Genomic DNA, 144,179 nt, shown 5'->3' with positions numbered 1-144,179 from the left:
ACAGAGAATGGCCAGGAGATTTATGTCATCCAAATACACAGAACAGCTTGATTGTATTAGAATTATTGGGATTATTAATATTACACCCATTATTGTTTATATTACAATTAATATCAATCATTAGAATCCTATTAATACAGTAAAATAAAGAAAATGACATTATAATAACATTGTATGAATATAAACAGAGGCATCTATATTATTAATACAGGGAAATGTTATCAATGTTATAGAATAGGATTCAATGCCGCCTGGGCTGGATCTCAGATGAGCCAATCAGAGTAAAGCAGGATGAACAGAGGCTGCTGATTGGTCACACATAAACACCCCAGATGAGCCAATCAGAGCAAAGCAGGCTGAACAGAGGCTGCTGATTGGTCACACATAAACTCCGCCCCCCTCACTGTGGTCACATGACCTCCCTCACTGTGACTTTGCACTGTGCACAGGCTGAGTCCTCAGTTGCTGTTTTCTCTCACCAGAGACAGCTGCTTCCTTACAGAGCTCCTGTGACTGATTGCTTTGTATCTCATTGCACTCAATCTACAGCGATTGGAATCGACTTTCCATTTATATCCAGCGATCCACAGCGATCAGTAACTGCTGATTTCTGTATTTCTAAAAAAAAAAAAAAAAATGTGCAGAATCTTTGCCGTGATTGCTATTCTGTTGCTCCCTTTTGGAGTACACAGAAAGGACATCAAAGACTCCACAAAGACCGGCATGGACAAGGACAATGATATGAAGATTGTGGAGGAACGAAGAAATTTCATCAAAAACTCCCCAGATATCCACATGGAGGGGGGGAGCATGAAGATTATGGAGGAACACCGATATTTCATCAAAGACTCCCCAGATATACGCATGGAGGAGGAGGGGACCATGAAGATGATGGAAGAACTGGAGCAGGAAAAGGTCAGAGAATTGGAAAACGAGTCCCCAGGACCCATCAGTTGGTTTTCACTACTGGCCACCACTCCATTCTGGTATAAGGGGACAGTCCTGATAAGTGTTCTCATTCTGAGGTACATCCTGCGCAGGAATCACCTGGCCACAGTATTAGCTCAATATTTGAAGATCCTGGAGCTGATTGAATTCTTTTATCTACTACTCCATGTCTGGTACAGCGAGGGGCCAACCTCAGAGAACACACTTCTACCCATGCTTAAAAATGCCACTGACTGCTACCAATGGATGCTTGCTGGGCTCCAGTCAGTCTGGTCCAATGGGTGGGCAGCCTTAGGGAACACAGTGTTACCCATGCTTATAAATACTGTTACTGAGCACCGATCAGAATGCTTGTTGGGGCTTATCATCTTGCTGCTGGTACTGTTCCTAAAATATTTCAAGCCATTTCACCAATGGATCCAACCAACGAAAAGCAACATCAACCCACTGACGATTGACATCAATCTAACAACAGACAGCACTATGGACCAGGCTGACTTTCGTACTCCCATCCCCACACCTCCTAGGAAGAACGTCTGTTTTCACATGAAGGTTTTACTCTGGGAAATGAGGAGGAGCGAGCAAAACAAGCGGCTCTGGCACATTAACATCTTCCCAGCAACAAGTGAAAGTGTGGACAGTGCTATGGAAGAGACCGACTTTCCCATTCCCAGCGTCCCACCTCCCAGGGATGACATCCGTGCTCACCTACGGGATTTAAGCCGGCCATTGCAGAGGCGCAGGCCAACCAAGGAGTTCAGACATGGCTACATCCTTTCATCAACAAGTGAAAATGTGGACAATGCTATGGAAGAGACCGACTTTCCCATTCCCAGCGTCCCACCTCCCAGGGATGACATGCGTGCTCACCTACGGGATTTATGCCGGCCAATGAAGAGGCGCAGGCCAACCACAGAGTTCAGGCATGGCAAAATGTTCTCATCAACGAGTGACGTCATTCCACAGGTTGATGATGCCGTCCCATCAACGCATGACATCATTCCTAAGAGATATTCTACCATGTCATCAATCAGTGACATCATCCAACCACCAAGCGATGACATTAGTTCTGGGACTGACCAACCGACTGGCCATCCCAGCGGCGCATCTCCTAGTGATAGCACCTGCTTTAATCTACACAATTTATTCCAGCGAAAGAAGAAGCACAAGCGACCTAAGGAGAAAAATGACAAAAATCCCACCTCCTACCTGGTCGGCGTCTTCTTGTGCGGGAGACATCCAATTATATGTCCAGCAGACTGTTTCATCTTCGACCTGTAAATATCGCAGCCGTATTCACCTATTGTCAGGGGTCGGGTGTTCTGCCACGATACGCCGGGTGGCGCATGCACAGAACACCGACACGCTCTAGCCAGCGGGCCCTGGGCGATCGTGGCAGCGGCAACGGCCGCGCATGCGCGATCGCGGACAGGCGCCTGGCACCAATGATAGCGCAGGACGCGCTATTTAAACAGGACAGGAGGTATGTGTAATTGCCGTTTAGTCTTATTGTCCTGTTCCTGTCATCTGATTTGTGAAGTTTCCTGTTGCCGACCTCTGCTTGATCCTGACCCTGCTGATTGTCTCCGGCTTGACCTGATCATTCTCTGCCTGATCCTCCGGTACCTCGCTGCTCACACGTTGCTGAACCCGGCTCGTGACCCTGACCATTCTCTGCCTGATCCTCTGGTACCTCGCTGCTCACACGTTGCTGAACCCGGCTCGTGACCCTGACCATTCTCTGCCTGATCCTCCGGTACCTCGCTGCTCACACGTTGCTGAACCCGGCTCGTGACCCTGACCATTCTCTGCCTGCTCCTCCGGTACCTCGCTGCCCACACGTTGCTGAACCCGGCTCGTGACCCTGACCATTCTCTGCCTGCTCCTCCGGTACCTCGCTGCCCACACGTTGCTGAACCTGGCTCGTGACCCTGACCATTCTCTGCCTGCTCCTCCGGTACCTCGCTGCCAGCACATTGCTGACCCGGCCTGCCTGACTACGCCTTACGTTACGCTGACTGTCCATCCATCCCGCATTGATCAGTCCCTGCTGCCAGGCCTACCAGCCTCTTCACGTCAGGCTCTATTTCCCGCAACACCTCTGACGGTACTCTCTACCACTGCTGGACGTACTCAGGGGTCGCGCCCTGGTCTCGGTCTGCTCCAAGTCCATCCCCACCATCAGGGGCCCTGGTGCATAAGCAGATTGGGACTTAGACCCTGCGTGCTGAGGAACCCCGCACTGTGGGTTGCTAGAGATACCGTCAGGCGGTGTCTGACCCCTATAGAATGTATTGCGGCTAAAGAAGAAGCGCGGGCCAACCGAAGAGGCCGGCCAGCAGACTCAGAGAGAACATTGGATACACAGATATTCGCACACATTTCTGCGTGTCGCCTATTCAAGCGTTTGTCGCACCAAAGAAACTCAGGGACAAAATTTCAGCCTTCAGCCAGGTGCGATGTAACACACACGTCTTCCCGCAATTCTCATGCGTCTTGCCATGCGACAATTGCAGCAACATCACACTGCATTCGGGGCGCCATGTTGATGGTGAACGTCTCTTTGGTGCCTCTTGAGACATCTCCATAGAGGACGTCACTGGCAGGAAGGGTTCTCATTGGCCCCAGCAGAAAAGGAAGACTTTGAAGACTCCTCCTGCCTCTGTAGCCAATCAGAGTTCCTTTCTTTTCTCCCAGGCTTAAGCCTCTAAGGCCAAACCTAAGCCAGGGGCCCAGTTCAGTCACAAGCCTGAGGCCCCTAATCCCCAAACCTTCAGACTAGTCCTATTAAACATCCTGAAGGGATTTCCCTACTTTCTAAAGTGGGGTGACGTCTGTTGACCTTTGGGGTCACCTGGTCAGCAGACATCTCAGAAGCTCAGGTAAGAGACGTGGTGTCCAGGGGCTACAGGCTAGAGTTCATCTCCCTGCCCCCACCCCGCTTCGTTTTGTCCAACCTACCGGTGTCCCCGCAGGGACTAGCGATCCTCCATGCTGCTCCTGCAGATCTGCTGACCCAAGGAGATCTCCCCATTGTACCAACAGCAGAATAGTTCCCGGGTTTTTAGGCCACATTCACAGGGGACATACCAATCTGTACCGCCGTGGAGGGCCGTGTTTATTTGCAGGGGATGTACCGGTGTTCATGCATCCCTGTGCAGGCAGTTCCATTGATGTCAGTTGGGACGTAGTGTTAACATGGACACAGATGCTGATCCCAATCTGACATCCGTATGGATGCATGGCCCTGAACGCACACTATCTGTGTTCAGAGCTGTTCACCCGCACAGATGTTAGATTGGGAGCAGTGTCTGTATCCATGCAGCCGCTGCATCCCAATTGACATCAATGAACCTGCCTGCACAGGGATGCATGAACACCGGTACATCCCCTGCAAGTAAACACGGCCCCCCACGGCTGTACGGATTAGTACGCCCCCTGTGACCGGGGCCTTACTCCAACCTTTTCCCTGTTCTAAAGCCTCCCAGCCGGTTCACTCTGTGGTGCGGGACACTGCATGGAATCCGCACAGGAATCACACCGCATTCCTCTGCGCATTCCATGCAAATGTCTGTACGCTGCGATTTGGGCCATACACTTTCTATGGCTCAAATCACATCGCATCCACACCACAAAGGTGCAGGACTGTCTTTAGATCCGCACCTGAATCACATAGCATGGGTCTTCTCACCCATGTCATGTGATTTCTGGCAATCACATGGCGTCTTTCCATCTGTTTCGGGTGTCAATAATTTATTACTGACTCCCGCACCAGATCGCATGAACGTGATGCGATTGCAATGCGGTGCGGGAAACGCACAGAATTCGCAGCGTTTCCCGCACCGCATTGGTGTGAACCCGAGCTCAAGGAGGACATAGGCTGCATTCACTCGTGGGATTAGGGGCATACAGCGGATTCCTGTGGATGGGATCACTGTGAACAGTGGGGGGTGGGAAGTCTGTACAAAGCAATGACAGGCTGACAGGAGCCGCGACCATTCCCATGTATCCGCACATCCATCGGTCATCTACGGTTAGGGCCAGGATCGCTCATCCTTCCCTGACCACAGATGATTGATGGATGTGCGGATACATGGGAATGGTCCCGGCTCAGCCTGTCATTGCTTTGTACAGACTTCCCATCCCCCACTGTTCACAGTGATCCCAGCCGCAGGAATCCCCTGTATGCCCCCTAATCCCCCCCCCCCCCCCGAGTAAATGCAGCCTATGCCCTCCTTGAGGCTTTAGAACAAGGAAACGGTTGGAGTAAAAACCCGGAAACCTTTCTGCTGTTGGTACAATGGGGAGATCTCCTTGGGTCAGCAGATCTGCAGGAGCAGCATGGAGGATCGCTAGTCCCTGCGGGGACACCGGTAGGTTGGACAACACGAAGCGGGGTGGGGGCAGGGAGATGAACTCTAGCCTGTAGCCTCTGGACACCACGTCTCTTACCTGAGCTTCTGAGATGTCTGCTGACCAGGTGACCCCAAAGGCCAACAGACGTCCCCCCACTTTAGAAAATGGGGGCTTCCCTTCAGGAGGTTTAATAGGACTAGTCTGAAAGTTTGGGGATTAGGGGCCCCAGGCTTGTGACTGAACTGGGCCCCTGGCTTAGGTCTGGTCTTTGAGGATGAAACTTGGGAGAAAAGAAAGGAACTCTGATTGGCTTTAGAGGCAGGAGGAGTCTTCAAAGTCTTCCTTTTCTGCTGGGACCAATGAGAACCCTTCCTGCCAGTGACGTCCTTTATGGAGATGTCTGAAGAGGCACCAAAGAGACATTCTCCATCAACATGGCGCCCCGAATGCAGTGTGATGTTGCTGCAATTGTCGCATGGCAAGACGCATGAGAATTGCGGGAAGACGTGTGTGTTACATCGCACCTGGCTGAAGGCACCAAAGAGACGTTCACCATCAGAAGACATATATACAATGTTCTCTCTATATTGGGGTGTCACCCCTCCCCCATCATATCTGTATATACAATGTTCTCTCTATATTGGGGTGTCACCCCTCCCCATCATATCTGTATATACAATGTTCTCTCTATATTGGGGTGTCACCCCTCCCTCATCATATCTGTATATACAATGTTCTCTCTATATTGGGGTGTCCTCCCTCCCTCATCATATCTGTATATACAATGTTCTCTCTATATTGGGGTGTCACCCCTCCCCCATCATATCTGTATATACAATGTTCTCTCTATATTGGGGTGTCACCCCTCCCCCATCATATCTGTATATACAATGTTCTCTCTATATTGGGGTGTCACCCCTCCCCCATCATATCTGTATATACAATGTTCTCTCTATATTGGGGTGTCACCCCCCCATCATATCTGTATATACAATGTTCTCTCTATATTGGGGTGTCACCCCTCCCCCATCATATCTGTATATACAATGTTCTCTCTATATTGGGGTGTCCCCCCTCCCCCATCATATCTGTATATACAATGTTCTCTCTATATTGGGGTGTCACCCCTCCCCCATCATATCTGTATATACAATGGAGAGAAGGGTTGGGATTGGTGGGTCGGAGGCACGGAGGAGACCTTCGCCATCAGAAGACATGGAACCTCGCGTTGGTGGTGTAGTGGTTAGCATGGCTGCTTTTCCAGCAGCTGACCCGGGTTCAATTCCCGGCCAACGCAATCTCCAACATGGCTGCCTCCCCTCCTAGATGATCGGAGTCCCCCGGGGGAAAAGGCCGATACAAATCCAATGTGGAGGATATATTACTGGTGGGATCAAAAACAAACCAAAACCAATGAAGGGAATGTGTCGTGTGATTGGACAGATTTCATTACACACGCTCCAATAGCAGACTTCCTGCAGATGGATCGCATTGTTCTGTGTTCTCCATTCCAGCCAGTAGGTGGAGAACTCCGCCCCTTCTCTGGTATGTTCTAGGCCGGGGGGGCCAAACTTTCCAGTACGGGGGCCGAAAGTCCCATATTTATACATGCATAAAATCAGAGTCCCCAATATAGTCACCATTTACCTCCCCAGGACCCCCCTTTATATCTAGGTCCCAATCAAAGTCCCCTCATATCTGTGTCCCCGTCAGAGTCAATTGTTGGCCCTAAATACAAATACCGGAAAAAAGAATAATCCATCAACTCTGAGGAACGGGTGCTGCCCACTTACCTGCCATGTTGGTGGTGTGACAATGGCCCCCCCTTCACAACTATTGATAGTGGTTATAGGGGAGGGGTATAGCGGTGATGGGGGGAGGGGTCAGTAGTGATGGGGGGAGGGGTCAGTAGTGATGGGGGAGGGGTCAGTAGTGATTATCACACCCCCTATAATGCAGCATTATTATTATATAGTAATGAGATGATTACAGATCTTGTTATTGATAATAATAATGCGTGCCCCCCCCTCCTCCCCAGTGTCTCCCTTCCCCCCCTCTCCCCCCAGTGTCTCCCTCCTCCCAACACTTCACCTTCCCTTCCCCCCCTCCCCCTGTACTGGGACACACCATCACTTCCTGCCTGGTCTCCATGGTGATGGGTCTTTCCAGGAGGAAATCCATGGTGATGGGACACTACAGGAGGAGCTGAGTGTTGCTGCCCTCTAGCGGCTCCTGTGTGCATTACATCAGGGAAATGTCAGCACAGAGAATGGCCAGGAGATTTATGTCATCCAAATACACAGAACAGCTTGATTGTATTAGAATTTTTGGGATTATTAATATTACACCCATTATTGTTTATATTACAATTAATATCAATCATTAGAATCCTATTAATACAGTAAAATAAATAAAATGACATTATAATAACATTGTATGAATATAAACAGAGGCGTCTATATTATTAATACAGTGAAATTTTATCAATGTTATAGAATAGGATCCAATCCAATGCCGCCTGGGCTGGATCCCAGATGAGCCAATCAGAGTAAAGCAGGATGAACAGAGGCTGCTGATTGGTTACACATAAACACCCCAGATGAGCCAATCAGAGCAAAGCAGGCTGAACAGAGGCTGCTGATTGGTCACACATAAACACCCCAGATGAGCCAATCAGAGCAAAGCAGGCTGAACAGAGGCTGCTGATTGGTCACACATAAACTCCGCCTCCATCACTGTGACTTTGCACTGTGCACAGGCTGAGTCCTCAGTTGCTGTTTTCTCTCACCAGAGACAGCTGCTTCCTTACAGAGCTCCTGTGACTGATTGCTTTGTATCTCATTGCACTCAATCTACAGCAATTGGAATTGACTTTCCATTTATATCCAGCGATCCACAGCGATCAGTAACTGCTGATTTCTGTATTTCTAAAAAAAAAAAAAAATGTGCAGAATCTTTGCCGTGATTGCTATTCTGTTGCTCCCTTTTGGAGTACACAGAAAGGACATCAAAGACTCCACAAAGACCGGCATGGACAAGGACAATGATATGAAGATTGTGGAGGAACGAAGAAATTTCATCAAAAACTCCCCAGATATCCACATGGAGGGGGGGAGCATGAAGATTATGGAGGAACACCGATATTTCATCAAAGACTCCCCAGATATACGCATGGAGGAGGAGGGGACCATGAAGATGATGGAAGAACTGGAGCAGGAAAAGGTTAGAGAATTGGAAAACGAGTCCCCAGGACCCATCAGTTGGTTTTCACTACTGGCCACCACTCCATTCTGGTATAAGGGGACAGTCCTGATAAGTGTTCTCATTCTGAGGTACATCCTGCGCAGGAATCACCTGGCCACAGTATTAGCTCAATATTTGAAGATCCTGGAGCTGATTGAATTCTTTTATCTACTACTCCATGTCTGGTACAGCGAGGGGCCAACCTCAGAGAACACACTTCTACCCATGCTTAAAAATGCCACTGACTGCTACCAATGGATGCTTGCTGGGCTCCAGTCAGTCTGGTCCAATGGGTGGGCAGCCTTAGGGAACACAGTGCTACCCATGCTTATAAATACTGTTGCTGAGCACCGATCAGAATGCTTGTTGGGGCTTATCATCTTGCTGCTGGTACTGTTCCTAAAATATTTCAAGCCATTTCACCAATGGATCCAACCAACGAAAAGCAACATCAACCCACTGACGATTGACATCAATCTAACAACAGACAGCACTATGGACCAGGCTGACTTTCGTACTCCCATCCCCACACCTCCTAGGAATAACGTCCGTTTTCACATGAAGGTTTTACTCTGGGAAATGAGGAGGAGCGAGCAAAACAAGCGGCTCTGGCACATTAACATCTTCCCAGCAACAAGTGAAAGTGTGGACAGTGCTATGGAAGAGACCGACTTTCCCATTCCCAGCGTCCCACCTCCCAGGGATGACATCCGTGCTCACCTACGGGATTTAAGCCGGCCATTGCAGAGGCGCAGGCCAACCAAGGAGTTCAGACATGGCTACATCCTTTCATCAACAAGTGAAAGTGTGGACAATGCTATGGAAGAGACCGACTTTCCCATTCCCAGCGTCCCACCTCCCAGGGATGACATGCGTGCTCACCTACGGGATTTATGCCGGCCAATGAAGAGGCGCAGGCCAACCACAGAGTTCAGGCATGGCAAAATGTTCTCATCAATGAGTGACGTCATTCCACAGGTTGATGATGCCGTCCCATCAACGCATGACATCATTCCTAAGAGATATTCTACCATGTCATCAATCAGTGACATCATCCAACCACCAAGCGATGACATTAGTTCTGGGACTGACCAACCGACTGGCCATCCCAGCGGCGCATCTCCTAGTGATAGCACCTGCTTTAATCTACACAATTTATTCCAGCGAAAGAAGAAGCACAAGCGACCTAAGGTGAAAAATGACAAAAATCCCACCTCATACCTGGTCGGCGTCTTCTTGTGCGGGAGACATCCAATTATATGTCCAGCAGACTGTTTCATCTTCGACCTGTAAATATCGCAGCCGTATTCACCTATTGTCAGGGGTCGGGTGTTCTGCCACGATACGCCGGGTGGCGCATGCAAAGAACACCGACACGCTCTAGCCAGCGGGCCCTGGGCGATCGTGGCAGCGGCAACGGCCGCGCATGCGCGATCGCGGACAGGCGCCTGGCACCAATGATAGCGCAGGACGCGCTATTTAAACAGGACAGGAGGTATGTGTAATTGCCGTTTAGTCTTATTGTCCTGTTCCTGTCATCTGATTTTTGAAGTTTCCTGTTGCCGACCTCTGCTTGATCCTGACCCTGCTGATTGTCTCCGGCTTGACCTGATCATTCTCTGCCTGATCCTCCGGTACCTCGCTGCTCACACGTTGCTGAACCCGGCTCGTGACCCTGACCATTCTCTGCCTGATCCTCTGGTACATCGCTGCTCACACGTTGCTGAACCCGGCTCGTGACCCTGACCATTCTCTGCCTGATCCTCCGGTACCTCGCTGCCCACACGTTGCTGAACCCGGCTCGTGACCCTGACTATTCTCTGCCTGCTCCTCCGGTACCTCGCTGCCCACACGTTGCTGAACCCGGCTCGTGACCCAGACCATTCTCTGCCTGCTCCTCCGGTACCTCGCTGCCCACACGTTGCTGAACCCGGCTCGTGAACCTGACCATTCTCTGCCTGCTCCTCCGGTATCTCGCTGCCAGCACATTGCTGACCCGGCCTGCCTGACTACGCCTTACGTTACGCTGACTGTCCATCCATCCCGCATTGATCAGTCCCTGCTGCCAGGCCTACCAGCCTCTTCACGTCAGGCTCTATTTCCCGCAACACCTCTGACGGTACTCTCTACCACTGCTGGACGTACTCAGGGGTCGCGCCCTGGTCTCGGTCTGCTCCAAGTCCATCCCCACCATCAGGGGCCCTGGTGCATAAGCAGATTGGGACTTAGACCCTGCGTGCTGAGGAACCCCGCACTGTGGGTTGCTAGAGATACCGTCAGGCGGTGTCTGACCCCTATAGAATGTATTGCGGCTAAAGAAGAAGCGCGGGCCAACCGAAGAGGCCGGCCAGAAGACTCAGAGAGAACATTGGATACACAGATATTCGCACACATTTCTGCGTGTCGCCTATTCAAGCGTTTGTCGCACCAAAGAAACTCAGGGACAAAATTTCAGCCTTCAGCCTGGTGCGATGTAACACACACGTCTTCCCGCAATTCTCACGCGTCTTGCCATGCGACAATTGCAGCAACATCACACTGCATTCGGGGCGCCATGTTGATGGTGAACATCTCTTTGGTGCCTCTTGAGACATCTCCATAGAGGACGTCACTGGCAGGAAGGGTTCTCATTGGCCCCAGCAGAAAAGGAAGACTTTGAAGACTCCTCCTGCCTCTGAAGCCAATCAGAGTTCCTTTCTTTTCTCCCAGGCTTAAGCCTCTAAGGCCAGACCTAAGCCAGGGGCCCAGTTCAGTCACAAGCCTGAGGCCCCTAATCCCCAAACCTTCAGACTAGTCCTATTAAACATCCTGAAGGGATTTCCCTACTTTCTAAAGTGGGGTGACGTCTGTTGACCTTTGGGGTCACCTGGTCAGCAGACATCTCAGAAGCTCAGGTAAGAGACGTGGTGTCCAGGGGCTACAGGCTAGAGTTCATCTCCCTGCCCCCACCCCGCTTCGTTTTGTCCAACCTACCGGTGTCCCCGCAGGGACTAGCGATCCTCCATGCTGCTCCTGCAGATCTGCTGACCCAAGGAGATCTCCCCATTGTACCAACAGCAGAATAGTTCCCGGGTTTTTAGGCCACATTCACAGGGGACATACCAATCTGTACCGCCGTGGAGGGCCGTGTTTATTTGCAGGGGATGTACCGGTGTTCATGCATCCCTGTGCAGGCAGTTCCATTGATGTCAGTTGGGACGTAGTGGTAACATGGACACAGATGCTGATCCCAATCTGACATCCGTATGGATGCATGGCCCTGAACGCACACTATCTGTGTTCAGAGCTGTTCACTCGCACAGATGTTAGATTGGGAGCAGTGTCTGTATCCATGCAGCCGCTGCATCCCAATTGACATCAATGAACCTGCCTGCACAGGGATGCATGAACACCGGTACATCCCCTGCAAGTAAACACGGCCCCCCACGGCTGTACGGAATAGTACGCCCCCTGGGACCGGGGCCTTACTCCAACCTTTTCCCTGTTCTAAAGCCTCCCAGCCGGTTCACACTATGTGGTGCGGGACACTGCATGGAATCCGCACAGGAATCACACCGCATTCCTCTGCGCATTCCATGCAAATGTCTGTGCGCTGCGATTTGGGCCATACACTTTCTATGGCTCAAATCACATCGCATCCGCACCACAAAGGTGCAGGACTGTCTTTAGATCCGCACCTGAATCACATAGCATGGGTCTTCTCACCCATGTCATGTGATTTCTGGCAATCACATCGCGTCTTGCCATCTGTTTCGGGTGTCAATAATTTATTACTGACTCCCGCACCAGATCGCATGAACGTGATGCGATTGCAATGCGGTGCGGGAAACGCACAGAATTCGCAGCGTTTCCCGCACCGCATTGGTGTGAACCCGAGCTCAAGGAGGACATAGGCTGCATTCACTCGTGGGATTAGGGGCATACAGCGGATTCCTGCGGATGGGATCACTGTGAACAGTGGGGGGTGGGAAGTCTGTACAAAGCAATGACAGGCTGACAGGAGCCGCGACCATTCCCATGTATCCGCACATCCATCGGTCATCTACGGTTAGGGCCAGGATCGCTCATCCTTCCCTGACCACAGATGATCGATGGATGTGCGGATACATGGGAATGGTCCCGGCTCAGCCTGTCATTGCTTTGTACAGACTTCCCATCCCCCACTGTTCACAGTGATCCCAGCCGCAGGAATCCCCTGTATGCCCCCTAATCCCCCCCAAGTGAATGCAGCCTATGCCCTCCTTGAGGCTTTAGAACAAGGAAACGGTTGGAGTAAAAACCCGGAAACCTTTCTGCTGTGGGTACAATGGGGAGATCTCCTTGGGTCAGCAGATCTGCAGGAGCAGCATGGAGGATCGCTAGTCCCTGTGGGGACACCGGTAGGTTGGACAACACGAAGCAGGGTGGGGGCTGGGAGATGAACTCTAGCCTGTAGCCTCTGGACACCACGTCTCTTACCTGAGCTTCTGAGATGTCTGCTGACCAGGTGACCCCAAAGGCCAACAGACGTCCCCCCACTTTAGAAAATGGGGGCTTCCCTTCAGGAGGTTTAATAGGACTAGTCTGAAAGTTTGGGGATTAGGGGCCCCAGGCTTGTGACTGAACTGGGCCCCTGGCTTAGGTCTGGTCATTGAGGATGAAGCTTGGGAGAAAAGAAAGGAACTCTGATTGGCTTTAGAGGCAGGAGGAGTCTTCAAAGTCTTCCTTTTCTGCTGGGGCCAATGAGAACCCTGCCTGCCAGTGACGTCCTTTATGGAGATGTCTGAAGAGGCACCAAAGAGACGTTCACCATCAACATGGCGCCCCGAATGCAGTGTGATGTTGCTGCAATTGTCGCATGGAGAGACGCATGAGAATTGCGGGAAGACGTGTGTGTTACATCGCACCTGGCTGAAGGCACCAAAGAGACGTTCACCATCAGAAGACATATATACAATGTTCTCTCTATATTGGGGTGTCACCCCTCCCCATCATATCTGTATATACAATGTTCTCTCTATATTGGGGTGTCACCCCTCCTCCATAATATCTGTAATTACAATGTTCTCTCTATATTGGGGTGTCACCCCTCCCCCATCATATCTGTATATACAATGTTCTCTCTATATTGGGGTGTCACCCCTCCCCCATCATATCTGTATATACAATGTTCTCTCTATATTGGGGTGTCACCCCTCCCCCATCATATCTGTATATACAATGTTCTCTCTATATTGGGGTGTCACCCCTCCCCCATCATAGCTGTATATACAATGTTCTCTCTATATTGGGGTGTCACCCCACCCCCATCATATCTGTATATACAATGTTCTCTCTATATTGGGGTGTCACCCCTCCCCATCATATCTTTATATACAATGTTCTCTCTATATTGGGGTGTCACCCCTCCCCCATCATATCTGTATATACAATGTTCTCTCTATATTGGGGTGTCCTCCCTCCCTCATCATATCTGTATATACAATGTTCTCTCTATATTGGGGTGTCACCCCTCCCCCATCATATCTGTATATACAATGTTCTCTCTATATTGGGGTGTCACCCCTCCCCCATCATATCTGTATATACAATGTTCTCTCTATATTGGGGTGTCACCCCCCCATCATATCTGTATATACAATGTTCTCTCTATATTGGGGTGTCACCCCTCCCCCATCATATCTGTATATACAATGTTCTCTCTATATTGGGGTGTCCCCCCTCCCCCATTATATCTGTATATACAATGTTCTCTCTATATTGGGGTGTCACCCCTCCCCCATCATATCTGTATATACAATGTTCTCTCTATATTGGGGTGTAACCCCTCCCCCATCATATCTGTATATACAATGTTCTCTCTATATTGGGGTGTCACCCCTCCCCCATCATATCTGTATATACAATGGAGAGAAGGGTTGGGATTGGTGGGTCGGAGGCACGGAGGAGACCTTCGCCATCAGAAGACATGGAACCTCGCGTTGGTGGTGTAGTGGTTAGCATGGCTGCTTTTCCAGCAGCTGACCCGGGTTCAATTCCCAGCCAACGCAATCTCCAACATGGCTGCCTCCCCTCCTAGATGATCGGAGTCCCCCGGGGGAAAAGGCCGATACAAATCCAATGTGGAGGATATATTACTGGTGGGATCAAAAACAAACCAAAACCAATGAAGGGAATGTGTCGTGTGATTGGACAGATTTCATTACACACGCTCCAATAGCAGACTTCCTGCAGATGGATCGCATTGTTCTGTGTTCTCCATTCCAGCCAGTAGGTGGAGAACTCCGCCCCTTCTCTGGTATGTTCTAGGCCGGGGGGGCCAAACTTTCCAGTACGGGGGCCGAAAGTCCCATATTTATACATGCATAAAATCAGAGTCTCCCCTTATGTCAGAGTCCCCAATATAGTCACCATTTACCTCCCCAGGACCCCCCTTTATATCTAGGTCCCAATCAAAGTCCCCTCATATCTGTGTCCCCATCAGAGTCAATTGTTGGCCCTAAATACAAATACCGGAAAAAAGAATAATCCATCAACTCTGAGGAACGGGTGCTGCCCACTTACCTGCCATGTTGGTGGTGTGACAATGGCCCCCCTTTCACAACTATTGATAGCGGTTATAGGGGAGGGGTATAGCGGTGATGGGGGAGGGGTCAGTAGTGATGGGGGGAGGGGTCAGTAGTGATGGGGGGAGGGGTCAGTAGTGATTATCACACCCCCTATAATGCAGCATTATTATTATATAGTAATGAGATGATTACAGATCTTGTTATTGATAATAATAATGCGTGCCCCCCCTCTTCCCCAGTGTCTCCCCTTCCCCCCTCTCCCCCCAGTGTCTCCCTCCTCCCAACACTTCACCTTCCCTTCCCCCCCTCCCCCTGTACTGGGACACACCATCACCTCCTGCCTGGTCTCCATGGTGAAGGGTCTTCCAGGAGGAAATCCATGGTGATGGGACACTACAGGAGGAGCTGAGTGTTGCTGCCCTCTAGTGGCTCCTGTGTGCATTACATCAGGGAAATGTCAGCACAGAGAATGGCCAGGAGATTTATGTCATCCAAATACACAGAACAGCTTGATTGTATTAGAATTATTGGGATTATTAATATTACACCCATTATTGTTTATATTACAATTAATATCAATCATTAGAATCCTATTAATACAGTAAAATAAAGAAAATGACATTATAATAACATTGTATGAATATAAACAGAGGCGTCTATATTATTAATACAGGGAAATGTTATCAATGTTATAGAATAGGATCCAATGCCGCCTGGGCTGGATCCCAGATGAGCCAATCAGAGTAAAGCAGGATGAACAGAGGCTGTTGATTGGTTACACATAAACACCCCAGATGAGCCAATCAGAGCAAAGCAGGCTGAACAGAGGCTGCTGATTGGTCACACATAAACTCCGCCCCCCTCACTGTGGTCACATGACCTCCCTCACTGTGACTTTGCACTGTGCGCAGGCTGAGTCCTCAGTTGCTGTTTTCTCTCACCAGAGACAGCTGCTTCCTTACAGAGCTCCTGTGACTGATTGCTTTGTATCTCATTGCACTCAATCTACAGCGATTGGAATCGACTTTCCATTTATATCCAGCGATCCACAGCGATCAGTAACTGCTGATTTCTGTATTTCTAAAAAAAAAAAAAAAATGTGCAGAATCTTTGCCGTCATTGTTATTCTGTTGCTCCCTTTTGGAGTACACAGAAAGGACATCAAAGACTCCACAAAGACCGGCATGGACAAGGACAATGATATGAAGATTGTGGAGGAACGAAGAAATTTCATCAAAAACTCCCCAGATATCCACATGGAGGGGGGGAGCATGAAGATTATGGAGGAACACCGATATTTCATCAAAGACTCCCCAGATATACGCATGGAGGAGGAGGGGACCATGAAGATGATGGAAGAACTGGAGCAGGAAAAGGTCAGAGAATTGGAAAACGAGTCCCCAGGACCCATCAGTTGGTTTTCACTACTGGCCACCACTCCATTCTGGTATAAGGGGACAGTCCTGATAAGTGTTCTCATTCTGAGGTACATCCTGCGCAGGAATCACCTGGCCACAGTATTAGCTCAATATTTGAAGATCCTGGAGCTGATTGAATTCTTTTATCTACTACTCCATGTCTGGTACAGCGAGGGGCCAACCTCAGAGAACACACTTCTACCCATGCTTAAAAATGCCACTGACTGCTACCAATGGATGCTTGCTGGGCTCCAGTCAGTCTGGTCCAATGGGTGGGCAGCCTTAGGGAACACAGTGCTACCCATGCTTATAAATACTGTTGCTGAGCACCGATCAGAATGCTTGTTGGGGCTTATCATCTTGCTGCTGGTACTGTTCCTAAAATATTTCAAGCCATTTCACCAATGGATCCAACCAACGAAAAGCAACATCAACCCACTGACGATTGACGTCAATCTAACAACAGACAGCACTATGGACCAGGCTGACTTTCGTACTCCCATCCCCACACCTCCTAGGAAGAACGTCCGTTTTCACATGAAGGTTTTACTCCGGGAAATGAGGAGGAGCGAGCAAAACAAGCGGCTCTGGCACATTAACATCTTCCCAGCAACAAGTGAAAGTGTGGACAGTGCTATGGAAGAGACCGACTTTCCCATTCCCAGCGTCCCACCTCCCAGGGATGACATCCGTGCTCACCTACGGGATTTAAGCCGGCCATTGAAGAGGCGCAGGCCAACCAAGGAGTTCAGACATGGCTACATCCTTTCATCAACAAGTGAAAATGTGGACAATGCTATGGAAGAGACCGACTTTCCCATTCCCAGCGTCCCACCTCCCAGGGATGACATGCGTGCTCACCTACGGGATTTATGCCGGCCAATGAAGAGGCGCAGGCCAACCACAGAGTTCAGGCATGGCAAAATGTTCTCATCAATGAGTGACGTCATTCCACAGGTTGATGATGCCGTCCCATCAACGCATGACATCATTCCTAAGAGATATTCTACCATGTCATCAATCAGTGACATCATCCAACCACCAAGCCATGGCATTAGTTCTGGGACTGACCAACCGACTGGCCATCCCAGCGGCGCATCTCCTAGTGATAGCACCTGCTTTAATCTACACAATTTATTCCAGCGAAAGAAGAAGCACAAGCGACCTAAGGTGAAAAATGACAAAAATCCCACCTCATACCTGGTCGGCGTCTTCTTGTGCGGGAGACATCCAATTATATGTCCAGCAGACTGTTTCATCTTCGACCTGTAAATATCGCAGCCGTATTCACCTATTGTCAGGGGTCGGGTGTACTGCCACGATACGCCGGATGGCGCATGCACAGAACACCGACACGCTCTAGCCAGCGGGCCCTGGGCGATCGTGGCAGCGGCAACGGCCGCGCATGCGCGATCGCGGACAGGCGCCTGGCACCAATGACAGCGCAGGACGCGCTATTTAAACAGGACAGGAGGTATGTGTAATTGCCGTTTAGTCTTATTGTCCTGTTCCTGTCATCTGATTTGTGAAGTTTCCTGTTGCCGACCTCTGCTTGATCCTGACCCTGCTGATTGTCTCCGGCTTGACCTGACCATTCTCTGCCTGATCCTCCGGTACCTCGCTGCCCACACGTTGCTGAACCCGGCTCGTGACCCTGACCATTCTCTGCCTGATCCTCCGGTACCTCGCTGCTCACACGTTGCTGAACCCGGCTCGTGACCCTGACCATTCTCTGCCTGCTCCTCTGGTATCTTGCTGCCCACACGTTGCTGAACCCGGCTCGTGACCCTGACCATTCTCTGCCTGATCCTCCGGTACCTCGCTGCCCACACGTTGCTGAACCCGGCTCGTGACCCTGACCATTCTCTGCCTGATCCTCCGGTACCTCGCTGCCCACACGTTGCTGAACCCGGCTCGTGACCCTGACCATTCTCTGCCTGCTCCTCCGGTACCTCGCTGCCCACACGTTGCTGAACCCGGCTCGTGACCCTGACCATTCTCTGCCTGCTCCTCCGGTACCTCGCTGCCCACACGTTGCTGAACCCGGCTCGTGACCCTGACCATTCTCTGCCTGCTCCTCCGGTACCTCGCTGCCAGCACATTGCTGACCCGGCCTGCCTGACAACGCCTTACGTTACGCTGACTGTCCATCCATCCCGCATTGATCAGTCCCTGCTGCCAGGCCTACCAGCCTCTTCACGTCAGGCTCTATTTCCCGCAACACCTCTAACGGTACTCTCTACCACCGCTGGACGTACTCAGGGGTCGCGCCCTGGTCTCGGTCTGCTCCAAGTCCATCCCCACCATCAGGGGCCCTGGTGCATAAGCAGATTGGGACTTAGACCCTGCGTGCTGAGGAACCCCGCACTGTGGGTTGCTAGAGATACCGTCAGGCAGTGTCTGACACCTACAGAATGTATTGCGGCTAAAGAAGAAGTGCGGGCCAACCGAAAAGGCCGGCCAGAAGACTCAGAGAGAACATTGGATACACAGATATTCGCACACATTTCTGCGTGTCGCCTATTCAAGCGTTTGTCGCACCAAAGAAACTCAGGGACAAAATTTCAGCCTTCAGCCAGGTGCGATGTAACACACACGTTTTCCCGCAATTCTCATGCGTCTTGCCATGCGACAATTGCAGCAACATCACACTGCATTCGGGGCGCCATGTTGATGGTGAACATCTCTTTGGTGCCTCTTCAGACATCTCCATAGAGGACGTCACTGGCAGGAAGGGTTCTCATTGGCCCCAGCAGAAAAGGAAGACTTTGAAGACTCCTCCTGCCTCTGAAGCCAATCAGAGTTCCTTTCTTTTCTCCCAGGCTTAAGCCTCTAAGGCCAGACCTAAGCCAGGGGCCCAGTTCAGTCACAAGCCTGGGGCCCCTAATCCCCAAACCTTCAGACTAGTCCTATTAAACATCCTGAAGGGATTTCCCTACTTTCTAAAGTGGGGGGACGTCTGTTGGCCTTTGGGGTCACCTGGTCAGCAGACATCTCAGAAGCTCAGGTAAGAGACGTGGTGTCCAGGGGCTACAGGCTAGAGTTCATCTCCCTGCCCCCACCCCGCTTCGTTTTGTCCAACCTACCGGTGTCCCCACAGGGACTAGCAATCCTCCATGCTGCTCCTGCAGATCTGCTGACCCAAGGAGATCTCCCCATTGTACCAACAGCAGAATAGTTCCCGGGTTTTTAGGCCACATTCACAGGGGACATACCAATCTGTACCGCCGTGGAGGGCCGTGTTTATTTGCAGGGGATGTACCGGTGTTCATGCATCCCTGTGCAGGCAGTTCCATTGATGTCAGTTGGGACGTAGTGGTAACATGGACACAGATGCTGATCCCAATCTGACATCCGTATGGATGCATGGCCCTGAACGCACACTATCTGTGTTCAGAGCTGTTCACCCGCACAGATGTTAGATTGGGAGCAGTGTCTGTATCCATGCAGCCGCTGCATCCCAATTGACATCAATGAACCTGCCTGCACAGGGATGCATGAACACCGGTACATCCCCTGCAAGTAAACACGGCCCCCCACGGCTGTACGGAATAGTACGCCCCCTGTGACCGGGGCCTTACTCCAACCTTTTCCCTGTTCTAAAGCCTCCCAGCCGGTTCACACTATGTGGTGCGGGACACTGCATGGAATCCGCACAGGAATCACACCGCATTCCTCTGCGCATTCCATGCAAATGTCTGTGCGCTGCGATTTGGGCCATACACTTTCTATGGCTCAAATCACATCGCATCCACACCACAAAGGTGCAGGACTGTCTTTAGATCCGCACCTGAATCACATAGCATGGGTCTTCTCACCCATGTCATGTGATTTCTGGCAATCACATGGCGTCTTGCCATCTGTTTCGGGTGTCAATAATTTATTACTGACTCCCGCACCAGATCGCATGAACGTGATGCGATTGCAATGCGGTGCGGGAAACGCACAGAATTCGCAGCGTTTCCCGCACCGCATTGGTGTGAACCCGAGCTCAAGGAGGACATAGGCTGCATTCACTCGGGGGATTAGGGGCATACAGCGGATTCCTGCGGATGGGATCACTGTGGACAGTGGGGGGTGGGAAGTCTGTACAAAGCAATGACAGGCTGACAGGAGCCGCGACCATTCCCATGTATCCGCACATCCATCGGTCATCTACGGTTAGGGCCAGGATCGCTCATCCTTCCCTGACCACAGATGATCGATGGATGTGCGGATACATGGGAATGGTCCCGGCTCAGCCTGTCATTGCTTTGTACAGACTTCCCATCCCCCACTGTTCACAGTGATCCCAGCCGCAGGAATCCCCTGTATGCCCCCTAATCCCCCCCGAGTGAATGCAGCCTATGCCCTCCTTGAGGCTTTAGAACAAGGAAACGGTTGGAGTAAAAACCCGGAAACCTTTCTGCTGTTGGTACAATGGGGAGATCTCCTTGGGTCAGCAGATCTGCAGGAGCAGCATGGAGGACCGCTAGTCCCTGCGGGGACACCGGTAGGTTGGACAACACGAAGCGGGGTGGGGGCAGGGAGATGAACTCTAGCCTGTAGCCCCTGGACACCACGTCTCTTACCTGAGCTTCTGAGATGTCTGCTGACCAGGTGACCCCAAAAGCCAACAGACGTCCCCCCACTTTAGGAAATGGGGGCTTCCCTTCAGGAGGTTTAATAGGACTAGTCTGAAGGTTTGGGGATTAGGGGCCCCAGGCTTGTGACTGAACTGGGCCCCTGGCTTAGGTCTGGTCTTTGAGGATGAAGCTTGGGAGAAAAGAAAGGAACTCTGATTGGCTTTAGAGGCCGGAGGAGTCTTCAAAGTCTTCCTTTTCTGCTGGGGCCAATGAGAACCCTTCCTGCCAGTGACGTCCTTTATGGAGATGTCTGAAGAGGCACCAAAGAGACGTTCACCATCAACATGGCGCCCCGAATGCAGTGTGATGTTGCTGCAATTGTCGCATGGCAAGACGCATGAGAATTGCGGGAAGACGTGTGTGTTACATCGCACCTGGCTGAAGGCACCAAAGAGACGTTCACCATCAGAAGACATATATACAATGTTCTCTCTATATTGGGGTGTCACCCCTCCCCCATCATATCTGTATATACAATGTTCTCTCTATATATTGGGGTGTCACCCCTCCCCCATCATATCTGTATATACAATGTTCTCTCTATATTGGGGTGTCACCCCTCCCCCATCATATCTGTATATACAATGTTCTCTCTATATTGGGGTGTCACCCCTCCCCCATCATATCTGTATATACAATGTTCTCTCTATATTGGGGTGTCACCCCCTCCCCCATCATATCTGTATATACAATGTTCTCTCTATATTGGGGTGTCACCCCTCCCCATCATATCTGTATATACAATGTTCTCTCTATATTGGGGTGTCACCCCTCCCCCATCATATCTGTATATACAATGTTCTCTCTATATTGGGGTGTCACCCCTCCCCCATCATATCTGTATATACAATGTTCTCTCTATATTGGGGTGTCACCCCCTCCCCCATCATATCTGTATATACAATGTTCTCTCTATATTGGGGTGTCACCCCTCCCCATCATATCTGTATATACAATGTTCTCTCTATATTGGGGTGTCACCCCTCCCCCATCATATCTGTATATACAATGTTCTCTCTATATTGGGGTGTCAACCCCCCCATCATATCTTTATATACAATGTTCTCTCTATATTGGGGTGTCCAACCTCCATCATATCTGTATATACAATGTTCTCTCTATATTGGGGTGTAACCCCTCCCCCATCATATCTGTATATACAATGTTCTCTCTATATTGGGGTGTCACCCCTCCCCCATCATATCTGTATATACAATGTTCTCTCTATATTGGGGTGTCACCCCTCCCCCATCATATCTGTATAAACAATGTTCTCTCTATATTGGGGTTCTCTCTATATTGGGGTGTCCTCCCTCCCTCATCGCATTGGTGTGAACCCGAGGTATTGGGGTGTCACCCCTCCCCCATCATATCTGTATATACAATGTTATCTCATATCTGTATATACAATGTTCTCTCTATATTGGGGTGTCACCCCTCCCCCATCATATCTGTATATACAATGTTCTCTCTATATTGGGGTGTCACCCCTCCCCCATCATATCTGTATATACAATGTTCTCTCTATATTGGGGTGTCCCCCCTCCCCCATCATATCTGTATATACAATGTTCTCTCTATATTGGGGTGTCCCCCCTCCCCCATCATATCTGTATATACAATGTTCTCTCTATATTGGGGTGTCACCCCTCCCCCATCATATCTGTATATACAATGGAGAGAAGGGTTGGGATTGGTGGGTCGGAGGCACGGAGGAGACCTTCGCCATCAGAAGACATGGAACCTCACGTTGGTGGTGTAGTGGTTAGCATGGCTGCTTTTCCAGCAGCTGACCCGGGTTCAATTCCCGGCCAACGCAATCTCCAACATGGCTGCCTCCCCTCCTAGATGATCGGAGTCCCCCGGGGGAAAAGGCCGATACAAATCCAATGTGGAGGATATATTACTGGTGGGATCAAAAACAAACCAAAACCAATGAAGGGAATGTGTCGTGTGATTGGACAGATTTCATTACACACGCTCCAATAGCAGACTTCCTGCAGATGGATCGCATTGTTCTGTGTTCTCCATTCCAGCCAGTAGGTGGAGAACTCCGCCCCTTCTCTGGTATGTTCTAGGCCGGGGGGGCCAAACTTTCCAGTACGGGGGCCGAAAGTCCCATATTTATACATGCATAAAATCAGAGTCCCCCCTTATGTCAGAGTCCCCAATATAGTCACCATTTACCTCCCCAGGACCCCCCTTTATATCTAGGTCCCAATCAAAGTCCCCTCATATCTGTGTCCCCATCAGAGTCAATTGTTGGCCCTAAATACAAATACCGGAAAAAAGAATAATCCATCAACTCTGAGGAACGGGTGCTGTCCACTTACCTGCCATGTTGGTGGTGTGACAATGGCCCCCCCTTCACAACTATTGATAGCGGTTATAGGGGAGGGGTATAGCGGTGATGGGGGGAGGGGTCAGTAGTGATGGGGGAGGGGTCAGTAATGATGGGGGAGGGGTCAGTAGTGATGGGGGGAGGGGTCAGTAGTGATGGGGGAGGGGTCAGTAGTGATGGGGGAGGGGTCAGTAGTGATGGGGGGAGGGGTCAGCAGTGATGGGGGGGAGGGGTCAGTAGTGATTATCACACCCCCTATAATGCAGCATTATTATTATATAGTAATGAGATGATTACAGATCTTGTTATTGATAATAATAATGCGTGCCCCCCCCTCCTCCCCAGTGTCTCCCCTTCCCCCCTCTCCCCCCAGTGTCTCCCTCCTCCCAACACTTCACCTTCCCTTCCCCCCCTCCCCCTGTACTGGGACACACCATCACCTCCTGCCTGGTCTCCATGGTGATGGGTCTTCCAGGAGGAAATCCATGGTGATGGGACACTACAGGAGGAGCTGAGTGTTGCTGCCCTCTAGTGGCTCCTGTGTGCATTACATCAGAGAAATGTCAGCACAGAGAATGGCCAGGAGATTTATGTCATCCAAATACACAGAACAGCTTGATTGTATTAGAATTATTGGGATTATTAATATTACACCCATTATTGTTTATATTACAATTAATATCAATCATTAGAATCCTATTAATACAGTAAAATAAAGAAAATGACATTATAATAACATTGTATGAATATAAACAGAGGCGTCTATATTATTAATACAGGGAAATGTTATCAATGTTATAGAATAGGATCCAATCCAATGCTGCCTGGGCTGGATCCCAGATGAGCCAATCAGAGTAAAGCAGGCTGAACAGAGGCTGCTGATTGGTTACACATAAACACCCCAGATGAGCCAATCAGAGCAAAGCAGGCTGAACAGAGGCTGCTGATTGGTCACACATAAACACCCCAGATGAGCCAATCAGAGCAAAGCAGGCTGAACAGAGGCTGCTGATTGGTCACACATAAACTCCGCCTCCCTCACTGTGACTTTGCACTGTGCACAGGCTGAGTCCTCAGTTGCTGTTTTCTCTCACCAGAGACAGCTGCTTCCTTACAGAGCTCCTGTGACTGATTGCTTTGTATCTCATTGCACTCAATCTACAGCGATTGGAATCGACTTTCCATTTATATCCAGCGATCCACAGCGATCAGTAACTGCTGATTTCTGTATTTCTAAAAAAAAAAAAAAAAATGTGCAGAATCTTTGCCGTCATTGTTATTCTGTTGCTCCCTTTTGGAGTACACAGAAAGGACATCAAAGACTCCACAAAGACCGGCATGGACAAGGACAATGATATGAAGATTGTGGAGGAACGAAGAAATTTCATCAAAAACTCCCCAGATATCCACATGGAGGGGGGAGCATGAAGATTATGGAGGAACACCGATATTTCATCAAAGACTCCCCAGATATACACATGGAGGAGGAGGGGACCATGAAGATGATGGAAGAACTGGAGCAGGAAAAGGTCAGAGAATTGGAAAACGAGTCCCCAGGACCCATCAGTTGGTTTTCACTACTGGCCACCACTCCATTCTGGTATAAGGGGACAGTCCTGATAAGTGTTCTCATTCTGAGGTACATCCTGCGCAGGAATCACCTGGCCACAGTATTAGCTCAATATTTGAAGATCCTGGAGCTGATTGAATTCTTTTATCTACTACTCCATGTCTGGTACAGCGAGGGGCCAACCTCAGAGAACACACTTCTACCCATGCTTAAAAATGCCACTGACTGCTACCAATGGATGCTTGCTGGGCTCCAGTCAGTCTGGTCCAATGGGTGGGCAGCCTTAGGGAACACAGTGCTACCCATGCTTATAAATACTGTTGCTGAGCACCGATCAGAATGCTTGTTGGGGCTTATCATCTTGCTGCTGGTACTGTTCCTAAAATATTTCAAGCCATTTCACCAATGGATCCAACCAACGAAAAGCAACATCAACCCACTGACGATTGACGTCAATCTAACAACAGACAGCACTATGGACCAGGCTGACTTTCGTACTCCCATCCCCACACCTCCTAGGAAGAACGTCCGTTTTCACATGAAGGTTTTACTCCGGGAAATGAGGAGGAGCGAGCAAAACAAGCGGCTCTGGCACATTAACATCTTCCCAGCAACAAGTGAAAGTGTGGACAGTGCTATGGAAGAGACCGACTTTACCATTCCCAGCGTCCCACCTCCCAGGGATGACATCCGTGCTCACCTACGGGATTTAAGCCGGCCATTGAAGAGGCGCAGGCCAACCAAGGAGTTCAGACATGGCTACATCCTTTCATCAACAAGTGAAAATGTGGACAATGCTATGGAAGAGACCGACTTTCCCATTCCCAGCGTCCCACCTCCCAGGGATGACATGCGTGCTCACCTACGGGATTTATGCCGGCCAATGAAGAGGCGCAGGCCAACCACAGAGCTCAGGCATGGCAAAATGTTCTCATCAATGAGTGACGTCATTCCACAGGTTGATGATGCCGTCCCATCAACGCATGACATCATTCCTAAGAGATATTCTACCATGTCATCAATCAGTGACATCATCCAACCACCAAGCCATGGCATTAGTTCTGGGACTGACCAACCGACTGGCCATCCCAGCGGCGCATCTCCTAGTGATAGCACCTGCTTTAATCTACACAATTTATTCCAGCGAAAGAAGAAGCACAAGCGACCTAAGGTGAAAAATGACAAAAATCCCACCTCATACCTGGTCGGCGTCTTCTTGTGCGGGAGACATCCAATTATATGTCCAGCAGACTGTTTCATCTTCGACCTGTAAATATCGCAGCCGTATTCACCTATTGTCAGGGGTCGGGTGTACTGCCACGATACGCCGGATGGCGCATGCACAGAACACCGACACGCTCTAGCCAGCGGGCCCTGGGCGATCGTGGCAGCGGCAACGGCCGCGCATGCGCGATCGCGGACAGGCGCCTGGCACCAATGACAGCGCAGGACGCGCTATTTAAACAGGACAGGAGGTATGTGTAATTGCCGTTTAGTCTTATTGTCCTGTTCCTGTCATCTGATTTGTGAAGTTTCCTGTTGCCGACCTCTGCTTGATCCTGACCCTGCTGATTGTCTACGGCTTGACCTGACCATTCTCTGCCTGATCCTCCGGTACCTCGCTGCCCACACGTTGCTGAACCCGGCTCGTGACCCTGACCATTCTCTGCCTGATCCTCCGGTACCTCGCTGCTCACACGTTGCTGAACCCGGCTCGTGACCCTGACCATTCTCTGCCTGCTCCTCCGGTACCTCGCTGCCCACACGTTGCTGAACCCGGCTCGTGACCCTGACCATTCTCTGCCTGCTCCTCTGGTATCTTGCTGCCCACACGTTGCTGAACCCGGCTCGTGACCCTGACCATTCTCTGCCTGATCCTCCGGTACCTCGCTGCCCACACGTTGCTGAACCCGGCTCGTGACCCTGACCATTCTCTGCCTGCTCCTCCGGGACCTCGCTGCCCACACGTTGCTGAACCCGGCTCGTGACCCTGACCATTCTCTGCCTGCTCCTCCGGTACCTCGCTGCCCACACGTTGCTGAACCCGGCTCGTGACCCTGACCATTCTCTGCCTGCTCCTCCGGTACCTTGCTGCCAGCACATTGCTGACCCGGCCTGCCTGACTACGCCTTACGTTACGCTGACTGTCCATCCATCCCGCATTGATCAGTCCCTGCTGCCAGGCCTACCAGCCTCTTCACGTCAGGCTCTATTTCCCGCAACACCTCTAACGGTACTCTCTACCACCGCTGGACGTACTCAGGGGTCGCGCCCTGGTCTCGGTCTGCTCCAAGTCCATCCCCACCATCAGGGGCCCTGGTGCATAAGCAGATTGGGACTTAGACCCTGCGTGCTGAGGAACCCCGCACTGTGGGTTGCTAGAGATACCGTCAGGCGGTGTCTGACACCTACAGAATGTATTGCGGCTAAAGAAGAAGTGCGGGCCAACCGAAAAGGCCAGCCAGAAGACTCAGAGAGAACATTGGATACACAGATATTCGCACACATTTCTGCGTGTCGCCTATTCAAGCGTTTGTCGCACCAAAGAAACTCAGGGACAAAATTTCAGCCTTCAGCCAGGTGCGATGTAACACACACGTTTTCCCGCAATTCTCATGCGTCTTGCCATGCGACAATTGCAGCAACATCACACTGCATTCGGGGCGCCATGTTGATGGTGAACATCTCTTTGGTGCCTCTTCAGACATCTCCATAGAGGACGTCACTGGCAGGAAGGGTTCTCATTGGCCCCAGCAGAAAAGGAAGACTTTGAAGACTCCTCCTGCCTCTGAAGCCAATCAGAGTTCCTTTCTTTTCTCCCAGGCTTAAGCCTCTAAGGCCAGACCTAAGCCAGGGGCCCAGTTCAGTCACAAGCCTGGGGCCCCTAATCCCCAAACCTTCAGACTAGTCCTATTAAACATCCTGAAGGGATTTCCCTACTTTCTAAAGTGGGGGGACGTCTGTTGGCCTTTGGGGTCACCTGGTCAGCAGACATCTCAGAAGCTCAGGTAAGAGACGTGGTGTCCAGGGGCTACAGGCTAGAGTTCATCTCCCTGCCCCCACCCCGCTTCGTTTTGTCCAACCTACCGGTGTCCCCACAGGGACTAGCGATCCTCCATGCTGCTCCTGCAGATCTGCTGACCCAAGGAGATCTCCCCATTGTACCAACAGCAGAATAGTTCCCGGGTTTTTAGGCCACATTCACAGGGGACATACCAATCTGTACCGCCGTGGAGGGCCGTGTTTATTTGCAGGGGATGTACCGGTGTTCATGCATCCCTGTGCAGGCAGTTCCATTGATGTCAGTTGGGACGTAGTGGTAACATGGACACAGATGCTGATCCCAATCTGACATCCGTATGGATGCATGGCCCTGAACGCACACTATCTGTGTTCAGAGCTGTTCACCCGCACAGATGTTAGATTGGGAGCAGTGTCTGTATCCATGCAGCCGCTGCATCCCAATTGACATCAATGAACCTGCCTGCACAGGGATGCATGAACACCGGTACATCCCCTGCAAGTAAACACGGCCCCCACGGCTGTACGGATTAGTACGCCCCCTGTGACCGGGGCCTTACTCCAACCTTTTCCCTGTTCTAAAGCCTCCCAGCCGGTTCACACTATGTGGTGCGGGACACTGCATGGAATCCGCACAGGAATCACACCGCATTCCTCTGCGCATTCCATGCAAATGTCTGTGCGCTGCGATTTGGGCCATACACTTTCTATGGCTCAAATCACATCGCATCCACACCACAAAGGTGCAGGACTGTCTTTAGATCCGCACCTGAATCACATAGCATGGGTCTTCTCACCCATGTCATGTGATTTCTGGCAATCACATGGCGTCTTTCCATCTGTTTCGGGTGTCAATAATTTATTACTGACTCCCGCACCAGATCGCATGAACGTGATGCGATTGCAATGCGGTGCGGGAAACGCACAGAATTCGCAGCGTTTCCCGCACCGCATTGGTGTGAACCCGAGCTCAAGGAGGACATAGGCTGCATTCACTCGTGGGATTAGGGGCATACAGCGGATTCCTGCGGATGGGATCACTGTGGACAGTGGGGGGTGGGAAGTCTGTACAAAGCAATGACAGGCTGACAGGAGCCGCGACCATTCCCATGTATCCGCACATCCATCGGTCATCTACGGTTAGGGCCAGGATCGCTCATCCTTCCCTGACCACAGATGATCGATGGATGTGCGGATACATGGGAATGGTCCCGGCTCAGCCTGTCATTGCTTTGTACAGACTTCCCATCCCCCACTGTTCACAGTGATCCCAGCCGCAGGAATCCCCTGTATGCCCCCTAATCCCCCCCGAGTGAATGCAGCCTATGCCCTCCTTGAGGCTTTAGAACAAGGAAACGGTTGGAGTAAAAACCCGGAAACCTTTCTGCTGTTGGTACAATGGGGAGATCTCCTTGGGTCAGCAGATCTGCAGGAGCAGCATGGAGGACCGCTAGTCCCTGCGGGGACACCGGTAGGTTGGACAACACGAAGCGGGGTGGGGGCAGGGAGATGAACTCTAGCCTGTAGCCCCTGGACACCACGTCTCTTACCTGAGCTTCTGAGATGTCTGCTGACCAGGTGACCCCAAAGGCCAACAGACGTCCCCCCACTTTAGGAAATGGGGGCTTCCCTTCAGGAGGTTTAATAGGACTAGTCTGAAGGTTTGGGGATTAGGGGCCCCAGGCTTGTGACTGAACTGGGCCCCTGGCTTAGGTCTGGTCTTTGAGGATGAAGCTTGGGAGAAAAGAAAGGAACTCTGATTGGCTTTAGAGGCAGGAGGAGTCTTCAAAGTCTTCCTTTTCTGCTGGGGCCAATGAGAACCCTTCCTGCCAGTGACGTCCTTTATGGAGATGTCTGAAGAGGCACCAAAGAGACGTTCACCATCAACATGGCGCCCCGAATGCAGTGTGATGTTGCTGCAATTGTCGCATGGCAAGACGCATGAGAATTGCGGGAAGACGTGTGTGTTACATCGCACCTGGCTGAAGGCACCAAAGAGACGTTCACCATCAGAAGACATATATACAATGTTCTCTCTATATTGGGGTGTCACCCCTCCCCCATCATATCTGTATATACAATGTTCTCTCTATATTGGGGTGTCACCCCTCCCCCATCATATCTGTATATACAATGTTCTCTCTATATTGGGGTGTCACCCCTCCCCATCATATCTGTATATACAATGTCCTCTCTATATTGGGGTGTCACCCCTCCCCCATCATATCTGTATATACAATGTTCTCACTATATTGGGGTGTCACCCCTCCCCCATCATATCTGTATATACAATGTTCTCTCTATATTGGGGTGTCACCCCTCCCCCATCATATCTGTATATACAATGTTCTCTCTATATTGGGGTGTAACCCCTCCCCCATCATATCTGTATATACAATGTTCTCTCTATATTGGGGTGTCCTCCCTCCCCCATCATATCTGTATATACAATGTTCTCTCTATATTGTTGTGTCACCCCTCCCCCATCATATCTGTATATACAATGTTCTCTCTATATTGGGGTGTCACCCCTCCCCCATCATATCTGTATATACAATGTTCTCTCTATATTGTTGTGTCACCCCTCCCCCATCATATCTGTATATACAATGTTCTCTCTATATTGGGGTGTCAACCCCCCCATCATATCTTTATATACAATGTTCTCTCTATATTGGGGTGTCCAACCTCCATCATATCTGTATATACAATGTTCTCTCTATATTGGGGTGTAACCCCTCCCCCATCATATCTGTATATACAATGTTCTCTCTATATTGGGGTGTCACCCCTCCCCCATCATATCTGTATATACAATGTTCTCTCTATATTGGGGTGTCACCCCTCCCCCATCATATCTGTATATACAATGTTCTCTCTATATTGGGGTGTCACCCCTCCCCCATCATATCTTTATATACAATGTTCTCTCTATATTGGGGTGTCCAACCTCCATCATATCTGTATATACAATGTTCTCTCTATATTGGGGTGTAACCCCTCCCCCATCATATCTGTATATACAATGTTCTCTCTATATTGGGGTGTCACCCCTCCCCCATCATATCTGTATATACAATGTTCTCTCTATATTGGGTGTAACCCCTCCCCCATCATATATGTATATACAATGTTCTCTCTATATTGGGGTGTCACCCCTCCCCCATCATATCTTTATATACAATGTTCTCTCTATATTGGGGTGTCACCCCTCCCCCATCATATCTGTATATACAATGTTCTCTCTATATTGGGGTGTCACCCCTCCCCCATCATATCTGTATATACAATGTTCTCTCTATATTGGGGTGTCACCCCTCCCCCATCATATCTGTATATACAATTTTCTCTCTATATTGGGGTGTCACCCGCCCCACCCATCATATCTGTATATACAATGTTCTCTCTATATTGGGGTGCAACCCCTCCCCCATCATATCTGTATATACAATGTTCTCTCTATATTGGGGTGTCACCCCTCCCCCATCATATCTGTATATACAATGTTCTCTCTATATTGGGGTGTCACCCCTCCCCCATCATATCTGTATATACAATTTTCTCTCTATATTGGGGTGTCAAACCCCCCCATCATATCTTTATATACAATGTTCTCTCTATATTGGGTTGTCACCCCTCCCCCATCATATCTGTATATACAATGTTCTCTCTATATTGGGGTGTCACCCCTCCCCCATCATATCTGTATATACAATGTTCTCTCTATATTGGGGTGTCCCCCCTCCCCCATCATATCTGTATATACAATGTTCTCTCTATATTGGGGTGTCACCCCTCCCCCATCATATCTGTATATACCATGGAGAGAAGGGTTGGGATTGGTGGGTCGGAGGCACGGAGGAGACCTTCGCCATCAGAAGACATGGAACCTCGCGTTGGTGGTGTAGTGGTTAGCATGGCTGCTTTTCCAGCAGCTGACCCGGGTTCAATTCCCGGCCAACGCAATCTCCAACATGGCTGCCTCCCCTCCTAGATGATCGGAGTCCCGCGGGGGAAAAGGCCGATACAAATCCAATGTGGAGGATATATTACTGGTGGGATCAAAAACAAACCAAAACCAATGAAGGGAATGTGTCGTGTGATTGGACAGATTTCATTACACACGCTCCAATAGCAGACTTCCTGCAGATGGATCGCATTGTTCTGTGTTCTCCATTCCAGCCAGTAGGTGGAGAACTCCGCCCCTTCTCTGGTATGTTCTAGGCCAGGGGGGCCAAACTTTCCAGTACGGGGGCCGAAAGTCCCATATTTATACATGCATAAAATCAGAGTCCCCAATATAGTCACCATTTACCTCCCCAGGACCCCCCTTTATATCTAGGTCCCAATCAAAGTCCCCTCATATTTGTGTCCCCATCAGAGTCAATTGTTGGCCCTAAATACAAATACCGGAAAAAAGAATAATCCATCAACTCTGAGGAACGGGTGCTGCCCACTTACCTGCCATGTTGGTGGTGTGACAATGGCCCCCCCTTCACAACTATTGATAGTGGTTATAGGGGAGGGGTATAGCGGTGATGGGGGGAGGGGTCAGTAGTGCCCCCATCATTGGTGTCAGTGGGAGGAATAGTGCCCCCATCATTGGTATCTGTGGGAGGAATAGTGCCCCATCATTGGTGTCAGTGGGAGGAATAGTGCCCCGTCATTAATGTCACTGGGAGGAATAGTGCCCCGTCGTTGGTGTCAGTGGGAGGAATAATGCCCCATCATTAGTATCAGTGACACCAATGATGCGGCACTATTCCTCCCACTGACACCAATGACACTTGCTGACCCCTGTTGCAGTATGGTGCTGCTGCAGCCAGCATATGTGGTTGCAGCAGCACCTCTGCACTGCACACTTACCGGCTTTTCCCTCACTCGATTTTCGTGGCTCCGCCTCCTCGCCCGTGATTGGCCACCTGTGTACCTTTCCTGAGCTACAGTTCTGGCGGCCAATCACCGGTGAGGAGGCGGAGCCGAGCGGCAGGAGTGAGGGAGTGGCCGGAGTGCCGGAAGGAGCAGCGGTTCTTGGATGGATCATCGGGAGCCAGGTAAGAGACAGCAGCCCTCTGCCCACCCCTGTACGCACCCCCCTTGATGGGGGGCGCGCCCCACTATCTGCAGATGTTGACTCGAGTATAAGCCGAGGGGGCAGTGCAGAGGTGCTGCTGCAACCACAAAAAATGTGCTGAAAAACTCGGCTTATTCTCGAGTATATACGGTATATAAAAAAAAAAAGAAGAAGAAAGAAGAATATACAGTATGTGGTGGGATTGCCCTTATATATTAAGGTTTTGGCAAGGAATAATACAACAAATTCAGGTGATAACAGGAACAAGAATACCAAATAACCCTTGGGTTGCGTATATTTCACAAAGGAGACTTCACGGTGAAACAATATAAGAATACGTTAATATTTCACTTAATAAATGCAGCTAAAGGGTTGATTCCAAAATTTTAAGTAAGGAAGCTCCTAAATTTAATAGATTGGTTTAGCAGAGTGGAATATGTGTGTAGGATGGAGGAACTTTACCATATCGGAGAAGATAAAACCAAAAAATTTAGAAAAACATGGGAGGAGTGGACAATTTATAAAACAAAAAAGGCTGGCCATACACTATACAATTTTCTGTCCAATTTCCTTTAGATTTACCTTCAACCATCTAAATTTTCAGTCTTTAGTTTGTTTAGCAAGAAAATGTAAACTAAAAACCCAGTGGTGAAATACCGCCAAAGGAAAGCTCTGTATCAAAAAAATGATAAAAATTTCATTTGCAATGGTGTTGCATGACCGCACAATTGTCATTCAAAGTGCGACAGCGCTGAAAATTGGCCTGGGCAGGAAGGGGGTAAAAGTGCCCTGTAGGCAAGTGGTTAAACAAGCTGAAGTTAAAAGCTGATTGGCTACCGTGCACAGCTGCACCAGATTTTGCACTCTCCAGTGTTAGTAAATTAACCCCATAGAGTCCGCTGGTGTTCAACGGTGTCTTGGTACTGAGCTTCATGGTTGCAGACTACCTTAGTTACTTTTTACTCTCTTTCTTTTCTTACTCTTCCCGGATGTGCTGTTCTGTGTCCTCAGACTTGTGCAGTTGGCCATTGTCTGACGAGTTGGGGATTAAATCTATTTTGGGAATAAATCCTTTTTGTTTTAAATTGTTACCGTATGCTGGTCATTATCATTCATGGACTCTATACCAGTTTGTACTGGTTTTCTATATATACCTAAAATTTTGCCAATAAAATCACTGGGAACAAAAAAAAAAAAATTAGTGGTTAGTGTGACTTAATCATATTGTGAGGATTATTAAATCAAGTGATTAATATCAATACAGTGTCATGTCCAATTCAAATACGCCTTATTACATATGGATGCATTTGGTGCAGCAAAGTGTGAAAGATAAATGATTGATTTCAGTACCGTGGGGAAAATATGATTTGATCCCCTGCAAATATTTTTTAAGTGTGCCCACTTATAAAGAAATGAAGGGTCTATAATTTTTTTCATAGCTGTATTTTAAATTATAGAGACAGAATATCAACCAAAATCCAGAAAAAACTCATGATACAAATGTTCTAAATTGAGTTGCAGTTCAGTGAGTAAAATAAGTATTTGATCCCCAAGCAAAACATGGCTTAGTACTTTATATAAGAACAATTAATAATTATCGCGCTCTAATACTGCCGTGCCAATACTATATACTTAAAAATATAACGGATTATTAATATATACTGTGAAAATATCAATTTATAAACTGCATTACCAAAATTAATCAAATTATATTCCCACAGTGTTTTACCAAAAAGTAAATATAAATAAAAAATGTGTGAATAAATCCAATTGTGATAATTTTACAATATAAATATCTCATTAAAAATAAATAAATAAATTCATAAAGTCCAATGTGCAAATTGTGCAAAACAAATAATATATATATATATATATATATATGAATTAATTGAAATAAGAATTTTTTTAAAAAATATATGTAAATATATATGAAGTTCAACAGAAGAAAATGTGCAAAAGAGAAGATGTGCAAAAAAGTTTTTTTGAAGTTCAGCAGGGAAAAGATGATAATAATATACTCTCCTTTCAAGCTGCTTATGGTTGTGCAGCTGGAAACATGCGGCTTCTCTTCTGAGCCTGTAAAGGTATAAGGATTTCTCCCTCCTAGAGCCTCTCCTCACTCCAATGCTCAATGTATCCTCATATGACCCATAGGAAAAAAGGAATAAAGATATGGTGCCTTATCCAAGGTAAATAAAAACACTCTTTAATGTGCTCCCATAATGCACTCACATTGTTTAAACAGTAAACACGCCTTTATTGTAATTTAAACCACAGAATGCAGTGAGGATCAGTCTCGTAGGGGTGTTATCACACTCCGTCAGTACTCGCCGTAATGATGATCCGATACGTGGTGACGTCACGTGGGGGAGGGGCAGCGACGTCATCTTTTCCCTGCTGAACTTCAAAAAAACTTTTTTGCACATGTTCTTCTGTTGAACTTCATATATATTTTTTTACTTTTTTTATTTTTTATTTCAATTATATATATATATATATATATATATATAAAATTATTTTTTGTTTTGCACAATTTGCACATTGGACTTTATGAATGTATTTATTTATTTTTAATGAGATATTTATATTGTAAAATTATCACAATTGGATTTATTCACACATTTTTTATTTATATTTACTTTTTGGTAAAACACTGTGGGAATATAATTTGATTAATTTTGGTAATGCAGTTTATAAATTGATATTTTCACAGTATATATTAATAATCAGTTATATTTTTAAGTATATAGTATTGGCACGGTAGTATTAGAGCGCGGTAATTATTAATTGTTTTTATATATAGTACACATCTTATGAGGGCGAGCAAGGATTCCAGCGACCTAATACACTGATTCTTTACTGCAGTGGCTCACAAGTCCATTCATATAATAGTATGACTTAGTACTTGGTGGAGAAATCCTTGTTGGCAAGCACAGAAGACGCTTCTTATGGATGGTTACCAGGTTTGCACACCTCAAAAAGGGATTTTGGTCCACTCTTCTTTACAGATCTTCTCTACATCCTTAAGGGTTCTTGGCAACTCGAAGTTTCAGCTCCCTTCATAAGTTTTCTATAGGATTAAGGTCTGGAGACTGGCTAGGGCACACCATGTGCTTCTTCTTGAGCCACTCCTTTGGTGCCTTGGCGGTATGTTTTGGGTCATTGTCATGCTGGAAGACCCATCTTCAGTGTTCTGGCTGAAGGAAGAAAGTTCTCATTCAAGATTTTACAATACATGGCCCCGTCCATTGGCCCCTCAATGCGGCAAAGTCGGCGTGTGCCTTTAGCAGAGAAACAGCTCCAAAGCATAATGTTTCCACATCCATGGTTCACTGTAGTAATGGTGTTCTTGGGGTCATAGTCTACATTTTTCTTCCTCCATAGCACTTTCTCTCAATCCTTCTCTGAATCATTTAGATGTTCATTGGGAGACTTCAGATGGGCCTGAACATGTGCCTTATTGAGGAGGGGGACCTTGCAGGTGCTGCAGGATTTCAATCTGTGGCGGCGTATCGTTTTACCAATGGTTTGTTGGGCGAGTGTGGTCCCAACTGCCTTAAGATCATTCACAAGCTCCTCCTGTGTATTTCTGGGCTGATCCCTCTCTTTTCTCATGAGGTGAAATCTTGCATGGAGCTCCAGACTGAGGGCGATTGAAGGTTATTTTGTATTTCTTCCATTTGCGAATAATTACTCCAACAGTTGTCTCCTTCTCACCAAGCGTCTTGCTGATTGTCTTGTGGCCCATACCAGCCTTGTGCAGGTCTACAATCTTGTCTCTGGTGTCCTTTGACAGCTCTTTGGTCTTGTCCATGGTGATGAGGTTTGAATAGAAGAAAGATTCTCTGGACTGGTGTCTTTTATACACATAACAAGTTGTCATTAACAGCACTTTCTTAAATTGACAGGACTAATCTGTGTACCACATGAGCACATAGCCATTCTGTGGAAGCCAGAATTATTGTTAGTTGGTAGGGGATCAAATACTTATTTTACTCACTGAACTGCAACTCAATTTATAACATTTGTATCGTGTTTTTTCTGTTTTTTTTGCTTGATAATCTGTCTCTATCATTTAAAATAAACCTATGATAATTATAGACCCTTCATTTCTTTGTAAGTGAGCAAATGTACAAAATCTGCAAGGGATAAAATTTATTTTCACTACTGTATATGAAGGAAAATTTCAGGTTGCACTTGACATTTAGGACATGTGGAGGTAGTTTGTTTACTCATTTTGAATAATTTGCAGGTAGGATAGTGCACACATGGTATAAGTATTTTAATTCTGGATTTGTTTATCTTTAGAGCAGGGATGTCAAAATGGTGGCCCTCCAGCTGCTGCCAAACTACAAGTCCCATCATGCCTCTGCCTTTGGGAGTCATGCTTGTAACTGTCAATCTTGCAATGCCTCATGGGACTTGTAGTTTGGCAACAGCTGGAGGGCCACCAGTTTGACACCCGTGCTTTAGGAGGATATTACGGACGTATTATAGGGGCCTGGGATATGCAGCCAGGCCTCCTCTGACCAACTGGGAGATGCATTCTTTGGTTGGGGGTCGTAGAAAACAGTGGCAGAAGAATGCCACACACTGTACAGATGTAAACTTTGCCAGCAAGATCCTGTGTACCAGTTGCCATATTTTAATATGACCGCATGCATGTAGCCTTGGGGGCTATGTTGGACCAATGTCACACTCATTTGTGCAGGCTGCAAAAATTTTGGTCGTAATTTCTGTAATTGATTAATTCCTAGGACCGTCAGCCTCATCTAGAGGCCAAAGTGTGGTATACTTTCTTATTGATGTATTTAGGACAAAGACACATTTTGGCCACTAAATGGAACCAAATATCATAGGAAATAAAGCAGCACTAAACTTACCTTTAATTCAATGGTCCCCTCCCTTGCTGGCATCTTCTGCTGTACAACGGTCTTGCCCATCTTCATTGGCAGTGCAGGATGACGTCATTCCTGCGCACACAGGAGTTAGTCATACCAGCACACAGAGAATGGGTAGGCATTGTAAGCTTAGGTGCGCATGCGCAGCTCAGTTTACATGCTGAGGACAGCAAGCAGGCAGGTAGGTAGGGGCATCTTATTTCAGAAGAGACATGAACCTGCTTGCTTGTTTGTGACAATGGAGCTTTTAGTTCCTCCTCAATCAATTAAAGAAATTATGGCCAAAATGTGAAATTCATCCATCAAATGTTTTATAACCGCTATATGTCCAATTAGCAATATTAGAAGTGAACAAAATCAGACTTCCAACTCACAACAGGTTTGTTTCCAATTTAAAAATGGACCACCAAAAAAAAAAAAAAAAAAAAAATGCATTATACAGCAAAAGTTCTTTATTTTAAAAGCTTGGTATTGGCATAGAACATTTTCTTTTCATTTTACAGTTGTGTAATAAAATAAATATTCGCATTAAATGACATTAACAATTAAAAGATGTACAGAGACAACACACACAAAAGTACCTTAAAAAAAATGCAAATTTTTTCTTAGGAATAAATATAATTGATCATTATTTACGTAGTTTAATTAATTTGTTGTCTTCTGAATGCAGTGACAAGCCCGGAGCTGAAGATCAGGAATGTACAGATAGTAGCACATATAATCAGAGGTATCAATCAGTTAACCCCTGTTTTGCAATAACTACAAATCCCAGCAAGCCACAAAGGATTCTAGTTCCTTGTAAGCCGGACCAGCCAGATCCTCCCTCTTAGATTGTAAGCTCCAAGGAGCAGGGCGCTGCTAACCCTCTTGTATTGAACTGTATTGTCTCCCATTATATTGTAAAGTGCTGAGCAAACTGTTGGCGCTATATAAATCTTGTATAATAATAATAATATAAATCCTGTATAATAATAATAAAGCCCCGCTGCAGCAAATTTTTTGCAGGGAATAGTGAGGATCTTTGTCAGCTTTTAATAGTTGGAGCCTCTTCAGTTCAAGTAGACATTCCATCTCTTTTTTTCCCAGTTGAGCCAATGTCAAAACGTTCATCTCTTCCCCCCGCAGTTTACGAAAAAGAAGAGTGGACTTTTTTCTAGTTCTGCTCACCTCACTTCTGCATTTCTCACCGAGGCAAGAATGATGTAGTCTGCCCGCAGGCTCTTGAGATAGGACTCGTACCTTGGAGTAGTCTGAGGGCAATTCAGAGAACTTACATTATCTCCTTGATCTGACGATGTTGCTGATGTTATGGCAGCATGTAAAACAATATCATTCCCCAGCTAGACTCTTGGGGGTGCATGCACAGAATGGCAGTACTTCATAAAGGGAGGTCAGCTTAGGAAATAAGGAAGCGGCTGGGTCACATGACACACATACAGAGGATGGCCACGTGGAAGGGACAAGGCAGTTAAAGTTCACTAGAATGTAAGAAAAAAATTGGCCTCCATGGAAGAGTGAGTATGCCTTTTAAAATTGTGTAACATTAACAGTTTGGTTTTTTTTTAGTCCTCACTGATTTTGAGGGAATTTCCTCTTTCATGTCCTTTTAATTGCTGTCAGACAGATCTGGACATAAAATATGCTCCAACAGAAAAGAAAATTGCAAAAAAAAAAAAAAACACACCTGACAGAGGTCCCAATCCTCTACGCTATCCAAGAAAAAACAAAAAACAGAAGTACAATATGTAATCTGCCTGACCCATAGCAACAGACTTTTAAACCGGAAACCTCTGGCTTCAGTGGAGCATGTTGTCACCCTCCGCATTACCAGATTTAGTAAATAAGCTCAGCTGAGTCCTTCATTTGCGCCTGATTTCAGACTGCCATTCGGCAAAATACTTCTCCATGGTGGAGCGAGCTTTCCAGTTGCCGACGTTAACCGTTGGGATAATTTTCTGAGGTCTGGTGAACTGTACAAATCGCTTCATCTCCAGATAACTGCTGTGCTCACTGTATGGGATCCCTGGTCACAGAGAAGATTTACAGGAAATGTAGGCAAAGTAGACAAAAACTATGACTTATAGATTATCTAAACAAGAAGAATCTGATTTACTATACAACAACCCATCCATGGGCAGAGGTCATTAGCCTGGATGCCGAGGCCAACACGTAGCGTCAGTTATATTAACAATCGCTGACTAATCTGCCTGCCAAATAAATCTTTTAAAGCTAAATCTCCAATCAGAATAAACAGGGCTTGATTATTCTATCTTCCACTTCAAAAGTCTGATTCCCACTATCCTTTACTTCATCTGTGCTATGGTCGCATGAATGGCCCTGTATAGTCTCTGCAGGGCAAAACTGATGCCCTTACACCAGAGGTGCTCACGATGAGAGGACCCATTTGCGATGCTCCCTGGTCTGTCCCACCCATGCATGTCCTTAGCTTTACATGGGCAGGAAATTAAAATATGTGGGTGGTTATTGGGGCTGCAACGATTATTTTCATAATCGATTAGTTGGCCAATAATTGTTTTGAGAGATTATCCAGATAAAAACCTCAAAAAAAGTGTAGTGTATAATTTAGTTAATATGTAAAGTTTTAAAAAAAGAAAATGTATTCTTGAAGATCTAAAGTATCTCACAGGAGTACACCCCTCACATTTTTGTAAATCTATCTTTTCATGTGACAACACTGAAGAAATGACACTTTGCTACAATGTGACTTAGTGAGTGTACAGCTTGTATAACATGTAAATTTGCTGTCCCCTCAAAATAACACACAGCCATTTTTCTTTAACCAAAAGATCTCACTCACATTGTCACCTTGGACTTACTTTTAAGCTGATTGTGTGGCTAGTATGGTGAAGGAGGTGACAAACTCACTTACTGGCACACATTCGCACAGTGTCACTATATTATGCATATTTATATGTGAACCTATTGTTTTTATTTATCATTTTCTGTGAATTTTATTAACGCTGCACCCCCTATTTTTATTACTGTTTGCTTGTAGGTCTTATTTGGTGCCTTTGGTGCAAAGCTGCTGTTATATTACGTTAATTTTAGCGCTCACTTATTCCACTTCTTTAAAGAAGAAACATTGAGGTATTTTATTTCTGACTTCCTGAAAATGCTAGATGCCTGGCTGTTAAGCGGTTTGCCTTCAATACGTTCCTAGTAACGGCTTTGGATCAGATACGTGGATCCTGAAAGCCAAAGCTCTGCTCTACATTGGTCGGGTCTGGACAGTTGTACTATTTTGCCAATGCGGACCACGTTTTAAGCAATGTTGTATATTTACCAAAAGAAAAAATGAAACATTTTAAAAACCTTACCATAAATTGTGATTTTGCCTCGGATGTCAGGCCTGATATCGGCTACTGAGCTACAGCCCTCAGAATACGTCCACCCTGTAGGTTTGAAGGCCAGGACACGATCGTACTTTCCTGAAAATTTATTGAGATGGGCACCAAGACCCTGAAGGTGAACAGGAACATTGATTTAGACCATGCTGAATTCATAAAACCATCCTGACACCAACAATCTACTCAGATCTAAGACTTCGTGTAAGTGCAATTAACATTTCCAGTTTTAGAGTTCTGCTATGGGCCAGTTTATTTGGCAATGACTTTGTTATTACCTCAGGTAACAAAGTAATACACATAGGATTTACTAGAATATATATATATATATATTTATTATATTTTTTTTTATTAGCTGCCGCCCGTCTGCAGTACATTGCAGGCAGGCGGCCTGAAAGTGGTTAAATGCATAAAAAAAAAAACCCACACACCCCCCGCTTCCCTTTTGACTTGCTAATATTACCATTTTCTTTTCTACAGTGCCTTGAAAAAGTATTCATTCCCCTTGAAATTTTTCCACATTTTGTCATTTTACAACCAAAAAAAAACGTAAATGTATTTTATATGATAGGCCAACACAAAGTGGCACAGAATTGTGAAGTGGAAGAAAAATGAGAAATTGTTTTCAAAATTTTGTGTGGTGTGCATTTGTATTCAGCCCCCCGGAGTCAATACTTTGTAGAAACCCCTTTTGTTGCATTACAGCTACAAGTCTTTTTGGGGATGTCTCTACCAGCTTTGCACATCTAGAGAGGGACATTTTTGCCCATTCTGTCAGATTGGATGGAGAGTGTCTATGAACAGCAATTTTTCAAGTCTTGCCACAGATTCTTCATTGGATTTAGGTCTGGACTGTGACTGGGCCATTCTAACACTTGAATATGCTTTGATCTAAACCATTCCATCGTAGTTCTGGCTGTATGTTTCGGGTCGTTGTCCTGCTGGAAGGTGAACCTCCTCTCCAGTCTCAAGTCTTTTGCAGACCAACAGGTTTTCTTATAAGATTGCCCGGTATTTTCCCCCATCCATCTTCCCATCAACTCTGACCAGCTTCCCTGTTCCTGCTGTAGAAAAGCATCCCCACAACATGATGCTGCCACCACCATGTCTCACAGTGGGGATGGTGTGTTCAGGGTGATGTGCAGGGTTAGTTTTCCGCCACACATAGCATTTTGCTTTTAGGCCAAAAAGTTCAATTTTGGTCTCATCTGACCAGAGCACCTTCTCCCACGTTTGCTGTGTCCCCCACATGGCTTCTCCTAAACTGCAAACGGGACTTCTTATGGCTTTGGTTCAACAATGGCTTTCTTCTTGCCACTCTTCCATAAAGGCCAGATTTGTGGAGTGCACAACTAATAAATGTCCTGTGGACAGATTCTCCCACCTGAGCGGTGGATCTCTGCAGCTCCTCCAGTTCCCATGGGCCTCTTGGCTGCTTCTCTGATGAATGCTCTCCTTGCCAGGCCTGTCAGTTTCAGTGGACGGCCATGTCCTGGTAGGTTTGCAGTTGTGCCATACTTTTTCCATTTTCAGATGGGTTGAACAGTGCTCTGAGATGTTCAAAGCTTGGAATTTTTTTTTTTTTTTTTTTTTTTAAATAACCTAACCCTGCTTTAAAACTTCTCCACAATTTTATCCCTGACCTGTCTGGCATATTCCTTGGCCTTCATGATGCCGTTTGTTCACGAATGTTCTCTAACAAACCTCTGAGGGCTTCACAGAACAGCTGTATTAATACTGAGATTAAATTACACACAGATGGACTCCATTTACTAATTAGGTGACTTCTGAAGGCAATTGGTTCCACTAGATTTTAGTTAGGGGTATCAGAGTAAAGGGGACTGAATACAAAAGCACGCCACACGTTTCAGATATTTGTAAAAAAAAAAAAAAATTTAAAACCATTGCATGATTTTCCTTCCACTTCACAATTATGTGTCACTTTGTGTTGGTCTATCACATAAAATCCCAAAAAAACATATTTACGTTTTTGGTTGTAATATGACAAAATGTGGAAAATTTCAAGGGGTATGAATACTTTTCCAAGGCACTTTATGTAAGGAGGGGCTGGGTTATGTTTACCACAAATAACCCCGTTTGTATGGTGCCGGCTGGGTTATCTGTCCCTACACATTTTAAACAACAAAGGTTGCCAATACAGTCCTGTATATAGAGCCCAAATCCACTAAAAACAAAAATTTGAAAGGCAAGATTTTTTTAAATTATTTTAGGTATGCTATGTGGATTGGAACACAAACATAGAATAGTTTCCCAAACCTGGCTACATATTGTATGGTTAGAATCCTCAACGGTGGCAACCGATTCTGGGTAGTTGAACTAACTGTGGTCAAGCGGTTTCCCATTTGCTCTTTTCCCATTGTGGCCCTTAATGTAGCTGTTGTCCCCATGGTCTGCTCCCTGGGGAGTTCAGCGGGGGGGATTTTTAGGGTTCCCACTGTCTATTACCCGTCTCACCTCCTATGTATGCCGAGACCTATAATTCCTTCCAAGTGATACAGATCTCAGGTTATTTAGATGGCTGGGGAGAGTGAGCCATTGTTATGTTGTTCTGTTATTTAATGTTGTATTTATAGTTTTCTAATCTGAGCCGGGGAAGGCCCAGGAGGATCTGTTTTGTACAAAATTTCTCTTTCTGCAAAAATTTCAATGAAAAAAAAAAACAAAAAAAAAAAACACAAAAAAAAACACTTGGCTGCAAGTGTGGAAATACACGTTATGGCCTGTTGTACCAACTCACCTTAAAGCTAACCTGCATCATGGGAAGGACATGTAGTGTAGTGCTGTGCCAGTCTGTGGTGATAAGGGAACGGATCTCATCAGACTCCAGACATTGCATGGTCTTGTATTTGTCCGGAGACATGCACACCTTACAGCCCAGAACATCAGCAATAGCTGCAGACAGAAGACAAAAGTTACTGAGAGGAAATGGAAACACTTAAAAAAAAAAAAAAAACACTTTTCAACAAAAAAGGCAAAAACTTCTTACCCAGAAAGACTTTCTCCTTCCCAACAGAATAGGTCCCACAAACCACCAACGTTCGTGGATACAGTGTCACCATCTCAAAAGCAGTATTTACAGCAAACTGTATTGCCTCCTGCTGCGGGGGAAAGGTGTACTCAGGACTGCAGTATCTGCAAGTTTGGGGGGAAAAAAAAAAAAAAATCCCAAAAAGCAGTAAGAATAAATGTTACTTTATAAAAAGGTCAGTGTAAAATTACACATGAACTACGAAAGTGACCAAGTACTTCATAGTACTTAAAGTGTAAGTAAACCCATACTGAACATTTACAGATAGTTTGTATTTATTAAAAAAAAAAAAAAAAAATTATATTATATTATATTATATATATATATATATATATATTTTTTATTATACAATATATTTATTATAATCTCAAAATGACCTGGTGATTCTGACAGAGGCTCGTACTTTCTTCCTCAGACAAAGGAACGTCCTGGTTTCTCGTTCAGCCGTCCTGCAATAGTACCCTACTGAACACCGTATTGCATCCTACATCCTAGTAGTCCGCCTGTATTTGCGCGGGTAAACTTGCCTCCTGGTCCCGCCCCCTTCTGAAAACATGTGAGCCTCTGCCCACAGCACGTGTTGACAGAATGGTCATGTGACTATTTCGGAAGAACTAGAAATGTTTTTTTCAGTATTTTATCCTAAACAGCATAAACCAATGGTTAAACATTGCTATTATGTATTTAATATATTTTTTAACCCCTTCAGCTCTGGAAGGGTTTACCCCCTTCATGACCCGAGCATTTTATTGCTATTCGGCACTGCGTTACTTTAATTGGCAATCGCGCTGTTGTGCAACACTGTACCTGCATGAATTTTATATCAGGGTTGCACCAATACCTTTTTTTTTTTCTTTTAAATGTTGAGTGTCGATGTGTGCTCAAGTACTCATCGATACCAGATACCTTTGCTGTGCGATTTGAGCCCATACAAAATGAATAGGCTCAAATCACGCTGCAAAGAATCGTATGTGATTCTAACAGCAATGAAGTGCAATTTGTCGGAATCACATGCGGTTTCCCTGCAGGTGTGGTGCGATTTGAGCCATACAAAATGAATGGCTGATGCTATGCATGGTCACTATACTAGAGACACTGGCTGGGAAGGGGGTTAACATCTAGTGGCAATCAAAGGGTTACCTGTGTGCCTAACAATGTGTGTAACATATGCTGTTTTTACTACTAGATGCGACCGTTTTATCTCCCTGCTTTGCAGGGAGCAAAAAAGAGCGACATCACTGCTCTCCGTTCAGAGCCCTGTGTGTCAGTTGCCTGGACCTGCTGATTGCTTTGAGGTGTAGCGATTGACAGCACAAACCCTACCCAGAAATGCCAGATCACATACATGTGCGGGGCCGCTCTGCTGCATTAAAACGGTGTTAAGCAGTCCTTAAATGGTTAAACAATCGTGCTGCGGTACACAGCTAAAGAGTGGCCTGTGTCTGGTCTGCTAATCGGTGGAGGTGAGATCTTCCCCATACTCTAAGCTCCATTCATGTTTTAGCCACCTTCCCCTTAATTTTGCCACAAAAAAAAAAAAAAAAAAAAAAGTGTACCGTATTGGTTCACTCCATAAGACGCACCTAGATTTTAGAGGAGGAAAAGAAGAAAAAAAAAAAATATTCTGAACCAATGGACTGCCGACACGGTACGGGACATGACCAGAGACTGCAGACCTTTGGGGAGCAGGTACCCGAATTTTACAGGAACCTGCTCCCACTCCCACAGTCTTGTGGGACACATGACAGGTCCCAGAAGACTACGGGGGCCATTCACAAAGCGCAGCGCTTCTCGCACATGCGCAGTGGGCACCTGGCTGTGAAGCTGCAAGCTGTCACAACCGGGTGCCCACACTGAAGATGCCGGCGCCAGGGAAAGAAGACGGTGTTGAAAGCAGGACACTGCTGGACCGAGGAGCAGGTTCTTCTGCACAGTAGAGCCGAGCGGCAGGCCTGGTATTCTAACACGGAGGCAGCAACAGTGGGAATATCGGGCCGGCTGCTCCATAAGACGCACAGACATTTTCCCCCATCTTTTTTTCTGTCATCCAGAGTCAGCTCTTCTCTAGGGCTCTGGTTGTCAGTGACAGCAAGGGTCATGCACAAAACCTGGGAGTTGAAATAGCCAGTTCCTGGTCTACTGATCCTTCTACAGATCACTCCATATCATGCAAGCTGTAGAAGACAATGTAAAACGTGCACTTTACATTGGGAGTGTAGTGACGTCACAGGATATCCTGACAGTACTGATCGGGCAGAATTGTTGCAGCTCTTTCCAGCTTTTCCCTACAGCAGTACAAATATAATTTTTTTTTTATATTATAATTGATTATAAATTTTTTATTCCAATACAAAACATCCCTTCCCAAAATCCCCATGTTGCAGCAATGATGTCAAATGATCTGGATGATGATTGGGTTTACTGCGCAAGCACCAAATGCTCAATTAAGTGAACACAACGCTGAATTTCCTGCGATCACAAACCAGTGAAGAAAAATTCACTGTCATGCTAGTTTGTGCCCTCATTAACCAGGGTAACCCTAGGTTCACACCTAAGCATTGTCTACCCCGTTTTGCAGAAACATAGCACAGTCCATTTAACATGATTTCTTATGGGACATGTTGACATCTCCGCATTTTTACCTGGTGTGTTTTTTGGAAATGGTCAGGGACTTTAAACGCAAAACGTTGCGCGTTTGTTTCTACAGACTACAATGGGAACGATGCAGAAAAGCATGTATTGCGTTTTTGACGTGTTCTGCATTTTAAATCTGCCTAGCAAGAAGAAAAAAAACACAAAAAAAAAAAATTAAAAAAAACGCAACTCAAAAGCGGCCGGTCTGGTATTTCTGCCGCCACCATGTCAGAATACCGGGCCGGCTGCTCAGCTCTTCTCTCCTGCAGGGCCTTACCTGTTCCTCGCTCCAGCGCTGTACAGTCTTCCCGCGCTAGCTTCTGTGACAGCCGGGTGCCCACTGCGCATGCGCGAGAAGCGCTCCGCTTTGTGAATGGTCAGCTGTCTTCTGGGACACGACAGGTCCCAGAAGGCGCCGGACCATTCACAAAGTGGAGCGCTTCTCGCGCATGCGCAGTGGGCACCCGGCTGTCACAGAAGCCGGCGCGGGAAGAAGAGCGAAGGACAACTCCGCGGAAGTGGGAGCGGGTACCTGTCAAATTCAGGTACCCGCTCCCCCTCCCTCCCCAAAGGTCCACAGTCTCTGGTCATCCCCTGTACTGTGCCCGCAGTCTCTGGTCATCCCCTGTACTGTGCCCGCAGTCTCTGGTCATCCCCTGTACTGTGCCCGCAGTCTCTGGTCATCCCCTGTACTGTGCCCGCAGTCTCTGGTCATCCCCTGTACTGTGCCCGCAGTCTCTGGTCATCCCCTGTACTGTGCCCGCAGTCTCTGGTCATCCCCTGTACTGTGCCCGCAGTCTCTGGTCATCCCCTGTACTGTGCCCGCAGTCTCTGGTCATCCCCTGTACTGTGCCCGCAGTCTCTGGTCATCCCCTGTACTGTGCCCGCAGTCTCTGGTCATCCCCTGTACTGTGCCCGCAGTCTCTGGTCATCCCCTGTACTGTGTCCGCAGTCTCTGGTCATCCCCTGTACTGTGTCCGCAGTCTCTGGTCATCTCCTGTACTGTGTCCGCAGTCTCTGGTCATCTCCTGTACTGTGTCCGCAGTCTCTGGTCATCTCCTGTACTGTGTCCGCAGTCTCTGGTCATCTCCTGTACTGTGTCCGCAGTCTCTGGTCATCCCCTGTACTGTGTCCGCAGTCCACTGGTTCAGAATATTTATTTTCTTGTTTTTCACCTCTAAAACCTAGGTGAGTCTTATGGTCAGGTGCGTCTTATGGAGCGAAAAATACGGTAAACTTCCAATATTAACCCAAACACAATATGTATCCAAATCTGTTACCAAATTAAAGTATCATCTTTCCCCAAAAAACCCAAATCTATAAAAAGATATTAAAGGTAGACTAAAAACAAAACAAAAAAAACAGTATAAACATACAGAACCGAGACATCACCGAAATGGAAAACAAAATGCCCTGCGGCATAAGGCGATTTATGGAGAAAAGGGCTTGGCAGCTCCAGTGGTTAAAGACACCTTGTAATAATTAATTACAATCAAGCCTTGTCTGGTGTGGTTTCTTACGTGGTATCCAGATAAAGGGTGTGGATCTTCCGTCCAATTAGAGCCGGATAGCGTTCCATGGAAGTGTCCGCACGGAAGTCCCCGGTGTGCAATATTGTGGTCCCATTCGGGAGAATGAAGAGCAGCAGCACAGCCCCTGGGCAACTGTATATGGATAGGAAAGGGAGAGAAGGCTTTATACAGCATGTAATATAAGTATTGAACATGTCACCATTTTTCTAAGTAAATATATTTCTAAAGGTGCTATTGACATGAAATTTTCACCACATGTCAGTAACAACCCATGCAATCCATACATACAAAGAAACCAAAAAAAATAAGTTCAGAAATGAAGTTATGTCTAATAGGATGGAATGACACGGGGAAGAAGTATTGAATACATGAAGAAAGGGAGGTGAAAAAAGGCATAGAAAGCCAAGACACCAGCCCCTTGTCAGTGCAATTTAATATCAGCTGGTTCAGTCTCAACTGATGGCCTATTAAACAAAAAAAAAAAAAAAAGTGGTCTCGTTACAAAGGTGTCACACAAGAAACATCTCATGAGGAGCAAAAGCAAAGACCTTTGCAATCTTATTGTTGCAAAACATACTGATGGCATTGGTTACGGTATACAAAATGGATTCGGTTATATTCCATTAATCCTTTCAAAGGGTTTCCAAACTTCTGAATGTTCCAGTGAGCAGTGTTGCGGCCATAATCCGAAAGATCATTTCACCATAAAACGGCCACGACCAGGAGCTTCTCGCAAGATTTCTGACAGAGGAGTGAAATTAATTATCAGAAGAGTTGTCCAGGAGCCAAGGACCACTTGCGGAGAGCTTCGGAAAGACCTGGAATTAGCAGGTACAATTGTTTCAAAGAAAGCAATGCACTCAACCGCCATGGCCTGTATGCACCTTCACCACGCAAGACTCCATTGCTGAAGAAAAAGCATATTGAAGCTCATTTAAATTTTTCTGCACAACATTTAGACAAGCCTGTGAAATACTGGGAGAATATAGTCTGGTCAGATGAAACCAAAACTGAACTCTTTGGATGTCATAATACACACCATGTTTGGAGGTCAAATGGCGCTGCACATCACCCCAAAACACCATACCAACAGTGAAGCATGGAGGTGGGAACATCATGGTGTGGGGATGTTTTTCAGCATACAATACTGGCAAGCTTCATGTGATTGAAGGAAGGATGAATGGAAAAATTTACCAAGACATTCTTGATATAAATCTGCTGCCATCTACCAGGATGATGAAGATGAAACGAGGGAGGACATTTCTGCAAGGCAATGATCCCAAACACAAAGCCGAGGAAACTCTCAAATGGTTTCAAAGACAGAAAATAAAGCTGCTAGAATGGCCCAGCCAATCACCTGACTTGAATCCAATAGAAAATCTATGGAAAGAAATAAAGATCACAGTTCATAGAAGGAGGGCCATGGAACCTTCCACATTTGAAAACTGTGGAAAAAATGGGCCAAAAATCACACCTGAGCAATGCATTCAACTACTTTCTCCATACAGGAGGCGTCTTGAAGCTGTCATTACCAACAAAGGATTTTGTACAAAGTATTAACTAAATTTCAGTTAGCGTGTTCAATAATTTTTCCCTGTGTAATTCCATTTTATTACACAATGTCATTTCTGAACTTGTTTTGGTTTCTTTGTATGTATGGATGGATTGCATGCGTTGTTACCGACATGGTGAAAATTTCATGTCAATAGCACCTTGACATGGGGGGGGGGGGGGGGGGTGTTAATAATAATTAAATAAATAAAATAAATAGACCTTTTTCACTTTCCTGCTTCATGCTACTAGCCTCTTCGCCCCTACACTCAGCATTTGCAAGTCCTTTAACATCGATAGGTACAATGCATGGTCACAAGCCAGAATGCACAGGAGTAGAGGAGAGCATCAGCTGCCGAGGGAGTGGAAGATTGGGGAAGGTTGCAGTCACACTATGCTGCTGTGAATATGCACATTGCTACCTGCATTTTGAAAAAACACTGCAAAATGTGCAACATGCTTGCAGTGCCATTATTTTTCTTAATGGCACCCCAAACACAGTTGACTTTGTCATGCAACAAAAATGCAGCTGGCTCAGGTGCTAAAATTTGTCACGTGAGCTTCTTTGGCACATTTGTCGTGAAAAGGGCAGCCCATTCAAAGAATCATTTATTGTGGCCATTGAAATGAATGCCCGAAAGCTAAATACACCTAGAGTTAACACACGTCAAGCGCTCTTTTCTGCCAAAACGCTGCTGCTCCTGGATTGCACTAGCCCTGTATTTTCTTCCCATCTGTAAAACACCCCTGCCAATAAAAGCTTCTAAAAAGTCTGTGTATGCATGGACACATAGGATAACATGGAGGGGCGTTTACAAGCAGGAAAAGAGAAAAAAAAAAAAAAGTCTGAAAAAAAAAAAACAAAAACAAAAAAAAAACCCACCGTCCTGTGCACATGAGGCCTTAAGAGTTCTGCCCGTACGTCACAGTAGCACCCTGCTTACTTCCAATATTACAAATCCCTTTTTACTTTGATTGCTGCCAGCACCCTGGACCTGCCATTTTTGTCATTTTACATTGTTTGTCGTTTATGCACCCATTTTTATTAAAACACTCTATACACGATCTCTGGAAGATGAATAGCCTGAGCTCTGCAGAGCTTAACTAAATACTACTGTTATTGAATATACTAATGAAAAATGATTGCTTATGGCTACAGCAATGAAAAACCAACCAACATCTCCAGCTTTCTCAAGTTTAACCACTTGACCTCCAGAGGATTTACCCCGCTCAATGACCAGGCCTCTTTTTGCTACTCGGCGCTGCACTAATTCAACTGATAATTGCGCGGTCATGCAATGCTGCACCCAAACAAAATTTACGTTCTTTTTTTCACACAAATAGAGCTTTCTTTTGGTGGTATTTGATCACCTATGCGCTTTTTATTTTTCACGCTATAAACAAAAAAAAGGCCAAAAATTTTGAAGAAAAACAATATTTTTTACTTTCAGCTATAAAAAATATATAGTAAACTCTAAGTTGGTTATAAATTTAGGCCAAAATGTATTCTGCTCCATGTTTTTGGTAAAAAAAATCCCAATAAGTGAATATTGATTGCTTTGTGTGAACGTTATAGCGTCTGCAAACTATGGTATAGATACTGCAATGGGCAAACTACAGCCCGATGGACCTTTTAATCCGGCCCGCGGAGCGTGGCAAACATCGGCTGTCAGGATGTGTGTAGGCGGGGCAGCGTGAGGAACGTGAGGGGAGCTAGGCTCCTCTCACAGTCCGTACAAAAAAGAAGGGTTTGTGAAAAGAAATTCACAGGAAAGCGGCTACACTATGAACAGAATGTGATACTCAGAAAAAATTCCAAAAATTATGCTTTATTACATATAAATATTTGACATATGGGCAGTCGCCCTGGTTACCATCACCTCAGTATGAGACAATATACACACAGACCTAAAACCATATAAAATCACCAAGACCGGTCTAAATAAATGTGCTGCCAAGACAATGACAAAAATGTCTAAAGTTTTTGCCGCACTGGCACATAGGTTAACACTTCCCAAAGGAGGTGTACACAAAAATTATACCATAGGTATACAGTGTCACATGTAATAAATGTAAAGACATATGTCATAGCCATATAGGTTCTATCCCATAGAGGGGATTTCCCAAAAATTATACCAAAGGTATGAAATATCACATGTATGCATTGCGGCGAGCACAGTGTGCGTCAGAAGAGAGGCATAACCATAAGCCTATATAAGGCAGCAAAAGGATATCATATATAAAATGCAGTACAGTCCCATGCCAGTACATGTGGTTGGGGCCCATTCATCTGTAATAGAAGTGACTGATATTTAGGACTCTTTAGATGTAAATAACGCCCCGATTGTTGCCTGGATGGAGAAACAGATGCAGATAGCAGAACACTGCTTTAAGTGATGACTTCACCACAGTATGTGGACTACACATCACTTGTTGTTGAAAACAAGATAAAGCCCAGCGGCTCCTCCGCCCGTTGAAATATATATGGCATGCCTTGTTTCCTATGTAAAGCACCATAATGTCCCCATCCACCTGTGCAATGGGTAGTAAGAAAGAAGAGGATATCCTTCATGAGTACTGCCCTTCAAAAAAGTACTGCTGTATGGAACCAGGGAACCACCGCTTACATCAGCCGACATACCGCGGGTTCCGACCTCTCCATGGCGCCTGTGCCGCCTAAGCCTGCCTCATGGCATGTGAAGATGGCTACCTCCTTGTGGGTCAGCGTGCGTTCCACCTAGTGCGCATGACCGGAAGTGACGTATCTGACGTATGACGTCAACGCGTTTCGCCGATGGGCGTATCTCACTCAGCTTCGTCAGGACCAATGGGATTACTGCATTTCAACCCTCTATTTATAGTGGATAAAGACCCACCCACATATGCAAAAATCACATTGCAGTTATCCCTAATGGAAGAAAAAAGGCTAAATATTTAGCACATCCGCTGGTCATAGTTAAATTAAAACAATAAGCGACTGGAAAGATCAAAGGGAGGAAAGACTTGACAAATACAGCAATATACACAAAAGTACCAAATAAAACACAGAAATTATATTCAATTGAAAATTACCACACTTTCACCAGAAGATGGCAGTGTTAATGAAAAGGTCCCCAAGTCAATTAGTTAGGTCAAAGATACCCAAGGACACAGTAAAAAATTACCACAAGACCACCACAAGATGGCGGTATTAATTGACAAATCCCTCTGTGGATTATTTTACCCAGGGTTCCTATACTTCAAATTAACCACTAATTAGTGTACATTTATTCCCAGAGGAGAGGAAAATAATTCAAAAGTTAGTCCCTTCTACATTTCTAGACCTATATTTTAATGTGTACCATCGGGTAATTAAATATCTCCCCAATGTGTACCATCGGGTAATTAAATATCTCCCCAAAGAAGGCTTACCTTAATTATTTAGTTAACATATTATCCTCAATAATTCAATTAATACGTTATCCAGCCATTAACAGGATTGAGGAGTTACCACAGCTTAACCAGCATGTGGAAATATAGAGAAACATATCCATATAAATCTATTTATCCAGAAATACTTGGAGATCACATTCCACATTTAACCCCTTAGGGTACAATGTATCAAGTTTATATATACAATATTTCTCCTTTTTTAACAGTTCTCTATCAAAATCACCTCTCCTTTGAGGGAAATGCAATGCATAGAAACCTTTCACTTTTGTACCATCCAATTTACCTTCATGATATTTAGCATAATGTTGGGCAAGATTACTTTCAGGGTCATTAGATCTAATATCTCTGAAATGTTCACCTATTCGTACTTTAAGTTGTCTTTTTGTCTTACCAATATACATCTTCTTACAGGGACAAGTCAAAATGTATAATACTCTCACTGTAGAGCAATTTATAAGACTTTGAATTTTATAATGAGTGCTATTCCTTGAGTCAAAAAAAGAGTCTGTGCGGTCCACATATTTACAGATTTGACATTTTCCACATTTAAACATCCCTTTAGTACGTGATTTTAACCATGTTGTCTGTTTTAACGGTTGATAATCAGAGTGAATAAGGAGGTCACCAAGATTTGGTGCTCTTCTTGCTACCATTAGGGGACGCTCACCTACAATTTTATTCAATTTGGGACATTGAGTTAAAATCTTCCAATGTTTTTCTAATATTTGTTTTACAGCTTGCCATTGGGCCCCAAATTGAGTTATCATTCTAACAGGTTGCTCACTTAATTTGACCTTCTCCTCCTTTTTAGGAGATAATAAATCCTTACGGTCAGTTTGATATGCCCGTCTCCGAGCTTTTCTAACTTGAGAGTGAGAGTATCCCCGTTCCCTAAATCTTCTATAAAGATCCTGTGCTTCCATCCTAAAGTCATGAATATTGGAACAATTTCTCCGACATCTCAGAAACTGTCCCACTGGAATTCCTGAAATCAGTGAACGTGGGTGATAGCTTCTGGCCTCTAATAGGGTATTGGCAGCAGTAGGTTTCCTATATGTCTTTGTGAGGAGTCTTCCGTTCTCAAGTCTAATTTCCAAGTCCAGAAAGGAGATACACCTTTCATCAAACACATATGTGAGTCCAATGTTAAAGGGATTTTGATTTAACTCCTCCATAAAAAGTTTTAATTCCTCTGATGTTTCTCTCCAAACGAGGAACACATCGTCTATATATCTTAACCAAATCTGGACATTAACAAGAAACCTTGTTGATCTGAAGACGACCTGCTCCTCCCAAAAACCTAGATGCAAGCACGCATAGGCCGGAGCCCACGGTGCTCCCATACTGGTACCTCTAATCTGTTGATAAAAGGTATTATTAAATTGGAAAAAATTATGTCGTAACGCAAAGTCCAACAACTCACTAATAAATTCATTCTGTCCTCCTAAAGTGGGGTATGTTTTATCAAGGAAGTAGAAAGCCGATCTCAAACCACATTCATGTGGGATAGATGTGTAAAGTGATTCCACATCTATTCCCACTAGAATGGAATTTTCATTGATAATTAAATTTTCAATTTTAGCCAACACATCCTTAGTGTCTCTTACATAGGAGGGAAGATTTGGAACCATGTCTTTAAGAAACAGGTCAATGTATTTCCCTGTTTTATCTAGGGGACCATTAATGGCAGAAACAATGGGTCTACCTGGGGGATTTTCTTGATTTTTATGTATTTTAGGGATAATATAAAAGGTAGGGTGATTAAATTCTTCAGTTCTCAAATACTCATACTCTTTTTTTAGTTAGAAGGCCCACCTCTTTTCCCAGTGTTAAGATGGAGTTTAGTTTTTTAGCCACCACATGAAGCGGGTTAGTGGCTACTTTCCTATACGTAGATGAATCTCCCAATAGGCGCTTCACCTCTTTAACATAGTTTTGTTCATTTAGAATAACTACATTGCCCCCCTTATCACTTCTCTTAATTACAATATTCTTGGTCTCTTTTAATTCCTTGAGGGCTTTTCTTTCCTTCATTGTAAGATTGTCACCAATTGGCATTTTCCACTCAAGATTTTTAAGGTCATCAGCAACAAAATCTAGAAATGTCGATATCCTCATGTTGGAACGTATTTTCGGCATTTTAGTCGACCTAATATTTAGATCAACTTTTCTAATCACCTCATTGTGATTATCCATATCTAATTCATTCTCATCACCATCCTCACTTTCCTCCATGAGAGACATCAACACATCGAGCATCTTGCGGTCCTTCATGGAGGAGTCCGAAGCCATATCCTCCAACATAGTGGGATTACCATGTATCATTCTTAAAAAAACTTTTCTCAGAAATAAATTGACATCTTTAAATACCTCGAACTCATCCATGGGGGTCACTGGTGAAAAAGACATACCCTTATTAAGTAAAGAGATATGTTCCCTTCTGAGTGGAAAATTAGCCAAATTGATTACCTTCCTGTCATGGGTAGTTTCATCTACTGCCTCCTCTGACTTCTTGTTCCGCAATGATTGGCCAGTCTCGCTGCCACTCACATCCTGATAGCCAGTGATTGGCTGTCAGGATGTGTGTAGGCGGGGCAGCGTGACGAACGTGAGAGGAGCTAGGCTCCTCTCACAGTCCGCCCTGAAGACCGGAACGGCGCGGGAACACGGCGAGAGGAACGTGCGGAGCAAAGGTAAGTGAATTGACACAGGGGGGACTTGGGGACTTACTATGGGGGATGAATTACTATATGGGGGATGAATTACTATGGGGGATTAATTACTATGCTTACTATGGGGGATATTACTATACTTACTATGGATGACACATACACATCATTCATCTACTCTTGGTCCGTCCCCCGGGTCCAATATATGAACCCATTGCGGCCCTCAAGTCAAAAAGTTTGCCCACCCCTGGTATAGATACTGCAATTTACGCCATTTTTTTGCTATACAGCGCTGCGCTAGTTTAACGGACAATTGCGCGGTCATGCAATACGGTACATAAATGAAATTTACATCCTTTTTTTTCCCCACAAATTGAGCTTTCAGTGGTATTTGATCGCCTGTGTGGTTTTTATTTTTTGCACTATAAAAAAAAAAAAACTGACAATTTTGAGGAAAAAAAAAACAATATTTTGGACTTTTTGCTATAAAACATGTCCAGTAAAAAAAAAAAAAAAAAAAAAAAAAAAATTTAAAAATCAAATTTAGTAAAATTTCTGCCAAAATGCATTCTGCGACATGTCTTTGCTAAAAAAAAAAAAACCCAATAGGTGTAAATTAATTGGTTTACGTGAAAGTTATAGCGTTTACAAATAGCAGGAAAGATACTGGGATTTTTCGTTTTTTTTTTTATACTAATAATGGCGGCGATCAGCGACTTATGGCGGGACTGCGGCAGACATTCTGACACTGGGGGGTACTGACATCCCCAGTGACACCAATACAGTGATCAGTGCAAAAAAAAAAAAAAAAAAAAAAAAAAAACACTGACACTGACACTGTACTAATGGCACTGGGGAGGAAGGGGTTAACTTTATTTTTCAGGGAAAGGGTTATCTATGTGAGGGGAGTGTTTTACTAGGGGGCGGGGGTGTGTGCTGGATGGGGACAGGCTGATCGGGAGAGAGAAACTCTTCTGTCGCGATCAGCTTGTCCTCGAGCTGTCAGGGAAATGACAGAAAGCACAGCTACTGCAGCTGTGCTCTCTGTCACTGATTGCCGCCAATCACCGGGAGATAGCCGGTCCTTACCGGCTGTGACCCGGTGACTGACATCTGCGGCTGTGATCAGCGGGACAGGTAGGGCGGCCGCACGCCCCCTACCGGTTTACAAAACACACGTTTTAAAACGTGGTTTTGCCTGCCCGTGCCGCCCTGCCAACGTATTTATACAGTGGCTGGGCGGCATGTGGTTAAAGCGGACCTCCAGCTTACCCTCAGTCTTGCACGGTTGTACAGGCTCCTCTTCGGGACTGAAACTTCTTTTTTGCAATATCACTGCGCACTGTAGGCTTCTCAATTTAAGTTAGAAGCTGTAACAAGTCAGACAGAGCCCGCCTCATTTCCTGACTGGTAGATGCCCAGCACCATCTAGGTCTTTCCTCCTCAGCCCGACTACCCCTGGCCCGCCCCTTTCATATATTTGATTTCAGTTTTCAATCATGGAAGCTCAGCATACAACAGACTCGACATCCACCCATCAAATTTGCATAACTCCTGCCAAGAACCAGCCTACTGCTTTCACCAGGACTGAGTGCCCATTAGAGTACTGAGCAGGGGCGGACTGACCATTCGAACACTAGATATAGATTTGTATAGCGAGCGCTTACTGGTCAAAATCAGATACAAGCCGCTAGAACACCAAAAAAGGCAACCAACATAACCTTCCAAGACAACGTATAGAGAAAAGGTGCAGCGCTATTAGTAATCGAATATCAATATTGCTTCAAAATAAAGACATTAAATTATAATTCTCATAAATGCGTTATTAAATCTAGTGTCCAAAAACATAAAAAAGTGTGATGTGCAGGTTCTGTCCGGTCTCCTTCTTTAATAAGAATGAATGATCCGAAGATGAACAGGGAAATAAATGAAATGCGCACTCACCAGAAGTGCGTTTATAAAAACACATAAAAGAAGTTGTCTTTTCTTGTCCAATACATCTAGGTCCTTGGCTCTCGGGTAAAGCTGTGTTCTCTGATCCTCACCACTCATCCATTATGGCCAGGTTCCCTGATTCCTCAGACATTCATGCACCTCTGGGGTCCCTCCTTAAGCTCAGTACTGCGAAAGGGTGGTGCTCATAAAGAGCCCAATAAGGGACATCACATAGCGTGATACTGCGTAAAATACTTTATTTGCAAAGCAGAGGTGAAAAGACAAAAGGAAAAAATACTGACCCCAGTGATTACAGATGGCCACCAACGGTGGCTAAGATGTCCAATTGCTGTAGCCCCTCTGACGCGTTTCGTGCTATGCACGTTCTCAAAGGGTACAGGGATTACAGCAGGGACATCTTCATAGTTCTATTTATATTAAAGACTGGCAATCGCGCTGATTGTGCCCGGGGAAACTTGAACACTGCCCGGGGAAAACTTGAACACTGCCCGAGGGCCCGGGGTCAGTAGGGGGCCCCATGAAATGCCCCTGGTACCTTTTATAGGCTTTTTTTGAGTGTGGGCAAGGACATAGTGGCCCCATGGTCCCCTATTGCCCGGGGGCCCTATGAGTTGTCAGTCCACCCCTGGTACTGAGGAAAGGTGCTGTGATGCTTTAAGGAAGCACCATGACTGCCCTTCCATAAACCACAATTGGCCTGAACACACAAGGGCCAGTCACCAGGAACCTTACCAAAGCAGACCCAATGGTATTATAAACTGTTACGTACTGGTTGGCATCTAGCAGGATGACTTGGACATTGTCCACAATGCACTCGGTGTCCATGGGTAAAGTGTTTATAAACTCCTTCTCCACCCGCAACTTACTTGCCACAAGATTCCCTGTGATCTGTAATACGAAAAGTGAAAAAGAAAAAAGAAAAAAAGAAAAAAGAAAAAAAGAAAAAAAGAAAAAAAAGGAATAAGGTTACATTGTACATAACCTATTCAATATTTACAGCTCAAATCCACAAAAAAAAAAAAAAAAAACAATCTTGTAGAATCATTAATCTCCACATTGGACAATGCCTAAAGTTTGTTTTTTTTTTTTTTCCCTATGTTTGGATCAACTAGGATTTTGAAATATATGACAACACAATAGCAGCCATAAACCCCATCGCTGCCAAAACATCTTAGACAGATCTTCCTCAAACAGCTTTTGTTTATCGTCAAAACAAAAAAAAAAAAAAGAAAAAAACAAATCAAATCGACAAAAATGCCTTATTTTTGAATATTAGCTGGTGCATGCATGCTCTTTCCATTACTATGAATTCCAAAAGCACAGGGTGGAACGTTGTGCTGATGCAGATGTCCTGAATCCTGAGAGCTGTAAAACAGGATGACAATGAGGCTCCTAGTTGGTTGTAAACCTCAGACACAAAATATGAAGAAAGCCTATTCCTCTATAGTGTGTGCTTGTCATTTCTGTCGGCTGCCTCATTTCTTCTGCATTAGTCACTTCTGACATGTTTTCCTGACACCAAGAGATAAAAAGGTGACAGCAGAGCGAGCTCCAGCCTGTGACTGACAGCCTCAGCTGGGGGGGGGGGGAAAACTTTCCTCCAATTAGCTCTCAGAGTTCTCTTCACTGGGCTCTGCAGAGTGTAACGTCAACTCCGCGCCCCCTGCTTTCTGAAAGCACAGATATGCTTTATAAAATTGTATACTTTGAACATCTCAGAGAGCTAAATCAGTGTCCCAATCTACTTGTCCAGATTAAAAAAAAAATATATATATATATTTTTTTTTTTTAACCAAAACCGTATTTAAAATCGGAGGCGATATTAGGAATGTTTTAAAAACAAAAAGGGGTTATATGGTGACTTAAACAGCGCAATTTTAAACATATTAAACGTTTATCTCCTCCTCCCCTCCCTGTCTCCAGCACTGTACTCAGGGACTAGCAGGGAGCAGAGAAACCTTGCAGTGTAATGAGCACTGATTGGGTGCTCCTCAGGAAAGGGGAGTGTCGGGCTTATCCTTCATCCCTTTCACTGCCAGAGCCGTTTTTTGGAAAAGATTAAAAATCATTTTAGGCCTGAAGATTATACAAAACCCCCAAACATGATATTTTCTGAAATCAGGGGCCCTAGAGAATAAAATACTGGTAGTTCCAATTTTGTACGTCGCATGTTATTACCGCAAAATTTCAGTAAAAAAAATTCAAGTTAGTTAATTTTAGAGCACAAAACAAAAAAAACCCCAATAAGTTATCCTATTTTTTTATAAAATATAACAAGTAAACAGATATCCAACTTGTCAAACCTTAAATTTGCGTGCACTTGTGAAATGGCAATGAACTTCAGTACCCTATATTTTCTATAGGCGACACTTTTAAAGCCCCTTCTAAGTCATCAGTATAGTGTTACAGAGGAGGTCTGGTGCTAAAATGTCCCCTATGTGATTATTTGTTGGTGACAGGTTCTCTTTATGGAGACATCCAAGGTTTAAAAGACCCTGGATGTCTCCCCTCTGCTCCCCTGAATGTAATGCAGTGCACACTGGAATCTCTCAATGGGGACCCGGAAGTGACATCATAACGTAACTTCTGGGTCAGGACGAGAAGGGGAGGGGAGTAGACGTGTCCGCTCTCTTCCCTCCTCTCTAGCCACTAGCGGTGAGCCGGTCCTGGGCCCGCAGGTGGGCAAGCAGAGCCCGGGATACAGTGGGCGGGGGGAGCGGAGAGGCTGGCACTGTGTGGAAGCATTTGGGCGGCAGCGCTGCTGCTCAAATGCTTCCACCTGATAGGCGAGCCCTGCTGCTTGCCCACAGCAGGGCTGAAGGAAAAAAAAAAAAAAAAAAAAAAAAACTGCAGATAAACAGGTACAACTCACGTAGGAGGTTTTCATCTCTGTATTACCTGAGGCCAGTCACTTCGCTGGGCATATGTAAGGGTTTACAACCACTTGAAATTATTATGCCTTCTCCCTAGGACAAGGCAGCCAACTACTGGAGATACAGACAGACCATACATTGGTACAGCTTCCTGCATCTCCAGGCAGCAAAATGTAGGGGTGCAAACTGACTATGCCAGCATGGATCTGCTACTGTGCTTAGCATGGTGATACAGAAAGAAAAGAGGGGGGACTGGCAGATCACCAGGTATTTCATAGGAAACTGCCAATAGCTGACATATAAAAGCAACCTTTACAACATAATGTATATGTTCAAGATCAATTCTATCGATCAATTCAATTACTTCCATAGTCTGGTAAGAAGATTATATCAACCAAAATAGAAACGAATATAAATCACACTGAACTGCATAAAGTATAAACATCATTACTTTACCTTGCTGCAATAGATTGGATAACGGAATTTCTTAGTGAGACCCCCATAGTGATCAGAGTGAAAATGGGTGAGGAAGTAAGCAGAGCATCCTTCTATTGCTCCATACTGGAACGCATCAACCGCAAAACCTGTGCCTAAAACATGAAAAGATGGGCTAGTTTCACAGTTTAAAAAGATTGTGTACAAGGGTAGCTAGCAATGAGCTAGAAGAGTAATGATCTACTAAGCTCATCAACAGGAAAAAAAGTACTTCAGGTATCAGTATATAAAGTGGGCCTGTCAGCTGGAATAAAAGCAAACAATGCAGTCAGAACGGCAGGCACGGTCTACTGCCTGAAAGTACTTTCATATTCTGAATGCCCACAGTTTTTCATCGAACCAAACATCATTCGGGGTTTAATGTAACCATATATTTAGCCATTTATCCAGGGACTTTCACTGTAAGGAATTATAAAGCCACTTAGGAACTCCACAGGGTGCCGGTCACATTGTATTGTATTTTTGAAGCTCTGGCAATCTACGCTCAAAAAGCTTTCATTTAGACTGAAAGATCCAATTTGCCAGAACATTTCCACCTGGATCCATAATGCAACATTACGTGTAAAATGGACTGAAGAATAGATTGCCAACTGCCTCCTTATCCCCCCACTTTCAAAGACCAAGTTTTCTATTCTGAACTATAATGTCCTCTTGTTCGTGGTGTACATTTCTATCTTGTACAAGGAACAGATTGTATTATGACTACATGTTTAAAAATGTAATAAATACTGCTTGGAAAAAAAAAAAAAAAAAAATTTATCTATATTGCCAAGCTGAAATTCAAAACCTTGGTAAGACGATACTGCAATACATGTGTGCCCACTGCTGGTCTGGACAATCTCAAGATGCTATTGACAAAATAAAAAAAGCCACATTCACTTGGCACATTTAAAGAATAAGTTCACTTTTGGGTACATGTTACGTTCCACCCATTTTTAAAGTGGAACATGCAGCAGCCGCTGCCCGATCCCCTCCCTCTCTGTGACAGCAGAACAGGGAGAAGTTCCCCTTACTAGCTGTCAGTTTTCAAAAACTCAGCCCACATGGCCGTATCATTCATTCACATTGTGTGAATGAATGAACTACAAGTCCCAGCCTTTGCAGCTGTCAACTTATAGTTCTTTGAGTCTTCCTGTTAGACTGTATCTGCTTACCCGTTACATGATTATATATATATTTTTTTTAAAGTGAAAATGTCCTTTAAAAAAGGTGAGCAAGACCAGTGCTTGAATGAGTCCATCTTGCTGCATCTCTGATGGCGTTTACAGCATGTTATCTATGGTATATAAAATGTACATATGCAATATACACACACATACTATACCATACTATCACACATCACATACCACACCATACAACCACACATCACATACTATACCATACAACCACACATCACATACTATACCATACAACCACACATCACATACTATACCATACTACCACACATCACATACTACCACACATCACATACTATCCACATACTACCACACATCACACACTATACCATACTACCACACATCACATACTACCACACATCACATACTACCACACATCACATACTATACCATACCATACTACCACACATCACATACTATACCATACCATACTACCACACATCACATACTATACCATACTACCACACATCACACCATACTACCACACATCACATACTACACCATACAACCACACATCACACACTATACCATACAACCACACATCACACACTATACCATACAACCACACATCACACACTATACCATACAACCACACATCACACACTATACCATACTACCACACATCACACACTATACCATACTACCACACATCACACCATACTACCACACATCACACCATACTACCACACATCACACCATACTACCACACATCACACCATACTACCACACATCACACCATACTACCACACACTATCACACATCACATACTATCACACATCAAAGAAAAGGGAGTAAGAAATAGAAACAGCTAAACAGTCATTTTGATTTCAGCACATACGTTCACTGCTTTGGATTACACAGAAAGCACATTTTCCATTTCATTTTTCAGTCTCAGTATAAAGAATCACCTGGAATTTTCTTGTAGAAAGGACATTGTTTCCTCCCTTTGTTCTCCTCTGTGTTCTGTCTGAATCTCTTCCTTTCCCTCCTCTGGGTGCCGGATGGTGCGGTTGCTGTAACCCCATTAGTATTATTAGTCAGAGAATCTGCATCACTGAGCGAGCCGACAGCCTTCCTCTTCCTCTCTCTTCTCTGGGTCCCGGATGGTGCGGTTGCTGGAATCCCTCCATTGCAATCAGTGAGAGAATGGGCATCCCCCAGCAATCCTACAGAATTTCTCCTCCTCGGCCATTTCTCCTCAATCTGGGAAGCGCCGGCATTTAAGCTCTGGGTTTTTAAAGGAACTTTCACTTCCGCTTTTGGTTTCAGGCCAAAGAAGACTCCAATATCCATTTGTTTCATCCCCTTGGATGGCACAGCCCTGCTCAGAGGCATAGTTGAAGCAGGTTGTGTTAGGCTTTCCCTTGTGTGTGTCCTGTTGGTGGTAAACGGTTGTGTGGACCTCTGAGAACTCGTATAAAACGCCTTCTGTACTATCACTGCCTCTCCAGAGTCTCTCAGTGGAGCCGCTTCTCTATCACCATCAGCAGAACACACAAGTAACTCACCAGCCTCATCCCGACTCCAACATTCCGCTTCTTGCTGGGTTGTGGCCCATTCACTAACCTCAGAGCCAGGTGTGCTGCATTCAGACCATTTATCCCCGTCAATGCTGCAATCAGCGACACATGTGACTCCATTCCTCTGAGCACATTGGCTGTTTATTGCACTTGTATCACTGTGGATTCCATTGCACTTAGTGGGAGATTTTATTCCGCTTTTAGTTATAAAGATCTCCGCAGCAGAGATCTCTTCTATATTCTCTACAGGGTCTGCCGGTAATTTGCTAGAAAAGAGTCTCTTTACTGGGCCAGCCGGAAGGTCTTCATCATCACTGAACAGCTCCTGATCGCTGACCAGCGGGGAGTAGGAGATGGCACAGTCGTTCATAGCCTCGTCTTTCTGCGACAAGCCCAGAGAAGTAGCAGCATTGACAAAACTTGCGCACTTCTGGCTGGGGTCTTCCTGGGATAAGTCTAGAGAGTTCTGAGACAATTTGGTTGGTGAGGAAAGCCAGGCATCGAGCGAAGTCTGCTTTACTGACCCCTGAGAGCTGGCCGGAGACTGCGACCGGGATGATTTCACCTGCGTTGTCTTCTTAGTGAATGCACCTTGGGAGTGTGAGAATTTTGTGTCATTCCTTCCATTAGGGATACATGATTTGGCAGCGTCAGGAGAAGGCAGATCAGGGGTGCAGACTGGAGGAAACGGGGAGAGCTCAGCAGCTCTGCTCTGGGCCAGCAGGAAATGAGAGTATCGTTTGTAGTGATAGGCAATGGTGGATGAGCAGGTAAGGCCGTCGGGGCATTCTGCAGGAAAAAAGAAAAGAAATCTGTAATGAACTATGCAAAGTCGCCTGACCATGAACACACACGCACACGCACGCGCACACACACACTACAAAAAGAGCTCACAGACAAGATCTACACCGAGGATGGCATTTGAAAAGTTAAAGTGTATATCCAGCCAAAACATTTAGCCTGTTGCGATTTTGAATAGAGTGGAGAAGGTCTGTCAGGTTTTTCTGCTATCTGGGGCTCCACAAGGCCAAGTCTTCACTTGCTGTTGGGGGTGGTAAAAGCAGGTAGTTAAGCCATGTTTTTACTGCCCCTTAACTGATTCCCGTCCGCCCTATACCCAAAACTACTGCTACAGGGAGGCAGGGCTGCACAAAATCATATATATATATATATATATATATATATATAACAGTGGCTTAGTGGTTAGCATGTCTGCCTTGCAGTAAATGGGTCATGGGTTTGATTCCCAACCTTGGCGCCTCCCGCATGGAGTTTGCATGTTCTCCCTGTGCTTGCGTGGGTTTCCTCTGGGTACTCCGGTTTCCTCCCACACTCCAAAGACATGCTGGTAGGTTAATTGGATCCTGTCTAAATTGGCCCTAATATATGTATGTATGAATGGGAGATAGGGATCTTAGATTGTACACCCCTTGAGTGTTAGGGACTGATGTGAATGTACAATATATATATGTGTTAAGCGCTGCGTAAATTGACAGCTCTATATAAGTACCTGAAATAAATAATAATAAATAAGTTGTTAGCACTTCCGCCTGGCAGTACTCTGGTCGTTGGTTCGAATCCCAACCACGGCACCACCTGCCTGGAATTTGCATGTTCTCCCTGTGCCTGCGTGGGTTTCCTCCGGGTACTCCGGTTTCCTCTCACACTCCAAAGACATGCTGGTAGGTTAATTGGCTCCTGTCTAAATTGGCCCTAGTATATGGATGTGAGTTAGGGACCTTAGATTGTACGCCCCTTGAGGGTTAGGGACTGATGTGAATGTACAATATATATGTAAAGTGCTGTGTAAATTGAAGGCGCTTTATAAGTACCTGAAATAAATAAAAAATATATATACGTGATTTGCATTACCAGGTAGGGGGCACGTGTGCCATTCTACCCGTGCTGCCATTGGCAGCTACAGCCATCATTCACCGGGTCCCAGCCGAAGATCGCCGAGGAACACTGACAGGGGAGAGGTCTGTATGTAAACAACACAGATCTCTCCCCTGTCAGCACCAGCATGCTGTTTTGTATTGCTTTGCATAGCAGAGCAATACAAAGCAGCATGCTTACACAGTAAAACATACAGCACACGGTTAACCCTTTGGTTGCCCCAGATGTTAACCCCTTCCTGCCCAGTGCCGTTAGTACAGTGTCAGTCCTTTTTATTAGCACTGATTACTGTATTAGTGTCATTGGGATGTCAGTGGCAGTAAGTCAGTTCCTCCCCAGTGTCAGAATGCCCGCCGCAGTCCCGCAATAAGTTGCTGATCGCCGCCATTACTAATATTTAAAAAAAATAATTAAAAAAAAAAAAGAAATCCAGTGTATATACCACCATTTGTAGACACTGTAACTTTCATGTAAACCAATTAATTTACACGTATTTGTTTTTTGGGGTTTTTTTTTTAGCAAAAGACATGTAGAATACATTTTGGCCTAAATTTATGATCAAATTTGATTTTTTTCACTGGACATGTTTCACAACAAAAAGTCAAAAATATTGTTTTTTCCTCAAAATTGTCGGTCTTTTTTTGTTTATAGCGCAAAAAATAAAAACCGCACAAAAACCGATCAAATACCACCGAAAGAAAGCTCCATTTGTGGAAAAAAAGGACATAAATTTCATTTGGGTGCAGTGTTGCATGACTGCGCAATTGCCATTTAAAGTAACGCACCGCCATATTGCAAAAAATGGCCTGGTCAGGAAGGGGGGTAAATCCTCTGGAGGGCAAGGGGTTAAAGTATATGTGAACCCTCGCCTTGTAAAACAACCCATTCCATTTAAAACAGAAATAAAAGGTAAAACATTTGTTTACAAACATGAAAACAGTATTAACACCTTTTTCCCTGCTTTTATAAATGCTCTCATATCCTCTGATCTCAGCTACCTAAGGAGCCTAAAGAGATGGGGGAGGAAAAACAACAGCACACTGATCTTCCCAGTAAATGGCTATGGGTGGGGTCGTGTCAGGACAAGTCTGATCATTGGAGGAGAGCAGGCTGAGTTCCCAGCACAGCCAGAGAACTGACTGCGCTGTGCTCCCATGCCTAGTGTGGTCAGTTTTTAATAGGAACGCAGAGGGACTGGCAGGAACACCAGGGATTTTACACAAAGGAAGCAAAACAAAGAGAACAGAATACTTTTTTCATACAAATACATAGTACAGCAGGCACATATCAGGAATAGGAAATGTTGGGTTTACATATTCTGGAAGCTGTATAGGCAGCCATATGAGGCAGTATGGCCTTTGCGTTTCGTCTTGGAAAGAATTATACCCTCAGTCACTTTGGCATGCAATACATATGGTTGTGACGCTGGATTTGAGAGGTAAGAACAAGTGATGACATAACGACTCCCAACCATCTGTTAAACACCCTCTGCAAAGTGATCTACCACAGATCGCTCTTCAGAGGACAGAACTAATGTAAATAGAGAGAGATTTCTCCTACTGACATGATGACAAAAGTCTCATCAGAAAGGAAGAGAGGGAAAATCTCCAATAACAAAAGTAAAAAATGCATTTTTTTGAGGGCAGTGGAAGGCTAGAGCCCTTGTCGGATTTTATTTCAGTCTGTGTTCTTGTTACAGATTTCTCCTCATACCCGGCCTGGTAACACTACGGGGATCATTTACTAAAACTGGAGATTGTACAATCTGGTGTAGCTCTGCAGGAAAACCAATCAACTTCCAGGATTTTTCGGTCAAAGCTTAACTGAACAAGCTGAAGTTATGCAGGCCATACGTGGGTCGAATTCCGAACGATTTTTCGTTCAAAAATCGAAAACTTTGTTCGCTCGGTAATCCGATGGTGCAGTCAATGATTTCGAAAATCGGCCGATCAAGTCATAAAGTTCACCCCATATAACAGGTGAAACTTCTGTTGCTTCCAGGTCACGGCTCATTTGCATATTCTTTTCGGAAAAATGATCGTACGATTTGACCATCATTGAGTCGAAAATCATTCGTTTTCACGAATTTTCCAACACACACATTTTCAAATATATGTGTACATTGCACAACCTACTCCAAGGCTCCTCTGTATACTGCGCCCTACGTTTGCAGTTTTCACAATCTCTAGGTTGGAGCATATATAGCAGGGGATAAATTAAGTCGCGGGGGCTGTTAGGGTACTGGTTGCTCAGGAGCCAGAGTTGGGGACTGTCATGGAACTAGGGGGCCCAAGGTCCAGGCGTGGGCAGCTCAGGGTCCTGATGTGGAGGTGTCAGGTGTCTGGGGGGCTAAGGAGACAGGGGTAGAGACAGCCATGGGATTGTGGGGCTCAGGGGTGAGGGGTGTCAGAGGACTGGAGGGCTCAAGAGCCAGCTGTGGGGACTGTCATGGAACTAGGGGGCCCAAGGTCCAGGCGTGGGCAGCTCAGGGTCCTGATGTGGAGGTGGCAGGTGTCTGGGGGGCTAAGGAGACAGGGGTAGGGACAGCTATGGGATTGTGGGGGTGAGGGGTGTCAGGGGACTGGAGGGCTCAAGAGCCAGCTGTGGGGACTGTCATGGAACTAGGGGGCCCAAGGTCCAGACGTGGGCAGCTCAGGGTCCTGATGTGGAGGTGTCAGGTGTCTGGGGGGCTAAGGAGACATGGGTAGGGACAGCCATGGGATTGTGGGGCTCAGGGGTGAGGGGTGTCAGGGGACTGGAGGGCTCAAGAGCCAGCTGTGGGGACTGTCATGGAACTAGGGGGCCCAAGGTCCAGACGTGGGCAGCTCAGGGTCCTGATGTGGAGGTGTCTGGGGGGCTAAGGAGACAGGGGTAGGGACAGCCATGGGATTGTGGGGCTCAGGGGTGTCAGGGGACTGGAGGGCTCAAGAGTCAGCTGTGGGGACTGTCATGAAACTAGGGGGCCCAAGGTCCAGGCGTGGGGCTATCAGGGGCAGCTGTGGGGACTACCATGGCACTAGGATTGGCGTGTCTCAGGAGCCAGGGGTGGTGGATATCAGGAGACTGGGAGGCTCAGGAGCAAGGGGTAGGGACAGTCATGGGACTGAAAGGGGAGGAACTATGAAAATCGATCAGTGCCATTGACCCACTAACAGAGCGCAAATCAGCCAATTATTCTTAGGTCCCATTTTCGAGCGAAAAATTGGTCGAATTTGAACCCATGTATGACCGGCATTAGAAGCTACCATGCACAGCTGCACCAGAATCTACCCAGTTTTAGTAAATCAATCCCTATGGCAGGAAGCGATCCTTCACATGGAGTGCGCTCTATCAGACGGGAGCATTCCACCTCTGCTTCCTTTTCTATACATTAATAGCAGCTATCAAACTGCACACAGGCAATACGAACAGATCTTCATTTTGATCCGAGCTGGATATAAGGAAACCCCCTCCCCCTCTCAGAATGCTAAAATGCAATGTAGGTGTTGAAGCCTCTGCACTACATTAACAAATTGGGAGGGGGGGGGGGGTCTTTATTTTGACCTGAGGCAGAGATGGTATTTACATACCACATTCTTCTCAGGTTCAAATGACAGTTCTACCAAATGTGTACAGACCCCAGTCCTCGTATAGGAATGCTGGTCTATACAACATGGTCTACAGACAACTCACTTATTAGGCATTACACTGTATGTATCCATTTGCGCTCAGCTGAGTTACGTACCTGTCTGTGCGCACGATGGGGTGTCCAAACATTCCATTACATGCCACCGAGGTGTCTGCACCAGCAAAACAGAGAATGGCATCTGACAGCTGGGACAATACCCGCTGTGCTTTTCTTTCGGCGTTGAAGGACTCGCTTTCTTACTTTCTTTCTTTAAAGTCCTTTTTGGCGAAGACAAGTCCTCCCCGCCGGTACCGGATGCTGAACTACTCCGTTCCTTCACTGGGCTGATAATGATGCCATTCTTGCTGGGTGATTTATTGTTCTCGGCACCTGTAGTGTTCCTTGTCACCCCGGTTTTCTTAGCAGTGCTTCTCTTCACTTTTTGTGTTTTTTCATGGGAACTTGTTTTCTGGACATGCCTGTCTGCTGTTCTTTTTTTCCTGATGGATTTGTATCTCCAAATATCCTCTTCACTTTCTGACATTTTTGAAAACTGGAAGGAGAAAAAAAAAGAATAAACACACGTTTTGAGACTTTTAGATTGACTTGGGATAGTTGTCTTTTTTGTTATTTACATACAGCACTTTAAGTGCCCTGAGACCCCCAAGTCTCCGGACAGCCCCTACGGCGAGCCCCTGAGACCCCATAGCCTGGGTCAGTTAGTCCCCTCTGTTCCCTGACAGTCTCTGTCCTCAAATAACCCTACTTCTGGCTGCTGAGTCTCCCCTGTTCCCTAACAGTCCCCAGTCCTGGCCTTGACAGTGCCTGCCTCTGAGTGCCCCTAGTCCTTCACAACTCCACCTCTAGTCTCATGACAGTTCCCACACTTGGCCCCTGAACCCCTAGTTCCCTAACAGCCCTTGACCCACTGACATTCACCACCTCTGGCTCCTGAGACATCCCACCCCTAGTGCCATGTTAGTCCCCACCGCTGCCCCTTGATAGCCCCACGCCTGGACCTTGAGCCCCCAGTTCCATGACAGTTCACACAGCTGGCCCTTAAACCCTCCAGTCCCCTGACTCCTCTCACCCCTTACTCCTGAGCCCCACAGTCCTATGACTGTCCCTACCCCTGGCTCCTGAGCCTCCCAGTCCCCTGACATCCACCACCCCTGGATCCTGAGATATCCCACCCCTAGTGCCATGGTAGTCCGCACATCTGCCCCTTGATAGCCCCACGCCTGGACCTGGAGCCCCCCAGTTCCATGACCGTTCCCACAGTTGGCCCTTAAACCCTCCAGCCCCCTGACTCCCCTCACCCCTTGCTCCTGAGTCCCACAATCCCATGACTGTCCCTACCCCTGGCTACTGAGCCTCCCAGTCCCAACATCCACCACCCCTGGCTCCTGAGACATACCACTCCTAGTGCCATGGTAGTCCCCACAGCTGCCCCTAAGCCCCCTGATAACCCCATGCCTGGACCTTGGGCCCCCTAGTTCCATGACAGTCCCCACAGCTGGCTCTTGAGCCCTCCAGTCCCCTGACACCCCTCACCCCCACAATCCCATGGCAGTCTCTACCCCTTTCTCCTTAGCCCCCCAGACCCCTGACACCCCCACATCAGGACCCTGAACTCCCCAGTCCCTTGACAGTCCCCATCTCTGGCTCCTGAGCAACCAGCTCCCTAACAGCCCCCACGACTTAATTTATCCCCTGCTATATAAGCTCCAACCTAGAGATTGTGAAAACTGCAAACGTAGGGAGCAGTATACAGAGGGGCCTTGGAGTAGGTTCTGCAACTTACACATATATTTGAAAATGTGTGCAAGTGAACCCTCTGTTTTAGTGAGAATTGTTAGACCGGGTCAATTTGTTCTTTGCAGGCTAGCTGGTAAGTGTGATGGGACGTCTGCTTGTGATCCCACCCCTAGTGCCATGGTAGTCCCTGCACATGGCCCCTTGACAGCCCCAACACCTGGTCCTTGAGCCCTCCAGTCTCCCGACAGTCCCTACATATGAGGCACCCAGACTCATGACACCCCCCCCCCTTCAAATTCCTATGACAGTCCCCACCCCTGAGCTCCATGACACCCAAAGTCCTATGACAGTCCCCACCTCTGGCTCCTGAGCCCCACTGTCCCATGGTAGTCCCCATATCTGGCCCTTAAGCCCCCTGGCACCCCCTCACCCCAGGCTCCTGAACCCTCCAGTCCCCACCCTTGGACCTTGAGCCACTCAGTCCCCTGACACCCCCATTCCTGGCTTCCAAGCTCACCAGTCTCATGGTGGTTCCCACACTTGGGACTGAAATGGAATTGGAGGGCTCAGGAACCTGGGGAGAGGGGAGTGTCAGGGACTGGGGGGTTCAAGAGCCAGGTGTGGGGACTGTTAGGGGACTGGGGGCTCAGGAGCCAGAGGTGGGGACTGTTGTCATGGGACTGGGGGTGTCAGGGGACTGGGGGCTCAGATTACGGGGGGGGGTTCAGGGGACGGGGGTGTCAGGAGACTGGGGGGCTCAGAAGCCAGGGGGGTGTCAGCGGACTGGGGAGCTCAGAAGCCAGAAAGGGGGGTGTCAGGACTGGGGTGCTCAGAGGCCAGAAGGGGGATGTCAGGAGACTGGGGGGCTCAGAGGCCGGGGGGGTGTCAGGGGACTGATGAGCTCTGAAGCTAGAAAGGGGGGTATCAAAGGACTGGGGGGGGCTCAGAAGCCAGAGGGGGGGTGTCACAGGCCAGAAGGGAGGTGTTGGGACTGGGGTGTTCAGAGGCCGGGGGGGGGGTCAGGGGACTGGGGGGCTCACAGGCTAGAAGGGGGGTGTCAGGAGACTGGGGGGCTCAGAGGCCTGAGTGAGGGTGTCAGTTAACTGGGGAACTCAGAGGCCAGAGGGAGGGGGGGGGTCAGGGGATTGGGGTACTTAAGAGCCAGGTATGGGGACTGTCATGGGATCAGAGGCTCAGGGCCACACAGCTAGCCCGAGTCCCCTTTCCTATGACAATCCCCATACCTGGCTCTTAAGCCCTTCTGTCCCGACATTCCCCACCTCTAGCACCTGAGCCCCTAACAGCCCCCACCCCTGGCCCTTGACAGCCCCCACCCCTGGTCCCTAAACCCCCTGGTCCTACAACAGTCCCCACCTCTGGCTCCTGAACCCCACCCTGTCCCTGAGCCCAGTAGTCCCATAACCATCCCCGGCCCCTTAGTCCCACTCCCCATCCCTGAGCTCCCTCCCGGGATTTCCTCCCTCCTGTCACCTGTCAGCTCATTCTGGGCGCCCAATCCCAGCACTCTGCACATTCCGGGCCGCACTTTCCTCTCTCCGCCCAACACAGGACCCGATATCACACTGAAGATCCCCGGAACCCCACACCGGGCAGGGAAGACCGGGGGGGGGTATTGTAGTTTGCAAAAAAAAGAAAAAAAAGAAAACCTTTTCCATCATTTTTTTTTCTTCAACGAGAAAATGGTGAGGAATCTGCTACGAGGAATAAAAGGTGTGTAATATGAGGTAAATCCGGGGCAGAAGGCAGTTGGCACTTTCTGCTCGGTACGTAATGTGGTGACTTTCTTGTCTGAATAAACATCTGATCGCTCGAAGTTGTTCAGCATAAACACACTTTGCTTCCTGTAGCGAATAAGTCTTTAAGAGATTCGGTTACGGTTTCCGGTGGTCGCGAAAGTGCAGCCGGGAATGTGAGGAGTACAGAGCCGGCCTGTCAGTCTGGGTGGAGAAAGATGGCGGCGTACAGTTTGCAGAGGGTGCTGGAGATACAGAGCCCGCTGGAGGGCGCCCTGCTGGAGGCGGAGGGGGAGAGGGAAAGGCTGATCCTGCAGTATCTGGAGCAGGTGAATGGCCGGGCTGAGGAGCTGACAGTTCCTGACTTCTCTCCAGGTACCCAGGACCCCACATACAGGGTTTCTACAGTAAAGGGGGCTATACAGCACATGGACCAGTCACGCAGGACCTACACGGCCCATGGACCACTCACGCAGCGCCTGTACGGCCCATGGACCACTCACGCAGCGCCTGTACGGCCCATGGACCACTCACGCAGCGCCTGTACGGCCCATGGACCACTCACGCAGCGCCTGTACGGCCCATGGACCACTCACGCAGCGCCTGTACGGCCCATGGACCAGACACGCAGCGCCTGTACGGCCCATGGACCAGACACGCAGCACCTGTACGGCCCATGGACCAATCACGCAGCGCCTGTACGGCCCATGGAGCAGACACGCAGCACCTGTACGGCCCATGGAGCAGACACGCAGCACCTGTACGGCCCATGGAGCAGACACGCAGCACCTGTACGGCCCATGGAGCAGACACGCAGCACCTGTACGGCCCATGGAGCAGACACGCAGCACCTGTACGGCCCATGGAGCAGACACGCAGCACCTGTACGGCCCATGGAGCAGACACGCAGCACCTGTACGGCCCATGGAGCAGACACGCAGCACCTGTACGGCCCATGGAGCAGACACGCAGCACCTGTACGGCCCATGGACCACTCACGCAGGGCCTGTACGGCCCATGGAGCAGACACGCAGCAACTATACGGCCCATGGACCAGACACGCAGCACCTGTACGGCCCATGGACCACTCACTCAGCGCCTGTACGGCCCATGGACCAGAGACGCACCACCTGTACGGTCCATGGACCACTCACTCAGCGCCTGTACGGCCCATGGACCAGACACGCACCACCTGTACGGTCCATGGACCACTCACGCAGCGCCTGTACGGCCCATGGACCACTCACGCAGCGCCTGTACGGCCCATGGACCACTCACGCAGCGCCTGTACGGCCCATGGACCACTCACGCAGCGCCTGTACGGCCCATGGACCACTCACGCAGCGCCTGTACGGCCCATGGACCAGACACGCAGCACCTGTACAGCCCATGGACCAATCACACAGCGCCTGTACGGCCCATGGACCAGACACGCAGCAACTATACGGCCCATGGACCAGACACGCAGCAACTATACGGCCCATGGACCAGTCACGCAGCGCCTGTAAGGCCCATGGACCAGTCACGCAGCGCCTGTAAGGCCCATGGACCAGTCACGCAGCGCCTGTAAGGCCCATGGACCAGTCACGCAGCGCCTGTAAGGCCCATGGACCAGTCACGCAGCGCCTGTAAGGCCCATGGACCAGACACGCAGCGCCTGTAAGGCCCATGGACCAGACACGCAGCGCCTGTAAGGCCCATGGACCAGACACGCAGCGCCTGTAAGGCCCATGGACCAGACACGCAGCGCCTGTAAGGCCCATGGACCAGACACGCAGCGCCTGTAAGGCCCATGGACCAGACACGCAGCGCCTGTAAGGCCCATGGACCAGACACGCAGAGCCTGTAAGGCCCATGGACCAGACACGCAGTGCCTGTAAGGCCCATGGACCAGACACGCAGCGCCTGTACGGCCCATGGACCACTCACGCAGGGCCTGAAAAACCTGTGAAACGGGTCCCATTGCAGAGGCCCTTTATGGTACAAGGTGCACATCAGAGTAGCCCTATACACAGGGGGCCCTACATAGAACAGGGGGGTCCATCATGGTAGCCCTGTACAGTACAGGAGGCCATCACGCTGGACAGCCCACCAAGGTGTCCCTATGCCATATGGGGCCTGGGTGGCTGACCCCTCTATATTACAGTGGTCCCATCATTGAGGCCCTTTATGATATAGGGGGCCCATCACTGAACCATTATATGAAAAGGGGCCCCATTGCAGAGGCCCTATACAGAACAGGGGCACCCATCATGGAGGCCCTGTATAGTACAGAGGGGCCCATCATGGAAGAGCTATACAGAGTGGGGGGGTGTCTGTCATGAAAGCTCTATACAAGGGCCCATCAAAACAGTATAAAGTGCAGGAGACCCTCCCTGGTGGCTCTATTTGGTACAGGGGTAATATCCTGGTGGCCATACACAGTACTGGGGTCCCATCCTGACAGCCCTATATGGTACAGGGGTCTCATCTTGGCTCGCCCTATACCATACAGGGAGCCCCAACATGCAGTCCTATATGGTACAGGGGTCTCATCCTGGCCAGCCCAATACCATACAGGGAGCCCCATCATGCAGCCTTATATGATACAACCATTTATTGTCAAGTTGAAGGCAAACTGCCTTTTGCAAACAAAATAAATAAAATAGTATAATAACCGCATCCATAGTTAGAGAAAAAAAAATTCATTTATTATTTTTTTGCAGATGAGCCTGCAAAACATTGCAACTGGGATCACCAGATCGGGAGTGCAATGCACAGGCTCCTGCAGACTCTTCTTCTAGCTCCCTTTACAAAGTAAGGTTGACCATACACGATACAATTTTCTTACAATTTCCTGTCCAATTTCTGCCCAATTTCCTTTAGATTTACCTTCAACTATGTAGTGCAAGGGCCTGCCTAATTGGATACAATTGAAAGTGTTGTTTAGGTTTGACCTCATATTATATGTTTTTTTGGTAAATCTAAAGCAAATTTCTCAAGAAAATTGTATAGTGTATGGCCAGCCTAAGGTATGGACTTTCAGTTACTGAGCTGGAGAAAGTGTCAGTGGACTACAAATGTGGAAAGGACCACCGAACCGGGTTGGGGAGGAACACCGGACTGGGTTGGGGCGTTCTGCTCACAACCATGTTACATCCTAATTCTAGATGTAACATAGTCTAAATGGTGGAGTTTGCCTCTGCACTTCTAAAGTCCTCATTTATTTAGAGGGTCAGTACACCCATGAATTCAAGAGGAACTAAACCCATTGATGTAACCGTTTATAAAAACGGTTACATGTTGCGGCATGCTAACTGTCACACTTGCTTGTGCTTTCAACCAAATTGTCAAAACATCCAATGGTTGGGGTCCTAACTGATCACACGTGCAGCATTATGGCAGTTGCAGATCAACCAGAAGCTAAGACAGCAGCTTCCTTGGCTGAAAAGGAAGAACAACTGTAACAAGAAGTCATCTACTCCTTACATACAATGATTCATTATTTGTTATTATTGTAGCCAACTGTACTTTATGATGTTTTTTTTAGCACAGAAAAATATCAGCTTCTTGTTTTTTTATTTATTTTGCATTTATATTTTCTTTTGCTTTCTCAGGTTTGGAATGGCTGAATACAAAAGGGGCCATCTCTCTACACAAAGATCTATGCGGGAAAATTGTGATTTTAGATTTCTTTACATATTGCTGTATCAACTGTATGCACATCCTCCCTGACCTGCATGAGCTGGAGCACCGGTACACCGATACAGGTACCATATATGCTTCTCTTCTGTAAAGAGGAAATTACTTCTGAAATTACATTGACACATTAGAGCTTATGTGAGATTTTAGGGAATTCTGTGTACTTAACCACTTCCCTTCCGCTGTATTTTAAAAATGTGTAGGAGAGGTGGATGTCTACTGCTGGAGGGGCCTCTTTAAACAGCACCTCAGAAAGAGCCCTCAGGCTGTCAGTGCATTTGTTAATGGCTGTGAACTGAGCTATTATCAGACAGCTCAGGTCACAGACACAGCAGGGTTTATTTACTAAAGCTGGGTCACTCACAATCTCCTGCACGTCTGCATAGAAACCAATCAGCTTACAGATTTTTTTTGCTAATTCTTAATTGAACAAGCTGAGGTTAGAAGCTGATTGGCTACCATGCACAGGTGCACCAGATTCTGAGTGAACCAGCTTTTCACCCCAGTCACATCAAACCCAAATTTGAAATCGTGCAACTTACAGTGAAGTCGCACGATATCAAAGTCAGGTGAACTACTGATTTCAGGTGAGATTTGCAAGACCTCTAACACAGATGTTTATGTAAATCGCACCAAAAGTAGTGCATGTACTACTTTGGAAATCGGTACGGCTCCGACCAAGTCAGAACTGCACCAATATGATCACTGTAATTGCGGACAATAGGGTGCGACTTAGCATGCAATTTGCAAATTGCACGGCATGCAGTTGGCATCCAGTGTGACCAGGGTGTTAGGGCCGGTTCACACTACAGAAATGCAGTCCAGATGCGTTCCAGGTGCATTTCTGGTGCGTTTTTAACACGTTTCAGTGCGTTTTTTATGCATTCCAGTTAATTTTTTCCCCTCTCTTTTTCTTCAATTTAAAAAAAAAAAAATTAGATCACCTTGAGGTGTCTGCTTTCCAAAACTAGGTCATTTGTGAGTGTTCCCAGTGTCCTGGCATTTTTATTTGTTTTATAGTTTAATTAGGGTAACAGGTTTTTTTTTTTTTTTTTTTTTTTAAATGTTCATCTTTTTTCTTTTATATAGTAAAAAAAATAAACACACAAGTGGGTATTAAAGCAGAGCATCACCAAAAGGGAAGGTTCTGCTATAAGTCCGCCTCCCCCACTCTGCCACATTTGGCAGGTCCTTTTGTTTTGGGGAGGGGGGGGAGTAGGTACCTAGTTTTGACAAGTACCCGTTTATGCTCGGATCGCCTAGGCGGAAGTTCTCCTCTCCCCCTCCTTCCCCACAGTTCTTGGACGCATCATAGGTCGCAGAAGACTGCGGGACCATTCACAAAGTGCAGCATTGCTCGTGTATGCGCAGTGGGCAGCTGTCTGTGAAGCCACGAGCAGCAAAGCCAGCTGCCCAAAGTTAAGATCCTGGTGTTGGGAACCCAAAGGCTAGTGAAGTACTATCCTGGGTGAGGATGGCGCTGGATCCCTGGACAGGTAAGTATCCTGTTACTAAAAGTCAGCAGCTACAGGATTTGTAGCTGTTGACTTTTAATTTTTACTTTTTTTTTTTTTACAAAGTGGAGAACCTCTTTAAATACCACCAAATGAAAGCTTTATCTCAAAAACATGAGATAAAATTTATTTGGGTACACAATGGCATGACAGAGCAATTGCCAGTCAAATTATATCAGCACTGAAAAATGGACTGGTTCAGCTACTTATAGCACTCCTGTTCTTTTGGAAGGCTGTTGAAGGCTTCTCCATTTCCACTTGCTGTGATTTTTTTTTTTTTAATCCAAACTTTTCTTTTTATTAAAAAATTAAGGGAAATACAGGAGCAAAGAGCAGGGCAGTAAACAATTATACTAATGGGTACAAGAAAAATGTACATTGTTTATATACAGCATATACAATAGGATTACATATTTATAGCCCTTTGTTGCAGAGTTTTAAGATCACATTAGTAAAAATTTTACAGAGTATGTAGAGGTTGACTAGAGGAAACAAAAGTCAGAGAAGGAAAAGAAAGAAAAGAAGAGCAGAACACACAACAGGAACAATAATATCAGTTTCAGGTGGGCCACCAAGTTTCAATTCAACAATCAACTAGCCGCAGTGTATCAGATTTGTAAAGGTCTGTTCATTATCAATCTTGGAGGTGCCAAGCTGGGCGTATCTAACCAGTTCTGCTAGATTAGCTCAAATTTACGTGGGGCATTACGGTGATGATGGGTAATTTGTTCTCATAAAAGGAGAGAATTAACATGCTCCACCCAACATTTCTTAGAAGGTATTATACTACACAGCCAATATCTAGCTATTAGTTTTCTTGCTAAATACAAAAGACGAGTAATCATGATGTAGATACCTGGAGAGTACAGCTCAGGGTCCAGCTCTCCCAGTAGACACACTAATGGATCCGAAGGGACAGGAGTCACTTGCTGTGATTTACATCCTTTTGTGTGTTGAAGTGCTACAACTGAGCCATGCTTGTGGTGGTAGGGGACATAAGATGGCATGACCATGGCTGGCATAGCATGGTAAATTTTCTGCTGGCGACACTGGAAGATGTGCAAGTCAGAAGTATTACTTCTGCAATGTAATTTCGTAAATATTTTAGATGTTTGTCTCCTTGGGATGTTACCTTCCGTTCTGTCATTTTCTTCCAGATGGTCTTGCCATTATTGGAGTTCACTCAGCCAAATTTCCCAACGAGAGAGTTCTGGAAAACATTAAGAGCGCCGTTCTTCGATACAACATTGCCCATCCTGTTGTGAATGATGCAGATGCTACCTTGTGGCAGGAACTGGAAGTGTCCTGTTGGCCCACATTGGTCCTGTTGGGTCCTCGTGGGAACATTCTATTCTCTCTAGTTGGGGAAGGAAATAAAGAGAACCTGTTCCTTTTCACCTCTATGGCCTTAAAATTCTACAAAGAGAGGCAAGAGATCAATTCCAATCGGATCCCACTCCAACTCTACCGCAATTCCTTGCCCACCTCTCCATTGCTCTTCCCTGGAAAGGTGGCCATAGACTCATCTGGCGAGAGGCTTGTGATTGCCGATACAGGTCACCATAGAATTTTGGTTGTGTCCAAGGAAGGGAAGGTATTTCACACCATCGGAGGTAAGAATCTAATGGTTTTATATAATGAATCGAGATTATGTTCAGCTTGGCCATGTTGCTTTACAGCTGTTATCTTCCACAGAGATCCGAACACACTCTTGTTTTATTGCTGGTTTCTCCACCCAGCATGCCAGATTCTCTATGTCCACAGGATCCCCGAAACTGTGTAAAACAAGGACAGCCTCAGCTGCTTAACATAAAAGCATCATCTGAAGCAGCTGAGGGATATTCTTATCTTTCTTGCTCTATATGTGGATTTTAAGATGTTTTAATGCTTAAAAGCTCATCTTTTGGGCAAAGCAGAACCCTCTTCCTCTTACCTCCTTTCATCCTTGCTACAGCTCACTTGAAATAAATACTTTCTTTTATATGGTCTTTCACCAGCACTGCTTCTGGGTTTGACTTGTGATCCAGTGCTGCAGTTTGAGTCCATGCTGTCCACTAACCTCTTCCTGATATCTTTTCTGTGCAGTCTTCTAGATCCTGATAGAATACCCCCCACCACCCCATATCCCACACCCCCACAGGGCAGCTGATAGGAAGGGTCCACCGCATCCAGGCAGTTTATGTGGAAAACCAAAGAGAGACCCTCCTGCAGGGAAGGAGAGAGAATACTTGCAACCTGGCGTGTCACATGACCACAGATCTACCTGAGTATTAGAGTACATTTGAATTTTAGATTAGGTTTTATTCTTTAAAGAGGGACTTTCCCCCTTTCCCCATTGTTCATTTTGCTTTTTACCCCCTTTTTAAATTTTATGCTGGGTTGTCCTCAACATACTTGCATGCCCAGTTATTCTAGAATTGTCCTTTTGTGCCCCGCTGCCACACACCAGGTCCCACACCACTATCTTCCTTATGTCATCGGGAGTTGGTTGTCTTTTCCTGGCTCAGGCAGCCAGCCCCCTGATAACACACCGTCCGGTCCACCCAGGTATCTGACATATATTCCTGGAGATTGCAGGAAAAGAGTATATGTCATTCTTTCCTAGGCAAGAATGGAGGCAGAGGGTTGAGTGTATCTCCAAAAAGGTACCAAAAAAAAAAAAACATATTGGGCTTTTAAAACTTTTGTATAGGAGGCAAGGTTGTAGTTGCACTTCTTAGTGTGAAGGTCTGGTCTAAGTAATTCTGCAATTAAGTGGGATGAAGAGTTCCCCTTCAAACGAAATGCTACAGGAAATTATGTCCTTTCTACATTTTCCTTTTCTTTTTCTTACTTGGCACTGTGTGAGATGTAGTTATTGCTGGAGTAGCTGGAACCACAAAAGACATACAATTGCCATTTATTGGGGATGCAGGTGACTGACTGGGCACACCATGTGAAGTCATATAGGGATCCTGTGGACTATGGAACGTTGATGTGTCAGGATTGCCGCTAATAAATGGCCAGCAATCAGGGTGGATTTGATTTAAATCAAACTGATTTAAATCACGATTTAAATCACTAGTCAGTAAGGCTTGATTTAAATCCTAGTTTTCTACATAGACTAATTCTTGCTGGTATAACTTTAATATACAAGTAGATGAAGATTTTTAGAATAACAACTTTTCATATTAGTTTTTTTATCCCCAGTTTAATAGGTTAATCATTCATATTTGGAGAACTTTTCTGTTGTACTTAGGAAGGAGAAAAATAATCATTACCTTAATAATAACACTTTAAATAGATTTATTCAACTGAAACAATAACATTCCAGCATATGGTATTTGCTTAAACAAACATCCATGTTTAACTAATTTGGCTAAACAAAATATATATATTTTAAGAAACGTATACTATCAGCCCCTTCCTCCTCACACTTAGTTTCACTTTCTTCTTGTGCAGATCTATTCCACTCCAAACAATCAGAAAAATATTGTTTCTATTCTATTCACTGAACTTCTTGAAACTTAGCACTGAAGGGGTTGATTCTGTATTCATAGGTTTGTAGAAGTTAGGATGAAGGTCTTTTTCTTAACTCTGTTCATGTTATAACATTTTTGCTGTGAAGAAGAGGCATGTGATCTCCGCTGAGTCAAATTCAGTTTTGAGAACTGCAAAAGTAAACCGAGCATCTGTGATAATATCTTGTAGGCAGAGAAACTGCCCAATAATCTTACAAAAACCTCTGGAAGAGCATGACATTGTGAATGGATTCATGGAATTTATTTACCAAAAAAATTAAACATATACAGCCTTATTCTACATAATTAAAAAACGAATCTTTATTTCATGATGGAATAACCTTTGGATGGTAATATATTTTCCTCAAAAAGTAATTTATTTAAAAAAATCAGATTTAAATAAAAAAAAATCAGATTTAAATAAAAAAAAATCAGATTTAAATAAAAAAAATCAGATTTAAATTTAAAAAATCAGATTTTTTTTTTAATTTTTTTTAAAAAATCATTGATTTTTATCCACCCTGCCAGCAATAAATGCAAAAAGATCAACTTCAATGTGGTCATGCTCTTCTGGTAGGTGCAGAGTGCTGAGTGGTCTGTGGTGAATAGGGAGAACAATTGTAGAACAGTGCTGCTAAGTCGTGCACTGGGAAGATATGTATCGCTGGGAGCTGTAGCTGAGAACTAGGAGACTTCAGAAGAGATGCAGTATTTGGCTTATATGGTAGTAGATTGCTGTACTCAATAGCTTTTTTTTATAACTGGCAACTTGGGAGCTGCAGTTGAGAACAAGGAGAATCAAGGAAAGAGGCAAAGGTGGGAGATTTACTAAAACTGGAGAGTGCAAAATCTGGTGCAGCTGTGCATGGTAGCCAATCAGCTTCTAACTTCGGCTTGTTAAATTAAGCTTTGACTATAAAACCTGGAAGCTGATTGGTTTTTATGAAGAGCTGCACCAGCTTTTTCACACTCCACTTTTAGTAAATAACCCCAAATATGTCTGATAGCTAATATTCAGTTCAGTACTAGTTGGACTTTTCATTGCATCTTTTAAAAAGCAATTCCCCAATGTAAATGAATCTCTGTGCATCTTTTAACAGCAGTGCCTGAATTTCCTATTATTGTACAGTATTTATATAGTGCCGACAGTTTGTGCATCCCTTTACAATATAAAGGAAGACCGTACAATTTAAATACAATAATTAAAGAGGGTTAGGAAAGCCCTGCTGGGTGAGAGCTTACAATCTAAAAGTTGAGATTTCTCTCCACTTCCTGTCCCAGTGACTATTCTTCCGCCAGTGCAGGAAGTCAGGGAAAATCTCCAACGGATACACAGACAGCAACAAAACATGGGAAACCAGGTGAATGTCCCTTGTATACGTGCAGCTGCGGGACAAGAAATGCCTCAGCCATTATGATTAGCTTTGTACAGTGACGGCTTCCTGGTGGGATTGCTTAGATGGGTTCAGACTAGGATCTGAACACGCCTCTGCTCATCCCTAACCACCTTGAGAGATGACATCCAAAGAGCTTGATTAATCTATCTTTTGGTTAAAAAGGCTGATCCCCACCATCCTCCCCTTTCACCTGTGCAACCTGTCCTGTATAGTCGTTGCCATGCAGCACTGACATCTTTACATCTGAGGTGCCTGAGATAGGTGGATCTGTTTTGTGATGCTCCCTGGTCTTTCCTGCATATGCAAGTCCACACCTTTTGACAAACAACATATGTAAATGTTGGTGTTCCCGGTGGTCTCTCTGGAGAAGTCCAACATGTCCCCTGCTGAATCAGCTCTGCAATCAGCAGGGAGCATAAACTTTGGCAGAATCTTCTTAAACAACCACAAGCTTCTCTTGATGAAAAATAAATCCATTCAAAAAGACAAATTTAAAAATCTTCCAAATCAGCAGCTGGTATGGCAAGCCTGGGCCAGCATAGAGCTCTTAGTTGGAATGATTTGCCAGTACCAACAAGGAGCTCTGAGCTGGGATGGCATGCCAGGGCCAATGAGGAGCTCTTAGTTGGGATGGAGAGCCAGGGCCAACGAGGAGCTCTTAGCTGGGATGGAGAGCCAGGGCCAACGAGGAGCTCTTAGCTGGGATGGAGAGCCAGGGCCAAGGAGGAGCTCTTAGCTGGGATGGAGAGCCAGGGCCAAGGAGGAGCTCTTAGCTGGGATGGAGAGCCAGGGCCAAGGAGGAGCTCTTAGCTTTGATGGAGAGCCAGGGCCAACGAGGAGCTCTTAGCTGGGATGGAGAGCCAGGGCCCATGAGGAGCTCTTAGCTGGGATGGAGAGCCAGGGCCCACGAGGAGCTCTTAGCTGGGATGGAGAGCCAGGGCCAACAAGGAGCTCTTAGCTGGGATGGAGAGCCAGGGCCAACGAGGAGCTCTTAGGTGGGATGGAGAGCCAGGACCAACGAGGAGCCTCTGAGCTGGGATAGAGAGCCAGAACCAACGAGGAGCTCTGAGCTGGGATGGAGAGCCAGGACCAACGAGGAGCTCTGAGCTGGGATGGAGAGCCAGGACCGACAAGGAGCTCTGAGCTGGGATGGAGAGCCAGGGCCAACGAGGAGCTCTTAGCTGGGATGGAGAGCCAGGGCCAACGAGGAACTCTGAGCTGGGATGGAGAGCCAGGACCAACGAGGAACTCTGAGCTGGGATGGAGAGCCAGGGCCAACGGGGAGCTCTGAGCTGGGATGGTGTACCAGGGCCATAAGGAGCTCTGAGCTGGGGTGGTGTGTTGGTGCCAATAAGGAGCTCTAAGCTGGGGTGGAGAGTCGGTCCCAATGAGGGGCTCTGAGCTGGGGTAGTGTGCCTAGGCCAGTGAGGGGCTAGTGAGCTGGGATGACGTGCAGAGGCTCTGAGCTGCTGAACTTTTTGAGGCTCCAGTCAGCTCTGAAGCATCTACTCAGTAAATCCCAATGTATGAAGAGTAGTAACTTACAAAATTAGATAAAAATCCCTTGCGCCTGACGTTCCCCCTTTGTGCATAATCTTACATGATCTGCAACTCTCCTGTGTTTTCCCTAACAGCCACCCTATTATGTTTTTACCTCAACACACTGCAGACCCCCATCCACATGCTGTGGACACTCCTTCATACACCTCCTACATGTCCGACCCCTCTCTCATATGCCTCCTACCAGCCATGATCTGCCTGCATTGCATAAAGAAGCACAGAGACCTAGTGATGATTTAGCTTGGTCTAAAATAAGGTATGTAATGTAAAAGGAAAGGTTTTATACAAAAAAATTGTCATTAGCATGTTAATGAGAGAATGGGGAAGAGGAACCAGGGAAGACAAACTATAAGCATGGTAAACGTCAGCTTTATTAGTATAAATAGTAACAATTGTAAGCTGTATGTTTTCCTTCTTCCATCTTTTTACATATGAAACTGAAGTCCTAAGAATCCTCAGTCACTCACTCCTCTGTTTTTTGGCTCACCTAGGAGTTGAGAGCGGACAGAAAGATGGACGATTTTCAGAATGCTCCTTCAATTCCCCACAAGGAGTGGCTATCGATGGCAATATTATCTATGTGGCCGACACTGAAAACCATCTGATTAGGAAGGTAAATTATATATTTCTGTCATTTTGGAGGTGTATTTATGAAGATTGAATTGGGAGATGCGCTGTACATTCGCCAGTGAATTTTTATATACGCTGTACTACCCCCAGATATAAACACAACTGTCATCCAAGTTCATCAGCACATGGATTTTAATATTCTCCGGTGTTAATTGATGTGTTCTGTAATGTTTACTGTGTTTATAAAGCAATAAATGTTATTCACAGGATGTATTATTAATATTCACCACTTCAGATCTGGTTAATCCAATGATTTCTAGTAGAGACCCAGCTCTTTTGTCAGAGAGCATATTTACTACACATTTACTGAACATTCATCAGATTCCTTCCTTTTTATTATTATTATTTTTTTTTTTACAACATTCACCCTGTTAATGTTAATTGTGCTGATCCAATACCCTTTGTCCTAAACTCTTTCTGAAAAATAGCAGAATGCCCCTTGTTCCTATTTATAAATAGCGTTCACAGTAAGGTGCAGATGGAAGAGCTTTGCATAGCACAAATACGAAATTTCCCAGCATACTTACCAGATAGCCTGCAAAAATCCAAAACTGACCCTAACAATTTGCACCAAAAACGGAGGATTTAGTTACACGTATTTGCAGATATATGTGGAAGCTCCACTGCCTCGTCAAGGCTCTTCTGTAAAGTGTGATCCTAACTCCTATATTTGAGAGCCTCCATATTAGAGCATTTATAGCAGTGGGGTAAAAAAGGGCAGGTACAGCTGGTAAAATAAATATTGACCACGTCACAATTTTACTCGATTAAATATATTTCTAAAGGTGCTATTGATGTGACATTTTCATCACATGTCGGAAACAACCCACGTAATCCATACATACAAAGACACCAAAACAAATAAGTTCAGAAATTAGGTTATGTGTAATAAAATGGAATGACACAGGGAAAAAGTATTGAACACATTAACTGAAATTTAGTTAATACTTTGTTGGTAATGACAGCTTCAAGGCGCCTCCTGTATGGAGAAACTAGTGGCATGCATTGTTTAGGTGTGATTTCGGCCCATTCTTCCACACAAACAGTCTTCAAATCTTGAAGGTTCCATGGGCCTCTTCTATGAACTCTGATCTTAAGTTCTTTCCACAGATTTTCTATTCGATTCAAGTCAGGTGATTGGCTGGGCCATTCTAGCAGCTTTATTTTCTTTCTTTAAAACCAGTTTCCTTGGCTTTGTGTTTGGGATCATTGTCTTGCTGAATTGCTTTTTATCTTCATCATCCTGGTAGATGGAGGCAGATTTTTATCAAGAATGTCTTGCTATGTTTTTCCATTCATCCTTCCTTCAATGATATGAAGTTTGCTGAAAAACAGGCTTGCACCATGATGTTCCCACCTCCAAACGTCACTGTTGGTATGGTGTTTCTGGAGTGATGTGCAGTGCCATTTGACCTCCAAACATGGTGTACATGATGACATCCAAAGAGTTCAATATTGGTCTTATCTGACCAGACTATATTCTCCCAGTATTTCACAGGCTTGTCAAAATGTTGCACAGCAAACTTTGAACGAGCTTCAACATGCTTTTTCCTAAGTCTTGCATGGTGAGGGTGCGTACAGGCCATTGCGGTTAAGTGCATTACTTATTGTTTTCTTTGGAAAAAATTGTACCTGCTAATTCCAGGTCTTTCTGAAGCTCCCCATAAGTGGTCTTTGGCTCTTCTAATCATTCTTTTCACTCCTCTGTCAAAAATCTAGCGAGTAGCACCTGGTCGTTGCCAGTTTATGGTGAAATTATGTTCTCCATTTCCAGATTATGGCCCTAATAGCGCTCACTGGAACCTTCAGAAGTTTGGAAATCCTTCTGAAACAGCGCAATCAGTATGTTTTGCAACAATAAGGTTTCGAAGGTCTTGAATGAGCCCTTTGCTTTTATCTATCATGAGATGTTTCTTGTGTGACACTTTGGTAAAGAGACACCTTTTTATAGGCCATCAGTTGAAACTGAACCAGCTGATAATAATTTGCAAGGACAAAGGGCAAGATTGCTTTCTAATTACTGATAGATTTCAGCTGGTGTCTTGACTATGCATGCCGTTTTGCACCTCCCTTTCTTCCTATGTTCAATATGTTTTCCCGTGTCATTCCGTTTTATTACACATAGCTTAATTTCTGAACTTATTTGTTTTGGTCTTCTTTGTATGTATGGATTGCATGGGTTGTTACACATGTCATTAGCACCTTTAGAAATACAATATATTGCCAAAAGTATTGGGCCGGCTGCCTTTACGCGCACATAAACTTTAATGGCAGCCCAGTCTTAGTCCGTAGGGTTCAATATTGAGTTGGCCCCGCCCTTTGCACCTATAACAGCTTCAACTCTTCTGGGAAGGCCGTCCACAAGGTTTAGGAGTGTGTCTATGGGAAGGTTTGACCATTCTTCCAGAAGCACATTTGTGAGGTCAGGCACTGACGTCGGACAAGAAGGCCTGGCTTGCAGTCTCCACTCTGATTCATCGCAAAGATGTTCTATCGGGTTGAGGTCAGGACTCTGTGCAGTCCAGTCAAGTTCCTCCGCCCCAAACTCGCTCATCCATGTCTTTATGGACCTTGCTTTGTGCACTGGTGTGCAGTCATGTGGGAACAGGAAGGGGCCATTCCCAAAGTGTTCCCACAAAGTTAGGAGCATGAAATTGTCCAAAAAGTCTTGGTATGCTGACATCCTAAGAGTTCTCTTCACTGGAACTAAGGGGCCAACCTCACCCCTGAAAAACAACCCCACACCATAATCCCCCCTCCACCAAACTCTACACTTGGCACAATGCAGTCAGGCAAGTACCGTTCCCCTGCCAAACTCAGACACATCCATCGGATCGCCAGACAGAGAAGTGTGACTCGCACTCCAGAGAACATGTCTCCACTGAGTCCAGTGGCAGCGTGCTTTACACCACTGCATCCGAAGCTTTGCATTGCACTTTGTGATATAAGTCTTGGATGCAGCTGCTTGGCCATGGAAACCCATTCCATGAAGCTCTCTATGCTCTTTTGTTGTGCTAATCTGAAGGCCACAAAAAGATTTGAGGTCTTTGGCCACTTCTGTGCACTGTGCGCTATAGCATGCGCTCACCCCTCTCTGTCATTTTATGTGGCCTTCCACTTGGTGGCTGAGTTGCTGTTGTTCCCAGTTGCTTCCACTTTGTTATAATCCCACTAACAGTTGACCGTGGAATATTAGCCAGGAAATGTCACGGATGAACTTATTGCACAGGTGACAACCTATCACGGGACCACGCTTGGAGTCACTGAGCTCCTGAGAGCGACCCATTCGCCTCCAGAGGTAGATCTCAGAATCAAAACCCAAGGAGACCCTGGGTACAAAAGTTGTCTAAGACAGATCCAAGGTCTTCCTCCTTATGTCTGAATTGGTGGTTGATAACTCACAATTTGGAGAAGGGAATATTCTTTTGACCAGTGGTGTGGAAGTTGGTAACCACCGATGCCAGCCTTTCAGGTTGGGGGGCCGCTCTGGAGGAGGCCACAGTTCATGGAACATGGCTTTCATGGGAATAGGTTCTTCCCATCAATGTCCTGGAACTTCGAGCAGTGAGGCTGGTTCTGAGGTATTGGACATCCAGGCTCCAGGGTTGGCCTGTAAGGATTCAGTCCGACAATGCCACAGCAGTCGCATACATCAACCACCAGGGCGGTACCAGGAGTCGAGGTGCTCAGAAGTAGGTGCACTACATTCTGACCTGGGCAGAGAGATATGTTCCTAGTCTGTCAGCAGTGTTCATTCCAGATGTGGAAAATTGGCAGGCAGATTATCTCATTTGCCGGCAGCTGATACCAGGGGAATGGGCTTTGCATCCCGATGTTTTCAAAGAAATCTGCCAGCGATGGGGTTACCCAGATGTAGATCTATTAGCATCCAGGTTCAACAAGGTTGGTCTTTTTGTGTCCAGGGTAAGGGACCTTCGTGCGGCAGGGGTAGATGCCTTAATGATTCCTTGGAACCAGTTCTCACTGATTTATGCCTTTCCTCCAACCCAGCTGCTGGCATGTCTTACGTAGGATTTGGGAGCAGTCTATTCCGGTGATACTGATTAGTCTGGCCTGGCCCAGAAGGGCCTGGTACACGGACATAGTCAAGATGGCAGTAGATGAGCCATGGACCCTACCGTATCGGCCAGACCTGTTGTCTCAAGATCCTAGATTGCACCCAGCTTTACATATGCTAAATTTGATGGCATGGCTATTGAAACCCAGATCGTGAAGGATAGGGGAGTGTTGGATTCTGTCATCCCCATCATGTTGGGTGCTAGAAAGGAAGTTTCTAGGAACATTTATTACAGAACCTGGAAGACTTACATTGCCCGGTGTGAGGTTCACAATCGGCACCCACGAAAGTATGTGATTGGCAGGATTCTGTCATTTCTTCAAACGGTTGCACAAAAATTTGGCTGTTGGTACCATTAAGGGCCAGGTATATCAATATTAGTTATTTTTTTTCCCGAGGCCCATTGCGTCTCACTCTGTAGTCCGTATTTTTTTACAAATAGTAATGTGTATTGTTCCTCCTGTTAGGGTGCCTTTGTGTCCTTAGGACTTTATCTTGGTTTTGGAGGTTTTGCAAAAGCCACCTTTTTAACCTATTGGAGACATTCCACTAGTCCTGTTGACTTGTAAGGTGTTGTTTTTAGTGGCAATCACTTCTGCAAGAAGGGTGTCGGAGCTGGCAGCTCTATCTTACAGAGAACCATTTCTGGTTTTGCATCAGGGTAAGGTGGTGCTTTTTGCCAAAGGTGGTTTCTAGCTTTCATCTCAATCAGGACATAGTTCTGCCTTCATTCTTTCCTAGGCCTCAGTCAGCAAGAGAAAGATCTCTGCATACCTTGGATGTGGTACGTGCTGTAAGGGTCTTCTTGAAGGCAACAGCATAGGTCAGGAGGCCAGATGCTCTCTTTGTACTGCCAGAGGGGCCTAGGAAAGGGCAGGCAGCATCCAAGGCGACTATTTCTCAATGGATCTGCCAATTGATCATTCAAGCCTATGGTTTTAGAGATAAAATCCCACCATTTCAGGTGAAGGAACACTTTTCCAGGAGTGTGGAGGTATCTTGGTCTATCTGCCATCAGGTGTCAGTGGCTCAGGTTTGCAAGCCGCTACATGGTCTTCGGTTCACTCATTCACAAGGTTCTACCAGGTGGATGTCATAGCCGCAGAGGATTCTGCCTTTGGCCACAGTGTTTTACAGGCAGCTGAGTAGGTCCTGAGGAATTATAGACTGTGGGTATCATGGTGTCGCCCTCCCTTCAAATTTCTTATTGCTTTGGGACATCCCACATAGTCATGAATAGCCTGCTCTGTGTGCCGTGATGTATGACAAAGAAAACGTGGATTTTGTTCTACATACTTACCTATAAAATGCATTTCTTGGAGTACATCACGGGACACAGAGGTCCCGACCCTCCTTTCTGGAATTTTCATTGCTTGCGACCAAAACTGAAGTACTTCCTGTATAGGAGGGGTTATATAGGAGAGGACCTTCTGTCTAATTGGTTGGCCAGTGTCCATTCATCTATAGGTGTCCTATAACCCACATAGTCATGGATAGCCTGCTCTCTGTCTTTTGATGTACTCCAAGAAATGGATTTTACAGGTAAGTATGTAGAAATATCCAATTTTTTGCTTGCACATGACTGGATGATGGAAGTCAGCAGAGCTTCCTCCCCAAGCTCTGGAGCAACTGCACTTGCAAAGTATATTTGCCTTTAGTAAATCCACCCTACTGCCTCCTGTTGAGGAGGCTAAGTTGTTATCGATCTATCGACAGGATTTTTTTTTTTAATAAGTATAATGTTTATTGAAGGTTAGCTTGCTGAATAGTCAGTAGTATTCTAGACGTTACATCATAGCAGAATATCCAATAATAGATGCATTACAGCGAAGGAACCATAGTATACAAATAATGATGATATCACTAGGTTTGAAAAAAGGTATGTAATCAAAATGTCATTATCATGTTGATGGGTGAGGGAAGTAGGAACCGGGGAAGGCCATATAAGCAGATTAATCTTGTGCTTTGAGGTCCACCAAAAACTACATATTCATCACCTGGATAGCTAAGTTGTTAAGTATCCATTCAAAAATAATAATTCACATATGTAACCTTTGCAATATTAATTGCCTGCAATAAAATATATCCCCAGATTGATCTTGAAACGTTAACAGTGAGCACAATAGCTGGCACTGGGAGTCAAGGAGTCGACAAAGTTGGAGGAGCTCAAGGAATTCAGCAGCCAATCAGCTCACCCTGGGATGTTGTAGTTTGTCCATCAGGTAATCTGTTTATTGTTACTTGTTTCATGTACTCTGCTCTTTCCTCAAATGTCTATAAAATGGAAAATATATTGTGTAATGGGCAGGGTGGCTAATTGGTTAGCGCTTTGCTTTCCTTTTCCAGTATTGGGTTTGAAGTCAGTCTGGGACACTATCTGCCTGGAGTTGAAAGTTAGGTCCATATATATTTGGACACAGGCACAATTATAGTTTTTTTCAGGTGTTTACCAAAACATATTCAAGCTATAGTTGTTTAATGGATATGGGCTGAAAGTGCACACTCTCAGGTTTAATGTGAGGGTATGTACATCCAAAGTGGAGGAAGGGTTTAGGAATTACAGCTCTTAAGAGTAGCCACCCCCCCTTGTTCAAGGGACCAAAAGTAATTGGACAATTGAATCAAATGCTGTTTCATGGCCAGGTGTGGGCTACTCCTTCGTTATTTCTTCATCAATTAAGCAGGTAAAAGGTCTGGAATTGTTTCTAAGTGTTGTATTTGCATTTGGAATCTATTGTGAACCTACATCATGCGTTCAAAGGAGCTGTCAATGCAAGTGAAACAGGCCACTGTAAGGCTAAAAAACGAAACAAATCCATCAGAGAGATAGCAGCAACATTAGGAGTGGACAAATCAACAGTCTGGTACATTCTGAGCAAAGAATGCACTAGTGAACTCAGGAACTGTGTGTGTGTGTGTGTGTGTGTGTGTGTGTGTGTGTGTGTGTGTGTGTGTGTGTGTCAGTGTCAAAAAAATGGAAACACTATTTGACAACATGGAAGTGATATAACATTCTTTTCTTTCTTCTGTGTGATGAGACACCTAGCTAACAGGTGGGAAGCCTCACGTTTCTCATTCACTGCGTGCGCTGCTTGTAATATGTCATGACGTGAGCTTACTGAGCATGGCTTACATGAGTCATGTCAGAGCTTACTGAGCTTCAATGAGGGCAAATTGTTGGCGTCCGCTTAGCTGGTGCCTCTTTGACTAAAGTTGGCAATTTATTTGCCATGTCATGAAGTACAGTATCAAAGCTTATGACGGCATATACAGTTTCCAGGAAAATGCCATCTGATAAGCATAAGTGTGATTGACCTGATCAACTGAAAGAGACAGAAGCACAATGTGCAGGATCGTGGCCAGGAATAAGAAAACAACTGCTGCAAAAGTGACTGCAAAGCTCAATCGCAGTCTTCCAGAGTGGTGCAATATCTATAAATCGTGAATAATTGATCAATGGAAGACTGTAATGTGGTCCGATGAATCAAGCTTCACACTGTTCCCAACCACTGGGCATGTTTACTTGTGGCAAACACTGTCCCAAGCTTACGACCAGGACTGTCTTCTGCCAATGGTAAAGCATGGTGGCAGTGCAATCATGGTTTGGGCAGTCATATCTTGGTTTTCTCCATATTAGGTAACGATCCCGTTCTTCTAACTAGTGTATGTATGTGTATAATATATATACACTATATTGCCAAAAGTATTGGGACACCTACCTTTACATGCACATGAATTTTAATGGCATACCAGTCTTAGTCCGTAGGGTTCAATATTGAGTTGGCCCCGCCCTTTGCACCTATAACAGCTTCACCTCCTCTGGGAAGGCCGTTCACAAGGTTAGGAGTGTGTCTACGGGAATGTTTGACCATTCTTCCAGAAGCACATTTGTGAGGTCAGGCACTGATGTTGGACGAGAAGGCCTGGCTCGCAGTCTCCACTCTAATTCATCCCAAAGGTGTTCTATGGGGTTGAGGTCAGGACTCTGTGCAGGCCAGTCAGGTTCCTCCACCCCAAACTTACTCATCCATGTTTTTATGGACCTTGCTTTGTGCACTGGTGTGCAGTCATGTTGGAACAGGAAGGGGCCATCCCCAAACTCTTCCCACAAAGTTGGGAGCATGAAATTGTCCAAAATGTCTTGGTATGCTGACGCCTTAAGAGTTCCCTTCACTGGAACTGAGGGGTCAAGCCCAACCCCTGAAAAACAACCCCACACCATAATCCCCCCTCCACCAAACTTTACACTTGGCACATTGCAGTCAGGCAAGTACCGTTCTCCTGAAAACCACCAAACCCAGACACATCCATCTGTTTGCCAGACAGAGAAGCGTGTTTAATCACCCCAGGGAACATGTCTCCACTACTCTAGAGCCTAGTGGTGGCGTGCTTTAAACCACTGCATCCGCCGCTTTGCATTGCACTTGGTGATGTAAGGCTTGGATGCAGATGCTCAGCCATGGAGACCCATTCCATGAAGCTCTCTACACACTGTCGTTGTGCTAATCTGAAGGCCACATAAAGTTTGGAGGTCTTTGGCTATTGACTCTGCAGACAGTTGGCGACTTCTGCACACTGTGCGCTTCGGCATGCGCTGACCCCGCTCTGTCATTTTACGTGGCCTACCACTTGGTGGATGAGTTGCTGTTGTTCCCAGTTGCTTCCACTTTGTTATAATCCCACTAACAGTTGAGCGTGGAATATTTAGTAGCCAGGAAATGTCACGGATGGACTTATTGCACAGGTGACAACCTATCACGGGACCACGCTTGGAGTCACTGAGCTCCTGAGAGCGACCCTTTCTTTCACAAATGTTTGTAGAATCAGTCTGCATGCCTAGGTGATGATTTTATACACCTGTGACCATGGAGGTGATTGGAACACCTGAATCCAATGATTTGGTGGGCTGGCCCAATACTTTTGGTGTGTGTGTTTGCTGACAGCTACAGGTCCTCTTTAATGATTATACAGTAAATATATATGATCTGGTGGAGGGGGAATGAATAGCTAATATAATGGCAGACTCAAACGTTTACCATTTGAATTATACCCTTATGGAGGTGATGAAATTTTTCAATACGTTTACATAAAACTAAATATTCTCCCTATGATTATGCTGTACAGAAAGCTGTCAGGAACTCGGCAATTACTGCTTATGCATGAAAGATACAGTCACGATTCCTCCTTTGTAAGGCTACACAGAAACACGCTGCATTCACCCACAAACCTACTTGATATTAAACCTCTACAGAACAGAATACACAGCATGGCTAAATAGCTCCTGAAAATGTTAATTGCCAGGCTGCCTGTTAGGCTCCGTTCACACCAATGCGTTTTTTAGTGCTTTTTGCAGAAACACACTACAGTTCATTTAACATGGTTTCCTATGGAACATGTTCACATCTGCTTTTTTGAGCTGTTGTACTTTAGGAAAGGGTTAGGGACTTTTTTAAAAAGCAAAAAGCAGCATTTTTGCTACAATAGAGCTCAATGGGAAGCTGTTGAAATGCATGGTAGTGAGTTTTTGCCGCGTTTTGCGTTTTTGCATTTTTATTCTGCCGAGCAACAAAAAAAATTACACTTTAACAAAAAAAAGAGCTGAACAAAAGGCGGTAAAACCGTGTCAAAAACACATGTAGAAAAATGCAAAATGGACAAAAGCAAACTGCAGGCAAAACAAAAAAAAACACCCATTAATGCAGCACAATCAAAATCAATCAAAAATGTGTTTGAAGACTGCAATATCTGCTGCAGAACTGCATAGAAACCATTCAGCTTCCAGGTTTTAATGTCAAAGCTTAAATGAACAAGCTGAAGTTAGAAGCTGAATGGCTACCGTGCACAGTGAACCAGTTTTAGTAAATATTTCTACTTTAAAGCATATTTTGAATCAATTTCTACTTACAAATATATCAATTAAAATAAAAAACATGGGGAAAAAGACATATAAATTGTAAAACTATGCGGAAATCAATTAAATCTGTCCATCCTATCAATAATGTAATTCAAATACAAAAACATTTTGATTGTGCAAAAAAACCCAATTAAGTGTGATATTTATATATTTCTTTATATTTGAATTGGATGAATGTCATTCATTGATTTGCACATATTTTTACAATTTAAATGCCTTTTCGCATTTTTTAAAAATCTCAATTGATATTATTGTCACAAGTTTGATAGAATTTTGAGTGCTGTGCTGTGAATTTTGTTATGCCAATATATTGATATTTGACATAGCAGTTATAAATATATCATTTAAGTGTAGGGATAAATTGGTGTTCTCTCTCTATCTGACCTCTCTTCTTTTTTTTCTTTTTTTTCTCTTTCTTTCTCTCATAATTTAAGCGGGTGGTGGAAGAGTAGGGTCACTAAATCATGCATTCCATATCTTCTCAAATTCTGCGCTGCAGATTCTGCAACTTTTCTCCCTGTGTTAGAGAACAGAAGAATTAGAAAGCTGTCATTTATGTATACCCTCCTGAGAAGATAAATTTGTCTTGTTTATTCTTCAGGTGTGCTTTGGATAGCCATGGCTGGGACTCATCAAGTCTGGGCTCTCCTTTTAGAAGAGGGGACATTGCCCAAGGGAAGGTAAAGCCCCATTCATTGTTCTACTGCATGTTCAATCTTTCATATTTGTTTTTGATGACCACACAGTCTTTAGCTGAAATCCATCAAAAACATTTTATGTAAGGACATATGGTGGGAGGTTTGTATTACTTGTTTTGATCTCCTGGGAGGCTCTGCTCTTCAAACCTACACTCCTGAAATACTCTGCACTGCTGGAGGACTCTGCTCCTTCCTCTATAACTCTCCTCTCCTGAAATACTCTGCACTGCTGGAGGACTCTGCTCCTTTCTCTATAACTCTCCTCTCCTGAAATAATCTGCATTGCTGGAGGACTCTGTTCCTTTCTCTATAACTCTCCTCTCCTGAAATAATCTGCATTGCTGGAGGACTCTGTTCCTTTCTCTATAACTCTCCTCTCCTGAAATACTCTGCACTGCTGGAGGACTCTGCTCCTTCCTCTATAACTCTCCTCTCCTGAAATACTCTGCACTGCTGGAGGACTCTGCTCCTTCCTCTATAACTCCTCTCTCCTGAAATACTCTGCATTGCTGGAGGACTCTGCTCCTTCCTCTATAACTCCTCTCTCCTGAAATACTCTGCACTGCTGGAGGACTCTGCTCCTTCCTCTATAACTCTCCTTTCCTGAAATACTCTGCTCTGCTGGAGGAGTCTGCTCCTTCCTCTGTAACTCTCCTCTCCTGAAATACTCTGCACTGCTGGAGGACTCTGCTCCTTCCTCTATAACTCCTCTCTCCTGAAATACTCTGCATTGCTGGAGGACTCTGCTCCTTCCTCTATAACTCCTCTCTCCTGAAATACTCTGCACTGCTGGAGGACTCTGCTCCTTCCTCTATAACTCTCCTTTCCTGAAATACTCTGCTCTGCTGGAGGAGTCTGCTCCTTCCTCTGTAACTCTCCTCTCCTGAAATACTCTGCTCTGCTGGAGGACTCTGCTCCTTCCTCTATAACTCTCCTCTCCTGAAATACTGTGCATTGCTGGAGGACTCTGATCCTTCCTCTATAAGTTCAGGTTGACATCTGTGTGGGTGGTGCCGCTGCGGATCCGCACAAAAATCCATGCAGCCGCACCACCCACTCAGAGAAATGCAGACCCGCGGGTGGGTGCCATTAGTTCTGACCAAGCCGCCTGCACTGGAAAACGCAACTGTACTGGGAACTGAGGTTCCCGTGTGGGCTGTGTTTTCCAAAGAAGAGCAGGGACTTCTTCACTGCGTGTCACGGACGCGGGAGTCTATTTAAATGAATGGGCTCTTGTGCCCGTGCAAAACACGGCCGCATAGATGTGAACCGGGGGGCTACTCTCCTCTCCTGAAATACTCTGGCCCATTGGAGGACTCTGCTCCCTCCTCTATATAACTCTCCTCTCCTGAAATGCTCTGCACTGCTGGAGGACTCTGCTCCTTCCTCTATAACTCTCCTCTCCTGAAATACTCTGCACTGCTGGAGGACTCTGCTCCTTCCTCTATAACGTTCCTCTCCTGAAATACTCTGCACTGCTGGAGGACTCTGCTCCTTCCTCTATAACTCTCCTCTCCTGAAATACTCTGCACTGCTGGAGGACTCTGCTCCTTCCTCTATATCTCTCCTCTCCCGAAATACTCTGCACTAATAGAGGACTCTGCTCCTTCCTTTATAAATCTCTGCAATTTCTGACGATGATGTTGTCTCCCTCCAGCGTCCTCTGTAAAGGAACATGTATTCGGTTTGCTGGAAGTGGAAATGAAGAGAACAGGAATAACTCTTATCCTCAAAAAGCTGCCTTTGCTCAGCCATCTGGACTAACCGCTTGCCCTATGGAGCCCTGGAACTGCCTTTTCATAGCAGACAGCGAGAGCAGCTCCATCCGCAGCGTATCACTGAAAGACGGCGCTGTCAAACATTTGGTGGGAGGAGAGCGAGACCCGATGGTAAATGTTCTGTTGTGCACATTATGCAGTTGTCCCCATAGGGTTCTGATTATTGTGATGACAACTAACTGAGACTAGAAGGGGTAATTGTATATAAACAAACGACTGATGGTGTCTGTGTACAAGGGCTGAGGTGGCTGTTTTTAACCAGTTGTGGATACTGGGCATGCTACACTACCAAAAAACGTCATTGAAGTATACAGGACTTGCGTAGTATGCCCTTTCCTTCTGTCCCCTCCCCGCATTTCAACACAATTTATTTTGACAGCTAGAACTTGCGGTGTAAACAGAGTAGCTGTAGAATCTGCTGCTGTCAAAAAATGGGCCATCTGGCACAGTGTTTATAAACATTATTCAGGGGCAATAGATCTATAAAGTAACATTGTTACTTTTAAAGTGATATTAAAGGCATTTTATGGTATACTTACTTGCTCTGTGCAGTGGTTTTGCACAAAGCGGCTCTGAGCCCCCCCACCAGCATTCCAGATCCCTTCCTCCAGCTAAGTGCTCCCTATAGCAAGCAGCTTGCTATGGGGGCACCCAAGCAGGCTTGTTCCAGAGCTGCTGCTCTGCGTGTCCATTCACACACAGAACCGTGGCTCTGCCCCACCCCCTCTCTCTCCCAATGGCTCCCGCTGCTGTCTCAGCCAATGAGTAAGGAGTGTTCCCAGAGAGCCAAAGCTCTCGTGCGCATCGCTGGATCACAATGGGGCTCAGGTAGGTATGGGGTGGAGGGCTACTGCACACAGAAGATTTTTTACCTTCATACATAGAATGGATGACGGTAAGAAAACCTTCAGCCTTTACAACCACTTGAAATCTACTTTAAAAATATATAGGATGAACCAGCGTTATATCCCCACGCTCACGAAATGGGGAAATTATTGGTATACGAACATAAAATGAAAATTATTAAACCAGTAATTAAATATTTAAACCAAGCTGCTGTTTTAAATAACAAAAAAATCTATAAACAGTGACTAAAAAAAGTACACATAATGTGTACTTTTTTTTTAGTCACTGTTTATAGATTTAAATCTACTTTGTTTCATTCCTCTCTAGATAAGGGATGAGTTTCCATCTATATATGATGTTGGTTAAAGTGGAGAAAAGGATACCAACTGACCTTTTCCGATCATGCGACTGCCATGATGGCGAATCATGGCGGTCACATGACCCTAAAACCCGGTCCTCCTCCCGGCTTCTGAAACTCTTAAAGGGCTGGGATTCGCCGGTTCAAAGGGGTTAAATTTACCTGAGCCTGGTCTCGATCCAGCAATGTGCACAAGAGCAGCAGCTCTCACAGATCTGTCCCTGTTTGCTGGGCAGATTGATAGCAGTGGGAGCCATTGGTTACCCCTGCTGTCAATCAAACTCTGTGACGAGGGCGAGGGGCGGGGCCAAGCCACCATGTCTGGGTTGATAGGTGCAGACAGGAAGGCTCTGGAGTGAGCCCACACAAGTTGGCCGCTTTCTATGGGGGCACTCGCCTAACAGGAGGAGCCAAGAGCGCCGGTGGGGAACCGAAAAAGAGGAGGAGCGGGGCTGCTCTGTGCAAAACCATTGCATAGAGCAGGTAAGTATAACTTGTTTATTATTTTAATTTAAAAAAAGAATGAAAGGTTTATTTTCTCTTTTAATTGTTATTTCTTCAGTTTTTTTATCTGTTTTTCTGCCCATTAAAAATTAAGCTTGTTTTTTCATTTATATTTATTTTGGTGTTTTATTTCATTTGTAAATACCTTTGCAATGTTTTGTACCAGAATCATGATTTTAGTGTCATTTTAATCAGGCTAAATTACAGAATAAAAATTATACTTTTATCTGCAATAACAATAGTTGTGTACATTATCAATGATAAAATAAGAAAAAAAAAACGCCTTTTTTTTAGTTTGTTTTTTGTTTTTAAATTGCATTAAAAATCATTTTTGCAAGTCAATATTCTAAAAAAAGATATATGTATTAATTATTATTACTATACAGGATTTATATAGTGCCAACAGTTTGCGCAGCGCTTTACAATTGATTCTAATTAATGATAAAGGTATTGCCAGGGGCGGACTGACCATTTGGAAACTCGGGCACTGCCTGAGGGCCCGGGGTCAGTAGGGGGGCCCATGAGATGCCCCTGGTACATTTTTCATAGGATTTTTTGAGTTTTGGCAAGGACACAGGGGCCCCATGATACCCTATTGCCCGGGGGCCCCATGAGTTGTCAGTTCGCCCCTGGTTATTGCCGAATACACAGGCCCTTAGCAAAAATGTAAAACCTGCTTTGCTCCATAGTCGGTGTACAGGTGTGAGCCGATCTGGTTAAATTTTTTTCAAAATCTCAGGTTGAAAACAAAATACAGTAATGTCAGGGCGCGGTGCAATGTGAGCGATGCCCTTGTGATCCCATGACTGCTTTACACCTGAACAGTGAACTCAGGATAAGAGATTTCCCAGGTGAGCAGTTTTTACCTTCTAGCTCTTTTTGAGACAGAAAGCGTTCTTTCACACAGGGCGGACCTGTTTAGCAGATCTGCTTGCTCAGCTGGGTATCTCTCTGCTGATCCCCGCTGAGCAAGTGGATGACAGCTCTGTGTCTGCTCCGCTGCTGCAGAGTGGACACAGAGCTGCTCGCTCTCCTCAATGGGCGGTTGGATGAAAACGGACCGCCTGTTCTATTTCATCTGACCTGATCCTACGGACAGAAGGGAAATTGGATCCCCATCTGTCCCTTTTTAGTGTATCAGATCGGATCAGATGTTGGTGGGTGTAAATGGACACACGTCTGTTTACACCCTTCTCTCCATAGAGGAGAATGGAGGTTCCGATCGGGTCCGCCTGAAAAATGAATGTCTGTGTGAAAGAGCCCAAAAGGAGTTGATATGGACCCAGGACACCTGATGGCTCGTCTCTATGACAATGCTGACACTCTGTATATTGATACCAGTATCTCTCCCTCTATTACAGAACCTGTTTGCCTTTGGTGATGTTGATGGGACTGGAATCAATGCCAAACTGCAGCACCCTTTGGGGGTGGTCTGGAACCAGAAGCAGAATCTACTGTATGTGGCCGATTCCTACAATCACAAGGTAAGTCCAGTCTGCTAATGGCCACCCATGACCAGGGGCGGACTGACAACTCATGGGGCCCCCGGGCAATAGGGGATCATGGGGCCCCTGTGTCCTTACCCACACTCAAAAAAGCCTATAAAAAAGGTACCAGGAGCATTTAATGGGGCCCCCTACTGACCCCGGGCCCTCGGGCAGTGCCCGGGTGCTCGAATGGTAAGTCCGCCCATGACCTCTGCTTGATGCTGCGTAAATGAAAATGTAAAATAAGATATTCCATTCTAGCAATCCCTTTGAGACACATTTGTAGAATAGGGTCTAAAATAGAGGATTTTCATCTACTTTCGTCTCTACTGTAGCCTTGCCTGTCCTCTAACTGGCCAAAAGTATGTGAACTCCCCTCCAAATTATTGCCTTCAGGTGTTTCTAGTGCTGGTAATACTAAAGAATACAAAGGCATTTTTAGGACCAGTTCACATCATGAATCACACAGGAGGGTGCTGTGCGTTCCTATGTGATCCAGGTGCAGTGTGATTTTGGCCCATTCAATTCAGATGGGCTGCAATCGCACTGCGCCAAAAGTAATGCATGGAAAAGCACTGCAACTGGATTGCATGGTACATGCAAACCAGTGCGAGCAAACACACTGCGCGTGCGACCTGCATTTAGGGTGTTGTTAACATTGCACTGATACCTGCTGCAGATCACAAGGGCAGTGCGTTTTGAATGCGGTGCGGGAAATGGGCATGGAATGCAGGCTTTCGGCTCCACGTTCTAGTGTGAACGGGCCCTTAAACAATTGTGAATTTCCAACCTTGTGGTGACAGTTTGGGGAGGGAGGGGAGGGGGGGCTTTTATTTTTAACCATCCAGCTCCATAAAGACATGGAAGGGGTAATTTATGAAAACCTAAGCAGCAGATTCTGGAGCAGTTGTACATTGCAACAAGTCAATCTCTGTCTTTCATTTTGAAAGCTTAAAGTGTTACTAAACCCACAACAGTAAAATCCATCTGTATATGCAGTAAAGCACGCTTGTTATACTCACTGTGGAATCTAAGGGGTTAATCCTCTGCATTGTGTAAAAAAGATGGTTGATCCTGTCTTCTCTGATCCTCCCCTTCTTCTAGTGTCCCCCTGTTATCTCTTGATAAGACATATCGTGTGGAGACACTGCACACTCAGTTTGGTCTGTATTGCTAGAGAGGTTGTTTTTTTTCTTGGGAGAGTGCATGCGATCAGCACAGGGCTGATCAGCACAGGGCCAATCAGCACTGCCCAGACAGAGGTCAAGGGTTCTGCATCCTCCTAGAGAAAACTCCTCCTACAAGCTTTAACCAGTACCTGGCTGGACACTGATAGAAGTCACAAGACTGCTCTAATTGCTGATGGGAAAGGGTATTTAGCAGTTTATATTTACTAAAATAATTACACTTCCATGTTTTGTGTACTGTGGGAGACCGGATATAGTGAATGCAGAGTCCTGGGAGACAAGATAAGTGAATACAGGGTCCGGGGAGACCAGATGTAGTGAGTGCAGGGTCCGGGGAGACCAGATGTAGTGAGTGCAGGGTCCGGGGAGACCGGATATAGTGAATGCAGGGTCCGGGGAGACCGGATATAGTGAATGCAGGGTCCGGGGAGACCGGATATAGTGAATGCAGGGTCCGGGGAGACCGGATATAGTGAATGCAGGGTCCGGGGAGACCGGATATAGTGAATGCAGGGTCCGGGGAGACCGGATATAGTGAATGCAGGGTCCGGGGAGACCGGATATAGTGAATGCAGGGTCCGGGGAGACCGGATATAGTGAATGCAGGGTCCGGGGAGACCGGATATAGTGAATGCAGGGTCCGGGGAGACCGGATATAGTGAATGCAGGGTCCGGGGAGACCGGATATAGTGAATGCAGGGTCCGGGGAGACCGGATATAGTGAATGCAGGGTCCTGGGAGACCGGATATAGTGAATGCAGGGTCCGGGGAGACCGGATATAGTGAATGCAGGGTCCGGGGAGACCGGATATAGTGAATGCAGGGTCCGGGGAGAGCGGATATAGTGAATGCAGGGTCCGGGGAGAGCGGATATAGTGAATGCAGGGTCCGGGGAGAGCGGATATAGTGAATGCAGGGTCCGGGGAGAGCGGATATAGTGAATGCAGGGTCCGGGGAGAGCGGATATAGTGAATGCAGGGTCCGGGGAGAGCGGATATAGTGAATGCAGGGTCCGGGGAGAGCGGATATAGTGAATGCAGGGTCCGGGGAGAGCGGAAATAGTGAATGCAGGGTCCGGGGAGAGCGGAAATAGTGAATGCAGGGTCCGGGGAGAGCGGAAATAGTGAATGCAGGGTCCGGGGAGAGCGGAAATAGTGAATGCAGGGTCCGGGGAGAGCGGAAATAGTGAATGCAGGGTCCGGGGAGACCGGATATAGTGAATGCAGGGTCCTGGGAGACCAGATATAGTGAATGAACGTTCCTGGTTTTAATAACACTTTAAAATGTAGGTCCTACTGGATCACTTCAGGCTGGCCCCAGTTGCAGGTATAGCTATGCAAAACATTAAAAATAAGTGCTTATACTGTTTAAAATCCAGTAATACACTGTCTCATTCTGCTCAGCACATGCTCAGTTGTTCTCTATTTTTTGGCTCTGTGCTGAATTTGTAGAAACCGATCTGCTGGCAGCCTAAATATTTACTGCTGCTCAGGGGCTTCAGCAAAATGGCAGCCTCCAGCAAGAGTAAACAGGAATAATGCTGGAGGTGAAATACAGCACACACTAATTTTGATAGCATAATCATTAATATGAAATGTATGTTCCTTGCTTCATAACTGTATTTTTTATCAAGTAGTTAAGGGTAAAAGTCCAGCTTAACTGAACAAGCTCACGATAGAAGCTGGTTGTCATGCACAGCTGGTCAAAGTTCCGTCTGCTCCAGTTTTAGCAAATGTCCCCCTTTGACCAGTTTGGTGCTGAGGAACTGACCTTGAACTTGCTGAACACTATTGGGATGAAATGGAACACCAGTTGTGAGTCAGATCTCATCTAATATCAGTACCTGACCTTACAAATGGGCAGAAATCCCCACAAACACTCTAAAATCTTGTGGAAAATCTTCCATGAAGAGAGGAGGGTGCAAATAGCTGTTGTAGCTGAAGGAGGGTTTGGGGGTGGCAGGAGGCAACCCCTATATTAATGCCCATGGCAATGGATTTGGTATCTTATGTTCATCAAGTTTACATAGGTGTGTCATGGGTCCACAAACGTGTGGCTACATAGTTTGTGTGACTTCTCACTTGATATTTTATTTTATTTGGCACTGTAATTGTCTGCTGTAGATATTAAAGGGTTATACAAGCTGCAAGGAGGACAGGCTCAGGTGGTAGTGGTAAACCATGCACTTTGTTTCAGCAAGGCAGTAAATACAGTTTAGTACAGGAGCATAAAACTAGCGAAACATCTGCTCGTCTGACTAAAGGGTGCCCTGTTATGAGTTCCACAAAACAAACAGGCAGCATTTGTACATTTTTAGTGTTCTGTCAGCAGTCAGCCTGTTTCACCCAACAGCATGCTCTCACATAGCAAAGAGAAAGCTCTAAGCATCGGCCAGCTCACATATACAGGGTGTCCCTAAAATCTGGACCCATAGTGCATCATTTCAATACATTTTTCAACAACATTTTATTTAATTGGAATATTATAGTGTTACTAAACCCAGGACCCTGCCTTCGCTATTTATGGTCTCCCACAGTACACAGAACATGGAAATGCAATTATTTTAGTAAATATAAACTGCTAAATACCTTTTCCCATCAGCAGTTAGAGCAGTCTTGTGACTTCTATCAGTGTTCAGCAAAGCACTGGTTAAAGCTTGTAGGAGGAGTTTTCATTCTCCCCTGATTTTCCTATGGGGCTGCAGGACCCCTGACCCTCTGTCTGGAGTCTGAACGGCACTGATTGGCTTTGTGCTGATCACAAGGAAAAAAAAACTCTCTAGCACTACACACCAAACTGAACATGTGCAGCTTGCCCACAAGGCTCTGTTGTGTCAGCAAATGGATTGGGGACAGTAGAAGAAGGGGAGGATCAGAGAAGACATTATCAAACATCTTTTTTTCACTTCCGCCTAGCACTAGGAACCCTCCCAAAGTAAAAAAACAAACTCTCTAGCCATACACATTAAACTGATCTTGTGCAGAGTGTCTTCTAGAGCTCTCTACTAACAGCAGATGGATTGGGGACTGTGAAAGAAGGGGAGGATCAGAGAAAACAGAACCAAACAGCCTTTTTATACAATGCAGAGGATTCACCCCTTAGGTTCCACAGTGAGTATAACAAGCATATACAGACTAATTTTACTGTTGTGGGTTTAGTAACACTTTCAATAATAACATCTTTAATGTGATTTCCAACATTTGTGAGGCAACGTTCCGTGCGATTTACAAGATTCACATGAACCCGATGCAGTGACTCCACATTTCCGTCAATTTGAGCACATTTGTTCATGATGCATTTTTTCAGGCGATTCATATCTGTGCTTTTCATTGAGTACACCTTCTCCTTTACGTCAATCGCTAAAGTCGCCCTGGAAATCAAAACATCACAATGGCTATGTGTTGGGCAAAGCTAATCGTTATAAATGATGTCCTCGGTTATAGGGGTTGGCAGAGGGTTGGCAGGCGAGGTCACTAATGATAGTTGTATATGGGTAGTGATTAGCACATGACATGACTGTGTTTGGAGTGATATCTTCTGGGATGCCAGTGATGGTGAGCAAAGGATTTAAGTGACGTAATGCTGAAAACTCTCATCATTAAAGCTGATATCCAGCTTTTGTGAAGTTTAACCCCTTCCTGCCACTGCCGCCTCCTGGCCCTGTAAGAGCTTTTAAATGCTGGGAGGCAGAGACGGGCATTTGGCTGTCACAACGGTCACATGATAAGAAAGCTCCCGAACGCAAGTATGCATTGGGCGCTTTCCTGGTCCCTGTCGGTAATTATGATGGGAGCAGGGGCAGACTGACCATTTGGAAACTCGGACACTGCCCGTGGGCCCAGGGTCAGTAGGGGGCCCCATGAGATGCCTCTGGTACCTTTTTCATAGGCTTTTTTGAGTTCGGGCAAGGACACGGGCCCCATGATCCCCTATTGCCCGGGGGCCCCATGAGTTGTCAGTCCGCCCCTGGTTGGGAGCATGCAGGGCGCTCACTCTCAGCACAAAAAAGTGTTTACTTAGGGCTGCATATATGTTTTAGCTCTGAAGAAGGGGGTTCATCTCCCAAAACGCGTCAGCTTATCCCTAATTAGGGCACATCTTTGTATTGACTGCCATTGCAGACTACTTATTCTGCTTTTATTCTCCTTTGGTTTGTGAGTATATATCTATTTTATTTCACAATAAACACATGGTGTGCCACGGTAATGCACAATGAGAGTGCGCCCTTGTTTGCTTTTGTTCTGCAGCCTTTCGGTATTAAAGCCCACCCATCGATAGACACACATATATGTGTACCATTGGTGGGAAGAGGTTAAGGCTCCATTCACACTTGTGCGTCTTCAGAATCATGCGATTTTCATTGCGACTTTACAGTGTGACTTGATGCGACTTTGGATGAGTACGACTTTGACCAAGGATAATTGTTTCTGCTGTACAAAGTCGCACACAAGTCACATGTACAACATTCAGGTGCAACTTTCATGTGACTTTGGAGGGTATACATGAAGTCTTTGGCCCACAATTCGCATGAAAGTCGGACCAAAGTAGTGCATGAACTACTTTGAAGTTGCACAGATATGAATGGTTCACAATGGGAAACATGGGGGGCAACGTGTCATGCATGACAAGTTGCAGAAGTGTGAATGGAGCCTAAATCTCCTAGATTGTAAGCTCGAAAGAGCAGGGCCCTCGAACCCCTCGTGTATTGTATTGTTACTGTCTTGTCTCATGTTATGTCCCCCTTGCTACTGTACAGTGCTGAGCAAACCCTTTTGGTGCTATATAAATACTGTATAATAATAAATAGTTTAGACCATTGGAGCCTCAGCTACATTTTATATACAGTGCTGTGTTCTGGGAGAGGGATGGGAACTTCCATCCCACTCCCTAAACAAAAGAGAGTCGGTATGAGCGCTGCTCAGCCAATAACGGGGAGCTTCGTATTTTACAAATGAATACAGAGCTTCCTTTGGTTGGCTGAGTTGGAGATTGCAACATCATCCGCCCACCTCAACCAATCAGAAGATGTTTTGTATTCATTCATAGAATACAAACCTTGCTGTGAATGGCTGAGCAGCTCTCATTGCAACTGTTTTGTTCTGGGACTGGGATAGGAAGTTCCCATCTCACTGTCTGAAAACAGCACTGTATACTGTATGTAGCTGAGGCCACATGCAATTCATGCAGTGCACACATCCACTGCATCTGTGAGTGGAAGGTAATGGTTCGTTTGGACCAACTTGGATTGATCCAAACAAACTGTTTAAACTTCGCTAAAAGCTGGAGATCCCATTTTAAAAATTTTTGTGGGATGGTATTTTTCATCTGTCAGATGTGAAAAGTGCCAACTGCCCAAATTACTGACAACTTGGAATAGCGGGTGTGCATGTCACGTTTCTGAAATCTCCTCTGTGGTGTGATCTCATTTATCGAGGTCAGGGTCAGCACTATAAATCGGGAGGTTCCGTGTAGCCTACCTGTCGGGGTTTCTTTCCCCAGACACTCCCCATGTCTTATGTCTCTCCATATACAGTAAGCACAGAGGACAGGACCTACCCAAGCTGTGTATGCAATGCAATGTTCCTTGCCAGGGGTCTCTACCCAGATCCCATGCTCCCTGCCCCTATAAAGAGAGCTGAAAAAAAAATAACTGTTATTTATTATTATACTGTATTTATATTATTATTATACTGTATTTATATTATTATTATTATTATACAGGATTTATATTATTATTATTAATATTATTATTATACAGGATTTATATTATTATTATACAGGATTTATATAGCACCAACAGTTTGCTCAGCGCTTTACAATATAATAGGAGACAATATAGCAACAATACAGTTCAATACCAGAGGGTTAGGAGGGCCCTGCTCCTCCAGTATCCTGCAAATTCAGAAGAACATGCCACCTTCTGGGAACATCTCGCCCCATAATGCAGCAGTGGTTGTGTTGTGACATGTCAAGGATGCTTTAAAGCATATACCCCCCCTCCCCTCCCCTCTCCTCCACTGCCAATATTGAAGAGGAAGGTAGGGGTATGTTTGGAAGGAGGAGAGATAAAATTGAGCAGAGAAGAGAGGTGTGTGTTTTTTGTTTATTTTTTTTTTTTAAGCCCAGATTTTTTTAACCACTTGCCCACCTGAGGATTTACCCCCCTTCCTGACCACGCCATTTTTTGCATTACGGTGCTGCATGGTCGTGCAACGCTGCACCCAAATGAAATTTCCGTTCTTTTTTTTTTTCCCCACTAATTGAGTTTTCTTTCGGTGGTATTTGATCGCTTGTGTGTTTTTTATTTTTTGTGCTGCCAATTTTGAGAAAAAAACATTGTTTTTGACTTTTTTCTATTAAACATGTCCAGTAAAAAAATGTAAAAAATAAAATTTCGTCATAAATTTAGGCCAAAATGTATTCTGCTACATGTCTTTTGCTAAAACAAAAAAATCCCAATACCTGTAAATTAATTGGTTTACATGAAAGTTATAGCATTTACAAATAGCGGTATAGATACTGGAATTTTTTTTAATTTTTACTAGTAATGACGACGATCAGCGACTAATAGCGGGACTGCGGCAGGCATTCTGCCACTTGGGGGAGCTGACTTGGTGTCACTGATATCCCCAGTGACACCAATACAGTGATCAGTGCTAAAAAAAATGCAATGGCACTGGGCAGGAAGGGGTTAACATGAGGGTTAACTGTGTGCTGGGTGTTTTACTATGGGGCCATGTGTGTGTGCTTCACTGTGATCACACTGCTTTGCATGGCTGTGCTGTGTATAGCCATCCAAAGCAGTGTGCAGAAGCTGACAGGGAGGAGAACTGTTTTGTTTACAAACAGTTCTCCTCCTCGTCGGAGTTGCTCGGCAATCACCGGGCGCCAGTGAGTAATCACTGGCCGGGACCCGATGATTGACAGCCGTGGCCGTGAGTGGCGGCACGGGTAGGGCGTGCTCGCGCCCCCTACCCAGAAATGCAAAATCACATATATATATATGTGATTTTGCACACCCATGCCACCCTGTAGCAGTATATTTGCTATAGGGCAGTCGGGAAGCTGTTAAAATAAAAATATAGTTTACAATGCACACATAATCAAACAGAAAGTAAAATAGACATGATGGGTGGCTCTAAGCCTCAACCAATCATATTACAATTCAACAAACAGTTGTACCTGCTTGACAGTTACATAATATAAAACAGTACAATGCATTTAATAGCTTATATAGGAAGAAACAGACCACGGAGCAGATCATTAGGTGACAACATCCCTAAGAAGGGAAGACAACGTGCAAAAACTTTGGGAAACAAAAAAAAAAAAAAGGACGTTCGGGCGTAATCCATGTATCAGACAAGCGCTCATCACCGTGCCATATTGTGCTATCTACAAACCTATAGGAGACACCAAAGAGTAGAGAAATACTACTGCATCAACAGAATATCATGTACATTTCCCTGACCAGGACAGGAATTATAGTAAGGATTATTTAGCAGTCCACGCTTAGTAGTAAAGGCACGAAAAAAGGGAGTAAGTATGAGTAACACCCAGTCTGCTGCACACAAGAGCTGCAGGCCTATACATTGGAACTTCTCGTCCATGCTCCCCACATTCTCTCAAAAATACAATATGTTTGGTAGGTCAGTTTCTCCAATCTAAGAATGGCAATAACCTCCCTAAGCCATTGAGTAACCAGTGGAGGAGCAGCAGAAAGCCACTTAGTGACTATTAGTTTCCTTGCTAAGTACAGGAGTCTACTTGTAGCTATGATTGTTAATCGGTTAATTGGTATTAATTGCCAAGTTGATCAAATCCATAACATCAGTACCGGAACAATTTAGGGCATCACCAGTAGATGTGCCTTAAAGTTCTGGAGTCCTTTGAGCATCTAGGGCAAAGAGGAGAGTCCCTGCGACTATATTTATGCAACCTTTCAGGGGTACGGTACGTTCTATGTAGAATGTATATTTGTGACAACTGTTTAGAAGGAGAAGGAATCTAAGGGCAGCACAGTGGCTAAGTGGTTAGCACTTCCGCCTGGCAGTACTAGGGTCGTTGGTTCGAATCCCAGCCACGGCACCTCCTGCCTGGAGTTTGCATGTTCTCCCTGTGCCTGTATGGGTTTCCTCCGGGTACTCTGGTTTCCTCACACACTCCAAAGACATGCTGGTAGGTGAATTGGATCCTGTCTAAATTGTCCCTAGTATGTGTATGTATGAATGTAAGTTAGGGACCTTAGATTGTACACCCCTTGAGGGTTAGGGACTGATGTGAATGTACAATATATATGTAAAGCGCTGCGTAAAATTGACGGCGCTGCATAAGTACCTGAAATAATAACAAGGGAACCATTTTTAAAAGAGACCACTCACTGATCCTTGGAAATTGTGCCCATATCCAGTTCCTATTTAGCTTTACAAGGAAGTGGGGTCACCAGCAAGACAGAGTTTAGTAAGCTCATATATACGTAGGAGACATTACCCCTCCTGGTAGTAGCTTTGAGTATGGTATTGAGCCCTGAAGACCTGTAGTATGTAAAGTGGGGTTAGGTTGTGCTGAGCACGTAATGTGTGCAGCAACTGCAGGAACTGATTTAAACAAGTGCGTAGCTCCTTCCTCCATTTCTTACAAGTCTAGCTGGGAGAGAGATCTGGGATTCCCCATTGAACCGGAGGATTGGACTAAAGCCTGGTCTTTTATCTCTTGTTGTTTATTCAACACGACCACAATGGAAGCTGCATATAAAGTTCTTTTGAGGTGGTATTGGGTCCCTGCCTGCATTGCAAGTTCAAACCCCAAGTATGATGATCGATGCTTCAGAGGCTGTGGCCAATGGGGCGACGTGGTTCATACCTGGTGGTTGTGTCCACGCCTCACGGGGTTCTGGTCAGGGTTTTTGGCCTCGTATACTCCATATTCCACATCCCTGTCCCCAAAGAAGCTAAACTGGCCCTGTTACATTGTCCGATTAGGGGCTTATTTTCTCACCAACAAAAATTAGCCATCTACCTGTTTATAGCTGCTAAACTTGTCATCGCCAAGGCGTTGAAGAAACCATCACTGTCCTTTCACATGGTGAAAACTAACCTGACAACCTTGATGTTGCATGGAAAGATGTCCAGCATCCTACACGATTCTCATGCAAATGTTTTGAAAGTATGGAGTCCCTGGTGGACCTACGCCTTTCCCACCCTATCCCCATTTGGTTTGGGTATTTCCTGAGTTTTGACTTCAGCCCAGGCCTGCAGGAACTTCCACCATCCCTCTCCACTTGTCTTCTTCTTCCGGTCCTCTTCTTTCTGCCTTTACCTTTTCTGTCTTTCCCTATCTAGCTTTTCTTTCAATCAAATTAAAAACATTATTTCTGTAGTTTTCCACACTTATTTTTTGAGCCCCCAGGACTAGATTCTGGGTCATTAAAGCTGTCCTAAGACTGCACTGTAAATAATTTTATTGTAACCGAAGTTGTTATAGCCAATCGCCTGGTTTGTCATCTGTTTTTTTGCCTTATACCCATGTGCGGGCGACCAGTTGTATTGATATGTTATATGTTTTAATTACAATATTGAACCAGAAACAAGTGCGTAGAAGAGAGAATTTGTCCTGCAACTGTTGTAAGGACTTCACAGAGAAGATATTTGGGCTGTTACACTGTTATGGTGCACTCTGCTAGAATGGCGCTGCACTGCAGCCAGGGGCGGACTGACCATTTGGAAACTCGGGCACTGCCCAAGGGCCCAGGATCAGTAGGGGGCCCCATGAGATGCTCCTGGTATCTTTTTCATAGGCTTTTTTAAGTTTGGGCAAGGACACAGGAGCCCCATGATCCCCTATTGCCCGGGGGCCCCATGAGTTGTCAGTCTGCCCCTGACTGCAGCCATCCACAGGCAACCCTCACCAGGCCCATGCCCATGCCCTCCTGCTGACTCAATGGGACCTGAGCCCGGTACAGTAATATTGCCTGTACGTTCCTATTGGCAGCCCCGATCAGAGTAATGGTCTATCTAGCAGTACTTGATACTTTTCTAAGTTCTAATAAATGTCATACATACAGAAACATATGGGGATTATATTGCATTTGTGTGCACTAAAATTATATGAATTAATTTTTTCTGAAAGTATTTTTTTTTTAAGACTTGATAGTCAGCTGTGCGAAGATCTTGCAACCAAAATCTGCTTTTATAAAATATATAACTAAATAACATGAATCAATGTGGTTGATTTAATAAATGCAGATAGACTGTGCGTTTTGCACGCTCCAGAGCTTGGCAAATGAGGAAATGCTTCACTTTGCAGAAAATACCCAATCATATGCAAGGAAAATAAAAGAAACAGCATTTTTGCTTGCATATGATTGGATGATGGAAACCAGCAGAACTTCTGTTCATTGCTAATCTCTGGAGCTGCTGTGCCTGCAGAGTGCCTGGTCTGTTTGCCTTTATTAAATCGACCCCTATGTGTCCTGATGTTGTCACTAGGATGTGCAAGCTGTTGGCGGGATCACTAGGTCATTGTAAATGATATGGACAGAACAAAAAGAAATGATGCTTATTATTGATAAACGGAAACATCTGCAACCTTTTTTTTTCTTTGGGGGGGGTTGTTTTGTTTTTTAGGGGTATACGTACATTTTTAGGTCGTAACCAAACTTGCTAATATTTTATTGCTGATTTTTAAAATATATACATTCACAAACACACACCCACACACACTGTTTCGTAATGTTCTTCAGATATGTGTTCTTGGTTCACATGCAATTTATTGGTGGAGTAGTACCCTGTTTTCACCAGCAGTTGTCACTGATGCTGCACATTTGACATCCAGCCAGGACTCTATCCACACAGAGAGGGATAGCGATGTGCTCAGTCACTGTGAACCTGCCAAACTTCCTTTACAAATACATAGTCACGATTGGGAGTACGTCACTGGCTAACATCACTCTGATAATCAAGACTGGAGAACGTCATGATGGTTGGATATTGGGAACAGCGTTGCCATTAGAAGTGGTGGGGGCCTTTTATGGAAGTTGGCTGCAAGGCGAGGTCACTGCTGAGCACATGCTACCAGACTCACATGGGCCTACTTGTTTTAAAGGCCACTGCACCCAGAACTGATGCTTTAATTATGGTGGAGTTAGGAGGCTCCAACCATGCACTGACGTACCTCTTCTTTAGAACTTCAAAAGTGAGATCTTCCCATTAAAATGTCTGGCTCAAGCCCACCTTAGCTCCTGTCCTGTTAGCTTCTGTGTAAGGATGCACCAATACCCTTTCTGTTTGCGGCAAATACGAGTACCGATACTTTCAGTCAAGTACTTGCCGATACAGAATACCGATACAAAATGTATGAATGCAAATCGCACCACAAAGAATAGTATGCGATTTGAACAGGAATGCGGTGCAATTCCTGACCAAATCGCCTGCGGTTTCCCCTCTGCTCCTGTGTGAACCCAGGCTTGTCACAAGGAAAAGCTGCTTCACAGGTCTGGAGGTTTGAAATCCCCATGGCTTTCTCTTTTCTCCTTGCCGGGATAACAGTACAGGCTATACGGCTTCAGATTGGTCAGCACCGTGAGGGTGCTGACCAGTCAGAAGCCATTTAGTCCATATTGTCATCACTGCAAGGAGAGGAGAGAAAGCCGACTCGTGAAGTGACTTGTGTGACAGCATGGGACTGGTATAGGGAGGTTTCCCCGCACCACTCCTGTGTGAACTCAGGCTATGACATGCTGGGTTCACACAGGAGCAGTGGGGAAACCTCGTGATTTGGACAGAAATCAGACTGCATTCCTGTTCAAATTGCATACTATTCTTTGCCATAAGATTTGTGTCCATAAATTTGTATGGACTCAAATCGCACCGTTGTATTGGTTTAGTGTATCGGGAGCATTTGCACATTACTTGCCTTGGCAAATATGGGTGCATTGATTATTTATTTTTGTGTGTGTTTTAAAGGCTAAGGTGGACTTAGCCTTTAAAACACACAAAGTGCTCTGTGTTTCACAATCTCTGTATGACTTGAGCAACTCTTTTACTTTTCTTTAGGCTACATGAATGTATTGCAATGATGTCATCAGTCTTTAAGGAATGGGTGGGTTTCATTCTCAGTGATGTCACTGGTGTCTAGCACATGGATCGGCTCTATTCTCAGTGAAGTCACCGCTCTCTAGTGAATGGATAGCCTGCATTCTCAGTGATATCACCTCTCTAGTGAATGGATAGCCTGCATTCCCAGTGATGTCACTGGTCTCTAGTGAATGGATAGCCTGCATTCCCAGTGATGTCACTGGTCTCTAGTGAATGGATAGCCTGCATTCCCAGTGATGTCACCGCTCTCTAGTGAATGGATAGCCTGCATTCTCAGTGATGTCACCTCTCTCTAGTGAATGGATAGCCTGCATTCTCAGTGATATCACCTCTCTAGTGAATGGATAGCCTGCATTCTCAGTGAAGTCACCGCTCTCTAGTGAATGGATGGCCTGCATTCTCAGTGAAGTCACCGCTCTCTAGTGAATGGATAGCCTGCATTCTCAGTGAAGTCACCTCTCTCTAGTGAATGGATAGCCTGCATTCTCAGTGAAGTCACCTCTCTCTAGTGAATGGATAGCCTGCATTCTCAGTGAAGTCACCGCTCTCTAGAGAATGGATAGCCTGCATTTTCAGTTATGTCACTGGTCTCTAGCACATGGATCAGCTCTATTCTCAGTGATGTCACCGCTCTCTAGTGAATGGATAGCCTGCATTCTCAGTGATGCCACTGGTCTCTAGTAAATGGAACGTCTCTATTCTCAGTGATGTCACTGGTCTCTAGTGAATGGATTGGCTGCCCTCGAAGTGATGTCACTGGTCTCTAGTGAATGGATCGGCTGCCTTCTCATTGATGTTACTGGTCTCTAGTGGATGGATAGGCTGCATTCTCAGTGAGGTCACTGGTATCTAGTGGATGGATAGGCTGCATTCTCAGTGAGGTCACTGGTATCTAGTGGATGGATAGGCTGCATTCTCAGTGATGTCACTGGTCTCTAGTGAATGGATAGGCTGCATTCTCAGTGAGGTCACTGGTATCTAGTGGATAGATAGGCTGCATTCTCAGTGATGTCATTGGTCTCTACAGAACGGATAGGCCCAGTGATGTCACTAGTCTTCAGTGAACCAGATACACTGTATTGTCAGTAATGTCACCGCTATCCAATAAATAATAGGCTGCATTATCTGTGATGTCACCAGTCCCTAGTGAACAGGTAGGCTGGGTTCTCTTGAATATGAAACATCTCAGTAGCATGGGTGATCTCTAGTGATGAAAACCACATACAGTACTTAATATAACTTGCTTTGTATTTTTTTTGTGTTGTTTCTCCTGGCAGCCAATAATGTGTTTTTGTATTCTTTTAATACCAGATCAAAGCTGTGGAACCAAAGAGCAAGAACTGTGTCACCGTGGCTGGCACAGGAAAAGCCGGTAACGCCATCGGTCCCAGTTTTGTGCAGACATCCTTTAATGAGCCGGGCGGTCTCTGTGTTGGTGGTGACGCCAATTTGTTGTATGTTGCGGACACCAATAATCATCAAATAAAGGTTCTGGATCTGGAAACCAAAACGGTTCGTGTGGTAAGTAAGATTTTGATTTTTAAGATGCCATAAATGGTGGAGAGCAGTCAGGCAGAACCAACTGGGCCAAGTTTTGGGTGAACGCTGTCCACTCGTCTTTTCCTGGTATCTTTCTTACAGGAAATGCCAGTAGTTGGCACAGATCTCTTATGATGCCTATGCATAGGAGACCAAAAGTTCTGGGAAGACTTTCCACAAGCATTTGGAAGGTGTCTGTGGAAATTTGTGCCCATTTGTGAGGTCAGGTGGTGATGTTGGATGAGAAGACCTGGCTTACAATCCACATTCCAATTTCTCCCAAAGGTGTTCAGTAGGGTTGAGGTCAGGGCTTTGTGCAGGACACTCCAGTTCCTCCACACTAAACTGGTCAAACCATGTCTTTATGGAGCTGGTTTTGTATACAGGGGGCACAGTCCATCTGAAACAGAAAAGCACCTTCAGCAAACTGTTTCCACAAAGTAGCAAGAGCAAAATTATCTAAAATGTCTTTGTATGTTGTAGCATTAACAGTACCCTTCACTGGAAACACCTGAACTCAATCACATGGAGGGGTGTCCCTATACTTTTAGTCATAGAGAGCATCCCTGCCGAGAGAGTTGCCTTCCAGGGGTTGAATGAAATTGCTGCAACTATTCTAAACCCCCATGTAGGACGGCACTAACATCCAGTGTTGCTAAATTGCTTTTCGCTCTGCTGTGATTGATATGTAGCTTTAGTACCAACAATGGTGGCTGCATTATTATTGGTTACCGTATTTTTCGCTCCATAAGACGCACTTTTTTCCCCCCAAAAAAGGGGGGAAAATGTCAGTGCGTCTTATGGAGCAAATATGGAGCGGCCGGCCTGGTATTTCCACCGCCGCCGTGTCAGAATACCGGGCCGGCCGCTCAGCTCTGCAGCGGGACCTTATGGAGATGACTGCTGACCTTTGGGGAGGCGGGGAGCGGGTACCTGAATTTGACAGGTACCCGCTCTTACTTCCGCGGAGTTGTTCTTTGACCTTACCTGTTCCTCTATCCAGCGGCGCGCTCCCCAGCTCCCCAAAGGTCAGCAGTCATCTCCTGTACTGTCCGCATTCTCTGGTCATCCCTGTGCTGTCCACATTCTCTGGTCATCCCTGTGCTGTCCGCATTCTCTGGTCATCCCTGTGCTGTCCGCATTCTCTGGTCATCCCTGTGCTGTCCTCATTCTCTGGTCATCCCTGTGCTGTCCGCATTCTCTGGTCATCCCTGTGCTGTCCGCATTCTCTGGTCATCCCTGTGCTGTCCGCATTCTCTGGTCATCCCTGTGCTGTCCGCATTCTCTGGTCATCCCTGTGCTGTCCGCAGTCTCTGGTCATCCCTGTGCTGTCCGCAGTCTCTGGTCATCCCTGTGCTGTCCGCAGTCTCTGGTCATCCCTGTGCTGTCCGCAGTCTCTGGTCATCCCTGTGCTGTCCGCAGTCTCTGGTCATCCCTGTGCTGTCCGCAGTCTCTGGTCATCCCTGTGCTGTCCGCATTCTCTGGTCATCCCTGTGCTGTCCGCAGTCTCTGGTCATCCCTGTGCTGTCCGCAGTCTCTGGTCATCCCTGTGCTGTCCGCAGTCTCTGGTCATCCCTGTGCTGTCCGCAGTCTCTGGTCATCCCTGTGCTGTCCGCAGTCTCTGGTCATCCCTGTGCTGTCCGCAGTCTCTGGTCATCCCTGTGCTGTCCGCAGTCTCTGGTCATCCGTGTGCTGTCCGCAGTCTCTGGTCATCCCTGTGCTGTCCGCAGTCTCTGGTCATCCCTGTGCTGTCCGCAGTCTCTGGTCATCCCTGTGCTGTCCGCAGTCTCTGGTCATCCCTGTGCTGTCCGCAGTCTCTGGTCATCCCTGTGCTGTCCGCAGTCTCTGGTCATCCCTGTGCTGTCCGCAGTCTCTGGTCATCCCTGTGCTGTCCGCAGTCTCTGGTCATCCCTGTGCTGTCCGCATTCTCTGGTCATCCCTGTGCTGTCCGCAGTCTCTGGTCATCCGTGTGCTGTCCGCAGTCTCTGGTCATCCGTGTGCTGTCCGCAGTCTCTGGTCATCCCTGTGCTGTCCGCAGTCTCTGGTCATCCCTGTGCTGTCCGCAGTCTCTGGTCATCCCTGTGCTGTCCGCAGTCTCTGGTCATCCCTGTGCTGTCCGCAGTCTCTGGTCATCCCTGTGCTGTCCGCAGTCTCTGGTCATCCCTGTGCTGTCTGCAGTCTCTGGTCATCCCTGTGCTGTCTGCAGTCTCTGGTCATCCCTGCGCTGTCCGCAGTCTCTGGTCATCCCTGTGCTGTCCGCAGTCTCTCGTCATCTCCTGTACTATGTCTGCAGTCCATTAGTTCAGATTTTTTTTTTCCTGTTTTCTGCCTCTAAAACCTAGGTGCGTCTTATGGTCAGGTGCGTCTTATGGAGCGAAAAATACGGTATATTAACTATGCACATATGTGGCTCATTTGATCCAGATCCCCAAAATAAATTAAACCCCCTCCAGGTAATTTCTTTATTCTGCAAAGTTTTTAGTAAACTTCAATGCATAGCCTTACTTGCTTGAGTTCTGGAGATTTGCCAACTCAGTGCACTTGATGAAATCTTTCCAAATAAGTGTTAAATGGGAGCTTATTGTAATTATATCAATAAATACCAGAGTTGTAATATGAAATATTACACCCCTCTAGGCGCAGGCTGTACGCCATGTTCCTCTTCCTCCCCCGCAGCTCCCTGGCCCCAATTACCATCAGTTGGGAGTTTCTCTGTATGACAGGAGCAGTAAATTGACATTTACAGAACTGTGTCTGCAATGTTAATAAGAATTATGATGTAGCAACATTATTATTACATTCTAATTATGCTGGTTATGTCAGAGCAAATCAAAGGGGGTGACCTTAGATTTGCATATGCTGTCAGTAAAAAAAAAAAGCCCAACTCCAGGCGTGAGAATACACAGAGATCAACATTAAAAGCAAGATTACAGGTTAAGAAAATAATTCAATAAACTGTATTAACTGCTTAATTTACCCTAAGCAGCCCTAATTACCTCCTTCCTTCCTCTTCTCTGCTATTATTCTGCTGGGTTTTTTTTTTTTTTGTTGTTGTACCGTTTGTTTTAACTTTTTTTTCGTTATATTAATTATTTTTGTGCCTCCTGATTTTTACTTTTTAAAAATGATTAAAGAAAGCCTTTACTTTATTTTGGAATACTTTGCAATTTAAGTCATTATAAATGAGACAAAATACAGAATAAAATGTGCAGTTTTAATGTACAGTAACATGGAGATCAGCTAGGAGGAAAGATTAGAGGAACTGAATTTATTCTCTCTTGAGAAGAGGAGATTAATGGGGGATATGATCTCCATGTATAATACATAAGGGGGGATATGATCTCCATGTATAATACATAAGGGGGGATATGATCTCCATGTATAATACATAAGGGGGGATATGATCTCCATGTATAATACATAAGGGGGGATATGATCTCCATGTATAATACATAAGGGGGGGATATGATCTCCATGTATAATACATAAGGGGGGATGTGATCTCCATGTATAATACATAAGGGGGGATGTGATCTCCATGTATAATACATAAGGGGGGATGTGATCTCCATGTATAATACATAAGGGGGGATATGATCACCATGTATAATACATAAGGGGGGATATGATCACCATGTATAATACATAAGGGGGATATGATCACCATGTATAATACATAAGGGGGGATATGATCTCCATGTATAATACATAAGGGGATATGATCTCCACATATAATACATAAGGGGGGATATGATCTCTACGTATAATACATAAGGGGGGATATGATCTCCATGTATAATACATAAGGGGGGATATGATCTCCATGTATAATACATAAGGGGGGATATGATCCCTATGTATAATACATAAGGGGGGATATGATCTCCATGTATAATACATAAGGGGGATATGATCTCCACGTATAATACATAAGGGGGATATGATCTCTACGTATAATACATAAGGGGGATATGATCTCTACGTATAATACATAAGGGGGGATATGATCTCCATGTATAATACATAAGAAAGGGGGATATGATCTCCACGTATAATACATAAGAAAGGGGGATATGATCTCCACGTATAATACATAAGGGGGATATGATCTCCATGTATAATACATAAGGGGGGGTATGATCTCCATGTATAATACATAAGGGGGATATGATCACCATGTATAATACATAAGGGGGGATATGATCTCCATGTATAATACATAAGGGGGGGATATGATCTCCATGTATAATACATAAGAAAGGGGGATATGATCACCATGTATAATACATAATGGGGGATATGATCAACATGTATAATACATAAGGGGGGATATGATCTCCATATATAATACATAAGAGGGATATGATCTCCATGTATAATACATAAGGGGGGGGGGGGTGGGTATGATCTCCATGTATAATACATAAGGGGGGATATGATCTCCATGTATAATACATAAGGGGGGATATGATCTCCATGTATAATACATAAGGGGGGATATGATCTCCATGTATAATACATAAGGGGGTGATATGATCTCCATGTATAATACATAAGGGGGATATGATCTCCATGTATAATACATAAGAAAGGGGGATATGATCTCCATGTATAATACATAAGAAAGGGGGATATGATCTCCATGTATAATACATAAGGGGGGGGGGGGTATGATCCCCATGTATAATACATAAGGGGGGGATATGATCTCCATGTATATTACATAAGGGGGGGATATGATCTCCATGTATAATACATAAGGGGGGATATGATCAACATGTATAATACATAAGGGGGGATATGATCTCCATGTATAATACATAAGGGGGGATATGATCTCCATATATAATACATAAGGGGGATATGATCTCTACGTATAATACATAAGGGGGGATATGATCTCCATGTATAATACATAAGGGGGGATATGATCTCCATGTATAATACATAAGGGGGATATGATCTCTATGTATAATACATAAGGGGGGATATGATCTCCATGTATAATACATAAGGGGGGATATGATCTCCACGTATAATACATAAGAAAGGGGGATATGATCTCCATGTATAATACATAAGGGGGATATGATCACCATGTATAATACATAAGGGGGGATATGATCTCCATGTATAATACATAAGGGGGGGGATATGATCTCCATGTATAATACATAAGGGGGATATGATCTCCACGTATAATACATAAGAAAGGGGGATATGATCTCCATGTATAATACATAAGGGGGATATGATCACCATGTATAATACATAAGGGGGGATATGATCTCCATGTATAATACATAAGGGGGGGATATGATCTCCATGTATAATACATAAGGGGGATATGATCTCCATGTATAATACATAAGAAAGGGGGATATGATCACCATGTATAATACATAAGGGGGGATATGATCAACATGTATAATACATAAGGGGGGATATGATCTCCATATATAATACATAAGAGGGATATGATCTCCATGTATAATACATAAGGGGGGGGGGGTGGGTATGATCTCCATGTATAATACATAAGGGGGGATATGATCTCCATGTATAATACATAAGGGGGGATATGATCTCCATGTATAATACATAAGGGGGGATATGATCTCCATGTATAATACATAAGGGGGTGATATGATCTCCATGTATAATACATAAGGGGGATATGATCTCCATGTATAATACATAAGGGGGGATATGATCACCATGTATAATACATAAGGGGGGATATGATCACCATGTATAATACATAAGGGGGGGGGATATGATCACCATGTATAATACATAAGGGGGGGGGATATGATCACCATGTATAATACATAAGGGGGGATATGATCTCCATGTATATTACATAAGGGGGGGATATGATCTCCATGTATAATACATAAGGGGGGATATGATCACCATGTATAATACATAAGGGGGGATATGATCAACATGTATAATACATAAGGGGGGATATGATCTCCATATATAATACATAAGGGGGGATATGATCTCCGTGTATAATACATAAGGGGGGGGGGGGTATGATCCCCATGTATAATACATAAGGGGGGGATATGATCTCCATGTATATTACATAAGGGGGGATATGATCTCCATGTATAATACATAAGGGGGGATATGATCACCATGTATAATACATAAGGGGGGATATGATCAACATGTATAATACATAAGGGGGGATATGATCTCCATGTATAATACATAAGGGGGGATATGATCACCATGTATAATACATAAGGGGGGATATGATCTCCATGTATAATACATAAGGGGGGATATGATCAACATGTATAATACATAAGGGGGGATATGATCACCATGTATAATACATAAGGGGGGATATGATCTCCATGTATAATACATAAGGAGGGATATGATCACCATGTATAATACATAAAGGGGGATATGATCACCATGTATAATACATAAGGGGGGGGGGATATGATCACCATGTATAATACATAAGGGGGGATATGATCAACATGTATAATACATAAGGGGGGGATATGATCTCCATGTATAATACATAAGGGGGGATATGATCTCCATGTATAATACATAAGGGGGGATATGATCTCCATGTATAATATATAAGGGGGGATATGATCTCCATGTATAATACATAAGGGGGGATATGATCTCCATGTATAATACATAAGGGGGGGATATGATCTCCATGTATAATACAGAAGGGGGGGATATGATCTCCATGTATAATACATAAGGGGGGATGTGATCTCCATGTATAATACATCAGTGGTTCATATAGTGAACTCGGTGTAGAGTTATTCTCCCTGAGGTCATCACAGAGGACAAGGGGGCACTCTTTGTCTGGAGGAAAATAAATTTTTTCTCCAAATACGGAAAGGTTTCTTCACAGTGAGAGCTGTTAGAATGTGGAATAGACTCCCTGAATAGTTGGTTCTGGCCAGCTCAGTGGATTGCTTCAAAAAAGGCCCGGATTGTTTCCTAGATACACAGAATATAACTGGACACTAACATTTATAGGTAAAGTTGATCCAGGGAATATCCGATTGCCTCTCGGGGGATCAGGAAGGAATTTTTTTCCCTCCAGGAGCAAATTGGATCATGCTTTGCTGGGTTTTTTGTTTTACTTTCCTCTGGATGAACTGTGGGTGTAGGATTGTAACTTTTTTTTTTTCTGTGGTTGAATTGGATGGACTTTTGTCTTTTTTCAGCCAGACTAACTATGTGACTATGTAACACTAGCTGCTTTTGAAGTGGAACTCCAACCATCAACCCTCCCCCAAGCACCCCCTGTTTTGTTTTTCCATTTAAAAAAAATCCTACAGCCTTCTAGCCGCTCTGGTGTCGTAATGACACTATGGCAGTTTTATCTTCCTCCTCCGGTTGGTGGGGTGGGTAGGTGCGCATACTCCCAGTACTGAGCAGTACTCACGTAATGATGTGTGAGCATTGTTCAGTCCTAGAGGACTGTGAGCCTAGCCTGTGTGAGGACATACACCCTAAGAGGGAGTGTAAACGATAGGCTGCCATCATAGGAAATGAGAAGAACGACATGACTGTTGTTCTGCCCAGAGAGACCAGGAGGTGTTTGGGACACTGTAGTGTCGTGAGGATAAGTAGAATTTGGCAATATTTTTTTTGTAGGTGGTGGGGTTATACTTTAAAGCCTAAGGGCAGCCAAAATCAAAAACAGGAAATTCAGCACAGGGGAGATAACTTATAGTCATTAGGATGTGTTTATTCCTCTTCTGTTAGTAGTAATCTTCCTCTGATTTCAGAATAAGGGGGGGGGGGGATGGTTGATAACTCCATGCCCTCCATTCATAGATTCTGCTTCATTTGTAGAAACTGCAGTACGGCTTCTATGAATTGAGCAGCTGGGCAGACATAGTCAGGCTCTTTGATGAATCCCAGTGACAGCCCTTTAGTTCTATTAGCCTCTGCTGCACTGGAAGATTACATGGGTGGAGTACAGGATGGAGAAAGATTATTACTAACAACAGAGGACTAAATACAAGAGAAGCATCCTACTGACTGTAAGTTACATCCCTTGTGCTGATCATACTATTGTTAATTTTGACTGCATTTTTATTATTTTATCTTTATGAAATTTTTTATCAGTACAAAACCCTGGAATCTTAACACATTGCATAACAATTATTATTATTATACAGGATTTATATCGCGCCAACAGTTTGCGCAGCGCTTTACAATATAATGGGAGACAATACAGCAACAATACAGTTCAATACCAGAGGGATTTGAGGGCCCTGATCCTGGGAGCTAACAATTTTCATAAAAAATATTCCCGTGAAATTAACACCAAATAATAATATCTCTTAAAATTCAGCACATTTAACCCCCCTCTTGCTTTGTCATTACATAAGACCTCATACTTCACTCTTGGTTTTTTATTTGCCCATATATACCTAGTTATTATTCTCTTTATAGTCAAAAAAAGTACTTGGTAGGTATATTGGGAGCATATGAAATTTTTACAGAATTTTTGGAACTATCACCATTTTTACCATGTTTATACGCCCTATCCATGATAGTGATGCTATTGACATTTTCTCAATTTCTCTTTTATCTCGTTTAAAAAATATATACCAGGCTAACTATATTCCATTAATAAACAGTTTGTGTGGTAAGATTTTGATTTTATAGATGCCAAAAATGGTGGAGAGCAGTCAGGCGGAACCAACTGGGCCAAATTTTGGGTGAACGCTGTCCACTCTTCTTTTCCTGGTATCTTTCTTACAGGAATGCCAATAGTTGGCACATATCTCTTATGAAGCCTATGCATAGGAGACCAAAAGTGCTTGGCCAAAAGTTCTGGGAAGACTTTCCACAAGAATTTGGAAGGTGTCTGTGGGAATTTGTGCCCATTTGTGAGGTCAGGTGGTGATATTGGATGAGAAGACCTGGCTTACAAGAAGAATATTCCTAAGAATATTATATCTTTTAGTTGCAGTATTAACATTATGTGTTATAAAGTTACATGTATTCTTCTTATTCTTTCAATACCCCATCTATATTCCCGCTAAAGGCAATGTAGTGTAAACGGTCCAAAACAAAGAGATACCCCTACATCTGTCTTCACATCCCAATCCTCCTCTCCTGGAACTTCCCAGCCTTCACTGTCACGTGGACGGGTCCGGCATCCTCCACTCCTCAGCGCCATCCTGACTGCAGACTCCAACAGCACCACCCTGGCCACACAGGACACACACACCAACAGGACCAAAATGACCAGGGCAAAACAAGACAGGGTAGGGTCGGGTTCCTCTGCTTCTCAGTACATTGCTTCTCGGCGGGGATTGGGAGCTCCTACCCCATGCATCCTCGCAATGCCATGCTCAGGCCCCTCCCACTGGTCAACCAGTTTTAGCTGCATTTAAGCTGGGTATATACTGTCAGGGTTTGTTTTGTTTGTTTTTTTTCAACACGGTGGGCTGAAAAAAAAAAACTTAGATTGCCATACTAACACCAGCAATGTTAGTGCAGTGATCTCTCACACTGTGCCTTTGTACTCTGGCAGGGGGACTCCCTGCTGCCAGAACATACTGATCACTGCTGGCAGCCACTGGCTGTGAGAACATACTGATCACTGCTGGCTGCCACTGGCTGCGAGAACATACTGATCACTGCTGGCAGCCACTGGCTGTGAGAACATACTGATCACTGCTGGCAGCCACTGGCTGCCAGAACATACTGATCACTGCTGGCAGCCACTGGCTGTGAGAACATACTGATCACTGCTGGCAGCCACTGGCTGTGAGAACATACTGATCACTGCTGGCAGCCACTGGCTGTGAGAACATACTGATCACTGCTGGCAGCCACTGGCTGTGAGAACATACTGATCACTGATGGCAGCCACTGGCTGCCAGCACTGATCAGATGCTGGTTTTCAAGCATGCCCATTCGACAGATAGCTGTACACCCGGGCTGAAAGACGACCAGTTCCTGATTAACTGGCCAATTTTTGGCCCGTATGTACCAGGATTAAGACTTCAAAATGAACTGTGGTCAAACTAGAACACACGTTTTTTCCACTCTTTTCCATGTCCACAGTTTGTATTTTTGTTGTTTGTAGATTGAAAAGAAAAGAAAATGTTGCCAAGATAGAGTCTTGTTTTGTACTGAAAAAGAAAAGAATAAATGTATTACTTTACCTTGTTAATGGCAAAGGTATTGCCCAAATAACAGGCCTATTCCTGAAATGATCTGGCCAATAAGGGAAGTGCAGGATATAGGAGCTGACTTAGCTATACAACTTTGATTTTGTTTTTTTGTTTTTCTATCGCTAGAGTTTTGAACTGGAAAGCCTCTTTACCATTCCTCATTTGTCCTGCATTACCTCGTAGACACAGTTGGACGCTTTGTCCCGGTAGCCGTGTCTGACAACCGAATTATCCCTCTGCACAAGTTTTCTATTGCATTAGAGGCCGGCTGCATGTCTATAACAAGACAAACTTCAACAAGGAACACTTTGCTTTCTTTCACGTATACAGTAGGCGTCTTTACATCAGTCTGACAAGCAGTAGAGAATTTAGAGGTTACTTCTATTGCAGGACCTGCCAATTTAATGAGATCCATCAGTCATGAGATAAAAGACCTTCCTTTTCTCCCCCCCCCCCCCCCCCCCCCCCCTTCCTCTGCAATTAGACCAGACACCCACACAGCGCATTGTACCATATGTACCTATACACTGGGTGCCGTGCTTGCCGCAATATGCAAATACAATATCATGAACTCACCCAGTCATATATTTATTCATTTGGCTGTCAGCAAGACAATGGTTCTCTTTTGTTCCGTACAAATCTTCGTGCACAGAAAACTGTCATCTTTACAAACTCAAACAACTTACAAGCTGAAACAACTTTGAGGACGCTAAGTTTATTGATAACATGGTACAGCAGATCAGAGTTTTGTTTTATGAGAGCAGTGTGGTCGTTGTAATTTACCAGATGGGAAAAGTTTGAGCTGCAGATTTTTTAGGTTGGTTAAAATACAGTTAAAGTGTTCCTAAACCCACAACAGTAAAATCAGTCTGTATATGCAGTAAAGTATGTTTGTTTTACTCACTGTGAAAACTAAGGGGTTAATCCTTTGCATTGTGTAAAAAGGCCACTTGATCCTGACTTCTCTGCTCCTCCTCTTGTTCAAATGTCCACGTCTTATCTCCTGATAATACAGAATGAACTGTAGCCATTCAGTTTAGTGTGTATTGCTAGAGAGGTTTTTTTTTTTTTTTTTTGGGGAGAGTGCATGTGATCAGCACAGGGCCGGCCAATTAGCACTGTTCAGACAAGTCAGGGGTTTTGCATCCTCCTAGAGCAGAAAGAAAACTCCTCCTACAAGCTTTAACCAGTGCTCTGCTGAACACTGACAGAAGTTACAAGACTGCTCTAACTGCTGATGAGATAAGGTATTTAGTAGTTTATATTTACCAACATAATTGCACTTCCATGTTTTGTGTACTGTGGGAGACCAGATATAGTGAATGCAGGGTCCTGGGAGACCAGATATAGTGAATGCAGGGTCCTGGGAGACCAGATATAGTGAATGCAGGGTCCTGGGAGACCAGATATAGTGAATGCAGGGTCCCGGGAGACCAGATATAGTGAATGCAGGGTCCGGGGAGACCAGATATAGTGAATATAGGGTCCTGGGTTTAGTAACACTTTAAATCGGACCTTCACCCTCTGCAGCATGATCCCTCCTCTTGTCCTGTGCATGGATAGCACTTTTTTTTTTTTTAAAGAAATTCTCCGGCCCCACTCCCTCCTTGCATGTCATTTGCCTAAACCAGTGGTCTCCAAACTGTGGCCCTTTGCTTGCCTTTATCTGGCCCTTGGAGCACTGTTCCACTAACTGCCACCAGTGATCTGGAACCATTCCCATTATTGACCCCATCAATGGGGCATTATTTTTTCCATTGATAACAATTTGGCACTATTCCTCCCATTAAAACCAATGATGGGGCACTGAGAGGCATTTTTTACTCCCATTGGCCACAGTCCGGCCTGAAGTACAGGAAACTGGCCCTATACTTAGAACTTGTGGAGACCCCTGGCCTAGACGAATGATGTGCACTGTCCTCCTTTTGCCTCCTGGGATATGCACATCACATATTCCAGGGGGCAAAGCCTTCCATTCAGTAAAGATGGAGTGGGCGGGTCTAGCAGGGCGTCATCGAGAGAACCCAGAACAGCCAGCAGCCTCTTGATGACGTCACAGCAAAACATGACAGCGCAGTTCTGAGTGCTGCCAGTAAAGAGGATCTCGGCTGGACAGCACTGGATCTGCTGGGTGGGTATCTGAAACACAGTAGGCTAAACTCAACACCAGATGAGCAGAGGTTGTTAAAAAAAAAAAATACAAGGCATGGAGAGTGATCTACCCTAAACACCTGCATAGAGACAGAGGTATTCTCCTTACATGTGATTTATTGCATTATCATTTTTTTTTTTTTTGTTAATAAAGTCACTAATCCTCATTTGTCACAATGCTATACCAGGAGGGCTCGATAGCATTTTCTCTCTCCTTTTTTTCTGTATTCTCTTAGTTTTCTTGTGCTATGAACATCAAAATAGATCCAAGATGCAATTATACATTGCATTTTATTCTAATTTCCTTGGTTTGGATGCATTTTGCGTGCATCTGTTTTTTAGACAAGGGAAATTCCTATGCAGTTGTACATGTAAATCCACCTCTAAAATGCTGGTACAGTTTTTCAAATGCAATAACAGTAGATGTATTTTTTGGAATTGAACATAATGTACATAAATTATACAGATGCAATCAAAACATTACCAAACTCTTCATATGCTTTAGAGCAGGGGTGTCAAACTGGCGGCCCTCCAGCTGTTGCGAAGCTACAAGTCCCATCACGCCTCTATCTTTGGGAGTCATGTTTGTAACTGTCAATCTTGCAATGCCTCATGGGACTTGTAGTTTGGCAACAGATGGAGGGTCACCAGTTTGACATCCGTGCTTTAGAGGCAGTTTAAAAATACAAGAAAGTATTCTTAGGGTGAAAAAGTAAAGTCATTAACGAGGCTCTTCGCCCTTTCGGTACTCTTCCCTCCACTCCAACCCCTCTTCCCTTCCTATCCATAAATAGTGCCTTTTACTTTTTTTTTCCTTTTACTTTTTGTGTTCGGGCCTTCCTCCTTTGCATGTCATTCGCCTAGGTCAGTGGTTGGCAAGCCGCGGCTCGCGAGCCACACGCGGCTCTTTACACACTTTAATGCAGCTCTTCTGTGTGCCGGGCGCCCGCTCCCCTCCCTCCTCTCGGGCGGCCGCCCAAAAGTCAGGACTCTGCAGCTAGCCCAGCAATGGGCAAACTACGGCTCGCGGGCCGTATACGGCCCGGCGGACCTTTTAATCCGGCCTGCGGAGCGTGGCAAACATTGGCTGTCAGGATGTAGGCGGGGCAGCGTGACGAACTACTCTCCTCTCACAGTCCGCCCTGAAGACCGGAACGGCGCGGGAACACGGCGAGAGGAACGCGCGGAGCAAAGGTAAGTGAATTGACACAATATGGGGGATGAATTACTATGGGGGATGAATTACTATATGGGGGATGAATTATTATATGGGGGATTAATTACTATGGGGGATGAATTACTATATGGGGGATTAATTACTATGGGGGATGAATTACTATATGGGGGATGAATTACTATGGGGGATGAATTACTATATGGGGGATGAATTACTATATGGGGGATGAATTACTATATGGGGGATGAATTACTATGGGGGATTAATTACTATATGGGGGATGAATTACTATATGGGGGATGAATTACTATATGGGGGATGAATTACTATATGGGGGATGAATTACTATGGGGGATGAATTACTATATGGGGGATGAATTACTATGGGGGATGAATTACTATATGGGGGATGTGTTTTCAGTTTTAAAAATGTGGCTCTCAAAATAAATTTCAATCGTGGTTTTGGCGAGATTTGTCTCAGTTGAAAAAAAAAGGTTGCCCACCACTGGCCTAGGTGAGTGATGTGCTCTGCGCACCCTTTGCTTCCTGGGAAATGCATGTTACATATTCAAGGAGGCATTGTCGTTCCATACAGAAAAGGAGGAGGAAGCGGGCCATACGGCTCATCAGTTGGCCAGCCAACTGTACCCGGAAAATCCGGTGCCTGCTAATGATGTCACACCTGAACATGGTGGCGCGGGATCAATCAGAGACAAAACCAAAGAGCAGGACAACGCTGGATCCGTGGGGTGAGTATTTGATTTTGTGCAGAAGATAACCCCCTAGTAAGCAGGGGTTAAAATAAATTGGGCAAGGAGGGGTGGAGGCTGAGGATCTGATTTAAAGAGACACTAGAAGTATAAATGAGGAGCTGGATTTAAAGTATATCTCCAGCTTTTAGTGAAATTTATATAGTTTGTTTGAACCAAGCTGGTCCAAATGAAGGATTACCTTCACTTACAGATGCGGCCGTGAGCGTTTTATAAACTGTCATCAGCTATATACATTATACCGCGATGTGTTATGGCAGTGGGACAAGAAGTTCCCATCCAGCTCCCGGAACAAAATCAAGTCTGCTCAGCCCTTAACAGGAAGCTTTGAATTCTATGAATGAATACAAAGTTTCCTCTGATTGGCTGAGGCGAAGAGGCGGGCGGATGACATCACGATCGCCACCTCAACCAGTTAGCAGAAGCTTTGTATTCATTCATTCGAATGCCCCGTCGCGCTGCAGGAACACAGCTCTGTATACTATCTTTTAGATTGTGAGCTCCAAGGAGCAGGGCCCTCCTATCCCTCTTGTATTGAACTGTATTGTTGCTGTATTGTCTCCCTTTATATTGTAAAGCGCTGAGCAAACTATTGGCGGTATATAAATCCTGTATAATAATAATAATACTGTATGTGGCTGAGTCCATACAGCGCACACAGTTATGCTAGCCCTTTTATGTAGACTTTGTACATGTGGTTCCTCGTTAACCATTAGCTGTCCGGCCAATGGCTGTTTAGCGGCTTCAAAAGTGCTTCGGCATTCCGGGTGCACGCCATTTGGCGTGCTCCCGCACATGCGCAGTTTGCGCTAATGCAGAGCCGCGCAGCGGCGCGATCTGTCACCGGCCGTGTACCTCGGACACGGCCGATGACAGATCTGAGTACCGGCTCCCGTTGCTGGTACCATGTGATCTGCTGTGACCAATCACAGCAGGTCACATGACAGTTGTATACAATGGATGGCTTCATTCATGCCATCCATTGTATACTAGTGCCTAGCTGTGAATGGTCACAGATAATCACATGCACATGTCATGTGATTAGCTGTGACCAAATCACAGCTAAGCACAAAAAAAAAAAAAAACCTGAATGAATCGATTTCATTCAGGTAAATGCTTGCTTATAGCAAAGTAATTCTTTGCTATAAGCAAATTGTGTAAAAAAAAAAAAAAAAAAAATACTGATCACTTCCCCAAAGTAGTACAATGTTACTATGATAACATTGTACTACTTTGGTCATAGTAAAATATGAAAAAAAATCTTAAAAAAAAATAAAAAAAATGTAATAAAAAATTAAAAATAATAAAAAAATATATATATATATATATATATATATATATATTTTTTTTTTTTTTCATACTGTCACCAGTTAGTGTCCCTGTTCACCGCCATGCCAGTTATATGATGACACTGTACTGCACTGGTGACAGTATGTAAAAAAAAAATTGTGAAAATAATTTTTTTAATTTTTTCATTTTCCTAACAAATTATGACAAAAAAATACAACTTCAAAAAACTCGCCATGCCTCTTATGAAGTACGTCGGACTGTCTACTCTGCAAAAAGGGGTCATTTGGGGGATATCTGTACTATTCTGACATTCTTGGACCTCAAGAAATTAGATTGGCTGTCAGTACTTCAGGATTGATCAATATTCAGATCTATACCATAGTTTGTGAACTCTATAACTTTCCTACAAACTAAATAATACATCCTAATTTGGGTTATTTTCACCAAAGACATGTAGCAGAATACATCTCGGCCTAAATTTATGAAGAACAATTATTTATTTGTAAACTTTATAACAGAAACAAAGAAAAACGTGTTTTTTTAAAAAAATGTTTGGTCTTTTTTTGTTAATTTAGCAAAAAATAAAAACCCCAGCAGTGATTAAATACCACCAAAAGAAAGCTCTAGTTGTGTGAAGAAAATGATCAAATTTTAGTTTGGGTACAATGTTGTATGACCGCGCAATTGTCATTCAAAGTGTGAGAGCGCTGAAACCTGAAAACTGGCCTGGGCAGGAAGGTGTAAAATTGCCCGGTATTGAATTGGTTAAAAAGGCACTGTCACTCTGCCAATTCAAGGCACATAACCCCATTCCCACCTCCCTTCCAAGCATGCACACACGCAGCAGTGCTCCTTTGCCACCCCCCTGCACTGTGAAGCCCTCAATAATGATATATTGGAACATATAACCTTTGATTGAGCTGCATAGACAAGGCAAAAGCCTTATTCCCTCTCACACCAATGCACTGCAGTTGCGTTCGATGATAAAAGTACAGCTAGCAGCACTACTTCCAATGCACCATGGTGCAATACAATCCACTGAATCATACTGCACTGTGGCCAAAAGAACTGAATGTGTAAAACAGGTTACTGTGAAATGTTCTGTTTACAACATCGGTACTAATGCCTTCAAATCACAAAGCAGTGACCATGTAGGAGTGCATGTTGCTGGTGTGAACAAGCCCTAAAAGGAAGGCTGGAGTTCAGTTTTAAGCCATAGGCATCCACACATGCTCTGTATAGACACAAGTAGAGCTGGTAAGTTGTCTGTTAAATTTGTATCTATGTACTCTTCTCTCTTGCAGCTCCCTATATTGCACAGCGATGCAGAAGATGTTGTGGACAGTGCGCTGCCGAAAAGAATTATTAACCCAAAGCTGCCTAAATCGACTCCCAACATAAACCTGGGAACCTTAACTGTGTCATCCAGCAAAACCTTAAAATATTCTCTAAACCTCAAACTTCCTTTGGGCGCAAAGTTAACTGAAGGAGCCCCAAGTTTCTGGTTTCTCTTCACAGAAGGTGAGATCCTTCCTGAGCTGTTTTACGTGGTATCCATTTAAAAATGGCAGTGTAAAAAAAGTTAAAGGATAAGTTCACCTTTTTACAAAAAATAATAAATGCGCATTTTTTTCTCGTAAAAAAAATGTGCATTTATTATTTTTTTCTATCTGGAGCCTCTAAAGTACCAGCAATCAGCAGATGGTGCCATGCAGGTCTCCTGCAGACTTGTCAGTATATCTGCTTGCCCATACAGGATGTACAGGCAAGCAGATATACTGACAGGAAGAATCAATGAACCACCACGGCGCAAAGGCTGTCGGGACAGCCATTCACTGTAAATGAATGAATGACGCGGACAGAGCCCCGCACAGCCGCACTTTTTTTAAACTGTGGGAGCTAGCGGGAGGAGACGATCCCTTTCCATCGTGCTAGCTGTCACAATGAGGAGCGGGGGCTGGTCCGTTGTGTTTGTAACATGTTACATGAATACCCTGAATATGGGTGTAACACGTTACGAATGGTGAACTTAAAATTTATGGGCCCATTCCTACTAGGGACTGCATGTGAATTGCACAGGAACACTGTGAGGTTCTGCAGTACTGTGCAGTGCGATTTCAGCCCGTTAATTTTTAGTGGGCTGAAATCGCACCGCCCTGCACCAAAAGTACTGCATGCACTAATTTTGGAAACACACTGCAACCAGATTGCATGGTACTTTTTTTACCATGCAATCTGATGTGGGCAAACCCACTGTGTTTACAACTCTTTGTTTGGGGTGTTGGTTGCAAATACAGCAGTGATGCCCGCTGCAGATCACAAGGGCGGTGTGATAGGAATGTGGTGCAGGAAATCAGCACAGAATGTGGTTATCTTGCACTGCGATCTGGTGTGAAAGAGCCCTAAAAGTTAAATCTTGGTGAGTAGTACTAATTGTAATAAAAATACAAAATGCTGTATATCCCCTTCTTATGGAGGCTCAGTGGTGACAGGTCTTGATTTGCTTCCCATACCTCCTGTTTACTTTGCCATTAATTGAATTTAAAACCAGAGAGGAAGCCCTTGTTATGTGAACAGAGATGTGATGAGCTCTCACCAGCGGGGGTATGTGATATTGATATAAGAAACCAATGGTTAAAAGTAGAAACAAAGCCCAAGATGTCTTCCAATGCATACATAGAAACACCCATAAAAAGTGCACATAAGCAGTGCAATAAAGAAATAGTGCACACAAATACTAAACAAATAATCCTAAATGGTGATCTGTCCCTTTAAATCCTAAATACCATCACGTGGACCTGTGTGGTACACTTCCGGTGTATCGTGATCCAAGTACACCAACAAAAAGTGTCAACTGAATATAATCTCAATAGTGGTGGAATGTCCCTTTTAAATCCGCCGTACTTCAAGTGGACCAGTGTAAACACTACTGCATAAACGTGTACGGTTCTCCTGTGTCACCCCGTAGTGCTCTTCCACCTCCAACACTATTGGAGTACGCCGATGACGTCAGGCCGTTAACTGGAAGTGCCCGTGCCGCCATTTTGGAAGAGGGATTTCTGCATACACTTGGCAGATAACACTGTGTAGTGAGTTTTTAACCCTGTAGTGTTCCAGGAGGACACCTTTTAATGTGAGTTGAACTAGATTGTTTGTTTTAATAAAGGCTGTTTTTAGTAGAAATACTACACTATATTGAGCATTTTTTTCACATGGTTATGGAGCTATCTGGATCTGCCTAAAAGTGCTGGCAAACGGTGATGAAGATCTGTGTACCATTATAACCTCCTGGGTTAAAGGGAAAAGTGCAGTTTGACCTGTTATTACGGGTCAAACTTGGAGGTGTGCACTATAGAGAGTTGGAGGTGGAAGAGCACTAAGGGGTGACACAGGAGCACTGCACACGTTTATGCAGTAGTGTGTTTACACTGGTCCACTTGAAGTACACACACATACACGCTATATTGCCAAAAGTATTGGGCCAGCCCTCCAAATCATTGGACTCAGGTGTTCCAATCCCCTCCATGGACACAGGTGAATAAAATCAAGCCCCTAGGCATGCAGACTGCTTCTACAAACATTTGTGAAAGAATGGGTCGCTCTCAGGAGCTCAGTGACTCCAAGCGTGGGCCCGTGATAGGTTGTCACCTGTGCAATAAGTCCATCCGTGACATTTCCTGGTTACTAAATCTTCCACGGCCAACTGTTAGTGGTATTATAACAAAGTGGAAGCAACTGGGAACAACAGCAACTCAGCCATGAAGTGGTACGTCACGTAAAATGACGGGGTCAGCGCATGCTGAAGTGCACAGAAGTCGCCAACTGTCTGCAGAGTCAGTAGCTAAAGATCTCCAAACTTCATGTGGCCTTCAGATTAGCAAAACAGCAATGACCAATGTAAGGGTAGCTTAATTCTCTAACTGCTTGCATCCTTTCATGCTCTTATCACTTTATACCAGGTAAAATGCATGCGATCGCATTGGTTTTGATTCCATCTGTGAGGACCTGTCAATAACAAGCCCTCTTCTCCCTTCCCAGGTCAGGAGTGGTTACTTGCTGGGCAGAAAACCTATGGGGAAATTCTGAGTCTGTCCAAACCAAGCCAGATTGAGCTTGTCATCCCGCAGGAGTTCCGGTCCCCTGAGGCAGAGCTGAAAGTCGGGGTCTGCGTGTATTTCTGCACCAAAGACAGCAACGTGTGTACAATGAAGTCTGTCTCCTTTACTCATCCTTTACAAGTGAGCGTTGAGGACACTGGCTACCCACCAGCTCTGGACCTCACCTACAGCTTTTAAGAGTGGAAAACAACTTGCTGTGGGCCAAAGTTGGCCTTTGATATGTCTGTTCTTGTCACACCTGGTAAGAAGGTAAAGAGAGACCAGAACAGTCTAGTTTACAGAAGTGCAGTTTTCATGTAGCTTCCACTGTATCAAAACTGCATGGAGACAAGTTCTTGATATCCATTTTGGGGAGGCCAAAGTCCTGATGGCTGTCCAGCTATCCTTTATAGAGAACTTGAGAAATTAATAATTGGATTGCACGTGTGTTTAAAGTGAACCTTTGGTCATGATATGGTCATTTAAACATTTCCATGTTCTTAGCAAGTATTACATTTGCTTGAATGTAAATCCTCAATTACTGTAGCCATGGGCACTGTGGAGCACTTCATTCTCAGTTCAGAAGCACTTAAGTCACTCAACTCATTCTCCCAGCATTGACTCACCAGACCAGCTCCCCCTTCCCAACAGTGATTCAGCAACCCAGCTTAACCATGCTTCCCTCTCCCACTAACAATTCAGTAGTTCACCTCCTGTGTCCAAGCACTTCCCTCTCCTGGCATTGATTCAGCAGCTCAACTCCCCCTACTCTCCCCTCCAATCACTGACTCTGCAACTCAGCTTACCCCTCTTAGCAGTGGCTCACTAGCCCAGCTTCACCTTCCCAACCGTGATTCAGCAACCCAGCTCACCATGCTTCCCCCTCCCAGCAGCAACTCAGTAGCTCACCTGTCTCCAAGCACTTCCCTCTCGTGGTAGTGATTCAGTACCTCTGCTCCCCCATTCCAGCAGCAACTCAGCATCTCAACTCGTCGTGCTCTCCCCTTCCATCACTGACTCCGTAGCTCAGCAGATCAACTCCCCCATTCCAGCAGTGACTCTGCAACCCCCTAGTGTTCTATTCTTCTATGTAAACACAGAACAGGAGCTCTGGAGGTGGGGTAAGCAGCTGAGAGAAGCACTCAATTGCATTTGGTGTAAGCTTTGAGGATGAACTTCTCCTCAATATCTGCAGCTGTTCTTAAAGACTATGTAAATACTTGAATGCCCATAGCCAGACCGGTTCACTTTAAGCATCAATAATGTTCACATCAAATGAAAAGCATGCATCAGATAGGACAAGGGAATTTTCCGCTGTGTGTTGCATCGGCTGCCTTTTCCCCATTGAAGATAAAACACAGCACTTAAAGCTTCATTACCTTAGTGCCTTAAAATAGACCCCCTGGTCAGACACCCTGGAGGCAGCCATGCTGGGGGCCAAACCAGTGTTTCAGAAAAGATGAAAAGTTTAGATGTTATGAGCAACACAGATTGCCTATTCAACAGTTAATTGAGGTATTGTGTGCCTCATGCCTTAAAAGCAAACCTTTCACTTAAAGTGGAGTTCCACCCAAAAGGGGAAGTTCCGCTTTAAAGATTGGTCCCCCGCTCCCCATTAAGGATTGGCACCTTTGGGGAGAGGGGGAGGAGGACAGGTACCCGAATTTGACAGATACCCACTCCCACTTCTGCTGCGATCGCCTAGGCAATCGGAAATGGAAGTTGTCCTCCTACCCTCCCTCCACGAAGTCTTGTGGGACACGTGACAGGTCCCAGAAGACGACGGGGCCATTCATGAAGCGCAGCGCTACTCGCGCATGCGCAGTGGGCACCCATCTGTGAAGCCACAAGCTGTCACAGCCGGGTGCCCACACTGAAGATGCCGGCCTCCTGGAATACAGGACGCCCGGTGAAACGGGCTGCGGCGGGGGCAATGCGGGATCGTGGGACAGGTGAGTGGCTGTTTTTTAAAAGTCAGCAGCTACAGTTTTTGTAGCTGCTGACTTATTTTTTTTGTTACAAAGTGAGTGGAACTCCGCTTTAAGAATTCACTATAAACTACCATACCTGTTTAATAACTACAACAAGTAACTGGACATCCAAGTTGCTTTCCAGAATTGCATTCTGGTGGACCAGAGAAGCTCTCAAGATCTGGGAATAACTAGAGAGCATATATTGACTCCCACAATATGTCTGCCTCCCAACGGATTGCTGAAAAACTGGTTTAGTACCCTACATGTCTCTTTCTGTGGTGTGCCAGTGACCACTGCACTTCACTGTTTTATAGTACCAAAGTGTAGCTGCAATAATGCTCTGATCATTTTGAATAAGACGTTTGGAAAATACACAGTGACTTGTTCCATTATGTCTTGTGAGAAGAGACTTATTTAAAACTTGTTTTTGTTGTTTGCAATTATTAAATATATTTAAGTTTGAATGATTTGGGATGTTGGATTGAGGTAATAAAATCAGCTGCACATACGCATCCATGGCTTGCTGAAAGTACGCTCACTGCGCACTCCCAGCACAAGAGTCTGAGCTGTCATACACAGCACTCGGTCTGTACTAATGATTGGGGTCCGGCACCCGATCATGTGACCATTGTGACAGTCATTGACAGTGGTCACATGATTGAGAGAGTTGCACCTTACATTTTATGGGATTTTTAAGACAACCTTGGAGTATATACAAAGAAACCAATTTGTCTAAAAGATCAACATATTATTTGAACAAATTTCTTTTGTCTGACAAATTAACACATATCAAGTTTACTCTAATATAAGGGGCCAAGCACTACTAGAGGGTCAATTCAAAGGTTGTCTAGCACTTGATCCCCATTAAGCTGACCATAGATAGATCAAATCTTGGACAGTTCCTGCTGAACTGGCTGAGATTTGATCCATCTATGGGTAGGCAGGTTTTCCTGAAGTTGATCCATGGATCAACTTCAGTACAACCACCCTGTCGTTTTTTATTGCTCTTTCGATCATTGGTGGTGGTTATAGCCTCCAGCAGTGATCATTGTGTTCTGATGGCAGGGAGGGCTCCCTGCTGGTAGAACACAATAGCTCTGAAGGAATTAAAAAAACACTCAAATCCCTCCCTCAATCACTGGTTGAAGGAAAGAAGATTGCATCATCTATGGCCTGCCATAGTCACGCAAACTGCTGTAGTTGGCCGTGTCCCACTGCTGTGGGCCCATCTCCCTCTTTGTTTTTATCCAAGCTTTAGAGATTCATTTGAGAAGAACCACCACCAATCTGCATCTGTAGAAAGCAAAGCTTCAAGTCCAGTTTTTCTATTTTATTTCAGGTCCCATGTACCTTACAGAGACCTAAGGCACATTTGCACACATAGCAGATATTTCAAGCTGGCAACGCAAAAAATGTGAAATTCCTCTTTAATATTAGCACATATCAACACTAGAACTTCATCAACACATATGTCTAAATATAAAAACATCTGCAAGGGCCTGTCTGGTATGGTATATGTAGTGACTACCCCTCCGACACATTAATAAATCACCACTATACCATGGGGCAGGGGCGGACTGACCATTTGGAAACTCGGGAACTGCCCGAGGGCCCAGGGTCAGTAGGGGGCCCCATGAGATGCCCCTGGTACCTTTTTCATAGGCTTTTTTGAGTTTGGGCAAGGACATGGGCCCCATGATCCCCTTTTGCCCGGGGGCCCCATGAGTTGTCAGTCCGCCCCTGCCATGGGGTATACCTTTCACAGAAATAGCTTGAACTCCTAGTAAAGGCTCACTTCACTGTTCATTTTAACATCCAGTGGATGACTTCAAACTGATGAATAATTGTGTCTAACAGTACATGTAGTCGTGACTCAGGAATGCCTCTATGTTAAGTATTCAGTTATCAATAGGAATTCCCCTGGGAATCACTTCTGTGAGATGTCAGAATAGCATTTTGTATGTTAAAGGAGAGGAAAAGGCTAAAAAAAAATCAAAGTTTAAACCTTTGCCTTCCCACTGCTCTTACTCAAGCCTTATAGAGTTGTAGAAATCCCTCAGTAAATACCTTTTTTCTTTTTTTTCAAACAGTCAAATAATCGCAAGGCTTCTACTTTAATCATCAAAAACGCACTCTAAATACTTCAAAAGTTGAAGATAACTAGAGTTCCACCAATATGGCCACAGGCCTCTTAATACACCACTGGACTGGCCTATGAAGTTCTAGAGTCCATGGAGAATAAAATGGTGGCCGTTGCAATTTATGTCATGCAGTATTTGCACAGCCATTTATCAAGCACAAACTTTCAGGACAAAATACACTAAAATGAATTTTAATGCACACAAGCACAATAGAATACCCAATTTTGTGGTAAAATAATAAGGAAGGATGTTAAGAGTCAAATTGCATGTACCCATGAAATGGGCACAAACTCTGATACCTACATTTTTGCATAGGTGACACTTTAAAAGCCTTAACAAATTATCAGTGTAGAGTTGGGGAATTATGGCCCTGGAATTATTGCTTTCACTTTTTGTAGCAATAACTCACGTGTGGTGCAGGACCTACATGCATATGTGTTTGGAAAGGCGGGGCTGCTTTTAACATTTATTTTTAGTAATTTTTTTTTTTAGTGATTTTTTTATTTTTTGTTAGTGATTTTTTTTTTCATGCTATTACAAGGGGGCTAAAAACCTCCCTGTGTGAAAGCACTGCCAAGTGACAGGTATTCTTTATGGAAACATCAGGAGTCTACCAGACCCCCAATGTCTCCCCTGCCCTCCAATGCAGCTAATCAAGCCCAGATCCTACTTGATAAGCTGCTGCTTTGGCTGCAGCAGCTGAAGAATGACAGCTCTGAAAGTGGGAGAGCCAAGAAACCAAAACAGCTGCAGGCAGTGGAGGTGAGGTGGGACGGAGGAGGTGTCCCTTCTTACTACAGTAAGAATCTTCTCCCCTCACCCATCACCATTTTTAAAAAACCCGGCCGCGTCATTCATTCACAGTTCTGTCAGTTCTGTGAATGGGAGAACTACAACTACCATCAGTCTTTGATGCCGATGGTTTGTAGCTCTCATTGAACTACCAGGGCACTGGTACTCTAGGTAGTTAATTGATTCTTCCTGTCATTCATTAACGGCCTGCCTGTACGATTCATGGGCAGACAGCTACACTGACAGTCTGCAAGAGCCTAAGATTGCACCCGCAATCAGCAGATTGTGGGTGCATTGCTTTACAGACTCCTAATAAAAAAAAATGCACATTTTTTTTTTATCTGCAAAAATATGTGCTTTTTATTTTTTTTTTTAAAGGTGAACTTATCCTTTAAGCTGGCCATACATGGAAATTCAGCAGATTCAACAGGGACCAGCTAAATTTCCATGAACATGTGGCCACTGGGTTAATCAGTTGATCTACCAATCGACTTCTGTTCAGCCATTTTGTTTGTATATCTTTGCTCATTCAGTGCCGCAAGTATTAGGCTGCAGTACTGATCTGTGTATTCTGACAGTGGGGAAGTCTCCCTACTGTCAAAATACAAAGAAAAAGTGGGAAGGATTCCCCCATCCACATCAAATGTGTAGATGGGGGAATTGGGTCTTTTTTTTTTTTTCTTCATTCAGCCTGCTTCCCAAACAAAAAAACTGACCCTTGTATGGCCAGCTAAAGCTACATATGGGCCATCAATCGACCAAAAATGGTCAGTTCAGCAGGAACCAGCCGACTTACGGCCCATGTGTACAGCTTCCTGTCCAACAGAAGCCGGTCTCGCGATTGGTTTCTGTCAAACAGGCAGGCTGGAAAACCAGCATCTGACCAGTATCCAATCAGTGCTGGCAGTCAAAAACATCTGGTGTGTACCCTGCATCAGTGTCCATCATAAGTGGGGGTTAGTTGATGGCAGGGACGGACTGACAACTCATGGGGCCCCCGGGCAATAGGGGATCATGGGGCCCCTGTGTCCTTGCCCAAACTCAAAAAAGCCTATGAAAAAGGTACCAGGGGCATCTCATGGTGCCCCCTACTGACCCCGGGCCCTCAGGCTGTGCCCAAGTTTCCAAATGGTCAGTCCGCCCTTGGTTGATACACACCTGTGCAAGACTAAAGAGAATGTTTGAGTTCAACTTTTACTACTTTTCATTTAGTAAATCATCCAAATAATCCAAACATGTCTTTTGACCAGGGGGCCTGGGCTTTTTAGATACGACTGTTTATTTGGTGAATAGATTTGAGTGCACTGACATACATTTTTTAGGAAACCTGTAAGTACAGCTAATGTTTGTTATATAATACAGATTTTACATCATGAATAAAACATACACTTTCACCAACATAACTCTGAAAACATCTTCTGTGTGGAGGAATATAAAACCCTTTTCATGAATGAAGATATGTAATCATTAACACTTGCCTTATTACTAAACCTGTTAGAATTTACCACTCACAAAACAACCCAAAGTAAACTGATTAAGGATAAAACTTGCCCAGGAGGCACAAATTCACTGTACCTCCATAAGTGAATACTGTAGACTTGATCAGCACCACAAAATTAGACCCTGGACACATACTGTATGTGTTACAATATTTTACTACAATGCAATTTTAATATACTTTCCTACAATACAATTTTAATATACCTTGATTCTTATTTATCATGATGTACTGGTAAAATGTTTTACTTAAAAAAGAAAAACTTGAAGATTGCCACCTTCACACAAAAAAGATTTGCAGCCCCCCCTGGTCACCATGTCACCACATAAAGCACAACCTTTTTTACCATAGAGGTACCCTTGAAGCTATGTTCAGGTGTCATGGAACACCTGCTAAAAATTATTATATATACAGCTCAAAACACAGCAGCAACACTACACTGGTGGTCAATCAAAAAAGGGCCTATTTACATTGATATTCAGTGGGAAACTTCCCCTGGTTAGTAGGACAAATGCCCATTGCAACAGTGGTCAGTGTATTGCCTCCAAACATTGGGGGACAGTGGGAGGGAATGTTCCTTGTACAGATTGCTAACATGATCATTGGTGCTAACAAACCAGAGGAGACGGTCCACTAGTTCTGTGCCATTGGTTCTTTGAAATGTTGGGGTCAAAATAAGGTATACATTGCCAGGCAGGAGGTCAAATCCATTACTGCTCAAGGAATCCCTAGCCACCTTTGGAAGACCATTGATTGAGAATGGCTGACATAAAATGTGTAAATGTGCAGTCTGACCATATGCATTACAATCTCTTTGGTGTAATGAACAGTTTTTGGCTTATTCAGGTACTGTTTCATATACGCTTTGGCTGAAAGTTTGCAGACACCTGACCATTACACCTACATACACATAGTGGACATCCCATTCCAAATCCATGGCCATTATTATGGAGTGGAGCCCATATAATGTTCTCAAATCTTCTGAGGAGGATTTCCACAGCATTTTAGATTGTTTTGGGGAATTTGTGCTCATTTGAGAGGTCAGGTACTGATAATATTATTATTATTATACAGTATTTATAAAGCGCCAATAGTTCACTCAGCGCTGTACATTACAAAGGGGGACAGAACATGTGACAGAACAATACCAATACAATGCAAAACATGAGGGGATTGAGGGCCCTGCTCTTTCGAGCTTACAATCTAGGAGGGAGGGGATAGTGGTACAGGAGGAGATAGCTGTGGGGGATAGAGTGGTAGGAAGAGTGGAGGAGGTCAGCAAGTTAGCAGGGGGTGGGGTAGGCTTCCCTGAAGAGATGGGTTTTCAGGGTGCGCCTAAAGGAGAGGAGAGTAGGTGATAATCTGAAGGGTTGGGGCAGGGAGTTCCAGAGCATGGGTGACACCCTGGAGAAGTCCTGGAGGCAGGCATGGGAGGAGGAGACCAGGGAACTAGAGAGAAGGAGGTCTTGTGAGGAGTGGAGTGTGCGTGCTGGGCGGTACTTGGATATTAGGTCAGTGATGTAGTTCGGAGCAGTATGGTGGACAGCTTTGTACGTCAGTGTTAGGATTTTGAATTTGATTCGTTGCGCAATCGGAAGCCAGTGGAGGGATTGGCAGAGGGGGGTGGTGGAAACGGAGCGGTTGGAAAGGTGAATGAGTCTGGCAGCCATATTCAGGATCGACTGAAGCAGGGATAGCCAGCGGCGAGGCAGGCCAGTGAGGAGGGAGTTGCAGTAGTCGAGTCGTGATATGATGAGGGAGTGGATGAGCTGTTTAGTGGTTTCTGGGGTTAGGAACGTGCGTATTTTGGCGATGTTGTGGAGGTGGAGTCTGCATGAGTTAGTTAAAGATTGGACTTGGGGCTGGAAGGATAGGTTGGAGTCCAGCATGACACCAAGTACTCTGGCCTGCGGGGCGGGTTTGATGGTGGCGTTGTTGGATGTGATGGAGAAGTCAATGTGGGGAGGTGTCCGGGCTGGGGGAAGACAAGAAACTCGGTTTTGGAGAGGTTCAGTTTAAG

The 144,179-nt window shown here is 45.2% G+C and overlaps 2 protein-coding genes and 4 non-coding genes across 8 annotated transcripts; 5 read left to right on the top strand and 1 right to left on the bottom strand.

Annotated features, from left to right (window-relative positions):
* Window positions 1–6,529: 6,529 nt before the first annotated feature.
* TRNAE-UUC (transfer RNA glutamic acid (anticodon UUC)) lies at window positions 6,530–6,601 on the top strand. Its single transcript has one exon. It is a non-coding gene; the product is annotated as a tRNA-Glu (tRNA).
* A 7,903-nt stretch (window positions 6,602–14,504) lies between these two features.
* TRNAE-UUC (transfer RNA glutamic acid (anticodon UUC)) lies at window positions 14,505–14,576 on the top strand. The gene has a single exon. It is a non-coding gene; the product is annotated as a tRNA-Glu (tRNA).
* An 8,309-nt stretch (window positions 14,577–22,885) lies between these two features.
* Window positions 22,886–22,957, top strand: TRNAE-UUC (transfer RNA glutamic acid (anticodon UUC)). The gene has a single exon. It is a non-coding gene; the product is annotated as a tRNA-Glu (tRNA).
* A 9,006-nt stretch (window positions 22,958–31,963) lies between these two features.
* TRNAE-UUC (transfer RNA glutamic acid (anticodon UUC)) lies at window positions 31,964–32,035 on the top strand. The gene has a single exon. It is a non-coding gene; the product is annotated as a tRNA-Glu (tRNA).
* A 6,444-nt stretch (window positions 32,036–38,479) lies between these two features.
* On the bottom strand, window positions 38,480–73,172 carry DCLRE1A (DNA cross-link repair 1A). Of its 3 annotated transcripts, none has more exons than XM_089653057.1 (10): window positions 73,049–73,172; window positions 69,917–70,352; window positions 63,685–65,085; window positions 61,563–61,696; window positions 59,003–59,121; window positions 48,614–48,757; window positions 44,418–44,563; window positions 44,169–44,323; window positions 41,384–41,525; window positions 38,480–40,068 (listed from the first exon to the last, which is right to left on the bottom strand). In XM_089653057.1, the coding sequence occupies exons 2-10, from the start codon at window positions 70,341–70,343 to the stop codon at window positions 39,905–39,907; spliced, it is 2,832 nt and encodes a 943-aa protein (XP_089509183.1). In that variant the 5' UTR covers window positions 70,344–70,352; window positions 73,049–73,172; the 3' UTR covers window positions 38,480–39,904. The 3 variants fall into 3 exon arrangements, with proteins under 3 accessions (XP_089509183.1, XP_089509182.1, XP_089509184.1); XM_089653056.1 differs by lacking the exon at window positions 73,049–73,172 and adding an exon at window positions 72,075–72,249; XM_089653058.1 differs by lacking the exon at window positions 73,049–73,172 and adding an exon at window positions 71,604–71,820.
* A 342-nt stretch (window positions 73,173–73,514) lies between these two features.
* Window positions 73,515–138,192, top strand: NHLRC2 (NHL repeat containing 2). The gene is made up of 11 exons (XM_089653055.1): window positions 73,515–73,686; window positions 76,908–77,060; window positions 79,664–80,119; window positions 85,455–85,576; window positions 91,764–91,893; window positions 96,187–96,265; window positions 97,941–98,172; window positions 101,131–101,253; window positions 115,847–116,056; window positions 132,963–133,179; window positions 135,697–138,192. Exons 1-11 carry the CDS (start codon window positions 73,530–73,532, stop codon window positions 135,951–135,953), a joined length of 2,136 nt encoding a protein of 711 aa, XP_089509181.1. The 5' UTR covers window positions 73,515–73,529; the 3' UTR covers window positions 135,954–138,192.
* Window positions 138,193–144,179: the final 5,987 nt, after the last annotated feature.

Source organism: Staurois parvus, unplaced genomic scaffold, assembly GCF_062004578.1.
Source record: "Staurois parvus isolate SC_StPar_1 unplaced genomic scaffold, SC_StPar_1.0 ptg000697l, whole genome shotgun sequence".
NCBI lineage: Eukaryota > Metazoa > Chordata > Amphibia > Anura > Ranidae > Staurois > Staurois parvus.
Note: the sequence above shows the minus strand (reverse complement) of the source record. Positions and strands in the feature narration are given on the sequence as shown.

Excerpts from the sequence above, each read along its gene's own strand:
- DCLRE1A (XM_089653056.1), bottom strand. Across the intron at positions 59,122-61,562 it reads ATCCAATCTATTGCAGCAAG|ATCACAGGGAATCTTGTGGC; the intron begins GTAAAGTAATGA and ends TTCGTATTACAG. Across the intron at positions 44,324-44,417 it reads GAAGGAGAAAGTCTTTCTGG|CTATTGCTGATGTTCTGGGC; the intron begins GTAAGAAGTTTT and ends TTCTGTCTGCAG.
- NHLRC2 (XM_089653055.1), top strand. The coding sequence starts at position 73,530 with ATGGCGGCGTACAGTTTGCAGAGGGTGCTGGAGATACAGAGCCCGCTG. Across the intron at positions 80,120-85,454 it reads GGTATTTCACACCATCGGAG|GAGTTGAGAGCGGACAGAAA; the intron begins GTAAGAATCTAA and ends TGGCTCACCTAG. Across the intron at positions 101,254-115,846 it reads CCGATTCCTACAATCACAAG|ATCAAAGCTGTGGAACCAAA; the intron begins GTAAGTCCAGTC and ends TTTTAATACCAG.